The sequence below is a fragment of the Zonotrichia leucophrys genome, chromosome 4A, assembly GCF_028769735.1.
Source record: "Zonotrichia leucophrys gambelii isolate GWCS_2022_RI chromosome 4A, RI_Zleu_2.0, whole genome shotgun sequence".
NCBI lineage: Eukaryota > Metazoa > Chordata > Aves > Passeriformes > Passerellidae > Zonotrichia > Zonotrichia leucophrys.
The window spans coordinates 13,081,395-13,220,032 of record NC_088174.1 but is presented as its reverse complement, the minus strand read 5'-3'; the positions used below and the strand labels follow the sequence as shown (position 1 = coordinate 13,220,032).

General features: G+C 46.5%; 4 protein-coding genes across 13 annotated transcripts; 2 read left to right on the top strand and 2 right to left on the bottom strand.

Moving 5' to 3' along the window:
- Positions 1–19,757: 19,757 nt before the first annotated feature.
- Positions 19,758–62,296, top strand: MAP7D3 (MAP7 domain containing 3). The gene is made up of 20 exons (XM_064712605.1): positions 19,758–19,894; positions 32,677–32,772; positions 33,559–33,639; positions 35,054–35,217; positions 37,208–37,322; positions 38,259–38,291; positions 42,640–42,744; positions 44,445–44,543; positions 44,921–45,019; positions 46,092–46,214; positions 48,047–48,192; positions 48,587–48,717; positions 49,299–49,543; positions 53,821–53,956; positions 55,042–55,222; positions 56,331–56,435; positions 56,667–56,720; positions 57,492–57,585; positions 57,985–58,183; positions 59,265–62,296. Exons 1-20 carry the CDS (start codon positions 19,816–19,818, stop codon positions 59,572–59,574), a joined length of 2,595 nt encoding a protein of 864 aa, XP_064568675.1. The 5' UTR covers positions 19,758–19,815; the 3' UTR covers positions 59,575–62,296.
- Positions 62,297–63,005: 709 nt separating this feature from the next.
- FHL1 (four and a half LIM domains 1) lies at positions 63,006–102,522 on the bottom strand. 9 transcript variants are annotated; one of them, XM_064712606.1, is made up of 7 exons: positions 102,368–102,522; positions 96,673–96,790; positions 67,037–67,218; positions 66,120–66,297; positions 65,446–65,615; positions 64,752–64,938; positions 63,006–63,998 (listed from the first exon to the last, which is right to left on the bottom strand). In XM_064712606.1, exons 1-7 carry the CDS (start codon positions 102,428–102,430, stop codon positions 63,841–63,843), a joined length of 1,056 nt encoding a protein of 351 aa, XP_064568676.1. In that variant the 5' UTR covers positions 102,431–102,522; the 3' UTR covers positions 63,006–63,840. The 9 variants fall into 9 exon arrangements, with proteins under 9 accessions (XP_064568676.1, XP_064568683.1, XP_064568684.1 ...); XM_064712613.1 differs by lacking the exons at positions 96,673–96,790; positions 102,368–102,522 and adding exons at positions 91,558–91,667; positions 94,767–94,813; XM_064712614.1 differs by lacking the exons at positions 96,673–96,790; positions 102,368–102,522 and adding exons at positions 91,567–91,667; positions 94,767–94,812.
- Positions 102,523–105,095: 2,573 nt separating this feature from the next.
- On the bottom strand, positions 105,096–128,299 carry SLC9A6 (solute carrier family 9 member A6). Of its 2 annotated transcripts, none has more exons than XM_064712603.1 (16): positions 128,023–128,299; positions 121,930–122,129; positions 121,515–121,592; positions 120,796–120,872; positions 119,767–119,879; positions 118,090–118,195; positions 115,174–115,315; positions 114,842–114,947; positions 114,527–114,615; positions 114,193–114,306; positions 112,512–112,623; positions 111,458–111,611; positions 111,039–111,069; positions 109,802–109,881; positions 109,087–109,192; positions 105,096–108,420 (listed from the first exon to the last, which is right to left on the bottom strand). In XM_064712603.1, the coding sequence occupies exons 1-16, from the start codon at positions 128,282–128,284 to the stop codon at positions 108,145–108,147; spliced, it is 2,046 nt and encodes a 681-aa protein (XP_064568673.1). In that variant the 5' UTR covers positions 128,285–128,299; the 3' UTR covers positions 105,096–108,144. The 2 variants fall into 2 exon arrangements, with proteins under 2 accessions (XP_064568673.1, XP_064568674.1); XM_064712604.1 differs by having other exon boundaries at positions 114,842–114,980; positions 115,186–115,315; positions 128,023–128,296.
- A 997-nt stretch (positions 128,300–129,296) lies between these two features.
- Positions 129,297–133,944, top strand: MMGT1 (membrane magnesium transporter 1). The gene is made up of 4 exons (XM_064712601.1): positions 129,297–129,421; positions 129,920–129,972; positions 130,787–130,890; positions 131,836–133,944. The coding sequence occupies exons 1-4, from the start codon at positions 129,340–129,342 to the stop codon at positions 131,996–131,998; spliced, it is 402 nt and encodes a 133-aa protein (XP_064568671.1). The 5' UTR covers positions 129,297–129,339; the 3' UTR covers positions 131,999–133,944.
- Positions 133,945–138,638: the final 4,694 nt, after the last annotated feature.

The following is a 138,638-nucleotide window of genomic DNA, read 5'->3' as shown; positions in this document are numbered from 1 at the left end:
GCAAATGACCAACCTTAGATGAAGATCTGCAAGGCACGACAGTTTAAGTAGAAGGATAGTGAATTTATCATGGGGTGAAAAATAGATTTTTGGGGTTCTAGAGTGGGGGTTCAAGGGGGCAAGATGGAGGAATCTGGGTGTGTCCAGCCTTTCTCCTTTTTTTTCTTCTTCTTGGCTTCCATCTTCTGCTGTGATGTTGGCACTTGTAGGTTGGTTTAGAGTAGAAGCTCACTGTCTAACACAGGTGATATGTCCTGGCTGCCCCAGGGATTCCTTCACCCACACCAGGGCACAGCAGTGCCCACATCACCAGTGCCTGCTGTGGCTGGAGGGGTTGGTCCTGTGCCCTCTGATTCCTGCCCATGGCTGGGGCTGTTTTACCCCTGCCCCTCATGGCAAACCTCAGGCAATTCTGCGGTTTCATTCAGACACATTTATTCTTAGTGCATCCTCATGCCATCCACACTCTGCTGAGGATATTTTGTTTGGGGATTTCTCCTTTAACTCTTTGAATTCCTCTGTAAATAGGCAGCTGCCTTTACTTAGCAACTGCCTGAGTCATTTCCTCTCTGAGCAATCCTCTGGGTTCACTCTGCAGTTCTTCCTCTTAACATTTTTTACATCTTCTGGTATTTTTCCTTTCTTAGCTGAAGTAGGCTGTTAAAATTAGCAACAGAATTTCACTGTGTATTTGTAAAATCGATACCACCACCCCAAAGATCTCTTGATGTTCTTTCTCAGAATAATTTCCATTTTCAGTTGTATAATTATTAAGTCTTGAGGCAAGAGAAAAGTTGCATTTTAGTGGTCCTAAAAAAAACAACCCTTTCTTAATGAAGATATAAACTGCTTCAATATGATTCAGGTTTCTGTTTTGAAACATTACTGAAATAATATTGGCATAAACAATCTTGTCAATAGGAAAAGCAGACTTAAGGGATGAAAGCTTTTAGCCACCTTTTCATTCTCACCAGATGCCTGGAGGATATCCAAGAATCAGAAGTTGAAGTTTTTAAGGTTGGAAAAGACCTCTAAGACAAGTTCAACTGTTAACCCTGCACTGCCTAGTTCATCACTAATCCATCTCTCCAAGTGCCATATTGACACATTTTTTTAAGAACTCCAGGGATGGTGATTCCACCACTGTCCTGAGCAGCCCCTTCTGGTTTCTGACAACCCTTACAGTGAAAAAAATTTCCCTAATATCCAATCCAAAATCTATGTACATACACATAAAAATTGTATATACTGGTTTTCAATACACTCTTCTACACTAGTTGACATTGACTATCACCTAGAACTGTCCCAATATGAGTTTATTTTTCACTGTACAGAGTTATCAAATTTCTGGGATGTGAAAGCCCAAACCCTCTGTAAGTCAGTGGAATGAGATGTGCTGTGTCAAGATAATTTAAGGGGAAAAAAACCCCCAAAAAACAAAAACAACAAAACCCCACTAAAAAAACCAAACCAAACCAAAAAAAAAAAAAAAAAAAAAAAACACCAAAAAAAAAAAAAAACCGAAAAAAACCAAACCCACCCTGGTTTTAGGTAAAGGAGGAGTTTGGGATTTACCAGCTGCAGTAGCATTGCTTTAAGGAAAAAGTGTCCTTGTCCCACTTCAGGGCAAGGACCTTGTTCAGACCATGGAGAATGAGGCTTAAATATGAGACTTCCCAACACACATCCAGCAAAATGTCCTTCCTGAGAGGAGAAAAGCCACACCTGACAGCCAGTGGCATTTATGCCATCATCATCCATGCTTAAAATTATTCAGCACAGGTTGTTTATCAGCTTCACTGGAGGTGATTGCAAAGGGTCTGGAACGCCACGAGAGGGACTCTCTCTTAATTCAGAGGCAGACTCCAATTGAACAGCCAGCATCCTGCACCCATTTCTAGTCAAAACTTTCATTTAGAAGATGGTTTTTAGGACTTAGAGCAGGAAAAACTGTGTCTGAGGAGTACAATGAAGTGAAGCAGAGAGTCAGAACACAGAACACGTTCAGGCTCACTAAGGCCATTCAGATAAAAATAAATTTTGCTTTATGTTGGATGAGTGAAGATTTTTGCCAGGAGGTTGCTATGGTGACTTTTCAGCTCTCCCAAACCTCCTTACACTGTAATTACATCTCAGAGCCCAAGAGCTAAGAATCTGCAATTCTTTGGAGGAAGAATGCAGGTGGCTGACTCTTCAGGATGTTTGTTAACCAGCCATTTTTATTGTAAAACAAAAAGATCCATATACTTGTGCTTTTAACAGGTGCCTGCAGTTTCTGTGAACTCTTCAGGCTTTTCTGGCTGCCATGTTCCAAGACCTTCTTGAATAACTTCTAAACTAAGAGGCTTCCTATTCAGAACACCTCCATCCTGCAAAGGTTAATTAAAGGATGTTTAATTCAGTTGGGCTGAGCTTTCTTCAAATCACTGCACATTTCACTTTGGTACCTAAACTAAAAAGTGCACAATGACAGGAGCATTCTTGCATTTCCTCAGCTTTTGTAATTTATGTTAGTTGTCACTGACTGAGCACTGAAAACACAGAAAGCTGTGCAAATGTTATTCACGCTCTCTAGCCATCAGACTTACCCAGTTCTGCCCAGCTCCCCTGAGATAAGGCACCATTAAAAAAGAATTAAAGCCCAGAACACATATTCTTTGATTCAGTGTAAAATACTGAACAGCAAAGGGAAACGGTACTAAGTTTCAACACACAATTCTCACTCTTTTTCTTCAAAACAAATGCATCACAGCTGCCTTTATTGTAAAATATTCAATTGTTTCATTATGTAAGGGCAAGAAAAGATAGCTGGGTGTTTAATTTCCTGAGAGCTGACAATTAGCCCATACAAACTTCTAGATTACAAATTGCTTTAAGTACAAGATTCACTTTGTGAAAAATGCATGTATTTTATGATTGGCTTTTCGCAAATATTAAAACGAATATTATATATCATGTATTAGAAATGCTGTATTAATTTTCTTAAGTACTGTGTTAAATATAGTTTTAGGTTATAAAAACTGTTAAAATAGAAATGATGCAATGTAGCGTATTTTCTTTAAAGAAAGGACTCACAGCGAGATAGCAGCCACAGAACACCAAAATCTTTCAGAGGAAAAGAATTTATTGCCCTCTTATCAGAAGAAACTACCTTCTGCCTGCCTCAAAGGGTCTGTTAGGATTCAGAGGAAGAAGTTGACGATGACCAGACAGAATCCCGTATTTGTTGTTTTCAAGGGTTAATCCTTTGTCAACGTGGGTCTTTTTTGGGCTCGTGCTGCCCAGAAAAAGGTACCCGGACATCTGTAACTCTTTGTTTTTATTGTCTCATGTTGTCCTAATTCAATTTGTCCAAATTGTTATTACTCTAATTGCGTTACTATTTTTTAAGCCATTTTATTACTATTAAACTTTTAAAAATTTGAAAAACAAGTGATTGGCATTTTTCACAGACTTTGTTTTGGTTTTGTTTTTTTGGGTTTTTTTTAATTTCACAACTTGGAGAAAATCTTTTCGACCATGAGCTACTGATTCCTGCAGTAAGCATTCCAGAAACCTGGCAAAAATCCTCCCACTCCAAGGTGCAGCAGCTCCAGGCACGACCAGTGAGGATGAGAAGGGGGGGCAGCTCCTGCCTGAGGCTGCTTTACTCGCACAGGGAACTCTCAGCGCAGAGAAGGAAACGGAAATATCCCGAATGTCCCTCAGGGAACGGCGGTCGGAGCATCTGGCAGGGACACGGAGCGGGCGGGTGCGCCCGGGCACGGAGCCTCGCTTGGAGAAAATGCCGAGGGAATTTTTGCCTATTTTTCCCCTTCTTTTGAATGGGTTTGTTTGTTTCCCCTTTGAGACTGCACACACAATAGGGAGATTTTTCAATTAAGCCATTTTTTCCCCACTTGTAGTCTTCAGTGGACTCCAGGTGCCAATTGTTTGCTGCTTGGTTTCTGCCTTCCCTTTCCTGCCTACAGCTTAACCGCTTTTCCTCCTTCCTGTTTTTTGGCCATCACTGGTCATGCAGATGATGCCGATGCAGATGGCTGATAAATAATTATTAGCCAGCTTAGGAATGGTCTGTATCAGTAACATTAAAAAATGCATGATATGGACGATCAACCAATGAATTTAGCAACAGTTGGATGCTAAGTAATCATATTTCTTTTGAAGCCCTTTTCATAGCATATTTACTTACAAAAGTATAAAAAGTAAAAAGAGTTTGAGTTTTATTTTAAAAAATATTACAAATCACCAATAGACAGCTTAAGTGAGCATGGAAGACTAACAGAGACATTGTCATGTTTCTCTTTTAAAAACACTACCGTAAAGCGTGACTGTCATAAAAGTGTCGTAAAACTGCCATAAAGCACGACTGTCGTAAAAAGTGTCGTAAAACTGCCGTAAAGCGCAACTGTCCCAAAAGGTGCCGTAAAGCGCGACTGTCGTAAAAGTGTCGTAAAAGGTGCCGTAAAGCGCGACTGTCGTAAAACTGCCGTAAAGCGCGACTGTCGTAAAAGGTGCCGTAAAGCGCGACTGTCGTAAAGACGGCCGTAAAGCGTGACTGTCGTAAAAGGTGCCGTAAAGCGCGACTGTCGTAAAAGGTGCCGTAAAGCGCGACTGCCGTAAATACGGCCGTAAAGCGCGACTGTCGTAAAACTGCCGTCAAGCGCGACTGTCGTAAAAGGTGCCGTAAAGCGCGACTGTCGTAAATACGGCCGTAAAGCGCGACTGTCGTAAAAGGTGCCGTAAAGCGCGACTGCCGTAAATACGGCCGTAAAGCGCGACTGCCGTAAAGACGGCCGTAAAGCGCGACTGTCGTAAAACTGCCGTAAAGCGCGACTGTCGTAAAAGGTGCCGTAAAGCGCGACTGCCGTAAAAGTGTCGTAAAGACGGCCGTAAAGCGCGACTGTCGTAAAACTGCCGTAAAGCGCGACTGTCGTAAAGACGGCCGTAAAGCGCGACTGTCGTAAAACTGCCGTAAAGCGCGACTGTCGTAAATACGGTTGTAAAGCGCGACTGTCGTAAAAGCGGCCGTCAAGCGCGACTGTCGTAAAAGCGGCCGTAAAGCGCGACTGTCGTAAAAGGTGCCGTAAAGCGCGACTGTCGGAAAAGCGGCCGTAAAGCGCGACTGTCGTAAAAGGTGCCGTAAAGCGCGACTGTCGTAAATGCGGCCGTAAAGCGCGACTGTCGTAAATGCGGCCGTAAAGCGCGACTGTCGTAAAAGGTGCCGTAAAGCGCGACTGTCGTAAAGACGGCCGTAAAGCGCGACTGTCGTAAAAGGTGCCGTAAAGCGCGACTGTCGTAAAACGGCCGTAAAGCGCGACTGTCGTAAAAGCGGCCGTCAAGCGCGACTGTCGTAAAAGGTGCCGTAAAGCGCGACTGTCGTAAAGACGGCCGTAAAGCGCGACTGTCGTAAAACTGCCGTAAAGCGCGACTGTCGTAAATACGGCCGTAAAGCGCGACTGTCGTAAAAGCGGCCGTAAAGCGCGACTGTCGTAAAAGCGGCCGTAAAGCGCGACTGTCGTAAAGACGGCCGTAAAGCGCGACTGTCGTAAAAGGTGCCGTAAAGCGCGACTGTCGTAAAACTGCCGTAAAGCGCGACTGTCGTAAATACGGCCGTAAAGCGCGACTGTCGTAAAAGCGGCCGTAAAGCGCGACTGTCGTAAATACGGCCGTAAAGCGCGACTGTCGTAAAAGCGGCCGTAAAGCGCGACTGTCGTAAAGACGGCCGTAAAGCGCGACTGTTGTAAAACTGCCGTCAAGCGCGACTGCCGTAAATACGGCCGTCAAGCGCGACTGTCGTAAAACTGCCGTCAAGCGCGACTGTCGTAAAAGGTGCCGTAAAGCGCGACTGTCGTAAATACGGCCGTAAAGCGCGACTGTCGTAAAGACGGCCGTAAAGCGCGACTGTCGTAAAAGGTGCCGTAAAGCGCGACTGCCGTAAAAACGGCCGTAAAGCGCGACTGTCGTAAAAGCGGCCGTAAAGCGCGACTGTCGTAAATACGGCCGTAAAGCGCGACTGTCGTAAAACTGCCGTAAAGCGCGACTGTCGTAAAAGCGGCCGTAAAGCGCGACTGTCGTAAATACGGCCGTAAAGCGCGACTGCCGTAAAGACGGCCGTAAAGCGCGACTGCCGTAAAAGGTGCCGTAAAGCGCGACTGTCGTAAAGACGGCCGTAAAGCGCGACTGTCGTAAAAGGTGCCGTAAAGCGCGACTGTCGTAAAAGCGGCCGTAAAGCGCGACTGTCGTAAAAGCGGCCGTAAAGCGCGACTGTCGTAAATGCGGCCGTAAAGCGCGACTGTCGTAAAAGGTGCCGTAAAGCGCGACTGTCGTAAAGACGGCCGTAAAGCGCGACTGTCGTAAAGACGGCCGTAAAGCGCGACTGTCGTAAAGACGGCCGTAAAGCGCGACTGTCGTAAAAGGTGCCGTAAAGCGCGACTGTCGTAAAAGTGTCGTAAAACTGCCGTAAAGCGCGACTGCCGTAAAAGGTGCCGTAAAGCGCGACTGTCGTAAAGACGGCCGTAAAGCGCGACTGTCGTAAAGACGGCCGTAAAGCGCGACTGTCGTAAAAGGTGCCGTAAAGCGCGACTGTCGTAAAAGGTGCCGTAAAGCGCGACTGTCGTAAAGACGGCCGTAAAGCGCGACTGTCGTAAAGACGGCCGTAAAGCGCAACTGCTCTCTTCTGCCGCCCCGCCCCCTTCCCGCGTGGTCCCCCGCCAACCCTCCGGCTCCTTCCCCCCGCTCCCGCCATCCCGTTGGTCTCAGCTGTCCCGGCTACCGCCCCTTAATCCCGCCCACCACCGGCACCGCCGCCCCAGCCCCCCCGGCCCCTCCTCCCGCCCCTCCAAGTCCCCCTCGCTCCCTTTGCCGACACAGCGGGGCCGCTGCTGCTCCATGTCCGGTCGCTGCCGTGTCTTCGCAGTCCCCCGCGGCTCCCGGCTCTGCGGTGCCGAGCGCGCCCGGCGCTGCCGGGTCCCCGGCGCCCCCTGTGCGCGTTGCCGCGGGAAGCCGCCCCCCTCCCCCCCCCCCCGGCGTTCAAGCACACGCGGCACAGCCCGAGCCGCCCGCGGGCCCCGCGGCAGCGCAGACGCCCACGGCTCGCCCTGTCCCTGCTGCCGCTTCGGCGCCAGCCCCTGGCCTGGCACAGCACCGCTTGCGCTGGCACCGGAGCGCCCCAGCCCACGAAGTCGCCCCGTGCCGGCGCCGCGGCGTCTGCACCCGCTCCCGTGCCTGCCGCGGCTCCGGCCCAGCCTCCCGCCAGCGCCGCCGTGCCCACCCGGCCAGCAGGCACCCCAGCTCCCAGCGGCTGCACGCCGCGGCCCCCCGCAGCAGACACCCGCCGCCTCCACGCCGGTCCTCCTCCCCCCGCCACCCCGGGATCATCTCCCGCTGCCGAGGCCGCCCCGCCGCCGCCCGTGCTCCGCTTCCCCGCTCCTGCCCCGCCACCGCCGCGGCCGCCGCCGAGCGGGCTGCGCATGCGCAGTTGCTACAATGCCGCGGTACTGATATCACTCCGCGCCGCTTCATCCAAGGGCTGCTTCCGGGATCACCCGCACGCATGCGCAGTTCTATCCCCACGGCCCCGCCGCTACCCACCCCCCCCACCCCACCCCGCTTTCGCCGCAACTTTGGTTCAGCCCGGTCCCGGTTCCGAGCCGCTCCGTGCCGCTCTCCGGCCACAGCCGGCACCCCCGTGCCCTGTCACGCCGCTTCCGCCGCCACTGGGTCTATTCACGGCACCGCAGCAGGCGAATACTGCAGTGCCTTGCATGTATCCTTCCGCGTCTCTGCCTCTGCCGGACCTTGAGGACTCACATCACCGAGAGATCCCTCCGCAGCGCGGGACGCTGCACAACCGACACCTGCTGTGCCTCCGCGTATTCGCCTTCCACACTCCTAGCACAGAGTGGGACTACTTTGTGTCACGATTCGTCCGCACAGCCACATCCACGCACACAAACCGTGCAGCGAGGAGGGGGAGGCTGGAATATAACAGCTGGAATATAACAGCTGCTTTAATAAATACAGGACAGACAGAGAATTATTTTGCCCCTGCAAATGACAAGCTGCATCTTAGTTCATTTCTAGTGTTCAACTCTGCAGTGTGTTCAAGTGGATGATTTCTGAGGGGCTGTACTGCATAAGAGGCTTTTAAGGAAAATAGTCCCATGAAAGCAGGATGAAATCTGAATGTAGAGGACAGCTTTGTGCTTGTACCACTTCTCTCTGGAGCTGTTTGTCAGAAAAGCAGCAAGCAGGCATGAGTAGTTCTCCTTTTATTTCTGCAGGTGGCACCAAGCATTTATTTCTGAGACATGTTTGTTCTTTTAAAGCTACTTTGAACTCCTAAAAGATGGTCTGCTGCTGTGCAGACCCTCTGTGGGTGCGCATGGCCTCTCTGCAGCTCTGAGCCCGTGCTCCAGGGAGGGGTCCCCCATCCATCCTCGCTGTCCCTGGGATGGTGCTGGGAGCTGAGGTGAGAGCCATGGATAGCCCAGCCGGAGTGAAGGCTGGACAGGGGCCGGTGGCACGAGTGAGTGTGGGATTGCAGCTGAAGCAAGCCAAGAGCTCGGCAGGGGTGTCGCTGACCAGACCCCTGTCCCAGCCCTTTTTAAAATTTTATTTTATTATTAAATTTAAATATTAATTTTAATTTTTACTATTTAATTAAATATTAACACTTAATATTAATAATAGTTAATATTATTAAATATTACTAATATTTAATAATATTATTAGATATTTTAATGTAATAATGGACATTGAAATACAGAATATCTGTATTCCTAACCACTTGAGATCACTGTAAAACTTCAGTGCCACACTCACAACTCTCAAATTTGCCAAATGGAAGCTGCCACATACAATCAGGCTGGGTGCTTTGAGTTTTTGAGCCAGTCACCTTTTTGGGTGCCCCTTCCCACAGACGGCCTGGCTGGCTGCCCCATGTCCCATCCAGATTTGATTTCACTGCAGCCCTTGGAGCTGTCACTCTATCCCCAGGATAACCTGTCTGCCATGCTCACGTGCAGAGCACACACTGAGAGCTGCCTGGCCCCAGCACAAAAACATGATGACTTATTAATTTAGCAAGGCAATTAATTCACCACTGGCAGCACTGGCTGAAGAGCAAAATGAGGAAGTCAGATTCATCCTTGTCTCCAATGCATCAAAATAAAAGAATATCTGTAGTGTGCACAGCACACTCTTAGCAACCAGCAGCTCCTGGGCTGGATATTGGAGGAAATAACTGAAAATCAATGGTGCTGTACCTGCTCCATCTGCCTCCAGCCCTGCTCTACACTGTGATCAGATTGTGCAGAGGTTTTGCACTACACCAAATATTGGGGTTTTTTGGCAGCTATTCATAGTCTGCTTTTCCATGCTTTGAAGGTACACTCATTATAAATTTAAAACTGATGAAGATTTCCTTTTGCCATGGGGACAGGAACTCCTGGATGATTTCCCTTAGGAGGCATTTCTGGCCTACCACTGAGTGTGCAGCTGTGTACTGAAGCATGTACTTGTTAGAATATGTTGTAGATTATGATGCTTAAATGGTAGATAGTGTCTTATCATTTCAAAGCACTGTATAAGCACTGACTAATTGAGGTTCGTGGCAGCACTTTTAGGCAGATAAGGAACTACCACTGAAAAATAAGTAGCAGCCAACACTTAGTACCCTGAGGTCTGAACTACAGCAGTTATTTTTTCAGGAGTGGAAAGGCAAAATATTCGAGTTTGCTCAGATGCCACAGTACAGTAATAACTGGCAAATGTCAGTATTTAAATGAAACTTCAGATGGAAACCCCCCACCTCCACCCACTCCCCACGCACTCAGCAGCCACATTTGTGCAGCTGAAATGGTGCCATGACAGGACTTGTCACAGCCTCTTTTCACACAAGTTACACAGCCTCAATACCCCCTTGAGCACTGGGGTGCAGCTTGGCTGAAAATCCTGCCCCCAGGAATTGCCTGAGAGAGAACAAGGCTCCAGCCCTGCTGGGCTGAGCAGGTTGTTGTCACACTAAGAAGCAGAACCAGTATTGCTGGTGGAAAGCCAGCACCTTGTGCTCAGCCCTGCCAAGGCACTGCCTGCTCCTTTCTTCTTCATTTCCTGTAGCAGAACAAGTTTCAAAGGGCTCCTGTGACAGCCACCAGCTTTGATCCAGGCTAAAACACCTTGAGGTGGGAATCTTGGAAACCAAAGCAGGTGCTGCAGCACCATAGCTAGGCAAAGGAGAATCTCTAGGGCTCCTCAAACTTCTCTCCTTTTTTCTTCTTCACTGAACAAACCATTCTACCTCTGCAACACCCTTGCAGCCCAGTTTATGCACATGTGGGTATCATCACACAGTGCTCATTTATACCAGGCCACTCACCACAGGATTTCAAACCACCCAGGGCTCACCTCTGCTGACTTGAGACAGAAACCTTCACACGTGAAAGCCAAAGTCGTGGCGTGGAAACCCGTGGAAACTCTATTAGCAATGCTGTGACCTGCTAATTAGCAGTCATACTGAAAGCCATTAACTCCCAGAAAACAAGAGACTAGAGGGTTCTGTTAGCTGAGCATGGGTTGGACAGTACCAAGACTGAAGGGTTTGCCTTGAAAAGCTCACAGAGCTTGTGCTCAGTGCTTGACTGAAGCTGTTTTGCTGGGTTTTCAGGTGGCTGCTGTGCCTGGTTCACTGTGCAGGGCTATGGAAGGGAATTACCCTCTGGAGGATTCTTCAGGACTATAAATTATCACCTAGCATTGCCACAAAATATATCTAAAGGATTCCTATGCTATGCTACATCTCATTTATTTCAGACATATTTAAATGTCTTGCTAGTTTGGCCCCTAAATTTCTAGAAGGAAGAAATCTGTGTCCTTGCCAAAGATGTAAATAAATGTAGATCTAGAAGGCACCAGACTGGAGAAAATGGATTTCATGGGGGGGCTACAATCCTTCATTACTGCCCACAGCATCAATTTACTCATCATGAGGAACTTACCTATTATTTTACACTCACAGTGCTCCAGGAATAGAGCCAGTGCTCATTAGTGTCAGCTACACCGGAGGCCTAATTGCAGAGCAATCCCTGATTGCTTTGGAGGGGCTGGGTAACAATTGGCCCTGCAGGCAGAGGGCCACTGCCAGACTGTGAGCATCTGCCTGATTTGTGTCTCTGACTTCCAAAACTCCAGATACCACAGAAAGGACTCAAACAGACAGACAGACAGCCTCACATCAATCACCTTCACACAATCCTTCTTGTTACATTACCTGCCCATTAAAAACTGATAATTTTATTATAGTATCTTTGATAAATTAATTTTTTTTAAGTGGAGAACATGTCTTTTTTTCTCTGGTGTTAAGCCTAATTCTTTTGCACAGCCACATTTTGAAATGTGTTCTGCTAGGAAAGCTAGAAAATGCTCTCTTAGAATTTACTCTTGAAGACTTCACAACTGATATTAAATAAAAACATGAAGCCAGAGGAATCATGGACTGGTTAACTTTTGAGGAAGATGCAATCAGAAAATGCTTAAGGAGAAACATCTGGCCTTCCCCTTCCTGCTCCATGCCACCAGTCAAAGCTTTTTATGAAGAGTAACCCAAATGGAAAACCTGCTTGTTGCAGATGCAAGCAATTCATGAAGGCTGTCCCCACAATGCAATCCACAGTGTCAAGAATAAATGGCACTGCTGTGATTCTGTAGTAACAACTTCACAAAACAACCCCACCAGGCAGGGAAACTGGCCACAGATAGGTTGCTGCTTGTGTTTTAAGGCTCTCAGCTCCAAATCTGGCCAGTTAGCTCTCCTCCTGGAGTCTGAAGTCCTCAGCAGCACAGCTCTTGTTGGGCTAGTGTTTACAAGGAGCTGCCTAGTGGGTCCAAAATTGGTTTGTGGGTGAAATTCAGAAAATAAAAAGGTGAAAAAAGAGAGTTTTGTGTGTGTAAAATGAGCAGAAGTCTGATCAGAATCTGACCCTGCATCTCTCACTGTGTGTGCATGGATGTGTAGGAGCAGGAAGGCAGAGGAAATATGTGAGAGAAGCCATAAAAGCTCCCAGATAATGCCTCCAAAGTATTTCTAAGCCATTGCACAAGGAACAATATACAGAGACTTAAATTCACACAATTTAATTTAGACACAAGGGATCTATTTACGTGGCTAGAAGAATCCTCATGTGGAATACGCTTACAAAGAACCTTCTTTAGGCAAAACAAACAAACAAACACTGCAGTCATTTATCTGCTTGCCCTCTTCCTGTGCTGGAATACAGGAGCTTCACAGTGCTGCAGTCCCAAAGCGTGGCAGGGGCCTCCCCCTGACCCTGCAGAATCCCACTGCAGTTCATTCAGCTGGGCAGGAGCAGAGGGCCCATTTCATGGGAGGACAAGGTAGGGTCTATGGTGAGGCAGCCTGTGAGACCAGGGTCTTTCCAAGCCATGTAAGGAGCCAGTGGGAATTGCCAAGGCAGCAAACTCCAAGCCAAAACAGGAAGGAGCACCGTAGAGTTCAGTAGCAACCATACTGCTAAAGCTCTTCTCCAAATGCATTTTCTTACAGAAAGAAACATTGCTGTTTGCCTAAAGATTGTTTCAGTATGAAATTGGTCTTCTAAAACTGGTTAAGTAATCCAAGAGCTGAACATTGCTGCTGAATAGGACCCATAGACTTTACTCCGTACTGAACTTGGTAAGATTGGATTAATTGAAGGGAGACACATTCAGCAACAGAATTAACACCTTGGAGTAACTGGTTGTTACTTCCAGGTGAGAAATGGAACCACAGCTCCTCAGCAGGGTGAATGCAGCCAGCACTTCCCTGTGCCAAACTCACATATGAGCATTTATGGTGCAGTCCCAACAGCATCCATCCCACACCAAGAGCATCTTTGAACCTGGGGAGAGGAAAGCAAACTGGAGGAAGTCATCCTAAAACACAATTTGCTAGTGCCCACACCCCTTACAGACTGCTTGGAACAGCAGCTAGAAGGCATTATGATAAAGGAGGGATTTTCAGGTATGTAAATACCAAAATGCTGCAGAAAGTTAAAATTTGGATTAAATTAGCTCCAGATATCAAGTGCATTCATAAAATCAATATTAGATTTTTGGTGGATTTTTGCTGCTGCTGCTGAAAAGCCATTTCTTTGTTCTCTCTTACTGTGTGAGTGGGACAGTGTAACCACCATTTCCAGGGTTCTCCTTGGCTCGAGTCCCCTCTCCTTCAGAATGGGAATGGCTGGCCAAAGGCAGCACATTGCCTGCACCAAACCTCTGCAGGGAATCCAGACAATGTAATGGGGCTGTTAAATCCAGGCCTGCCAGGAAATGTGGGGAGAGCAGGTGGCAGTCTGAAGCAAAAAGTCTGCACAGAGTCTGAGAAATGGGAACTATTCCTGACAAATCTCATTCTTACTGCAGGAAGAGCCACTCTTCAAACCCCAAGCAAATATCTTACATCACCTTAGGGAAGCAAATACTTCAGACCAAGTTTCTGTCCTTGCACTAAGAATGTTCCCCATCATCCCTACAACCTGCTCTTTATTCTTGCTTTTTCCAAAGGCAGTGAGGCAGTTACCAGGGACTCTCCTGTTCTCTGCCAAGGAGCTCTGCACAGAATAAAATTTGCATGACTGGCTTTTCTTCTTTTTGTCCAAGGAGACTTCCTGGACAACTGATCTTTCAAAAGCGGCGGCCTTCAAACTGTTACAAAGAAAAACATCTAAGCAGTGCTAAGTTACTTAGAAATATTTTCATGCTCAAACAATTGAAAAATTATTTTGTATTTTAATAGTTCCCAAAAGTGCTCACTTCTAGGCAGGGATCAATCAGTCAGATTTTTAGATCATTACATAGATTTGAGAAGTCTTTTAAGAGTCTTCAAAAAATGTCCTTTCAGTCAGATGCACAGCACTGCTAACAAAATACTGTAACTCACATCAGTGATTTATCTCAACACCACTTGGTATAATAAAATATTCATAAAAAGCCCTACTGAAATATATTATCTCATCAGCACGTGGTGATAAGATTAAATTGTTTGGCATTAGAAGCGATAAGGATTACCATATCAGTGTTTAGCTTGTTGAAATCATATTACCTAGTGCCATTGATGGTAATCACACTGAAATTCTGGATAATTTCAAATGATTCAGTAATAATTACCACACTGTGCTGTAGGCAAAGGGAGATGCTGGAATCTGCACAGCCAGTGCTGGATTTGTACAATGACTCAGTGTGATGGGATTTGTACCTTAAGAAAATTGACTGAGCTGATTCCCCTTAGTCTTTCCTTTGGGGAATGTACTGCTCCAAATCAGAGCAGGGCAGGAAAGAAACAGCATAGAAGGTATTTTAAAAATTATCCAGCTGCTCTACAGCTCCTTAGGAAATTCAGGACAAGGTTTGGGCTCTTTGGGGCAGGGAGCAGCCTACTGTGGTCTGTGTTTATCCATTATTCCTGCAGCCTCACAGACCATGTGGCAACACAAGTAAATAGGCAGTGATGACACACGCAGTGAGAACTTGAGCACAGAGCATCTCAGTCTGGCTGAACAGATGCAGCTTTGACACACACTGCTAGGCAGCCACTGTCACAAGAAGTGGCCTGAGAGCTTAACTTTTATAACCTACTATTATTTTTTTACTGTCTTCAGTGTGCTCAACCTCCCAGACACACCCATACACAATACAGCAACTGCCAACCTCAGGGAGAGCTTATGCTTAATGGAAAGCCACAGAATAAATAAGGAGGTCCATAAACACTGAAAAGATGAGAGATGGTGACTTACTTATCCCTATTTTGACCCTTGCAAGCATTTAAGTTTGTATGAGAATATGTTTTCTAAGACAACACATAGGTATTATTCTATGAAGTGAGATCTGGTGGGCTGGCACAGGATGGCAGATAGGAAAGGAGAGGATTTGTTTCCATGTGTTACATGTGCATGTTCTTTCACAATTCCTTCATGTGTAAATTGCTCTCCTGCCCTTACTAAATTATTATACAGAAAGGATGATCTTAGAGACAGAACTGGTGTCAGGCACTGAAGCATCAAACCCTTTCTGCCAGCCAACCAAGCAGCCACATGACCACCATCTCTTCCCTTGAACTCATTTATCTTTTGTCACTGCTTAGAACACTCTGTCTGATTTTAGAAGGCAGTTCTGCAACCCTTGCAGTGAATAATACTTGTTCTGGCCAATAGTCCCAAAAGGCACAAGTAGGAGTGCCAGAATCAGAGAAACACAGAGCTGAGGCAGAGCTCAAAGAGATCATGGGGTCCCTCTGACCAGACCTGTCTTTCTGGGCTGACACTCACCCAGACACAGATCCCCCATGCTGGAGCTTTACTATTCCCCAGCAATCCATCCCACTATTATTTCCCCACCCCTACCTGATGATATTTTCCTTGATCAAATCAAATAATCTTCCCTGATTAAAATCACATCAATCATCTTTTACTATCTCTGTTTCAAAGAAAGCAGATTCTCATCCTTCGTTTCCCTCTTCATGGGACTGAAAAAAAAAATTCAAATTCTTTAACTTTCTTCATTCATTCTCTCATTATTTCCTCTGACTTGCTCTAGATGTTCCCCAGCTGGCTTGCATCTCCTTGGGCAGCACCCCCAGAGTGTTCCTGCTGCTCCCCAGTTGTGCTGATGAGCAGAGGGGGGCTGTGTGTCCCAGAGCCTCTGTCCCTGCTCTGGGGCTCTTCCCTTTTCACAACACCAGGCCACTGTTGACTCATGCTCAGCTTGTGACACCCAGATTATTTTCTGCTCTATCTGCTATTAGCAAGCTGTCCTCTGTCATGCCTTTCCACAGTGAATTGTTTTTGTCTAAATGTTTTCTCTTGCATCAGTCCCTATTTACCCTCATCTTCTCCTGGACTGTAACTTTCAGAATTCTATGCTTGTACTCTACCATATCAGCAGTACATGCAAATGATAAAGGAATGTTTCCCCTTCTATCATCCAGGTAACTAATAAACACACTGGGACAAGGAGAAACTAACAGCTGAATTCTGTAGCTCTTCTATTAGGCAATCCTGTCTAATAACTTCACATCTAAGGAATTATTCACCCAGATAAATACAAGTGAACTTGAGCCAGAGCTGAGAAATGAGGTCCTAAGCATACAGATGTATTAGTAACACCAAGGTTTGCAGGTATTTGTCCCAGCAGGAGAGCAATAAACAAGAATGTGCAGTTAAAGCCCATTTGGAAAGAATATTGGGCAGCTACAGTAATTTTCATGCCATCAATTTTCTTTCCATCAGCCACAACAGTTACATTCACCACAGGAAACCCACTCTAATCTGTCACAATACAGGCTTTACACTTTTGGACTTACAACATTTTGAAATACTTGTTCATAATTTTTCAAAATCCTACACATGGATATAAAGATACATTTAATTTCCCTGGTTTCTTTTTTTAGCTCTTACTCAGCAAGACTCTGACACAAATAAAGTTGAATACCCATGAACATGTCAGTGTTAGATACTTCAATGACCAAAGGAATGAAGAGCTGCAGTCTCAAAGAAAACAAAATCTGGGAGCTGTTTTTTTGAACCATTATATCAGATTTCAGATTGAATCCAGACAAGCACAACATCTAATACTGTGTAACAAAGGATACTTTGGGAAACAGGGTAAGGAATAAATTAATGGGTGGGTGCTTCTTCCTCTGGCACCCTCCCCAGATCTATCAGTGGCTTAGATATTTTCTGAGCATTTCTTTTTGCAGCTGGGTCATCACATGTGCAAGTTCTACCTGGCTAATTTCAGCCACTATTTTCCAACAACTTTCAGTATTCTTTAAACTGAAATGGATAATATAACCCCCTGGAATCTCACATTGCATGCAGTGCCAGGGCTCTATTGATTCTGAGCTCACAATGCCAATATGTACCCATCAGTGATTTGGCCTGAAACGGCTTTGAAGGTTTGTCAGAAACTATCACATGAAAATTAAAAGGACAGAAGAAGTGACTGTAAAATTAAATTATTCATTTTTCCACAGGGACATGGAAAGAAGGAGTCTTTCAAGGATTAGGATAAATCAGCTACTACAATCAAATCTGCAAATTGTGCAAAGTTGAAAGGCAATTCCAAGTCCTGCTGAAGCCATGTGAGGTCAAAATTTTAATGAAGTTCCACCAAAAATGCAAAAGCAGTAATTGCATGATTGAACTGAAAATCTGAGAAACAAGGTCTAAAAGGAAATAACATTATTATAACAAATGTTACATTTACAATTGCTGCAACATTAGCTCAAACATTCCTAAACTGCTCATCAAAGAAAATGATAACACATTTTCCACATTGGGGCAGATTTTCTCAGCTCAGTTCCTGTGTGCCTAAAGATAAAAGATATGCTTGTCAAGCAGTTTGTAGATAGATGGAGAGCAGGGAGGGACAATGCCCCACTTCTACCTCAAGAGTCCTTTTATCTCTCATGAATTTATATGTGCTTGGCCTTTTTATTTTAACTTTACAGCCTCCACTGCACCACCACAAACATCCTGAGTGTGCAACACTTGGTTTATTTCCTTTCCTGTAATTCATAGCTTCTACTCTGAAGCTTTGCACGTGCAGAATATCAGGCGAGTCAAATTGCAAGCAGTGAGACCACTCATGTATGTGTTGGTTGAAGTTGAAAGGAAAGAAAAGAAAATGCCATCTCATTTGAAAGTGAATTTTAGTTGCCCATTCTGTTTGCAAGCATCCCCTTCAGTGTGATTGCTCCCATGCCATTTCTCGAAGGAACAAAAATGTATAAATAGACTCTGACCCCTTTATTGCAGTGGGGTAAAGAAATGGCAAAGGAAAATAACTGTAACCTAATAAAAATTCAGAGGCACCTCAAAACATTAATGAACACTTTATTATTACAGATATGGAAAGTACAGCCCTGTAACTTCATATTGCTTTTGGGGCTTGCAAAACATAAAAATTACATTCTCTCAGGCAGTTTGACCATTTTTTAATACCACATGTATTGTATTTTTTGCTGTTGAGAAGGAATATGAAGCATTTTGGTGATATTTTCTGATAGTTGCTGATTAAAGAAAGATGGAAAAATACATGGATACAGAACAAGGAATCAAGAAACCTGGGCTGGGCTTTTTGCTGTGCTGCTTTGTTCATGACATAACCAGAGACTTTGATTTCAATTACTCAGTCTTCTCATCTGCAAAATGAGGATAACATCTGAATGTCTCTCAGTGGAATGGTGAAATTTGATTTCAGCATGTGTAAAAAGGACATGGAGATTGCTAAGTGGCAAGGTGTTATTACCATATATTATAAATATAAACCTAGGAAATTTGGCACTGAATGTGTAGGGGATTTTTCCGCTTTAGCTGCCCTTTAGTTTTAAATACTACTAGTAATACTTGACATTCTATTAACACTGAGAGGAAACAACAGACAAAGGATTCTGTGCACACACATATAGCCAACATAAAAAAAAGAAAGAGCTGGGCAAGTCTGTGCTCTGAATATTCAAGCTAAAATGGAGCTGTACTTGGAATATTTAAAAGGTTCCTTTTTCATTCTCTTGAAATACTACCTGAACTTACTGCTACTTTTTCTGCATTCATCACAATTATGAGTTAATTTTTTGGCCCACTGGCAGGCAAATTTTCTGTTCATGACTGCAAAGGGAGTTTCCTGCACAAGGCCCAAAGAGCCTGCCCTTTGGAATGGCATGGATGCTGCCTTACCTTCACTCTTCTCAGAGCGCAAACTCAGAGGCAAAACAAGATTATTCCTAAATTTATTGATACCCAACTAGAGCAGCATCTCTCCCAGAGAGCTAATGGAAGGCAACTCATCATGCTTAATAACACATTAGTTTAGGTTGGAAGGGACCTTAAAGACCACCCAGTTCCAAGCTCCTTGCAGAGATGGGATGACATTTGCAGTGGTTGTGGGGACACAAACTGTCCCTGCCCTGTGGGGTATCTGGGGAGCTGTGCCGTGCCCTGCCAGGCTCCCCTCAGCACCGGCCACCAGGGACCACGATGGCTCCCCTGGGGCAGCCAATTCCACTGGCCCCTTTGGCAGATATTCACAGAATATTCACAATATCCAACCCCTAAACCACTAAACCAAAGGCGTACTTAAGAGGTTTCTGGATCTGGCACTGGGTGATGTGGTTTTGGGGTTGCAGTGCCAGCTCTGAGTGAACTTGATGATCGTGAAGGTCTCTTCCAGCCTTGACAATTCCATGATCCTAAACCACATCGCTCAGCGCCAGATCCAGACACCTCTTAAACACCTCCCGGAACGGTGACTCCATCTCCTCCTTGTGCAGCCTATTCCAACACCTGAACAGTGGATTCCTTTTTCCTAATCTGAATCTCTGCCGTCGTCGTTTGAGGCCGTTTCCTCTGGTCCTCTCTATACAGACCCAGCAGAGCAGACCGGCCCCAGCTCACTGCACGCTCCCATCACGGGTGATGAGCTCTCCCCGAGGCTCCCGGAGCCCCTGCTCCCTCAGCCGCTGCCCATCAGACTCCCAGTCCTTCCCAGTTCCCCAGTTTTGCTCTCTCCCAGTTCCCCAGTCCTTGCAGGAGGTTCCCCAGGCCTTGCAGGAGGTTCCCTGCCCCCGGCAGGACCCTCTCCAGCAGCCCCGTCCCTGTGGAAGCGCAGCCCGAGGCAGTGCCCAGCGCTCGGCGCGGCCGCCCCGGATGGACGCGGGAGCGCTCCCGGTGCCGGCGGGGCGGGAGCGGGCGGAGCCTGCGCACTGCGCCCCGCGCCCCGCGGCCCGCCCGGCACTCCCGCGGCCCGGCGCTGAAGATGGCGGAGGGCGGTGCGGCGCCCCCGTCCTGCACTTCCTCCTCCTCCTCCTCCTTGAAGGGGCTGCGGGAGCAGATGGGTGAGAGCGGGCAGGGAGGGGTAGCACGGGGGGTGTGTGGGGGGTCCGGCGGCCCAAGGGCGCGGCTGGCGCCGGCCGCCCCCCCACCCCGGGCCGCCCCGCTGGACGTCCGGCCCCGTCCCGGGGCGGGGAAGGGGCACCGCGAGCGGAGGCCGCCGGGGCTGCCCGGGCCCGGCCCGCTGCCCGCCCGGTCCCGCTTCCCGCAGCTCCGGGCGGTGATTGCTGGCTCGGGAGCTCCCGCAGCTCGCGGGCTCAGCAGCGGCGGTGCGGGGAGGCTGCGTTACACGAGCCGCCCGTTTTTCACCGGTTCTCCAACTTGGCGGTGTCTGTGCTGGCTCTTGCTTTCGGAGGGTTTGCCCCTGCGATGTGTTCGGTCCCGAGTGCAGAAGGCAGAGACAGCCCCTGGCACTGATTTCTAATCAAAGATTGAATAATTCCCGATTTTACTTTTCACTTTTTTTTTTTTTTAAGTGATGTTATGAGAGGGCTGAAGAAGCTCTGCTTTGGTTTTGTCTTTGGCTGTGCTTATGTGCCTATTTATTCTTAAGGTCCTTAATAAGATACTCTGCAAGGAGTATTGTGCATGCACGATATGTGTTTGCAGCAACATTTCGTGGTACATCTCCATGCAAAAGCTTTGTGGGTGAGCATTAGAAAAGATAAATATTTACTTATCCCAGTCACAAAAAAACAAGTAAAAAGACTTGTGGTTTGATCTAAGCTAAGTAACTAGGACTAGGTGCAGCAACTACTCTTGAGAGCCTCTTGCATGATTGTTTTCAGTGTATCTGTGTAATTACATAAAGAGGAGTGCTGGCAAAGGGTCCTGAATGCACAACTCTCATCTGGCATTCTTCTTCAGTGTGTTGGGTGTTGGAAATACTATTTAATTACTTTTTGTTTCTGTTTTAAAATTAAGACAGTTTAGTGCTCCAGAAGGATAAAGATCTACCAAAAGATAGCACTTCCCACCTGCAAAAGCTGTGTCTGTTTGAACCTTATTCTTCCTGCTAGAACTGCTGAATTTTATTTTGTCTATGGGATGCACTTACATGGTGGCTGCTAAGTTTTTCTAAGGATGGGCACCCATATTTGGTTACAGCTGTCATGACCTAGATTTAGTCCCAAAATCACAGAGGAAATGCTCCATGGGCCAGGCAGCTCCATCTCCCTTCAGATATGCACATGTTGTAATATGCACATCATGTTGAAAAAACAACCCCCCCTCCCTAGATCCTGGAAAGGCTAGACTTTGAATTTTTTTCCCCTGAGGGGGTAGAAGTCACTGAACCAGAATCTGAACTTCAGTGTACATAGAATGCATTTGTAGCAGTTGTGTGCTCAAAGATAAACTCAGAGCTAATGTGCAGTGAATCAATGCTGTCTGTGAGCTCGCAGGCTGCTGCAGCTCTGCTCCCGACTTCTGGTCAGTAGCACTCCCTGGAGAGAGCAAATGATGTTTAGAAATCATCCTTGCGATCCAGCGGTTGACGGTGGAATTTGCAGGATAATTTGCCACAGTATTTGCTGCTCTTTGGAGAAATTGTGAGCAGCAGCCAAGCCTGATATCGCAGCTGTTTGGAGAAGATGTACAAAAAAAAAAAGAAAGAAAGACACCCGAAGGAACCTGGAGGTTCAGTCCCACGCTCCCCTTGGGCGTGTTTGGGGAGGGATGGAACTTCCTGCCTGTCTGAGCTCTCTTGGCTGCGTGGGGGGACTCCTCACTTCCAAAATACCTGCTAACAAAAATGCTTGGAGCTTCTGCTGCTCTGGGGGCACTTGTGTACTTCGCTGTCTTAATCAATCTGGAGAACAAACATCTATGCAAAATAAATACAGTGTTGTGTGCCTTCAGCCATTTGTCAGTGAACTTGTGTCTGGGAATCTCACATTTAAAGACAATAAATAAAAGAGAATCTTGCTGAGAAACCACAGCTCTTTCTGGCAGCCTAAGAGGTGTGTTTGCTTACTGTTTGTATAGTCACCTTCTGCATAGGTACCTTTGTTGGTCCTTGTTAAAGGACACTTCTGGGTTCTTGTTCTGTTCACTTCTGCTCTCTGTGACCAGCCTCTTGATGGTGCTTGTTAATTTTTAGGCCTTGCACATGTAGAATCCCATGGTGCCACTTGTAACTAACTTCAATTTTGTATGTTTAGCAAGAAAAATATTCTCTCAAATTCAGTCTAGTGTTGAGGTAAGGGAAAGGTGTTTCTCCTTCTTTGAGAGAGTATCAACTGTAATTAAGATTCTGCAGGCCAACTCATGCCTGCAGTGCCAGTTCTGCAGTTCCTTTGTAATAATTTTCTGCCCTGACACACTTGTCCAATCTTATTTCCTTTATGTGGATGACAAAAAGCAGAATCTGCTACCACAACTAGAAGGCAGTTAAGGTTTCTGAACATCACTTAGCATTGTAGTTGTACACTGAACCAGCAGTGTTGCTTACCCCATTTTTGTTATCCATGCTTGCTGCTGTCATCCCTCAGGGATGAAGAGGAATTTTTGATCCTGTTCTAATGCCATAAGTACTTCTGAGCTTGTTAAGATGTGAGAAGAAGGGAATAGTCGGGTACTTGTGGTTTATCCAGTAAGTGAGGTTTCCCTTGAGTAGTGTTGGTAATCAGAGGAAAAATACCTGTAATTTAAGCTGCTGTAGCCTATATTTATTGTCTTCATTTTCACTGGAATACTAAAAACTCCTGTCTTTCATAGTATGGGTGGTAGAAAATGTTTGGATTTTTTACTAGAGCTTGGTATTCCTGTGATGTTGCCAGGATTTCCACTCACTATTGCAAAGGTTGTTCAAAACAGTATATTTAAATGCTTTTCATATATATTTTCCTTTCCAGGACCTGCATCATCTTTTAGGAAACCTGTCTCAGGTTTGGGGGAAAAAAAATAAAGTGCCTTTTTCAACAGGCATAAATTCCATGACCTGCAGGTCCCCGTTTGGTTGGAAGCTTCATTCCATGTAATCAGTTCTTTCTCCCTGTGTAAGTGGCACTGTCTGGCTTTGTCCACTTTGCCCAAACCACAGTTCTTAGCAACAGCTTTATCAAGTGCATGTACACAGAATTGGCATGAAAAGAAGATGGATGGATAATTAATAATGCAACTTCATTGCTCAGGCAGGTAATCAGGGACATGCACAGATTTATCTGGTCTCTAGATAACAGTTATAAAACATAAGAACACAAGTTTGCACCAACACCTGAGGGAGTACTAGAGAACCCTTGGGTACAGTCTTGGTCCCACAACAGAAGATGGTCAGAGGAAATTAGTTGGGATCCAGAAGCATCTCAGACAATTGATAAGTTGACCTGTGTGTCAGAGCTGCTTGCTGGAAAACAGAAAGAATTTGCTTATGAATTTGGATCCTTTAAAGCCTTTGGGATTTGCAGTGTGGCTGTCGGTAGAGGTGGGCTTCAGATCTTGCCTGGGAAGCAGCAAGACAAGGAAAGCATTTCTGTGCCAGGTTTCTCACAGTGTGGGAGTGCTGCATGAAAAGCATCTTGAGCATTCAGTTCTTGTTTTACTTGGTGATGTTTGAATGAGTGACTGGTACAGGTCCCATCTGCAGAGCAAAGGCAGCTCATCGCTGGGGCATCCAGCTCATGATCACTGGGGCTGCCTTCAATTTCTTGATTTGTCAAACTCCTCAGAACTTTGGAGAAAGTTCTAAGGGTTTTTTGTGCTTCATCTTTTTTCCCTGCATGAAAGTAGTAAGATTGCTTTGCAGAGTGCCAAGGCAATAATTGCAAAGAACTGCACAGAAATTGGATTTCACGTAGATCTCAGTGGTGAGAGAACATTCCCAAATCAGGCTGAGAACTTAATGTAATTGTGATGGCTATGAGCTCTAATTTCATTTTCTTTTTGTTCAGGGAAATACAATCATATAGGGTAGGGATAATTTCATGCTGATTCAAAAAGATGAATGCTATGTATTGAGGTGCTTAGCATTCTGAAGATTGCTTCCAGTTGTAAGTGGTTTATAAAAGGTTTTATTAGAATTTAAAACTTAAAATTCTTGAGATTTCTCCAAATATATTCAGGAGAGATATGCTCCTTGCTGTAAGGAGCAAAAGCCAAACAAACAAAAAAAACCACCCAAACCATGTGCATATACAGCATTTTTTTTTCAGTTTCTTGTGTTGAGTGTTCCATTCTCTACATATTTCTTCATGTGTTGAAATTGCAGAATATAAATTTGGCTTACATGCTTCAATTCAGATGAAACTATTTAGCAAATAATGATTTGCAAGGGTCATAACTCCAGTGGTGAGAGCCCAGAGATGCTGTGGCTTACACTGTCCCTAACTGTGCATAGTCTTAAAATGTGACTGGAATTAAGGACTGCTGCTTCTTCATACAGTTGTGTTTTTCAAAAAGAAAACAGGAATACTGGTATGCTATTATTAATTTTCAGTTTGTAAAGGTGATAAGAATAAAGAAGGGTTACTATGTGTTACTGTAAGATAAATGGAAAAAATAATCTAGGTTAGTCATAATAATAGGGGTATCAAAAACTGCTGATTGTCTTTAAATTTGATTAAATAATTGGAGATGCTTGCAGTCCTCTTGTGAAAGGACACCCTGACAAATAAAATTCTGAGCATGCAATTTTAATGACTTCTGTGAATATGACTTATCAGATTACTTGTGGTACTTCAAAATCCAACTGGGACTGCAAATTTCTTGTCTGCCACAAATAAATTAGTGCCATTTAGCTTCCAATTATGCAGCTTACAACAAGGTTAATCTTAATTGATTATATGCTTTCAGTGTGTTTGCATATGCCTGTCCAATAATCAAAACCTTTCTAGATGCTGGAGGTTTAAGATTTTTGGAGTGTGGGGTTCATGGAAGAAAAAAGTGTTGCTCAGAATTGTTTTTGTTTGAAAGAGACAGAAACCTCCACTGTGCTGCATCATTAATGCCTGTGCATAAAGGGACACAAGCCTTTGCTTTTAAGGAAGGCTGACATGGTTGCTTGGTGTTTGTTTTCATCTAAATTATTTTTATATTCCAGTCAGTTTGGAAGTTCTGCTTTCTAGGTGAAGGATCCTCAGCTGATGTTGCCTTTGAAGAAAGCAGTTACCACTGGCCATGCTCAGAATACCTCTGTCTTTTCTCATAGTGTTTTTTTCCCTTCATAATTCACAGGGAACTTCTAAAATACTCCTTTATGAGTACTTAACTGACTCTTAATTTACAGACACTCTCTGTTGTTTAAATGCACTGACCTGAATCTTGGGAGGGAGAATAGATATTGTAGTGCCTTGTTCTCTGGGCAAGTGTTTCAAAGCTTCCATGTGTTAGAATTCCTCTCCCAAGCCCAAGAGGGCTTGGCTACAAGAATATGGAAATACTGTAGGGATCTTTGTACTTAAAGAACATAATTTAATTGAATTCATTAATTTATTAATTTCAAAGATTATCCTCTGTTTCATTTTGCCAAGAGAACTTCTTAGAGGAACATTTTTGCAGCGCAGGGTTGATCAATATTATTGTGTATTGTGTTCTGGACATTAAAACCAAGGTCACTCATCTCCAGACCAGATAAGGGAGTGTCACCTTACTCACATTCACTCACTTACTTACATTCACTCGCATTCACTCACATTACATTTCTTGAAAAGACTTTCTGCCATTGGGTAATGAATTTAGAAGGAAATATGGTCTCTTTATTTTCTCTTTAGCTCTTTTTTCCTGCTTGTTTTTTTACACCCATTCGCCATTTTTTCACTTATCCTTCAAGCTCTTTGGAGCAGGAACTGATTCATGGTCACTTTGCTGGGATCTTACATTGCACATATTGGAGTGTCCCAGAGCCTTCATTTTCTAATTAGCTGGATGAACTGTACAGCTGTAAGAAAATTTGCAGTTTAATTCCTTTTACATTTTGCACCCCCTTTTCTGCTTTAGACAGAGGGTTTGCTGCATTAAACACACTGTGGATCTGTCAGTGTCCTGCAGCACTTTCTGTATGGAGTGATTTGATTTGAGACTGGCCTGTGGGGGTAAATGCCAGCACCAGTCTCTCCTTCTGAAACACACAGACAGTGTTTGAATGAGCTCTAAGTTTTCCATGAGAAATTCTTCAAGTGTAAAAAGCAAAAGCAGTAGTTTTCACTGCTGTCTTGGAAAGGAACTGCTATCCTTGCACCAGAAGAAAGCTCAAAATGGAGTTTTCCCAGGGTTTGTCTGAGTCTGTTGTGACTCTCGGTGCTAGGCTGTGCTCTGGGCTGGCATTGTTTGGCCTGGGTGAATTAAACAATGGGCACAGCCTGCAAACAAGAGCACAAAAGCGTTTTCAAGGCCGTGCTTCTAGCAAGCAAAAAACCCCAGACTGTTCAGGAAAGAGGGAAGTCATGGAGAGAAGTGAGCTATTGCCAGTGTTAGGGATAGTGCACGGCAGGGGAAGAAACAACACAATGAAAAAAACAGATGTGAAATAAGAGAAGAGAGCAAGGGCTTGGCTTGAAGTTACTTTTTGCCATGGCTTGCAGAGTGTGAAGAGGAGTCAGTGTTAGGCAGCCCAAAGCAGAGAGCTGATTTCTGTCTGTAGCTTTTGCCTGTCCTTGAGCTAGAATTCCAGTGGGAATTCCAGTGGGAATTCCAGTGAGCTGTGAGGAGGAGGTTAAAGTGGGGCTGCTCTGGCATCTGTGGAGCCAGCCCTGCGTTGAGGGACAACACATGTACTCCTGAGCACTGGGCAGTGCTATTAAATAGAGACAATTATTTGTACAGCAGACTGGTTGTTGATAATCCATTTTACCTTTTGGGTCCTTCTGCAGCTGTTAAACCTGTATCTAATTCTGTCCAGTTGAGAGTGTTAAATCTGTGTGCCTCTATCTACAAGCATTGATGTCACATAACCAGTAAATTTCACAATGAATCCACTTGAAATTATGTAAGGGCATATTCATTGTACAGACTGCTTTCATTTTAGTCCTGTGTATTAGGATACTTTGGAATTTCCATTATGCAGAAATAGGTAAATATTTCAGCTAAATCTGAGAAGATTCACAAGGGTCTTTGTGATAGTGGAGTTTCTGCTGTCATTCCACTTAATTTCTTTCAGGAGATGAATAATAATACATCTCACTAATAAAGAACCCCAAATTGTGGAAGCCAGGTGTCTTTTCTAGAGAAGGAGATAGATTTGTCTTGTCAGCCCTGTGTGCACAGCACAGACAGTGCTTCTTACTAACCTTATGATGGCTTCTGCAAGAGTTGGTGACATGTCTGTGTCCTTTCTGAGCATTGTCCTGGCAGTGGCTTTTTCCATTAAGTAGCAAGAAGCATAACTCATGGCTGAGCAGTGTCAGTGAGGTTAAAATAAGAGAATAAGTGTCAGTGGGACTCCACAGGTGTGTTTTCAGTAGAGTTCAGACAGCTGAAGGTAGTGAGGATGGTGTGGCTCTTGAGCAATGGTGTAACATCTCTGACTGTAGAAAGTCTTTGGAGATGGCTGCTGATTCTGTTGAGGACAAATTTCAATGCCTTGGTCTGTTCTTATATTACAGTCAAGTTTGGTTTAGATTATGTGCTTCCCTTAGGGCAAAGTATGCAGAGATCAGTGCAAAAATTAACCACTAACCTTCCTGGTGCCTTTCTGGTCATGCCCTAGGCTGAGTACATAGTAAAAGTACCATACATCTTTGAGATTGCTTCAGCTGTATCTTTGCAAGTTTCCTTATAAAAAATAAGTAATTTTGTTAGTTATGTGATTTTAAAAAAATATTTCCAGGTCTTAATCTGAATGTGAATGTTTGAAGATAAGTAAAAAATTAGGTTCTTGCAAGTATGTCTCAAATACTTGCTCGTGGAGCTGCTAATTCATATACTGCAAAGGAATGCTTGTGTCAGTGGGTTCAAAACTTGTGATAACCTCAAGAAATCACCCTGAACTGCCTTGAGCTTTGGGAGCAAAACCAGACTGTTGTACAGAATTAGCTGAGGAAATGGTATTCAAGGGAGGAAAGCGCATAAAGGTTGTAAAATAGGTATCCCGTGTAGGGAATAAATATAGGACAAAGTTTGCAAATGGAGTCTGGGACAGGGATAAGACAACAGGAAGCTCTTGTAGCCTGCTGAAGCTGAGAGTGTGCACTGCTTTCTGGAGATGTCTGTGCTTCCCATCTGGTGGCTGCCCAGACAAAACAGGAGAACCATCTGCCTCCCAGCTGCTCCGTCAGAAGGTGCCTACAGGGAAGCTCACGTGTGGGTTTGTTTGTGGAGCCTGCCAGTCCTTGCAGCCCAAGGATGGGATGTGAGGATCACCGGGGAGAGACAGAAAAGGGGACAGCAGGGAAGAGAGGAATGCACACAGGGAGGGCTTCCCTTTATCGTTAGAAACTTTCTGTGCTGTCCACTTGTTTGTGTGAAGGTGCGTCCTTCCTCTGCTGTCATCTGAACAAGAAGTGGTGTAAAAGCCAATACCTAATTTTTCTTAAAGCTTCAAACATATGATCTTGCATCTGTTTGTGTTAACCTGTGGTAATTAATGATTGGAAATCAGCTTAAAAGGCAGTGCATGGAAATCTCAAACTTTAATGCTGACTTTCCTCATCTTTCCTGAAAGTATGTACAAAACTTTTAAAGGATCTGAACACTTACTGGCAAACAGTAACTCCCTATAGTGGAGCAAGACAAAAATGGAGGCTTGCAGATTTGGCACAGCTTGTTATAAAATCAGAGATATTTTGCTGGAAGGTTCACTTTTGATTCATGGGTTACTTATTGGCTTCTTGTTACCTGCTTTAAACTGTTATGGACACTTAAAATCATAACAATGCTTAACATTCAGGAGCCCTCCTAACACCCCCCATTTCAGAAGCTTAGCCTGGGATTTTTTCATTTGCTTTGCATAACAAGTCATTAAATCATAAGAAGCAGAAGGATTGCTGTGAAAGTCAGAACATTCTGCTCTTTCTGTGGTTCGGGAAGGGAAGGGAAGGAGGAAGGAAGGAAGGAAGGGAAGGAAGGGAAGGAAGGGAGGAGGAAGGGAAGAAGGGAAGGGAAGGAGGAAGGAAGGAAGGAGGAAGGGAAGGAAGGGAAGGGAAGGAAGGAAGGGAAGGAGTAGGGCAGGATGGATGGAAGGCCTGGAGCTCGCTGGGTGAAGGGATGGAGCTGCTTCAGTCCCTAATGAGGTTTACTAAGAACAGCAGTGGGTTCTTTGCCAGTCTTGGCAGGGCCAGGGGTATTAGCCGTGTGCAGGGGTTGAAATAGAAATCAAGGTTTATTTTTAGCGCCGGTCTCTTCAGGGCATATTGGAAACCTGATCAGGGAAGGGAAGTACTGCCATGCTCAGTGTGAGGGAGGCACCTCAGCACCTGCACTGTCAGGGGATCGTGAGCTGGAAGTGAAATTGGGAGAGTTGGATTTATCTAGAATGTCACCTCCTGGTGCTTCTGTGGGTTTGGTTTATCTCTGATTTGCTTGGCCAGACCTGGGGTGCTAAATGGTGATGAGGGCACAGAAGGAAAACTGCTTCCCAAATTACCTAATCATTTCATGGTTCAAATAGCTCTATTTTATTATGCATGAATGCAGATATTATTATTAGCCTCATGCATGGCTTATATTTTTATTGATTTTACCTGGAGCACTTAAAGGTATACTACTGTAAAATAAACACACAAATTATGCTGATCACAAAATATTGTTGTGAAAGACTACTGTGGGAGGGCAAGCTCAGAATAGAAATGAGATCTAATTTGACTCTAAGAGAATTTTTCCTCTCCAGGGAGTTTGCTGAATATGTCCATGAAGGCACCCCCCCATTAATGCAACATGTGACACAGATTCTAGTGAAATGGTTGTTAACTGGTTTCCTGTTCTGGGGTATTCTGATTCATTACAGAGGTATTAGGCTCTGTATTTTGCAGAGATATATTTTATGGAAAATTCTTTTCCATGAAGCTTCACTCCATAGCAGACTGCTACATTCATTATGGAAAACTAGGCAGAGAAAGTATAAATATCTGTGCCAAAAACCATTTAAATATAGTAATTATTAAGGTTTATTTTATCATATCAAAGCAAAATAAGATAGGTATTTCTTAAAGATTACATAGTGCAACAACATGCAATGCATTTTCTTTTACTGTAGGAAAATGTGGACTTTGAAAATCACAGTTTTGTATTGTAAATTTACCATGAAATTGTCAAGGGCCATAAAACCTGTCTGTTGACTAGAACTTGGTGAAACTGAGCTCACGTATCTCAGGAATGTATCTAATGTGATGTCTGTTCCCCTTTTATTAATCTTCTGTTCAGATCCCCAGTTCACATTTGATTCTGGCTTTCTGTTGGTGAAATGGATCACATCCATGTGACATGAAGGTGCACACCTTGTAGCTTAAATCTGCTACTTTCAAATGTGGAAGCACATTGTTTCTATGCAAATAATGAAGCACTGAAGGAATGAACATAAAATATTTTATCTGACATACAAAAAACCTTGATGTGCAGAGTCCTCTGGCTGGATATTTCTAGAGTTTTTTCACCTCTGTGTCCTCTGCAAGCTGAACTGTTTCTGTAACCCACTTTCCTGTCTTACAGAATCTCAAATAATCTTTTGTAACCTGAATTAATTAAAATAAACTGACTGATTGCTTTGCAGATGTAGCACATTTTTAAATCAGTGCCTTCTAATCATGAGCATTATTCCACCTGTGCATTTATCTTTGATTGAGTAAATAAATACATAATCCCCCATATCCATTATGGCTGCTTTGTTCAGCAAGATTTCTAATAGTAAAATATTTCTGCAAGTAAAATAAAAATTAATATTGTACCTGTTTAACTGCAGGTTGCTTCTTACTATAACTTTGTTATGGAAATTTGGATATTTCAACTTTGAGAGTTGAGGCAAAATTCCAGTGTTGGTCTTAACTGAAACTGGTTTAGGTGCAGAGTGACTTTGTTCTGTTGGGATAATTTCCTGCCTGAGTTAGCTCAGGCTTCCTGGGCACCTCTGCTCCTCCCTTGAGCAAAGATGTACCTGGATTTCTGGATTTGTCTGAAATCTCAGTGGTATTTCAAGAAGCTTCTGTTCCTTCAGCCTTTGTGATGTACAAAGGTGTCATTGGATATGAATGCCCTGGTTGTACATTTCTGCTCTCAGAACACCTGCAGTGGGGCTGCTTTTCCTCTGGCTGTTTGCACTTCTATTTGTGTTAGAATAGATAAATCTGTTGTTCTCCACTTGGTGGTTTTTTGGGCTGGATTCCCATCCATGTGACATGCAACAGTGTACAAAAATCAGAATTTTGTCTAATCTAAAGAGTGGAAAAACAGTGAGCCTTTTTAAAGCTGTTTTTTTGCCAGTTGGTAATCTCATCGTGTTGTAGTGTATCTGGTCTGTGAGTTGTGTGAAAAGAGCCTCAGAGATGTATAGGATGGCATTGAGGAAGACTTTTGTTTGCTGCTGCAGTGAGAAATTAATTCAAGACATGGCAACAGCTGCGGGTGACAATTTAGAGTTGCTGAATAAGTATTGTAATCAGCATTTATCACTGAAATCACATGGGATTAAGCACTTTGAGGTGATTGTTCTTGGGCACAGCCTTAGGGAGGGTTATTACCATGACACAACCAGTTGTCATGGCAATGCATGGAGAAGAGGGAGACTCTTCCTTCCTCTTTTGCATTTTGCACTCCTCTTATTAAAGGGAAGTCAGATCATTGGCAAAGTTGTAGTTGCCATTCTTAAAATATAACAGCAATTTGTACTATGGGTCCTTCACATTCTGGGTGAGATCACAGCACGTTACATGTTCCTTTTGTGGGTTTGCCTTTTCTGTGTAAAACTTCCCTCAACTTTCTCATGTGTGGGTGTGTTCCCTCTTTCCCATGGAAGGCAGCTGAGCTCCCAGGCCTGTCAGGCAAGGGGACAGCAGGGTGGCAGTGTGGGGACACTTGTGTGCAGCTGTGCTGGGCACTGGGGTGATGCTGTCCTACAGGGTGCCCTGCCTGCTTTCCCTGTGACTCTTCACACCCTGCAAGTGATTGGTGAAGGTTGATACCAAAACAAAATCTGGGGAGAGTGATACAGTAAATTGTTAATGGTTTTTTTATTTAGCAAAATTAATATTGGTAGCATTGCCTTTCTGTGTGTTTATCTGTGAGTTGTAGCCCTGCATTTTGCTGAAGTTACCTTGGTGAAACTCAGATAATGTGAATGGGTCTCTGCACAAATGCTTAATTTACTGTTTTGGAGTCTAATTTATAATTAAAATTTATTTTTGAAGGTCCAGTTTCAGAAGTATGTTGTGCCTCCCTCAGTGGTTTACTTTATGCAGCTAATCCCCTTTGTCTTTCATGTCATGAAGTAATGACAGGTCTTCATAGACCTCTCCCTGCTTGGGTCTCATCAGAATATGATTCTAGCAGTGCTAATGGGTTATTACATACATGTGTGCAGCCCACAAATGCTCATGTGGCAGCAAAGAGTTTCTGTTATTAAGTGTAAGTCACGTACAACTTTGCAAAATAATGGAGTTTGTTTTGGAAGTGTTATTTAATAAGTTTGCTCTTTGAAACTCTGTAGTCGTAAAACATAAGGTTTGATAAATGTTTTTACAACAAAATACTTTGCCAGGTCTCAAGTCTCATTTGACAAGTTTTTCCTTACAAGTTGAGCAGCCCCCAGTTAGCTATTTAATAAAAGCATCAACAACCTCAAGTAGCATTTGATGTATTTATTTTGGATATTTATTTCATTTCAGTTGTAGAGCTTTTATTAACGTGGATTGATTCTTTCTCACAGTTGCTGCAGCCCAAGCCATAGCAGAAGAAAGAAGAAGCCAAAGTGGCATTAGCCCTCTTACAGTCCAGACCTCAATAAAGACAGCAACTAAACCAGGTATAATTACAGGTCATTGCTCTTAATGAAGTGCTGGGCTCACAAGGGAGGGTTAGTAGGGGTTGAAAAGAACATATTTAGAGAAAAGTTTGGTGCTCTTTCTTCAGGAGGCATCAGGGCACCTGGTAGATGGTTTGTAGGTCTGGTTTTGATGACAGACTTCTGTTTTTGACTGACTCAGAGTTCAGTTAAGTTGCCTGTCTTGTAAGCAGGGCATGACAGCAAAGATAAATGATGGTAACTGGGCAAGTTACCAGCTCACTTCTTGCTGAAATTCAAGTTTTTATATCTGCAAAGACTGCTTAAGTCTTGGTTCTGCTTAGTCTGCAAATGAGCTGTCCTACAGTGCTCTGAATTTGTAATGACAGGTGAACTATCTGTTCCCAGATGACATTTTCCTAAATTCCTGTCATTCTTGTTCATGGGAGTTAATATGTACAAGAATGAGGATCAGGCTGAATTTGGATTCTCATGCATCTGACTTCTTAGGCTTTTCTTTGGCTGTACCTATTGAGCCTTTAATATGATGTCTGCTTTCTCTTGCACCTGTTAAAAATAGTGTTGTGAGGGAATGGAAAAGGGGAGGAAGAGGAGGATGTTCAGCTTTCTGTGAATTTTTCAGATGGTGTCTTTTATCTCTGTATAGAGTGTACAGTGATTGGGTGGTGTGTGCATCTCTCAGGAAGTTTCATTCTCCTTTTGATGGGGAAAACTTTCAATATTTTATTTAAATCTGAATGTTCAAAATCATTGACAATTATGTGTCTTCAATTTTTGTTTTGACAGTGATAGATGGTTCCATGCTAAGAACAGAAGAAAGGCAAAGACTGGCCAGGGAGCGGAGAGAAGAGCGGGAAAAGCAACATGGTATTTTCATGTTTCACTTAAAATATCATTTTCTAAAATGTTTCTCTTAAAGGATTTACTGTCCCACTTACTCCATGTTTTGTCACTTTTTGTCAGCTTGCTGGGGACAAGAGACAAGGTCTGCTCTTGGTCTTGCATCAGTGTCCATCTGTGAACCTGAATGAAGAAGGTTTTGATTTGAGAGGAGAACACTGTAGAGAGTTGTAGCTTGTTCAAGCTCTGTGTCACTTCTGACCTTCCATTTCTTAATGACCACCCAACAAATTTTGCTAATTCCTTACTGAAAGCCTTAACAAAACCACTTTGGAAAATAGAACCTTTAGCTTAGAACTCCTTCCTATAGCCCTGAAAACTGATGTTTGGAGAATGCTGATTCAGAGAAAACAAAAAAAGATTTAGCTACTTGAATGGCTTGTTTGCCTTGAACACTGCTTCCCTTGTTTCCCAGCACACTGAAATGACTCCTGCATTGAAGTGTCAGCAGTATACACTTTATCTTAGCAGGGAATCTGAACTAGATAACAGCAGAAAGCTCTCACCCAGCTTTATGCTGTTTGTGATGTGAATCAGTGCATGTGTGTGTAGCAGGAGATGAAAGGGTCACAGCGTGCCCTGCAGTGCTGGGCCTTGGGCTCCCAGCTTGTGAGGAGAGATGTCTCTCTGAGCTGTGTGCTTGTTTCTCAACATAAAAGCAAAAACCCACAACAGCAGGAATTATTGTGTTATCCTAATATGGGAACAGGGTAGTATTATGACACATATAAAATTCAGAAATATTTTGGAGGCCTTATGTGTAGATGCTGCCTGTGCATTGTTGGTGTGATTATCTGGTCTCTTGGTTCATTTCATCTGTCTGGCCATGGAAAATACTCTGTGCATTCTGGCTTTGTGTCACAGGACCTGAGGCTTCCTGTTGAACTGCACACAGCTGTTCCTTGCTGGAGGCTGCAGGGAATGGTGATAGAACTATTTTGAACTCTGATGCAGGAACTGTAGGGTCTTCCCATCTTGTCATTCAGTGCCTTAAATATTACTATATTTTGTTCTTAAAAAAAAAAAGCTACAGCATAGAAAATTTTACTTTTTGATTTTTAATTTACAGCTTCCTTACAGAGACATCACTATTATGTTGATAAGAAAAGTGTATGCTTAATTTAGGAAATATACATATCCTGATAGTCCTGTCTAGACAGTAAAGCCTAGTAGCAGGCAAAGTTCTAATCCACTTCCTGCCTGGGGACAGAATTAAAGATGAGTCTGTTGTTTGTTGTCACCTCTGCAAGCTCATCTTCCTGTACATTTTCACTTCAGGTGGTAAGAATTCTGCTTGGACAGTCTCTTGTTTGTAAGTTGCATTGCAACATCAATGAAAGACTAAGTTTGATTTTAATGTTTTCTTAAAATATTCTTACAGCTGCCAAAGAGACTCAAATCCTTGAAAAGGAGAGAAAAGCAAAACTCCAGTATGAAAAACAGTTAGAAGAAAGGCAGAGAAAGCTGAAAGAAATGAAGCAAAAAGAGGAACAACGGAGGGCAGCAGTAGAAGAGAAGAGGAAACAAAAAATAGAGGAGGAAAAGGTAACACACATCAAAGTTCCATAGTTTAAACGAACTACATTGTTTTCCTACAGTACCGTGCTCTGAAGTGCTGTGAATGAGAAACTCAGGGAGATGATGAATGTGTTAGAACATAAAAGTATTTTCTACATCAACAGTGGGCTATGTAGGCACATGCCCACCTTCCCCATGGAGCTTTGGCTGTAGCTGAGGCACCCAGGACTTCAGGAGCTGTGGCTTTTTGACCACTGGCTCTTTTCACAGGAGCAAAACCCCCACCCCATATTACTAGATTTCCAGATACCTTCAGAGCACCTTGTAGAGTCTGGCTGTAAATCAGTGTGGGTGACAGATCTTAGACTTCTCTTATTTCTGTGTCTTGCTTCCTTGGAGCCCTGCTGTGGCCTGAGACTCACATTCTCTTAATTCTTCTAAACCAGAATTCATTCCTAAATGATGAAAGGTGCTGATGTTATCTGTGTATTGTCATTTGCTGCTTTGAACTGGTGTCTGTTCTCACTGGCCTTTGCTCTGACTGCACATGGACAGGCAGAGCAGAATTTGAGTCTGGGACTCACTCAATGGATAGAAGCTGACAGCAGAAATAAATACATGAAGTTATTCCATACTTTTGACAAGTAGCTCTGTTAGTGCATATTAAATGTGCAAGTTCTTATGATTAACTTACTGTTAACTTTTTCAGCCAGGTCTTGTTTATTTAATCTTTAATAAGGGAGGAGCATAGCACAGTATCAAATACTGTGGAAAAGGGAGTGGTTCTAAAAATCTTGAAGACCACTAGCTGTGGTGAGGATTCAGATACCTGTCTCCCCCCTGCTCCTCAGGTATTCTGCATATCTCTGAGCTCACTGTATTGAGGTCTTCAGCTCATTTCTGTCATTTGTAAAGTGAAGCCTATGTCTTTAACTCTGACTGAAGAATTGCTGCACTGCAGATACCTCCATGGAAATACAATCTACAGATTACATAATGTCTGGGTACTTTGGCACCTTAGGTAAACTCTAGTTCAGGTTTCTCTAACAGAGGGGAAACTAAGCTCTATATTTCAAACAAAAACTTTTAGTTTTATCTTTTACCAGTGAGCAGAATCCTCCCTTCCTTCCAGGTTTACATTGTGTGTTTTGCACAGTGACTTCTTTAGTTTGTGTTGTGAAATGGTGTTGAAAGGAGGTGAAAGTCTAGTGTCCCCAAGTGGGAGAAATGACTGTATAATGAGTTCCCTTGACATCTTACTGCAGTGTATCTGCAGAAAATACTGCTGCAAAACATCACTTGGGATATAACTATTCCAGAAGAGAAATGTGTTGTTGACACGTGTGGAAACCTGGCTGGCAAGAGAGAGTCCAGCACGGTTCATCTTATGCACAAGAGCTAAAGCTCCCCTGCTGGCAGTTACTGGTTCTGGAGACAGCAGCAAAAGCTTCTTTCAGCCCTCTTTGTCCTGTCAGCAGTGGTTGCTGAGGTCTGAAGTTGATTGGTCTTCTTTTGTAGTTTTGCCTTTATGTCTTGCTGTTCCTGATTTCATCACATCTCTCATACTGCCAGTGTGTGTTAAGACCTGGGTCACTGTTTTTACAGTTCTTTGAAAATACAAACTTTATACTTGGTATTTTATAATGGAGAAATTTTATCACCTTTTAGAAATAACTTCATTATATAAATAGTTTCAAGGGTAACCGATTACTTTTTCTCAGTTTGGGGTACATCCCTATTTAGTAAATAAGTAGTGCTGTTTACTGAATAGGAAATCTGTTTGGTGGCTATTTTAAGTAAAGAGTAGAATAGATTATCTGTGCTTTAGCTCAACCTAATCATGTTTGCAATGTTTTGAAGCCATTAATTACCTCCAGCATTCTTTGCATGATAATTTTTGTAACAGCAGCCTGTTAAAACAGATTATAAATCATACTGGGGATGGGAGGGGTGTCTGTTTTGTTCCCTGGCATGGCTGTGGTTAGCAGTGAAGCTTCATGGAGCTGTTGTTTGGTAGGAGCGCTATGAAGCAGTTCTGCACCGCACCTTGGAGCGGAGTCAGCGCCTGGAAACACGGCAGAAGAGATGGTCATGGGGGGGGTCTGTAACTCCAGACTCAGAAGGCAAAACAGGTAAGCAGCACTGGGTTTAGTAGGACTGAAATCATGGAATATTGTGTGTGAACACTGGCAGGTGGAGCACTATTCTCAGGGACCTGGGCGTCCTTTCCTATCTGGGATCTGAAAGCAGGATCTGTGGGTGGCTCCTGGGAGGTTTCATATCTGTACTTGCCCTGAAATGCTGCTCAGTCTCAGAGCTATTTCTGACCTTGGGAAGAGCTGGAGAGAAGCTCCATGGGAAATAAAACATGTGACAGCACTGCCAGCCCTCAAACATCAGCTAAGGGGAATTATGCTCTGTAATACTGAGATAATTCAGAATCCTTTAAATGCAATTCATGTAATGGAGTGCTAAGGCTAGCACTCCGTTACATGAACCAAACTCCATTTTGGTGATGAAAACCAAAAGTACCCGGTTGTACTCTAATATCACATCTAAAATGTTTGAAACACACCCTTGGAGTTACAGAATGCTGACTGATTATTTGAATGCCCAGTAATGGATAAGGAGATGCAGTGGAACAGTCCAAGCTTCTTGGAACATGAATTCTGTTCTGGATTAGGTGATGCATTTTAACAGTCTTTAATTTGAACTGAGATAATTTGCTGTTTCACAGTTAACTGTTTCTGCTTGTAAACATTCTGAAATCCAACCAACAAATAAAGATTGCAGTGGAAGGGATCTTTTCATGCACTACCTAACCACCAATAAACAAGTTATTGGCCAGGAATAAAATAAATCAAAAAATGTTTTAGTTCAGCCTATCCTCTATATTGGTGGAATTGTACTGAGTGTGGTACTGTCATTTTCTGTCAGCTTGAGTGTGTGTTTGTAACATGTTTGAAAGTGCTTTGATATTGATATGCAGCATCCCCAACTTTTGGTTAATTTGCATTTTTTTGCTATTTGACCTCATGACTTAGCTTACAAACCTTCTTCTTCTACAGAACAACAGAGTACTGATGAAGGTGGAACTGGTGGTATAGATTTCTAAAATTTTCTTTTTCTGTTATTTTACACTCTCTACTAACCTTTGAGGCTTGAGTTCTTCTCACACTAAGGAAAACCATCTTCTTTAGATCTTTTCCTGGATCTTGGCCAGCTGTGCAACAAATGTGATCCCTAAGTAGAAAGCAGCCCCCCTCATTTTGGCTCTCCCTCCCAGCTAATTCAACTACAGCTTAAGTCATGGCATGCTGAGGGAATTTTTAGGGAAAGGCTATGTGCATTTGGGTTTTTAAAGAGGTCTGGATACAGCACAGGGAGAAGAGAAATTTCTATGGGCATGTATTTGAACATAAATTAGTTCAGTGGTGTAAGGTTTGGAGGGTTTAAGGGCAGACTCTCATTGCTTTGCAGAAGGTACATGATAGGTCTTGGTTTGTTTCCCTCCTGTTTTGGTTTACCAGCAGTTGAAGTAACATTTGCAAAATCAAAGATATTTTAGTGAAACTTTGTGAAAGAGAATGGGTCTCTTGAGCAGTTTGATACTTTTCCCATTAAGGGTATTGCAAAATCAGAGCTGTCCCAATTACCTAAAGATAATTCTGTACCTGAAATGTGTTTTCATTGGATTTCTGGCACTTTCCAGTTTACAGACTGAGCCATTCATAGAAATGCTTTGGATCACTGATACAAATGTTTAATAAGCAGAATTATTTCCTGTAGCTAGATTGGGGTGAAAACTCTCAGCTGAGACCCAGCTGAGTCTGAGTCCTGGCAGTCTGTGCGTGCCCACAACGTTCCTAATGCAGTGCAGCTGTCTGTGACACACACAAGTGAGACCTGAAAATGCACTGAGGTCTGACTGAGCATGGTTTAACTACTCTGGCAACACAGCAGAACCATGTGTATTTTAGTTAACTTTACTCCTCCCTTGCCTTGCACATCATGAGCCCCTGATTTTCTCCAAAATCACCCAGTTTGGCTGGGTTGGTTTATCTGCTTTACATGTTTTCCTTGGATACCTAGATAAATCCATTCACTATCTCACACTACCAAGTATCATTTAACCTTGAAACTGGGAAATCACATTTGCCCTACATGTTTAAGAAAGCACTGGGTTTTATTCTACTAACAAACTCAAAATAATGTTCTTTGCTCTCTCCTGATTTGTGTGAGGAAATGAACATTGTCTGTCCTTTCCTCCCTGTGGAGGAAGATCTTCAGTGCTGCTGAAGCACATTTAAGATAAAATATCTTCCAACACAAATGCTTCTGATATAATAATAAGTCCTTAAACTGTGATTTATGCATCATAAAATAACTATATAGATAGTTCAGCAGCAGTAGATCAATTTGGTTAACTTGGCACCAATCTGGAAAAAAATTGCTATGGAGGTAAACAGGTAATGCAATGTCCTAGGCAAACCCTTGTGCACCCACATTGTTTGAAAATTGTGTTTGATTTTATGTTAATGTTTCAAACATGAAGCTGTGATGTGTGGGGTGGATAATGTGGAACCATGACTGGTTTTGCATTTCTCATATTTATTGCCGTTTCAGAGTAGTTCTTTTTAACTTTTAGAACTGGTTACTTTATAATTTAAAATCTTCCTAAGCCATGTGGGATTTTTAAGTCCAGCTGGCGTTCTAAAAAATTCTTATATGGTCCATTTTGCTTTATATTTGTGTATTTTCTGGAAGGTCAACAATTACCTTTTCTTTTTACTCTGAAAAATGACACCATATGAGCTCTAGTCCATTACATCATTGTGGCTGAATAGTGCACCTTCTCTAACTGCATGTCTGGAGCAAATTTCAATGCAGTATTATATTTCCACTGTCAAATTCTGTGGCAGATTTGGGATTAAATCCCCATTTTTTGAAATGAGAACCATTTGGGGAACTGATTTCAAATATTCTTTAAATATTTTAGGACAAAAGGCATTCTTGTCTATTGTAGTGCTGTGCAAAAAAAAATGCAGAATCAGATATGTCTTCCATGAACAGGGTGTGTCAACAGTAATATTTAGGAACATTGAGTGGCAGAGCAGAGGTTTTGGGTGATAGTGTTCTCTGGAAAGTGAAGCCCATGTAATGGAACATTTCCCCAGCCATCAGCAGTTCTGTGGGATGCTGAGTGTGATTCATGAGACCACAGCAGGGATCCTGCTGATGGAGAAATGTAAAAAGGGATGAAAGCCCCAGAGTCAAGTGTTACATTAATGGCATTGCTGTCAGTGCTGAGATGAAGCAGGCAGGGTGTGGGTCTGCCAGGAGAAATGGCCAGGCTGTGCAATAAAGCATCCTTGATGACAGCCCTGCTAAAGGGGTGTTTTAGTGGTGCCTGCTGAGCAGAACAAGAGGTTCAGGTGCATCAGGACTGGAGACATGCAATTAGAATAGAAATGGGGCTGCCAGAGCCTCTCCCTGCTAAATAAAGAGCTTCCTTGTCCTAGGAGAAATTTGGGAGGAAGTGAGAGACAGCTGATCTTATTTCATGTAGCCTAATGTTATCCAGCCTCAGGCAATGCTGCAGCACTCTCTCTGTGAAATCCTGCGAGGATTGAAAGCTCCTCCTCTGATTTTCCTAAGATCCCATGTTTCCCAGCTCCTTGCCCAGTTCCAAGTCCTGCTGCATGGCAGATATGTGCTTTCTTCAGCTCTGCTGCTGCAGTTTGCTTTCCCCCTTCCATCAGAAAAATAGAGAAGTTGGTGTCACGTGGGCTGTGTGCTTCTTGCATTTCAAACCCCTTGATGGTGGCAGGAATATCCTGCCTGTCTTCTAAAGCTTTTTTTTTCTAGAGAAAGGAACTTTAAAGTCTGCAGAATTTGTTCTGTGAGTGAGGTAGGGAAGAAGTTGAGGCCATCTGATCATGCAAATGTATTGATTGAAAAAGCATTGCCCTCTGTACCTGGGTCCCATTAGGTAATAGACCAAATCTCAGATTTCATACAAGTGCTGAAGTGCTAAATTGAACCAAGAGAAATCTGTGTGAAGTGTCTCTGTGATGTTTGGAGGCCTTGGACTCAGCTGAGTTCAGTCAGGAGCCAGGATTTCCTTTAAAGAGCAGACACTAGAGGGTAGCCTTCCCCTTCAAAAGCACCGAGTACATGAATTATGAGCTTCCTCATTTTCGTATATAAAACCTCTTAAGGCTGTTTAGTTATCCCAGTTCTCAGAAGCCATTCATAAAATGCTCCCTTTTTTTTCTTCTTCTTTTTAATATGTTGGGGAAGCATGCACTAAGCTCAGATCTTTATTTCTAAACTGGATTTGGTAGATCTCCCTGTTATCCCATGGGGACTTTGCTCTTTTCCACTGTCCCAAGAGCTTCCCATAGGGCTGTCCATAGGAATCCTCATATCCTGGCTCTGGCTGTAAGGGGCTGTTGTAGCAAGCTGGCAAAGGGAAAAGATATTGCCTCTGTGGTGAGTAGTGCTGCTGTGTCCTTTGGTATTTATGCACTAATGAGTTCAGATTAATCATCTTTGCTGTGCAGTGTGTCAGTAAAATTGGTTACTTGTATTAGATGTGTAGAATTTTGTGTGTTTGTTGTGCTGGTCTGCACCACTCTGTGTACATTAAATGTTTTCTGCTTACTGAGTTTCTGTAGCAACAGGTACATGCTTTTCCAAGGCTTTCACACTCTGGAGTAGTGTTCATCCTGAAAGCACATTATTTGAAATTAAAAAGCAGGTATCTATTTATCTGCCTTGTAATAAACTTCCAGTTCTGCCACGCGAGATGCGATTTTTATCCATGTATATGTATCTGTATACACATACAAAAAAAATATTAATGCCTCATGTGCCAATTTTTTTCTGAAATACTGCACATTTGATAGGAAACATTAACTGAAGAGTAGCTTTTAGAGAAAAATTGGCAGTTTCTAAAATACAGCAGTCAGGAATGCTTTCTTGTCTTTCCTCACGACTTGGTTTTGTTCCTCCAAAATAATTTGTTTTGGTTTGGATGTATTAACTAGTGATTAAAAAACTGTTTTGTCATACCTATGTGGCAGGAATGAAGAAAGAAATTTTCCAGATTTTGTTGTTATTTTCTGTGTCTTGCCACTCTGATAACAGCAGACAACCTCAGTAGCTTTTGTCTTTACATGTTAGGGGCACGGGGTTTAAGAATCCCTTTTTTGCACACATATTCATAAATCCTGGCATGACTCTCCTAAACTCTGCCTTTTCTGTGCCTGTCTCAGCTGGTGCTAATGGTATCAAGCCTGTTCAAAGGAAAACAAAATTTTGTATTTGTCATCAAACAAGAGCAGAAATAGCTTTCAGGATGTAATACTTGGAGAGTGAGCTCTCAGCAAGGTGTGAAAGGCTCAGAATGAGGGCAGGTTCTGAAGTTTTCACTTCTCTCCACAGCCAGCAAACGCTCGCCCTCCACAGCCAGCCTCAAACAGGCAGAGGCTGCCGTGAGCAAAGGCCTGTCCTCGCCATCTGCAGCTCAGTTAAATGCCTCAGATCGAGGTGAGTGGGGGTGTGTGGGGTGCTGGGAGCAGGGCACTGCTCAGCTGGGCCTGGGGAGGAGACAGGAGGTGGAATGAGAACTCCTCCCTCCTCCCCTGCTGTGTGACTCACTTCGTATTTTGATCTCAGATGCATTTCATGCAATTTGTTAATCCAGCCTGACTGGTCAGGGCTTTGACCCAGTTGGTGTGATCTCTGTTAGAGGAGAAGAGCAATGGTAAAAATGGTAAAAACTACTAGTTTTTTTATTTCTGTAATTCTGTTACTAAAGTCAAATCTTGCTGAGTGATTCACACATAATTTCCCATCATCTCTGTGGATCTGCATGCCTTAATTCACACCCCAAAAATTCAGCAAAATAGAAACAGTACAAAAATAAAGTTTGCCTTGTTCTGTTAGATGGCTTCAGTCATTTGATTGCCAGTGGGATGGAAAAAAAATCAGTTTTGGCAAGGAATTATCCTAATATGCTTATTAAGATAAATAAAAACTATTTGTAGGAGCACATATTTTGACTTGTTTTAGCCTGAGATTTTCTTACTTGGAATCTTCCCAGAGTTTCATATGAACCTGCCTATATCACAGATATGGAGGATTTTGCTTTTGCTTGTTTGTCTAAAATGATGAATAAGCTAAAAGCTGTTTAATACAAAAGCAGATTCAGGTAGGTCTGTGCTGCAGTGTTCTGCCAATCTGCAGCCTCTGATCAAGCAAACTGAGCTCAAAGAATCCCTGACACAGACACAGCTAGAGGTGATGTTGCTGGTTCGTGTTGGAAGGTGATGCAGCAGAAAAATTTGTGCTCATCCCCTCTGTGCCTGGTGGGGAAATCAGTGACTATATTTATACTGGCAGGGGCTCTGAGTCACTGGAGGCTGCTTGTGATTTTAAATTATATTTATATATTATGTGTCTGCAGGGTTCAGCTCTGGATATGAGTCAGAAGCAGGGTTGTAAAGTACAAATTAAACCTCTTACAAAGGAAGTCACTAATTATCAGCTAATTGGGATTGCTTTCAAACTGTTGTCATACCCTGAAATCCTTTGTGAATACTTAGTCACTTTGGTGAAAATATTCTCAGGTGTCCTAAAATACAACAAATTTGGACAGGACTCCAAGTGATGTATGTGGGCAGGATGTAGAGGGTGACTTAAAATGATCCTGTGCTCTCAATCTGACACTCAGGGAGGGCTGTCTGTTTGATAAAAAATGGTAAATTCACAGGACATTAAATACAGCCACAGAATGAACCAGATTGCTTCTGTTGTGCATGTGTGCTTGGGAGGGTGAGGGAGCAGATGTGGAAATGAGAAAATGATGCTTGTCCTGGATCAGTGAAGTATCTCCACTTACCGCTGTGTTCTGTGTTAATTCCAGGCTCACTCATACCCATAGAGAATGTGAGCAATTGTCTTTTAAAATTCTCATGTATTTTAAAGGTATATAAGGATGGCCTCAGTAGGTCAAACAAGAATCTGTTGTGACTGACATCCTGCTGCTGTGATCAGAAACATGCAGAGATAAAATAACTACTGCTTTATATAAAGTGGTTCTTCCCTGATCCAGTTTTTCTGCTTCTAAAGAATTCAATATTATAAAGCAACTTAATCATTCCTCTCTCTCTTAGGGCAGTGGGGCAAGTGTTGGAGGGGACCTCTGGGCTTTTCAGCATAATTAATCCATGCACTTTCACTTCCAGGTACCACAAAGAGAAGTGCCTCATTAAACAGACTGAGTAACAAAGCCCCTCCACACTCCCAGCAGTCAGCACCCAAAGGTTCGCAGGTGGAACAGAAAGGTGCTAGAAACCAGTTTGTTTTGAGAATTGGGAGGCAGTAAATGGGATATTCAAAGATGACTTTAAACCATGTCCCACTTCCTTTATAAATGTTTTCACTCAGGCATTTATGCAGTCTGTGCACTGTGGCATAAATATTATTATGCACATTGCAGTGCCAGATATTGAGTAACTCTAAATCAGCCTTATTCCTTTGAAAAATGGAAGGGTGGGGGGGAAAGTAGACAAACGGTAGCCAAACCATTTAACTAATGAGAAAATAGTCCTTCATAATGATGCATTGATGATTTTAGCTGATTAGTGAAAGCAAAGCATGGGGTGGCAATTTAGAAAATCATATCTTGTTAAAAATAATCTTCCTTACACTTGATCTCTAGGAGGAACAGAAAAGAAGAGGAGCACATCTTTGAGTAGAATGAGTAGTAAACCCCAGTCCTCTCCAGAGCTAGAAAAAGTGAAAAAGGAAGAAAAACCAGGTGGTTGTTTCATAAAACTGAATTTTTTTTAAGCCTTTAAAGTTTGGATAGGCTTGATTTCACTAGTTTCCTAGGTTCTTAAATTTCTAGGATTTTTTAATGGCTTTTTAGTTACTCAGTGTTAAAGATAAAACGGTAAAAGTTTAGTTAAATTTTTATTTCTGGACAGAAAAAAAATCCTCTAAGAAGGCCTTTGTCTTTATTAAATGGCACTGCAAGCAGATGGCAACATGTGTCTGCTTAAGAAAGCAGTCTGTTTGAGAGCTGGTAGATTGAAGTACAGAAATTGTAAAAATGTCACTGATCTGTTCACTTCTTAGTTAAATCTTAACTTTGCTTTTTAAAGTTCCGTTTCACTATTCAGTTTAAAAGCAACTTCTCTGTTCCTGCTGCTGGAGTAACCCATGTGCATGCAGAAGGAAGAAACCTGTTCTCACTTCAGTCTCTTTTGATCTGTGTATTCCCCACTAGGTTACAAATAACCTCTTTCCTGGGAACTCCTCCTAAACCTGAGGAATAGCACCTTGTCTAACATGTTTTTCCCTCTGAAAGTTAACAATTCTGAAACTTTCCTTTTTAGCAGCTGTTGCCAACAGTTGAAATTATTTCTGCTTCAGAATCTTTCCTGTATGAGAGAATGTTGGGTGCTGTCCGTGTGAATCTGTGTGTGCAGGCAATGCTTGACCATAACTGCTGGCTTTGACTTGCAAGCCTTCTGTTTATTATGTCAAAACAGCCTTTGCTGCAATCTAGAGAATGTAGCTCTGAAGAGCTCAGTCAAAAACGTCTCATACTTTGACTGGATTCAGCATTCACCTCTGTTGTACATGTGCCAGTCTCTGCACATTTAAATGACTTGTACTAAGCAAGGCAAGAAGTGCAACATAAGGGATTGCAGTGTTTAACCCTTCTGTGCTTTTCCTTTGGAATTCCCCCTCCATGACTTCAGTATTGTTCTTCCAAAACTGTTATAATTTGCAACAATGCTCGGTCTTCCTTTGCTTTGTACTGCTTGTGTTTTCCATGATATGATTTCATGTTGGATCCTTTTTGGTTTGTTCCTGTCATCCAGCTCGCCGCTCCCAGCTCAGTCCCCTGGACAGTGGCATAATCAGCCGCCTCCTGGCCCCCACACAGGCCTCCCTAGCTAGGAGTAAAAGTGCTGCTACCTTGGCTGATGGACAGGACCCCTCAGGTAACAGCAGGGCACCAAAGCCTCACAGTCTTACACAGTTGCTCTTCAAGCAAGAACTTAGATGGTAGCTGCTAACTGTGCTGCACTTCTGTCTGAGTCAGACAGTTAAACGTGGTTGTGTGTAATTTTACTTACCCAGTATGTTCTGTGGTCATTAATACCCAATTCATATGCTATGTTGCATGTTTACTTTACAAAACCATATAATAATATTGGCTTTTAAACTCCAGTGCTGGTTTACTTGCTCTGCAGAGAACCAGATGCTGGTGTTGATTCTGGGGATTTTGTGTGTGGTTTTTTTAACTGACAAGAGATCTGCATTTGTACCTCAACTCAGTCTGAGACATTCTGGTAACGAAAAGGGGAAGAAAAAACTTAAGTGCAAAACTTAAATTTCTTTAGAGGAAGAAACACTTGCAGGAACATGACAGTAGGAGTACCTGGAGATAAGTCCAGGGAACCCTGAGCTGGTTTTGTTCAGCTGATAGGAGAAGTCAAGGTATAGTAGAAGAGAGAAACCCTGGCTAACTCAAGGAGTTCTGTGTTGGTCCAGATTGACCTGATACATCCACAGCAGGGCTCAGTTTATTAGAGCAGGAATTTGCAGGAATTAGCCCCCCTAGCTGCCTCCCACATGGCCTGGAATTGTTACTGGTTAATTAATGCCCCAGTAAATGCATCTCTGGAACCAATGTGGAGTCCTTTCTCTTCTTTTACCTTATAACTTGTGTTCCCAGTTTTGCTTGTTTCTTCTTTAGTATGAAATCACATCTTTATTTTTTATCTTACACCATTTCACTTGGTTCTTATCAGTAACGGTGACATTTCCACACTGTTCCCCTTGTCTAATAATCAGTATTTATTTTTTGGTTTGTAGTCATATTTTTACACACCTGTTGTATGTGCTGCTTTTATTTTACCATGAATACTTCAGTTCATGTCATGTGGGGAAATGCCATCTTTTTTCTGTTACTGTTAGCATGCAACACTCCCTATTGCTGAATTAAAGATACATTTTTATAAGTTTATTTAGAGGTACTTTTTTCAATTCAGTAGAAAAGTACCTGTGCTTTAACACAACCTGTGCACAAATAGAATGCAGGTCTCCATTTACAAATGCTGTAAATACAAAAATAAAATGTATTTTCCATGAAGTTACAAAAGTAAGTGCTGCATTTGTCACAATATACTTGAATTATAGAAGAATCCAATATCTAGCTTTAGAATATTTTTGCATCTGTATTTGCTTATCTGTCTGTCATCATGTTAGTAAAAAAATAATAAGGTCAAATTTCCTCCAGTATCTTATATGTGAGAAGATTGACACTTCAGGTGGAAAAGGTATCATAGTTAAATAGTTGACCTTTTTCTCTTGATAAATTTCTTTTACACCACCTTTGAAAAAAAGGGAGATTTCCTCCTGGAGTGTAGAGGAAACATGCTTAAAATCTGAACCTCTCATGAAAAAATTGTCAGGAAAGATGCTAAGCCATTAAAACTGAAGCATTTGTGATCAAATGCAACTTGATTAAAATTAAAGTAATGCTGGTATACTGCAAATTTGGTCCATTTTTGGAAAAGCATTTTATTTTTATCTACTCCAGACTGCTGCTTTCAGAGTGTTTATTCTTGGTGCTGTTGCTTCCCAAGTACTAATTGTGTGGTGGTGTCTGTCTGTGACCCGTTGCACTGTGCACTGCCTGCGGTGTTTCCCTGTATGGTTTCTAACACACACAATCTCTCTTTCTCTTTTTCTCCCTCTTCCTTCTCTCCTGTTCTTATGCTGTGCACTTGGTTCTTGTTTTGTCTTGTCAAATTCCTAACTTTTATAGAATCTCACCTCTGTCCTCGTTCAGCTTCAGCCAGTTCCATCAGTTCCCCAGTCCCAGCTCCCAAAGTGCCGGTGCGCAGCCGCAGCATCGACAGGTTGAAGTCCTCTGTGTCTTCATCTGATGCAAGTTCACCTGATTCAACCCAGGTTTGTTGAAAACCCACAGGAATTAAGTTTCTGTTAAACTGGGGGGTTGGAACAGCTCAGGAATGGGATCCTGTTTCCCTCTTTGCTGCTGCTTTCAGTAAGCATTAATGAAATGTACAATAGCATTTGCCTAAAAAATACAGAGGATTAAAATCAAATTGGAATTTTATGGTACTTGATCTCTCATGTATCTTGAATGCATATTGTTTGCTGCTTATGGTTCCCAAGGTTTAATTTATGTAAAAATTAAACACAGACCAGGTCTGTGTTTTGAACATAAGGGAAATTCAAAGTGTGTCTTGTTGACCACTTGCTTGTTTGTTGAAATAGCAGCTTCTCTGTCTGCAATGTATTCTAGAGAGTCAGCAGTATTTTGGTTTTGTGTATCTTCTAGAAATCAGAGACAGAAAAACCATCCCCAGGCTCTGGCTTGAGGCGCCCTCCCTCTCCATCTGTGTCTGCCCGTAGAAGATCCCCCTCCCCTGCTAATTTGGTGAAGCGCCCTCCGTCCCCTTCTGCAGTCAGGTATGTGCCCAGGTTAAACCCTTCCTGCAGTCAGGTGTTTGTAAACACCTTGTATTCAGCACAAAATGAATTCTTCTTCCTGTCTCAAGACAGCTGACCTGTTAGAGTTTGGATGACCTATGCTGTGCCTTGTTTGTACAGAAAAGTCTTCATTTTGGGTCCAATTTCCCTTTCCCAAAATAGGGATGAGGCTTTTACTTCAACCTTTGTTGTGCAAAACACACCCAAATCTTCTGTGTATTCTGTGCACTAAAACCAACAAAAGTCTGCAAGCTTTTGAATGAAGTGTTTCACCTGTATTAGCATAGGAAGTTTCTTGAAGGTTCATCCTAGATGTGAAGAAACTGGAGATCTGGGCTAGCAGTCCTGTTCTGATACTAGCCCCAGGTAGTAAGGCTGGGTGCCCAAGGTGTCTTGGAATCCTGGTTTGAGTTTTATAGGGAAGGCACCAGTAATTTGTGGGTGGATTTATTTTTAAATGTGAGGTATGTAATATAAACTAAACAAAGGAGACTGCTCTTCTGAGGTGTGTGGTTAAGTTTTCAATTGTTAGCTCTGAAAAATACTCTTTATTTCAACAGGCAGAAGACTCGCCCACCTTCACCTGGTGTGTCTAAACAAAGGCCACCATCTCCTACTCCAGTCTCTAAACCAGCACCCATCCAGCGTCCATCTCTCACACCAACTGTTATAAACATTACCAAAAAGAAAACTGAAGCAGAGAGCAAACCAAAGGATAAGAGCACAGAAGGAATAGGACAGGAGCAAGGTGCTTCCCCAGCCTTGGAGAGGGATGCAGGAGCAGCTAGCACAAAGACCAAAGAAGGTGGGTGTTCCTCAGTGTCTGACTCACTCCTGCTCCAGGCCTCTCCAGTGTGTGCTAGGAGTGGGGAAACAACTGGCTGGTGAGGCAGGGCCCTGGAGGGTAGGATGCTTTAGGGTAAAAGCTGTTCATTGCTCATTATATAATAGTTTTTCATGATATGACTTTGGGATGTGAATTTTAATGCAGCAGTTGGTTTATTTGACTCAGGGATTTAAGTCAGGAGCTGTTAATATTACTACTTGTATTGTAATTTTAAGAAAAGCAGAAATCCTCTTTGCCTTTTGGGCTTCAGCTGCTCTAGCTGAGGGATCTACTAGCTTAGGTTTGTAAAGTCAGTAGTTAAACTACTGACAAGGTAGTAGTTTGACTACAACAAAGGTCTTTCAGTTCAGTTGGTGGTTCTTAAAGTGCTCCTGTAGAGACCTTCTTGGAGGACAAAATCAGCTCCTGTTCACCACAGGATGAGAGAGAGTTTTCTCAGTGCTTGAAGGCTGCCTTGGCCTAAGTTCCAGTGAGTGTGCAATCATTGCTGCCTTGTGATCAGTTCACAAGTCACAATGAGAAGTTATCCTGGTAGATTAAGGAGAGTCATATACCAGATAAGTAATTAGTGTTCTAGTGCTCTCCATTGAGCCTGGCTTCTGTCCCTGGGGAAAATGCCAGCTGCCATCTCCAGCAGAATCCAGGAGAGCCTTCTGATGAGGTCTGGCAGGCAATACACATTGCAGAAGGACTTAGGGGACCCTTGACAGGAAAAGGAGGGATCTTTAGAGTGTAAGCTAGTGCCAGTGTGCAGTGCTGGGCGTGAGCCCCTCACACAGCAGGTAAGTGGGAACATGTGCTTGCTGCACGTTACTGCATGTTCCTGTGTGCTTCCCTGGGCTGCTCCTACTCTCTGCCACTTCTGAGGCTCCTTCTGATATGGCTTCTGTTGGATATGAAGTGTCATTCACCTGAAGAACTCATGGTAGAGCTCTCTGGGCATGTGTTCCTGTGGAAGGAAGCCTGGCTGTCAGAGGTGGATGTTTGTACAAAGTTCCACATCCGTCTTTGCTGTCATGTCCTTTGTCTTTGCAGTGAGAACAGCCATCCCTCAGTGTGCTGCCATACTGTGGATAAATGTCTTGTGTGCCTCAGAGCATCATCACTTCTGATCACTGTCATCAGTTGGTTGAAGCCTCCATAACAATGCGTCCTAGTCCTGTATCTTCCAGTTGTTCTGGAACAAGAAGCTCTGTCCTTGTTCCTTGGATGCCTGATCTGTCTCCTCTCTACACTGACTTCTGAAACTGTATTAACCCAGTTTATCTGTTTTCCTTTTAGCTTATTTCTAATCTCAAAATAGTAATCTTTGTAGTGATTCCTACTGGGGCTGGGCAAAGCTCTTCTTCTTTGTTTGACACATAGAACAAAAGGAAATAGTGGGCATGTTCTTCAAAATAAGAGATTATTTCATTTCTCTCTTGGAACATTTTGGTACGCTGCAATATTGCTATGTGAGGCAAAAATATTTTTTCTTAAGAAGTTACTTTCAGTTTTCAAGGCAATTTTCATTTTACAGGTCTGTGTCAGCAGTTCACCCATGGGTTGGTGCAATTCCCTGTCCCAGACAGCTTCTGAAGTCAGAGCACACCAGTGAATGGCATGTGGCAAATCAGTCTCTAGGTCTTGTAGGTTTAGCCTACTTTCAGCTTTGTGCAATTGTATCTTCATCCCATCTCTTCTTCAAACTGAACTTGTTTGCCTGTTGTCAACAGCAATCAAGTTTTTGTCTTGTTTTTTGTGTCTTCCTCCTGCAATATACTGTTCCACAGTAAAACACTTTTTATTTTGCAGTGACTGGAGCAGTTGTCATTTCTGGCAGCAGCCTCTCGCAGCTTCTCTGAGAATTAAAAGGCTTGTTCAACTTAAAGCATAAGAAGTGCTCCTTCATGAGCTCTCACCTTATGCATGATGATAGGTAATAAACTATCATGGAGCCTCACATTTTGTATCTGGGTATTGAAGGCTTTGAAATATGATTCCTAGATTAATTGTGAATTAATTATTTGCCTTAAGATCTGTTGGAATCTTCCCTCCATCCAGCTAGTGCTAGATTTTGGAAGTGTTCAGAGATTGTTTCTCTTGCCTCTTTCTCTCTTTCCCCTTCCCTTACAAAGAGGGAAGTCCTTTGATGAAAAGAATGACTAGGAGTACACGGAAAAGGAAGCTGAGTGTAAAAAACTGTCAGAATTTTCTTATGGCATGTTAGCAATCATGCTGGCAAATCTCATGTCCTGCTCTATGGAAACAGCCTGTACAGAGGTACATGGAGATGAAAACAGTATTGAAGTACCCATATGGAAATCATCAATAAAACTGCAGAAGTGAGAATGCAATGAGAAGGTCCATAATCCTTTCTTCATTTTTTTTCCCCCTGTTCTTTCCATATCTGCAGTGTTCTGTTGTGACTAATTTTCTTCTGTCAAATCCAGATATCATAATTAAGCTGTCATCATGCTGTAACCCTAGAACTTAAGTCTAAAACCTTTAGTCTTCTTGCTGAGCATTAGGTTGTTCAGTTTTGAGGAGGGGAAATAGGTTAAACCTGACATTGTGTCAACCAGATTTGATATAACTGGGAGAGATGGCAAATGTGCAACAAAAAATGGCTTCTGCTGTGAAAAGTGAGTAGTCTGAACAGAAAGTACACTCATATGGCAGAGGAAGAGAGACATTTTGACTTCTTCATGGCTGTACACTGGCAACAGTAAATGAAACCTAGTAAGTTACAGAATATTGGAAGAAAAGCATCTGCCTGTCTTGAATAGGCAGATATGCTAATGGTTTTGTAAATGCAAAATGGTCTTTCTTGCTCAGGAGGAGGAGGACCCCTTTTGATCAAGTTCAAATTTGGAGCACTCATGGCTGATTTTTGTTAGTACCAACAAGACTGCAACTTTTTCCCACATGAGAAGCAATGTGTTGTCTGGGGAGGTGGTGTTTTCTCAGCTTTGGGTAAATCTAAATGTTAGAACACTGTCTATGCCTGCACAACATCAGTGCTGAAATGCTTTTCCTAGGACTGCAAGAACAATTTTTATGCACAAAAGACAGCCATGATTCAGCTGCTGAGAGTTTGCTGTGTGTAATTATACCCTGCAGCTGCAGGTTGTGATTATGTGTCCATGGGGCCTAAGCAGCTTTTCAGGTATTAAAGTTCCTAATAATGATGTGTTTTGAATGATTTGTCTTCAGGTTAGAGGTAAAACAAGTGGTCAAACCCTGATGTCGTAGTTCATTAAAATTACCTTGATTTCAAGGCTTTATAAATGTTAAGCAAACATAATGTGCTGATTTGTGAAGTGTTCAGGAGAAAGGCAGGTCCTCACCAACATTATGATGCTGCTGCTCTGCTGACATCAAGAGCTGAGTCTCTGAATATTCAGATGATGAGCTCTTAAATCTCATTCAAACTGAAATATTTCTAGGGAATACCTGATAGAAATCAGAGTTCTTTCAGTATACATATTGAGAGCAGCTGGATGGCAAGATGGTTCTGTTTTGACTTTTTTCCTGATGTTAATTAGTAATAGTGCCTCTGATGTTCAGACACCTGAACACCAGGCAGGTCATGAGGAAGCATAAACAGCACGACCTGCAAAGATCTGCTCACCTGGTGGTTGAAGCTGTTTTGATCTCCATGTAAATTGGAAATTGATTTGTTGCTGATGTATAGAAATGTGATATTACTGAAGTCATTAGCATGTGCCTTCAGGGCCAGATGAAATGATGATCATTTGCACTCCAAGATAATCAGTAAATATAAAAGCATGAATGTTAATGTTATGAAAAAGGAAAAATAAAAGAATGATAATTTCTTCTTTAGGGTCTTGTGTGTCCAGTTTTATTAGAAGGAAGTGAAATGTATTTCCTACAGCAGATTTTTTCCAGTTTCTTATCAGTGTTCAAGCATTACAGAAATGAGGGTGTCTTGTCAGAGACATGTTTTTAAATGCTGTGATAATTGGATAGTATCTTTAAGTGTATGATCTGGAATATGGCTGGATCAGTGTTGAAATGAGCTGTTACTATTTCAGTGTCAATGAGATATTGTGGCTCTGCATCTCCAGGGCTCCCCTTTGGCTCTTGCAGGCCTGTTACAGATAAGGATGCAATCACTGTGATGAGCACTGATGGAAAAGACACTGAATCAGTTGGCCTAAGATCTCATCTCACACTTTCATAATTTTAAGTTCCTGGAACTTTCTAACAGCAGATTCTTTTAACCTTTGCAGAATCAGGTAGCAAAACAGTAGCAGGGACCACCACAGCTGAAGAAGCTGCTAAAATCCTGACAGAGAAGCGACGTCTGGCACGGGAGCAAAGAGAGCGTGAAGACCAGGAAAGAATTCAGAGACAAGAAGAGGAAAGGTAACAAATGAGGGGAAGAAAGTTATGCTTTCAGTGGTGGGGTGTGGTTGGAAAGGACACTGCAGCTGTATGTGTTTTCTAAGTTTTAATTTAAGTTCCTTCATATGTTAATACAGTTCCTGAAGCTGAGAGGCACTGGCACCAACCTGGGACAGGTTACTGTGTGTAACATCTGTTTATATCTCAGTGCATATGTAATGCACAGTCCCTGTAAAATCACTGCTTTTTCCTTCCAGACGCCAGTGGGGCTTTTGTTTCACAACTAGAATGTGCTTTGTGCATCACTTGTGTTTGGTTTGTTTGTATTTGGTTTGAAAGAGTCAAACTCTCTGTATTAATCTTCCCTTTCATCAACTTAGGCAGTGGTTTGATGGTATGTTAAATCTCACTTTAGTGATATGAAATATGGATCAGAAATGTTGCAGGCAAGTAATTCAAAGTGTTAAATCAGTGTGCATTTGGTTCACTGCATAGAAGTTGTTAAAATAAATGGCTAAGTTAGTGCTGCCTAAACTTGTTCCAGATCAGGGGTCACCTGTCTGCTTCTATAAGCAGAGTGGAATGTCAGATTTTTTCAGTTTCCCAGTTGTGGATATGAAGCTGTCAGAAATTTGCATATAATCTGCTCTAGAAATATGTCATCAGATCTGCTCTGTATGTCTGCAAGAGCTGGCAGTGTACACCTTCCAGAGTATCTCTGAATTCAGGCTATAGAAGAATGAGTCTTTTAGGAAATCCCACTAAATTTATGTTTGACAGTGATTGTAAGCTTCATTCATGTCGTGGTTGCAGATGGTTTTTATTAATTGGTCATTGCTTAATCCAGTTCTCAATCAAACATTCCATTATTGGAACAACCTGCCTTGACTTAATCAGCAAAGAGCATTTATTCACAGATAACTTCTTCCAGTTTTCATTTTCACAAGTCTGGATGGTGACATTTGTAAATCCACACCAGAAAGTGTCTTCATGCAGTTATTTCTGACTGGACTGCCTAGAACTTTCTTGCTTTCCTACTCTGTCTCTTGTGCATGCACACTTTTAAAGAAATAACCACCCAATAATCTGTACCTTGGAAATTGCAGACTCAGAGAAGAAGAAGTGGCCAGGAGAGCAGCTGAGGAGAAGGCGCGGCGGGAGGAGGAGCGGCGGAAGCAGGAGGAGGAAAGGAGACAGACCCACGAGGAGCAGCAGAGACAGGCTGAGGAGGAGAGGCTCCGCCGGGAGCAGGAGGAGCAGGAAAAACTTGCAGAGCTTCAGCAGCAGGTCTGTGCCTCCAGCTGGGTTCCTGGAAGAAGCTGCTGCTGTGGTTTCAAGAGAGTTGTCTTTGATTTTTCTTTCCCAGAATGGTTTTGACAGATCTCTGTCAGGCATGATGTGAGGCTGAGTTCATCCTGTCTGAGATGGATTTGAGACTGTCTGAAGGTCTTTTCCTTGCCCTGGTCTCTGATTTTTTTTTTTTTTTCCCCTAGCATTTAGTAAATTCAAGTGTGGGCAGAAGCAGCTATTTTGGAATATTTTTTTAGTCATCAGGGATGCTGTTTTGCATATGTAAAATATTTGTACTGAGCCCACTTAACCAGCAGACTGTTACAAGTTACAAGGAGATGGTCTGTCTGGAATGTAATCTGGTTTATTCTGATTCCTCTCAAAGAAAGACTGGTAGTGTTTCCAAGTCTGCCTTTCCTGTTGCTGAATAGTCTTCCACAGCAAGTACCTTTACAAAGGCATCCTTTGAACTGAAGGGAGCAGTTCTGCAGAAAGGCTTTCCTTAAGTTAGATTAATTCTGAAAACTAGAGCAGTTTTACATTGAAATTATTTGTGTTCAGAGAGCTGTGAATGGCTTTGCCATGTGTCTGGATATTTCTTTAAATGTTTGTTAACAACAATTACTCAGAGTGTTAACTATGTTTCTATCGTCTTTCCAGTTATACTGGAAAAGATTTTCCAGTGTAGAAGGAGTAGAAGATGTTCAGCACCAAGTGTCTTGGTAGCAATACCTGACTGCCAAGATTTTTAAGTTAACTTTGACACATTTAGAATTTAATTGCTGTCTTGTTACTTTATAGATTGTCCTTGTTAACCAAATATTCATTCCAAAGCATAGTCTGAACAACAATGTTCAGTGTCTCAGCAACATTCAGAACATTTGCATTACCTCAATATAGTTGGTTTCAGTTTTTTAATGTCATAGTAATATATATTTCATGTCAGTAACTAGGTAATTGACATTTTGTTGTAATGTGTGGTCATATTGAATAGCGATTGCCTGATGTTCCTGTCTGTGTTGAACCAGATTCTGTAACTCCTTTGCTTTTTACTGTTGGAATAAGTTATGCACTGGGTGCTCTCTTCTTTTTGTTTTATTTTCAGAGAGAAGAAGCTGAAGCAAAAGCTCAAGAAGAGGCTGAGAGACAGAGACTGGAAAGGGAGAGGATTATGCAGCAAAATATGCAGGAAAGGCTTGAAAGGAAAAAGGTAGCTTGTTTTGAATTCTCAGCCTAAAATGAACAGGCAAATGGTCTCAGATGCAATTGAATAGAAGTGTGTTTTTTAAAGGCTGCCAGCTCTGGTTTGTGAAATTTAAAAACGGTGTTGAAAATAGTACACTCATGAAATATGAAAATATATAATGATTGATTAATTTTAACCAGAATGCTGAAATAAAAGTTCTGTTTGTCATTGAAAGTCTTCTCCATGTTTTAACAGAGAATTGAAGAAATAATGAAAAGAACACGGAAATCGGATCAAAACGAGTCCAAGGTACTTTTCTGTTTGATCTGTATAATGACAGAAAAGGGCTTTTTGCCTTGTGTCATGTGTCTTCCTCTGTTATCCTTACACAAAATGGCTTCCACAGGAAGTGCAGAGTTCTGGTGCACCAGAATAATTTCCAGTACCTTGCCACTGCACACATCTGCTGCTTTGCTGGCTGTTATGAAGAGTCTTTGTTACATTTTTGTTCCAGGCCTATAGACAGGAAGTTTTCTGATGTTATCACTTCCAGACTGGTTTTTAAACACTGTTTTAACCCAACACTGGTTAGTAATGGATTTTTTTTTAACTGTGTGCATTCTGCCAGAAAACATAGAATTCTGGCATCATCTGTTTGCTTAAAATTGTTTAGAGCAATTCTCTTTGGATTGCTATTGCTACAGAAAACTGGATGTATTATTTCTGTTAATGCAGTGACCGAAGATTTGTGGGAAATTGTACATATTGAGGAATAGTTGTTCCCCTTTGAACATTCAAATATTCATGTCTTCCAATAGCTGAAAATCAATAAAGATTTAGCACACAGCTTGGAGAAATGAGGGGAAAAGGATCTCAGGAATAATAGTTGAGAGATGGATGTGGGTCCCACAGGCTCTGGCTCTGCAGAGCACTGTTGCTGGGTGACCTGATTGTCTGTGAGCCTTTGAATTCATGTGGCTTCACTTCTGGGCACAGAATGGTCCTGTGTGGGAGCTGTGACTGAATTTGTGAAACTGTGGAGGACAGGGAGTTGTTCCAAGTAACACTGTGGCAATTCAGTTGCAGAATGAAGGGAAGTCTGTCTCAGAGGTGATGGAGGGAGAGGATATTGAAGAGGAGGAGGAGTTGGGTCTTGAGAAGACTGATCAGCCAGGTAAGGAAGCTGAGGGAGTCAGGCCTGGGAGGCAGTGAATTTCAGTGATCTTTAAGCTCTGTTGCAGTCCTAACAGCACTGGGATGGCCTGAGACACCAATCGTAGAGGTACCAGGGAAACTCCCTTCTTGAGCAGAGAATTGCTCAAAATTATTTGAGAGTGAAATTCAGGCAGCATGCTTTCATTTTATAAATGGATTTTTGAAGATGAAAAACAAATTTCATGTTGATATAGGCAGCTTGTCTGTAGACAAATGAATCTATTGAAGCCAAGTGCCTCGGGGTTTGGCTAGGAAGGGTTATTTGGCGCTTGTATTTTATTCATTTAGAATAGCAATTCTGCTACTCACATTCTTTTTTCCCTTGTTTTCTCTCCTCCCTCCCTCCTCACACATTCAGAAAAGCTAAATGGTGTTGACTTGCTCCAGGACATCAAGGGGGAGACAGAGAATTGTTTAGAGACTGCACAAAGCATGATCTCTGCAGAATGTGAGGCACAAGATGAGTCAGAGCTGAAGGCCAGTGAAGTGTTCATGAATGGAAGTGACTTGAAAAATCCCAAGGGGTCTCTGTCTGTTTCTGAGCTAAAGGATTCCAGGTGAGTCTGCTGTACTGTGGGAGCACTGAGCTCTCACACAAGAGAGCTCTTGTCTGTGTTTAAATAAATGCAGAGCTGTCTGCAGCACCTTGCTGGCTCTGTGGGGTCTGTGAGCCTTTCTCCAGCCCTGTGGTGTGTGCTGCCAGCTCACAGCCTCACACAGAGCAGGTAGCTCAGCATCATTGCTTGTTTAGCTGGCACCACGGTAACAGTGCTGCCTTTGCTGAGGAGTGAGACACATGGCAGTGTTGATTATAAAAACTGATATTGCCTTGAAACCTTCTCCATTTAAATGCCTTGCAGTTCTCATTAACAAAACATTAAAAAGAGGGAGGAGGATAACACTGAAAAGGAAGAATAACCTGCAGAAAGCTCTAGAACAATTTCAATTGTGCTGAAACACCTGATACGATGCAGAAGCCTCCCTTAGTGAGGAATTTGTGTTTTTTACTGTTTATTTTTTTTTTACATAAAGCTTTTTCATCTACTACTTGAAAATTTGTCCTCTGATGCTTGTTACATTTGCTCATCTAAATGCTAATGCTTTAGAAATGACATTGTGAACACTTTTTTAAAGTGATGATAAATTAATGTCATTCCTCCAGTGATGGAATATAAAGACATTTCCATGATTGTCCTAAGAATGAGTGAAAATTGATCCATAATTTGGGTTTAGCTTTTGAATCTGTTTTAAATATTGCTGGTCTTCTGAGACTTAGTTTTAGGTTCAAAAAGTCTTAGCTGGAGAAAAAAGGAAAATGCACCCTACAAAAATCAAGACTTAATCAAAGCTTTAAACTTGTTACTTTCTTATATCAAATTTCTAGAGGCAGAAACCTTACCTGAGGGCTGTTAGTGTAGTAAAAAATGAGTATATATTGCAGAGTTGTTCTTTCCCATTGGCTTTTGGAGGGGAGATCCTGTGTGGGAGCTGAAGCTTGTCTGGGAATGCCTTGTGGGATATTCAGTGCTTTGCAAAGGATGCAGACTGTTAATTATCTGTCCTGGAATCAATGTAAAGGTTAAACATGTGGAAACTGTAGTACAAGCTTTTTATTTTTCCATTCTCTGTTTTTTGTAGTCATCCTGCAAAAGAAGTGATTATTGATGACTCGGGGAAGTTGGGTGTTCATGAAGCTGATCATACAATTGGACTTATTCAGAATCTTAATGGGAAATCTGGTTCCTGGACTTTTGAGGAGTTCATTGATGTTGGAGTACATTCCAAGTCAACCAAACTGAGCTCGGACAGCATCTCTGCTGGTAACTGTAATCAAAACTTGAATGATGCTGCTACACTACCTTCTAGTCCCAAATTGGCTTTTGAGGAAGATGGTGCAGTGAATTCATTGACCAAACCTATAGATGCTTCATCAGGTAATCCAAGCTGACTTCCCTGTCTGTCCCTTCCCCTGGCTAGGCAATTCACCTCCTTGCGTTTTGCTCTGCTTGCCTTAACTACAGCTTCTTATTTTCAAGGCACTTTTTCCAGTGCGTAGACTGGAGGGAAAGCTCTTTCTTTAGTGCTTTTAACTTGAATTCTATCAAAAGGAGTCACCAACTGATGCCTTTTTAAGGACTTGATAAGGCCCAACCTTAAGGCTCTTCCAAAGACACAGCGGAGCCCTTGTGAAGTTCCAAACAGCATTGAAGCTCATATGTTGTATTTAAGGTTTTTCTAAGACATGTTAAATGGCACATGTTACTTTTGAAGATACAAAATAGTTTAAAAGGTGTCTGATGTAACTCTGCACACCAGATCTCTTCACTCCTAGGCATGTTCTGTTTTTGATGCTGACCTGTGTGATCTTACAAGGTCTCTTCAGTCTCTTAGCAGTGTATTAGCTGTCCTCTCTACTTACTGTAGAACAGTCTTTCATTTCACTGAGGCAAGTAACACCAACCTGAAGTTCCACAGATGGTTGTGTTACATTGTGGGAGGAGTAGTAAAGCTGTACACAAACTATTCTGAATTTTCTGAAAGAAGCAGGGCTGCATCTCAAGCCTCATGTACTTGAGAAGCCAAGCCCTGATGCAGCACAGTGCATAGTGTGTCAGAGAAGCTTCAGGAGGCCAGTTTATGTAAGACTGGACTTCTCTGGTGTTGGAGCCAAACCCCAAAGAGCTGTTTTCACAGGAGATCTCTTTCCATGGGATAAATGACTGTGTGATCAGTTGAAGTGAATGCTAGTGGAAAAACAAGCCTTGCTATCCACATTTCCTTCCAGTGATGTGTAGCACTTCCTTTGATTAAAGTGTAGCACTTTCCTAGACTGAGCTGTTTCCTGAGTCTCCTCTGTCGCTCTGCGTCTTGTGAATTTGAGTTCCATGGGCATCCCCTGATGGGGGCTTCCCTTGAGGCCACACCAGACAGGGCCATGGGAATAGAAACAATTATTGTGGTTCTGCTGTTCAAGTCTTCTTGTGAGCAGACTCATTAACTTTTTAGTGAAGGAAGTGTGGCCTTTTAATTTTGAACTTGAAATTTTTTAAGTGTAATACAGTTAAAGAATTCTGTACATAACTTTGAGAACTAATGTTCCTGTAAAAAGAAAGAAAACCCACTGTGCTGGTTTTAGAGTGTAAGTGACCACGTGGTTCTGTGCTCACTCCTGGATGTAGACTGACAGTGATGATGGATGCATGTGGCATACACACAGTTATGATGGTTAAATGTTTTCTTTTCTTTGCTCTTTGGACAGAACTGTGAACACTAGAGACCTGGAAATAATCTGATTGCACTTCAGTAATCCAGTGTTTTCTCAAGTACCGAAGGCCTTGTTTTGAAAAGCTGCTTGTTTACCTTTATCCATCTTCAAGTTTGCAAAAAACAACAGGGGAGGGATGACAAACTTCTAATTTGCACCTTGAAACATTTCAGGGAAACTGTTGTGCTAATGTTCTTTTTTTGTTTGTTTAGCTAATTGTTAGATAAAGTTTCCAAGTTCAAGTATTCCTTGTTTCCCCTTTGCAGACTTTACAGTAACCTGATTGAGTCTTTTTTTATTATTATTTTCGTATCAGTATCATGTAGAACATGCCACTGGAGGCTCCTCACTTAGCTGCAGACTTTGCATATTTCTAAAATGATCTTGATGAAATAAAAGACTCACTCAGTGTATGTTAAAGCTGAACTCCCTTTTTAATGTCTAGAAATATGTTGTTGCTTGTTGGTTCATGTGCTATTTAAAAATGCAAAAATGAGTATCTTCAATTTTGAATGGGGAAGAAAAATTCCTTATTATCTAATGTGAAAGTATTGGCAGTTTCAAAATGCAAGTGTTGTACCATCACTAATATGTTTTAATCTATTGGCAAACATCAAAACATTTTTCAGCATGTGCTCTGATACATTACAAAAATGTTGAGTCCCTAGATTTGTCTGTTGGTGCAGTTTAAGGTGTTAGGCTTTTAAAAATGTTTTCCTTTTGAATTACTTATTTATCTACACTTATGGAAGTATTATTTTATTGTGTACATAACAGTATTAGACCATTGAAGTCATGTTTTGTTCATGTTATTCCAAGTGTTCCAGTTCCAGCTCTATAACAGTGGCTGCAAACTGCATATATATTTCCCTTCCCCTAAACCCTGCATTAAATAATCTATTTAACCTGAATTTGCCTGCTTTTTTCAGCATGAAGAGTTTAACGAAGCATCTTCTGAAAATTGCTACTAAAAGTAATAATGCAGCCTTGTTGTCTCCTGTAACAGATAGACTGGATAGGTCATTACTTTAAAAGTAGCTGTCTCAAAACCTGCTCCAAGCCATTGGCTGCTCCCTCAGTGGCAGGGGTGCAGCCCAGCAGCAGCTGTGTGTGCACTGGGGGTGCTGGAACCACAGCTGTGCTTTCCTCGACTCCTCAGCTGCAACAGGAGCCCTCAGCCTTCTCCCTCTTGCTGTTCCAAGATCCTGTAGAACTGTTTTAGACTTTAGAGCAGTGCCTTAGGTGAAAGAACTGTATTTTTGTATGATAGCTGTTTGTTCTGGCAGAGACAATCATTCTAACAAAGATGCCGATATTTTTTCTGTGCTGAGATTTGTTGGCTGGCCTGATCCAGCCCTGTGTAAATACGTGTGCACAGTTAAATAAACTTTGCAGTTGAACAATGCTTTATTTCTGTAATGTTAAATGTGACCTTACTAGGCCTCTCCACCCCTTGCCATGCTGACCTGCCTTAGGATGCTCTCTGGTGCTGCTCTAACTGCTCCAGATTGCCACACTAGCAGCCTGTGTGGTTGGGAGGGGATTTGCACTAACACCCTCAGCTCTTGCTGTGTTTGTCCATGCTCATGGTGTGTTCTGAACTGAGGGATTCTTTAACCTGCTTTTCCCTGCCAACTTTTGCCTTTCCCCTGCAGCAGCAGCATCTCTGTGTTGTGAGGGTGAGTCCAGCAGTGGAGCAGTGCTGCCTTTTCATTTTCTTGCAAGGGTTCTTTATCAGTTGTTGAAAGGGAATGGCTGGAGCAGATGCAGTTGATAAAGTATTTCACTACTGTGGAAAAAAACTTCCTTAAACCAGCATTCAGGTTGCTGAAGCATGGTGGATCTGTGCATGAACAGTGGCTGTACATATGCTCTCCAAAGGGCTTTTTCACACAGGCTGTTTCTGGCAGATGGTCCAGTGTCAGTTATATATTAAAAAAATTAATTAGTTTATGGAAATTGTTGCTTTGGTCCTCAGATACTTAAGGGTGCAATGACAGCACAGCTGACTCTTACTTAGCCAGTATCAATGTAGTAGACTTGGTTTCAGTAGCTCAGCCCTAAGACATGTCAATCATATAAGATGTTAAAATGAAAAAAAATAATTTCCAGACTATGGCTTCCAAGCAGGCACTAGTCTCACTTTTATTCAGTCACTAAACATACACTGACATGATAGGAGAGCTAGCCTTGTATGAGCTATTTTTAAGGCACTTGTAAATGCATGTGCATGTTGTCGGTGAAAGATTTACTACTTGTTAATGGATTAATAATTATACATAGACAGCCTTGTTTAAACAATGATATAAAAAAAGCTGATGAGGAAAACTTGCAGGCAAACCACACGGAAATCAAGACTAAAACAAGTTTATGGAAACTTAACTAAGCTAAATGTCACTGCCAAAACATTGTTATCGTATGTAAGATGAAGCCATTCCTTACATATGCTGCAATGTGGTGTTGTAGAGTAAGCTAAGGTATTTATTACTTATTAATGGTGCAGTGTTTGTTGTGTATCATCTGTATTTGTAGAAGCATAATAATGGATCCCTCTGATCCCACATGCAATATTTGCGTCTCTTTGTTGGAGGTGCATGCCTTGTCAAACCCACTTCAGTTAAGTGCCAAGCTTAATCATATACCAGATAAGTTTAAAACTAGATTTGTTTTAGTTTAAGCCACACACAGATGATGCAGTGTGTGGATCTCTAAATCTAACAGCATTTCAGGCCTTTATACTAGGAGCTACTTGGAAACAAGGTTAGATTTTTGCAAGGCTACATGCTTTTGTACTGCAAGAGCTTCAAAAGTCAAACCCAGTATATTGAGGCTAATTTAGTTCTTACACTAAAATGGAAAAAGTTAAAACTCTCAACATGCAAAAACCTGCTCTTTTACCAGGGCTGTTTGGGAAAGCAGGGCTTTAAAATCCATCTTACATCTGCTCATTTACAGTCGTTTGGGGCACTCAGCACAATAAATTTTTCCATTATGGCAAACAAAGCGCTTGTTGGCCAGCCCACGGGCACACTTTGTGCATTTGAAACAGTAATCGTGCCAGGACTCATCTTCATAGTTAACCACACTGGTTCCTCTTCCAAATCCTGCTAGGAGAGAACACAATTATAGGACGGCGATAGTAGCGGGGCCTTGGCCGGGCTGTCCCCACAACCAGCCCTGCCTGGTGCTGCCCCCATAGAGCTGCCCTGGGCTTGCAGGCCACAGGGGCTGCCTGAAACACCCAAGTGGCAACTGAGCCCTGGTTTTGTTGCATCTTCTGATGTTTCTTGAAGAAGAAACACAAGCATAAGGCTTGCATGGCTTGTTTCTGCAATAAGCTTTTTCCCTTGGCTCCTTTCTCCAGCAGTCAAAGAGAGATGTGGAGCAAGGACAGGTTGGGATAAACACTTGTGGGCTCTAAAATGCAGGATGGAATGTGAGCCTCGAGGGACTGGCAGGACAGTGCCCACATTTCAGAGCTGAGCTTTGTAATCCAGTGAGTTTTAAGTGTAAAATACATCAGAAGGGTTACAAATATCCCTTTGGGACAGTAAAACATCAATCATTTTAGACTTAAGGGTCCCAGTCTAAGATATGGGTGGGAATAGTTCTGGTTGGGGGAGAGTTTTGAAGGAGGTAAATTTGAGACATGCAGAGGCTGAAGAGCTCAGTTACCAGCTCAGCCTCCATCCAGCACAAGCACATGGCTCACAGTCAGATCACATGCAAAATGCTGGGATTGGGCTTGGGTTACCAGACCTGCTTCTGATGTTACCCCTCCCTGGGCTCCCTGTCTTTGGGGGATCGCTGTCCTGACCTTCAGCACCCACTGCCCTGGAGCTGCATTTAAGCCAACATACCTGTAATAGGATTCTTGCATCCAGCACACTTCTTGGCAACACACTCCTTGTAGCACTCAACGCAGTAAAACTGATCCTCCACAGCTGTGAAGCGCTTCCCTCCCAGTTGCTTCTTGCAGTTGGAGCAAATGAAACACTCGGAATGCCAAGGCTGCTCCTGGTAAGTGAGGCCTCCAGAAGTGATGGGCTGGGAGAGAAGGAGCAGAGGTGTGGTTAAGAATCAGCAGGGGACAAGAGAGGTTACACAGGCATGGGGTGTAGGGTAGGAAAACTTTGTCATGGAGAGGATTTTTGCAAAGTTTACATCACAATTTAATTGAACAGTGCACTTGAGTCCCTCTAACCTGAAATCCCACATACCTGGCACTGTTGTAATACTTTTACCTGCAGTAACTGAAATTCCACACTAATCATTTGCAGAAGTTGTAAAACTGCTACTGTTTCACGTCCTGAATATGCAGTACCACTACAGACCTTAAACTACCCCAAAGCAAGTGCAAGACTGGTATCACTTGGTTTCTGCAGTGTTGCCATCAGCTAACCCGACCACCCCTGCCCAGATCCTGTAATGCACAGGAAACATCAGCATTGGTACAGCTTCAGCATGGTCTGCCTGCTGGTTCACCCTCCCAGCTCCCAAAAGGCACATGAGGGCTGGTTCTGATAGCTACCTCTGCAGAGGGGAAGGACTTACATTCTTGCACTTAGCACAGGTCTTGGCAAACTTGTGCTCATGGCAGGAGACACAGTAGAAGTCATCACCCTTGGGGAAGAAGCTCCCAGATCCAATCACTTGCTTGCACTGGCTGCAGGTGAAGCAATCCTTGTGCCAGACCATCTTCTTGTACTCAACGTTTTGGTCTCCTACAACAAATAAAAATAACTTGTCCTGTGAGATTTCAGGCCTGTGGCAAACCCTTCCCCCTGTGCAGTTAACATCTGAGGGCAAGACCTGTCCATAGCTATGCCCAGGATTCCAGGAATGCAGAGTAGGGATGAGCTGGTAATTTCTGTATCTGATTCTAGCCAGGGCTTGCTAAATTATCTTAAAATAGTTACCAGCTGCCTGAGCCTTTTAGAACCTTGATTTACCCAGCAAAGCTTTTGGTAGAAATAGTAAAGACTGACATGAGGGTTAATTATCCGCATGAGGGTTAATGGCAATGAAGCCTTTCAACACTTGAATAAAATGGACAGGTGAGAGCAACAATCACAATTTACTATTCTGAGGTGCTCCAGCCTTCCACTGTGTTGCCCAAACCCCTAACTGCAGCCTCCACATATAAATATGATAAACCCCCTTGATAAACCCCCCTGGTTATGCCCTGGAGCAGAGCATGGCCCTCAGACCCATCACTGGCACAGTACCTGCAATAATGGGCTTGAAGCAGCCCTTACACCTTGGTGCATCCTCAGCAGCAGTGCAGTTGCTGCACCAGACCTTGTTGTTCTCCCTTAGCATGAAGGGTTCATTGACCAGGGACGTGTAGCACTTGAAGCAGCGGAAGCAGCTGTCGTGCCAGTAGCGGTTCTTGAAATGCAGCTCCTGCAATAAACAGAAAGGGAGGGAGGGATGGAGTGAGAAGCTTTTCTCTCCCCCTGAGCAGCCCTAAAGCCAAGCTCCTGTCTCACCAGCCTGGACAGTAAAGGATGGATTTGTTGTTCCTAAGTTTGTCTGATTCAGTGGGTAGGGCTACAGCTCCTCTTCAAGCACTTAAGGGAAGGACATTTAACCAAACTCGCTGACACAATCACATTCACTTTGAACTTTCAGGGGGGCAGAAGATGCTTCAAACCAACAGCTTGGAGATTTGAGGTTCTGCAAGTTCTCATGTTCTTACATTCCCTCTAGTTCAGGTGTACATTATTATTGCCATAAGCATTTGTCTGGCCCTGAAGATACATGCTATATATATACAGAAAGAACTCTTGATTTCCATCATGAAGCAATAAGCATCTGACAAAAATCAGTCCTCAGTGCTTTGGCCATGAAATTAGTTTTGCAGGCAGGCCCTATGCACGAGCCCTATCCAGCTCCCTGCAGCTCTCTCTGGAGGGCACTTCAGCATTTGCAGCAGGTCATGTGGCTGGATCTAGACCCTGGAATAAGATCCTGTGCCCAAGCAGCCCACCATGAGCACACCCCAGCACTGCTCTTTGCTCGATAAGCACACAGCTGGCAGCCAGAGGACTCCCAAAGAGCTGCTCAGAGCCTGACCACAGCAAACAGGAGGGTGACCAGCCTCTGCCTCTCCTCCTCACCCACCAAGGAGCTCAGCACTCACCTTGGAGTCGGCCCCGATGGGTTTCTTGCACTCGATGCAGGTGTTGGCACAGAACTTGTCGAAGCACTTGACGCAGCAGTGCCGCCCCTCCTTCTGCACGTACTTCTTGCCCTGCAGGGGATCCCGGCAGTAGTGGCAGTCGAAGCGCTCCGACATGGTGCCTACGGTGTAGCTGCCAGGCCCTGCAAGAGCACAGCCATGAAGGGACAGCACTGAGGCCCTGGCAGCTGCTCCAGCCTCCTGGGGCTGTGCAGGTCAGTCAGAGGAACGTGGCTCAGGAATAAGCACATGGTGGCTCCTTGATAGGGAAAGGAGCTCCAATTGAGGAGAGCAGAATCCCAAACCAGACTTTTCCCTATCCCCTTGTTAAGTGGAAGGATGCTGGGCTGGTTTATTTACATGCTGTACATTGAGCAAGGGTAATGACACCTGATCACTCACTGGGAGTCCTTAGTTCATTCCTGCAGGCCTCAGTGATGTCCTGATTGAGACACCACATCACTTGTGTGCAGAAATCACCAACAAACACAAGCACAGTGGAATTGTTTCCATGTTTTCAGCCTGAACCCACAGCCAGCTGCAGCCCTCCAAGGCCTTTTGTGCTGGATAGTTGTGCAGCTTCCAGCTGCTTCTTTTCACCAGGCTTTCACATATAAAATCATAAGGGAAAAAAAAAAGGAAAAAAAAAAACCAAGAAAAAAATCTGCCTCCATGGAGAGATATTTTTCAGTTCACACCATCAAGGCTCTGCCAAGGTCTGATGTTCCACCATGGCCAGGGAGCTGTCAGCGAGTGTGGGGAATCTTGACTGGAGGATTTTCCATTTTGGCTCACACTTTCTCCCCAGACACCCATCCCTTCCTGCACTCCCAGTCTCCTGCTAATGGCTCCCTCCATTCCATGCACCCTTCCTCAGCAAAAGCCACTAACACTCTTGCAAGGAGCTACAAGGGCTCTGTCACGATTCAGAGAATCCTGGACTGGTTTGGGTTTGAAGGAACCTTAAGGATCATCTTGTTCCAAGCCCCCTGCTAAGGACAGGGGTGCCAGCCACTACATCAGGTTGCTTAAAGCCCGATCCAGCCTGGCCTGGAGCACTTCCAGGGAGAGAATAAAAGAGTTACAGAAGCCCATGGAGTCCATAGAGGCAGCTCCACCCCTGCTCCTGCCACCGGTGCCCCAGCACTGCAGAGCCCATTTCCCTGCACAGCCAACACACAGGGACACAGCCTTGAACCTTCTGCATCATCACCAGCCCGATGGGAAATGTAGCTGTGGTCTGGCAGCAGGGACTGCCAAGAGGAAATATCCTCTCTTCCTGACAGAGGAAGGGAGGGAAAGGACAGAGTCAGGCCACACAAACTGCTGCTGCCTCCATCACGTGGCCTCACCTTGGACCACCCCACCCAGCCTTGAGGCTATCCTGGAGCCTGTTCCTCACAGAGCTCGGGGGTACCACAGTGCTATTCCAGCTCTGCTGCTCCCAGCCCAGCAAAATGTGCCTTTATACACCAAACCTGTAGGGATTCTGGGGTGCAGGGAGGGTGTGTCACTCCTGGCTGTGCCCTCACAACAAGACAGGGTCACTGGGACCCTGTTGGGCTCGCCCTTGGCTGCAGGATGCTCTTGGTGTGCCCTGTTAAGGCCTAAGGCTCACAGGATTTTCATGGACACTTCCCCACCCCAGTAATTCCAGATGCACCATCAGCTACAGGGCCCAGCCTCACCAGAGCCCTGCAGCACACCAGGAGCAGCCCAACCCTGCTGGGTACAGAGCCAGAGGAGCTGTACATGAACACTTTGCCATCACAGCACAGCATCTGCCTCATCTGGGCTCAGGAAGAGTGGGACTCACACTGTTACCTTGCAGGCTTTGAAATCCAAAAGTCTTCACACTATCTCCTCTTTGTCACCTTCTCAATAACACAGGGCCTGAACAAACTGAAGGATTTATATTTCAGAGAGCAGGACAGAGAGCCCTAAAGAGAAGTTTCACACAGGGAGGCTGCAGCAGAGGTGGAGGCTCTGTTCACACCCTGTTCCTGCCCCTAAAACTGACAGAGGCAGGCTGGAGGCTGAGCTGGTAGGACTTGTACTTTGTGGAGGGGCCAAGGTCTGGAAATAATCCCTTGGCAAGGCCAGGGGATGTCATGTCCTGCTGACAACTACACCAAGGGCCTTTGAGGTACCTGTTCAAGCAAATGAAACAGATAAACAGCTGGGAAACATGGAAACTATGTGAGCCACCACCAGCTCTGCAGAGCTTGTGCAAGCAGGTGGGTTTTATTTGGAAGAAATGGAATTGCAGAGCCCAGGGCAAATGGTATTGAAATGTTCCTGATCTCAGGTTTAGGGTTGCTTTCAGCCTGAACACATAATCTTGAAAGCATGGCTCAGGGAGCAGCACAGCCCCGTGTTCCCATGTAACACATCACCTGCTAATGTGAGACACATTTATCACAGCAGCTCTGCAGCTCCACAGGCAAATTAACACCAGGCTGGAGCCCCCAGACTGGGCTGTGCCAGCAGCTTCTGCTTCAGCCTTGTGCCATCTCACACAGCAGAAAGCCCCTCTGGTACACAGGCAGGGGCATGAATTTGCTTCCAGCTTTTCCAGAGGCTTCCTGCCCTCACTATCAGCCCTTCCTGCCAGCACTATCATCCCTGAACTCCTGATCTGGAGCCAGGAGAGGCACCTCTGTCCCCTTGCCTGCAGTGAAGACGCAGGGTCCCATTGCCCCTGCAAATGTGCTGGGTGCTGATGGGCTCTGCTCACCTGTGCCATGTCCAGAGCCCACAGCAGCCACAGGAGCAGGACCAGCCCACCCAGGGTAGGGTGTACAGAGTCCTGGAAGCCACCAGTGTATGCAAAGTGGAGCTCCAGGCCAACAGCAGCTGTGCTGGGACCACCAGATTATTTTCCCCAAATGGAGCAAACATCTGTGGACACTTCAGAGCTCAGCTTCATTTGGTGTCCTACAGCTGGTCCCCTCAGCAGCCCTGTCCCCTCTCATGGAAGGTAAACAGAACAGATATTTCTTGTGGTTTGTATAAAAATAAATGTATTTCTAAAGCCTGCTTGGCAGCAGGTCATGGGTTTGGAGTTGTTGATCTCCTAAATAACCTGTTCACCCTCCAGCTGCACCAGGTCCCCACAGTACAACTTTCCAGAGCTTCCAGGTATATTAACCCTGGCCTGTCTTTACTGTCTGAAAAGTAGGCAAGTTATGAAACTGGGGGTACACTGGGTACATGGAAAATCATCACTTCCTTAGGTCTTTATTCAGTGCCCTCATCATCCCTTCCCATGCAGCAGATGCTGAGCACAGGGTAGGATCCACACCAGGGGTAAAACAGTGCTACAGCAACCCAAAACCAGGGAAATCACTCACCAAACCACCACTAAAACCCAGAGCACTGAACCTCTGTGCTTCTTTTCACACTGCTGTGCTGAAAATGAGAGCAGTGCATGCAGCTATTTTAGCTGAGAAGTCACTTGAGCACGAGTTTCTATGGCTGTACCTTTACACCAGACTATGGCATCTCCAAGGTGACAGCCTGGTCTCTTTTTTGGCCCCAGGAGAATCTCATAGCCTGAGGACATGCACTGATCCAAACCCCATGCCAGCCTGACACTGAGGCCATAGAATGGGATTTGGAAAGCAGAGGAAGAGCATGGACAGGCTGGAGCTATTCCCCCTCCCAGGCATGCGCAGAGGATTGTTCTGCTGGAGAGAAGCAGGTGAAAACAGCAAGCACAGGCAGCTGGGGGGAGGAGGAAACACAGAATGTGCCCATCCTTAAATAGCCTAGAGGACCCTCAATAAGATGGAGAAAATGCAGCCATACTTCCAGAAATGAATCTTGCTCTAAGCAAGGGATCCCAGTCACACCAGCCCTGGCAGGGGGGTCTCTAAATGTAGCTCCCTGATGGATTTGGCTACAGCTGGAGGGCAGAAGGCCAGGCCTGTGGCCTTCTCAGATATCATGGTATTTGGCACAAAGACCCCCTGGAATACAACCCTAACATTTACCTGACCACAGAGGTGCCAGTTTGCCACTTGTCCTCTGAAAGCATCTTCTACTCCACAAAAACAGCCCTTGAACAGCCACACCTTCAGTCCTTCAGAGACCTCAAACACTTGGGCCCCAGAGGTTTCCAAGGGGCACCAACACCAAGCAGCCACTGAGGGTCAGGGCCACCTCTGCACCCTGCAGCATGGGCAGCTTTGGGATGGAAAGGGTACAGACCTAAGCAGTGCCACCCCACAAAAACTGCTGCACCCACACAACCCCTGCCGGGCTCCTACATCACCCTGGGCTGGCTCATCCCAGTTCAGCCAAAGCAGCATCACAGTGGTTTGCACAATAAATGGAACCAAAACACTCAGGGAGGGAAGCTGAAGCATGGCTGATAAGCAAAGCACTTAGCACAGGCTATGTGTTAATGTCTCTGGGGAATATGTTTAAATGTGATAAACCACCAAGGAAGAACTTGAAGTGTAGTCTCTAAACACAACCAGAGAGACTGTAATGACACTTTACAGATTATTCTGCACTTAAGAAAGAAGATGAGGTTGGAGTTGTTAACCCTCTGCCGTACACACAGTTGCATATGGAAGAAAAAGAGCTTTTCAATTCTACATTAATTTTATTTTTTTTCAGCAGACTGAGTACACAGCCCCACACTGCCAGGCATGGCTACACCTGCCTGTTTCAGATCAGAGCTGGCAGCCCTGCTCTGTCACCTGAGTTACTATTCTCAGCATTCCTCTGTGCAAGTCGCATGGTTTGCTATAAATACCTGGGAAACCCTTAAAAGAAGGGTCCTGTTAATCCCAAATGCAAAGTGACACTCAGGACTGCACTGGCATGATGCCCTGGGCAACAAACATTTGCAAAGCCCAAGAAAAGAAAGAAAAGAAATCTCTAGTAGGTCCTTTTTGCTAGGAGGGCTGAAAATACCAGAGCTGTGCTCTCCCAGTGCCAGGCTGGGGCACGTGCAAGTCTCATACTCTATAATTCAAAAATTAATCTGTTGATAAAAGGAAAGCTTCTTTATTTAGAGCAAGAACAGCTCCAAGTTCCTCAGGCGCTTGCCAAAAACATTCCCTACAGTCCTATTGCCACCATGTGTGAGCACATCCCAGTCATTACTAAATCCTCACAGTTCCCCAGGGAAGCAGGGACATACCATTTATTAAAAATCACTGGCCCAGCCCTGCAAACACTTTCCCCAGAGATTGCTTTGGCACTCAGTGAAGGCTAACAAGGCACTGCTGCCTCAAGTAAGGCTGAGCCTATTCAGGCAGAGTTTAAGCAACAAAGCCCAAACCTTTCAAAACAAAATAAATCCTGGTCAGTAACTAACTCTGTGGCTGCATTAAGTTTTGCCCTTTGAGACTCCCCTGTTGTGTTCCCAGCTAAGCACTGCTCTGTCCCACCTCAGCAGCTGGATGCTCTTCTCACACCCAGGTGCTCCCAGGTACCAAAATGAGAGTTCCTCCTGCTCTGGAGGGTCCAGCAGCACCCTAGCAGGCACTGTGATACCCCCACAGCTGCCATGGGGTTCCCAATGGTCTGCAGGATCAGACACTGTGCTGTGACTGTTTGGCAGCAGCAGTCCAACCTCATCATCTGCTTAGAACACCCTGCAGCATTTTATATTTACAGCAAGCATCAAGTCTCTGCGTTCTTGCTCCAGGGAACATCCCCTGAGGAAGATGAGAAAGAAAAAATTACATAGCCGGGAGTGTAATGGAAGGATGCTACAGCATTGGTCAGTCTTGTGGCCTGAAGTTAAACATCTTCTCACATCAAATGATGCCACAGAAGTCAGATTTTACTCACAGTGGTGCCCTGCATAACATGTATGTGTATCCCACCAGCAAATCCTGAGCAGTTACCTGCTGTGCAAGCAGCCTCAGGAGTGTGCCTCACCCTGGAAGGTGAGCAGGGAGCTGAGCAGCAAAGTGTGCCTGTTCTGCCCAGCTTTGAGGAGTCTCTCTGCTCCCAAGTCTCAGGAGCACCGCTGGCTCCTGGTGTGCAGCAGCTGAGTTTGGTGCCACAGGAGCTGTGCCCACCCTGTCCCCAGCACATCCACCCTCAGGGCTGTGTCTCACCAAGAGACACAATGGCACTGCCTCTGTGCTGTAGGGCTGTGAATGCACCCTGGATACGCACAAAAACAGCTGCTAAGAGGGAGATAGGCTTTTGAAATTCCCAAAGAGCTTCTGATTGTCTTCAGCTGCAGGGCTAGAGGAATGGGTCAGGGTGGGAAGACACCCATCCTGCCATGTAAAATATGATCTCAAGATTCCTGTCAGTGTTAATGGAAAAATTAACATTTCCCTGTCACTGGTAAGGGTCAGCCCATCTGAACTAAAAGATAAACAGAGAAGAAGGACTAACCACAAACTTCCCACCAGAGCAGAGCAAACCATCTGGGTTTACACTCTGGTCTCCCCTCTTCACTGGGTTTCTCTCCTCACTGCAATAAACTTGCTGCAAGGAGGAGCATTGTTCCCCATTTTTACCAAGTCTTGCTCAAATAACAGCTGAGTCCTAGCCTTCCCACAGCAGCAGATACAAAAACATTTAAAATCCAATGCATTTTACAAAACAAATGAGGCCACCACCAGCACTGTTCTCCAGCACCAGCCTCCCGCTGTTATCAGCTCATTTGCCATCAGGAGTTACAGCTGCAGATTGCTGAGGTTTCAGTCTGCATTCAAAGTTATTTCTCTGCACAGGAGCCTTTTAGCAAAACCTTCCTCCCCGTTCACCAGGTGTACTCCCCCAACCCCTGGCAGCACAGCCACTTTACCTGTGTGCCTGTGGAAAGCCATGGTCAGCAGCCCAAAGTCACCAGCAGCCCCTCAGGTAATGGAGTTCACAGGCTGATAAGGAGCTGCCCCATTTGATAACATATATTTAAATGGAGGCTATTAATATGGACAGGACTCCTACCAGATGTCCACTCCCCTCCCCAGAGATCTCAACCTTAATCCCCCTTGGAAATTCTTACCATTTTAGGTGATCTGAGGGAGAAGAATAGGATCCTGAGACCTCTAGGTCTCTGCAGGCAACAGTCAAATACCTGCCCAGCTACTCAGCACCCAAATTAGTCCCAAAGGCAGAATGAACTCATGAACTTGACCCCATGCTGGTACTATTTGGCCTTGGCTTTAGAGTGAGATTGTGTCTCGTAGCAGTCCTGAGCTAAATTACAGACCCAGCACGAACGCTGCTCTGCCATGGCAGAAGGGAAGAGATGATCACAGCCCTGTGGGTACCAGGGGGGCTGCAGCCCCAGGAGCCAGCCAGGGCTGTCTTCTGGCCCAGAAAGAATGTGCTGTACCCCAGAGGACTCAGCTGACAGCCCACAGGAATACAGCACATACATTCATGGGTGGGTTGGATTTGCTCTCAACATGGAGGTCACGCTGAAGTTTCACTGCCAGTGAAACTGCCATTCCTGGTCCTTCCCCAGCTTTTTCCTTGAGGAAGCTCACAGCATTAACTGCCCAAAGGGAGCAAATCCCTGAGGAGCAGCACTTGGAAAGATGGGTGTGATGATATGGGGCTTCTCTAGCATCTAGCATGGCTTTGGAGGCACTGGCTCATGCCTCTGTCCTCTGGACTCAGGTGTCCCCAAAGCTCTCAGGAAGCTCCCAGCTCCATGGCTCCTGCTGAGCTGTTTCCACCCAAGTCACAGCAGGAGGAGAGGGAGCTGTGACTCGGGGTCCCTCCTGCAGGGACCCCCGGGCTGCAGCAGCTCCCAGCTCACCCTGGGTTATGCAACTGCTGGGGACGCTCAGGGCCGGGGGCCAGGGAGGCCCAGCTGCTAATCCTGCCTCCCACTGACGCACTGCACGGCCGTGGGAAAGTCACTGAACCTCCCTGACAGCCACTGGGAAGAGCCAATGTTTATCATTCCTTCCAGGGAACCCATGGTGGTGGTGTCTGGCCTCCAAAGAGCAGCCCTGCTCCAGCCAGGAACAGCTCTGCTTCCCAGGAGCTCCTCAGCCACACATGGACAGTCTCCAGCCTCAGCACTGGCCTTGGTGAGTCTCTGAGCCTTCACACCCATTTTAGCCCCACAGGCAGCACAACCACAAGCTCAGCATCTCACCAGCATCCTGACATCTCCAAGTTTCCAACATGGCCTGGAAAAGGCCACTCTTGACAGCCATTCCAAAGAGCTCAGCATGGATCCACTGGGGCAGCAGATTGAGGCTGGGAAGTGTGCTAAAATACTGATGCGCTGAAACACTTTGGCGAGGAAAAACCCAATGTTATTCTGCCCCAGCTCATCTATAAACTGCAGCAAATTGTTTGCATAATTCAGATGGCAACAGGAACCCTAACAACTGGTATTTTCCTGTTCTAATCTTACTGTGCACAGTGTAATATTTACAGACATGAGTTCATTTTTGGCAATGCACGTAGAGTTTGCACCATTAACCATTCTCATTCCTTTCCAGCTCCCTACACAAAGCCCTGGCACCCTCTCACCCAGCTGTCATTTCCTGCTTTCCCCAGAATGCCCAGGTATTCCCAGCAGAAGCCTTGGCTCCCATCCTGGCTGATGGAGCAGAGTCTCTGTGGTGCCAGCCCTGCCACACCCCGAGTGGAGGTGGCTGCAGCCAGCAGCAGTTTGGAACTGCAGAGGGCTGTGGAGAGCAGGGATGGACACTTGGGTGTCATCTCATGTGCACAAACACACGTGTGTCCACAGCACCACGACAGGCTTGGGCTGGAGGAGAGAAGAGAGGGAGAAAATTTGGCCAAGAAACAGGAGCAAGACCCAGACATGTGGTTGGCTATGGACCTCCCTGGCACAGCTCACTCTGCAAAGCCCCAGAGCAGATTTTAATTAAAGGCCATTCTGTTTGAATCTCTGGCCTCCTGGTGCAGCAGCAGGAATGGAACAACCTTACTGCTGCTCTTGGTTTCTTGCCTGGTTTTAGCCAGATAACTTTGGACAATTCCCCTTTCCTTCCCAAGACTCTCCTCATCCACTCAAGCCCAGATGATTAAACACAGAGGTGTAGCACAAGGGCCAAGGAGAGATATCAGTGCCCCATGTAATGTGTCAAGGAGCAGACACCTCCAGGAGAAAGAGGGTGCCCCAGAATGGAGCTGTGCCAGCCCTGCCTGAGCCCTTGTCTGTGCACCAGGCACCCACAGGGAAGAGTGCTACAAATACACCAGCAAGTGCACAGCAGGCTTGGGATGTCCTGTTTTTAACATTAAACCTGTCCTGTAGGTTTTCCAGGGAGCTGCCCTGGACACACTGATCCCACCCAGGGGGTCTGACTGCAGACCAGCATCGCTGGGCCATAGTGTCATCTACTGGGATAAACAAATGATTCACGTTGTGATTTCCAGAGTATTTTCTTGCCCTAAGAATCCTGCCAGAAAAGGTCTGGGTCTCTCAGCTTGCTCACACATCCTGCTGTCATTCAACAGGCAGAAACTCCTAAAGAGAGCTGTTCTAAGTCAGGCATTGATGAACTATTAGTCACCATGATCAAAGAAAGCAGCAGTAAATACCAGCAGCAGAGCACCTGTGCCCCTCCTAAAGTAATGCTGTGCCTCCTGCTTCCATACATGCTGCTGGCAGTGCACAGTGCTCCTGCACAGAAGAGCACACTGCCATTCACCAGGCTCCCCAAGAAATGACAGTCCCACATTGCTCCCTACCCTTCCTGTCCTGAGGGCAGATCAATTATTTTTTAAATTTTATTTTATATGTCTCAGGTTGCATGTGTGTGTCTTCCCATAGCAAAGCACTCCTGTCCAAGAGATCTCAGCTATAAACTTCCTTGGCTCTTCTGAGGGAGAAATAAAACAGTTTTTAAAAAACAGTTCTTTGTTTTAGTACAAAGTTTGCAGGAAGACTACCAGTAAGAGAGTTGGGCTTGAAAGGAGAGAGAACATAGATACAGCTTTCTCCAAGGAAAAGATCTTTGCAGCTGTAGCTGATCCATCAGAGAGACATAAGAGGCAGCAGTCCCCAGTGGCACAGAAATGCTGGACAGGTTTGGCACCAGGACTGGCACTGGGGGCTGATCCAGCTCTCCAAGCACTCAGTATCCAGCACTGGCAGCAGGCACTGCAGGGCAGTGTTTGCACATCAGCCACAGAACACTGCCAGGGGATGCTGGTCCCTGTCCCCCCAGCCAGAGACCCTGCCTGACACACACACACATGAACCACAATGGGAATTTTCCATCTTGTACTTTCAAATCTGAACAGTTTCTGTGTGAAGTATCCCAAAAATGCCCCAAAAGTCTCAAATCAGTGTACAAGGATGTGCCTTGGCACCCCTGAAGCATCCCACAGGCACTCACAGGAACACAAGGCAGAGACAGCTGGGATGTTCCCACATCCAGAGCAAAACCAGCAAGGACATCACTGCAGGGACAGAGGAATGAGCACCCCAGGCACCAGGTGAGCCCCTGGTGTTCCAGGGAACAGCTCACAGGGACAGAGAGAAGGAAAGTGGCAAGATGTGCCAAAGGCAGGATTCTTCCAGGCTGAGCTCCAGCTCACAGCTGGGTCACAGCAGCAAGCTGAGCCTTTCAGTGCCAAGGGAAGTTTTATGGGTCAGCTCTGAAGGCAGGGGTAGAGGAATCTGGAATAGGTTTATAAGGAAGCAGATGCAGGGTGGGCAACATCCAGCAGCTCAGACAGAGTGTGAGTAGAAACAAAAGGCGGAAAAGAAAACAGGATAAGAAGAGAGGGAAAAAAGGGATAAGGGCGTAGTAATAGGAAGGAATGGTCAGAGATAACAGAGCTGGAAATAAACCCATCTGAATAAAAGCAAAACCAGGAAGAGATATAAACCAAGTCCTTCCCCATCTGCCTCCATCCACAGGCTGGACTGTTTCCAGGACTATTCCTGTGGCAGCTCCAAATTTATTTCCCTGCTGCCATCTGCTCTGTGGCTCCCCTCCACACACGCTCCTGACTGGCACTTCTTCCCTTCACCTGTTGCTGACATGGCAGAGCTCTCACTGCTGCTGGGAGCCAAGTGACCCTGGGGCCTGGGGGAGTGTCTGTGCATAAATCAGGAGCTGCTTTGTAGTCCCAAGGCTTTGTTCAGCTCCTGCTCCCCATGCTGGCTGTGCCAGTGGGGTGGGGTACAGGCATCAAACAGCCCCTGGCACCCCCAGGCTCCAGAGAAGACTGGGGAGAGGAGAGGCTGCAGCAGGTGCTGGGCAGAGCTGGTTTTGAATCAACTTCAAAATAAAGTCAATTTCCTCCAATCCCTGCTCCTTTTTCTTGCATTACAGATAAGATGCCAAGGCTGCATCTCCCAGCACCAAGGACGTTGAGTGCCTGCTGTAGTCCCAACAGTTAGATTTAGACCTTCAGTGCAAACTCAAAAAGGAACAGCCTCAAAAGGCTGAAGAATTGTAAAAAATCTCTTAGAAAGACAGATGTCTTAGTCTTAAAATGCACTTTCATAAACGTGAGCCATGATTCTCTTCCCAGCTCTGTCTGCCAGGTCCCTGTGCTGTGAGTGTGCAGGCAGTGGGCTGGAGGCTCAGCAGGCTGCCCGCAGCCCCTTCAAGGACTGCAAGGTGAGCCCACAGGTGTGAGCATGTCCATGAAGGTCGCACAACCCTGAGGGGAGACAAAGACTTCCTCTACTCCTCTTGGGAGACAGGGCCACGTGTACTGCCAAGACTGGTCTGATTCAGAAGCCTCATAAGAGCAGCAGGCTCATAATTGGGCTAAAAATCTTCAAATACTGCATTTACCTCTTCCTCCCCAGCAGCTCTACAACTGTGTCACACACAGACCCAGCCAGCAGAGCTGTGATGGTTCTCAGTCCCTTTTGCCAGGTGATGTGTCCTGGGAGGAGCCTTGGGGCCAACCAGCTGCACCTCACCTCAGTTATTCCCCAGCCTATCACCCCAAAGCTTCACACCTGGGGCAGTGGAGCCCCTTAGGGCCATCTTGGCCACCTTTAGGTCTTTCTTTGTTCAAGTTCAGTTGCACTCATGGGCAGGGGGAATGACCAGTGGAGCCAAACATGAGGCAGATATTTGCCAGTCACACCCTGTGGCTCAGCCCTGGCTTCAGAGCCGAGAAAAATAACTCAAGTCCCTGTCAAATAAATACCAGAGTGACCCAGCCAGGCAGCACAGCAGTCTTTCCCAGGACAGATGAGGTGTGAGGAACAGGCACAGCAATATAATCCTGCCATACCCACGCAATAAATGCTCATGTCAGGGCTTCACCAAGCAGTGAGTGAGCCATCACTGAGACAATATTTCACAGTGTCCAGCAGGCTCTCTGCACCTCCAGTAGCTCCCAGTTCCTTCTCATGGACACAGCAGCTGGCTGGGCAGTGCTCAGCATAAACAGCTCACTATGGAGCTCATGGAAGGAAGTTCAGCTACTGGTTTGCTTCACTGTTTGAAAGCTGGGTCATTCTTTGGAAAGCTACCCACTAGAGTCAGAGATTAGCAGCTACCCAGACATCAGCCACAATACACAGTCTCCAGCATCCCCTACATCCTCCTGTGTCCATCCAACAGGACCTGGCTGCAAGGCAGACTCACAAGGTGGGTGCTGCAGGCTCTGCACAAGTTCTTCCTCCAAAGCCTGGAAATGCTTTCTAGCAAAATACCACATCCCCAGGAAGCTGCTGGGCAGATGGCTCTGCAGACCTCCAACCTCTGCCCACACAGGACAGGGACCAAGCCAAAGCCCCACACCAGCAGTGCTCTGTGGCACCAAGGAGCCTTGGTGTTTCCCCTTACAGACCTTGATTTTCAGGGGAGGAGAAGAAAGGACTGTTTGTGGATGGACTGTGATTCTGGCAAAACATTCTCCAGAAGTTCAGCATGTGAGAGACACTGAGGATAGAAAACTTCAGCTCAGGTGGTCAGAGAAGGGAAAGCAAAAGCCCTCAGCAAAGGGCTGCCTGGCCAAGGAGGAAGACAGGCCACCTCTTTGATGAGGACGTGCCCTTCCAAGCATTGGCATGCCAGTTGGGAAGACTCCCTGGCATCCAGCACACCATCAAAGCACTGCCCAAACTTGGCACAGGCCACAGGGCCATGCTCTCAGCACTGATTTAGAGCTGGCAGAGCCTGCCCTGGCACATGCTTTAGCAGGAGAAGCAGCCCAACACCCTGGGCAGGACAGTCCCCTGGAGCAAGATCAACACTTGGCTGTCTGCACCCTCAGTTGTTAGCCAGAGCTGGTGGCTGGAAGGACCAGATCACCCTTGTTATGTGGCCATTTTAAAAATAACCTTTCCCAAAGCCCCCCAGTGCATAACCCTGTGTCTGTCTCAGCTCCAGGAGCTGAAGGGATCAGCTTGCAGGGCTGATGGGTATTTTTGGGCACTCTGACTAATTGTCAGGACATATGCTGAGCATTCTTTACAAGGAAAAACAAAGCTGCAAAGTCTCCTCCAGCAAGGCCTAAGGGGTTGGATTATTAGTCACAAGAGTTATTTTCATAAACCTCTACTTTAGGAAGGTTAGATTTAACTTCCAGCTTCAGATAAGTGCAGTTTAAAATGGAAGAAGTAGTCAACTTCCTGGCACCCCAACACCCACCACAAAGGCCAGGCCAGGCTGGGCCACATTGCACAAAAGGGCAGGAGAAGTGGAAACTCTGCACCTTGGAGTGGCTTCAGATTCACAGGTGCTGCTTTGGCACCACATTGAGTATTTTGCCAGTTGTGTCCCCCTTCCTCCCTCCACTCTCAGGAGCTCCCAGCTCAGAGGCTGCAGAGATTTGATGTCAAAGGCCACATCCCCTAAGAGAGCAGACATCAGCCAATTCTTGCAAGTTTATTCACCATTAAAGACTTTGTTCTAAAAGCAGCATCTTTTGAGTGGGTTTCCTTGTTGCAGTTCCTTGCTGCTTCTGTTACCACCCTGAGCACCCCAGCAGACTTCAGCCAGTGCCAGTTTCAGGCATCACCCAGCAGTTCACTCTCTCACACTTACTAAGACAGCAAATAAAGCACCTGTGTGCAACATCTCCACAACACCCTGGGACACACAGGCCAGAGCAGCCCCTGTTTCCCCAGCACTTTGCTCTCCCTTTCAGCCCAGAAGATCTTTGGGATGTTTGAAGCCCCACTGCTGTCTCAGCCCCTGGACTTGTGCTTTCCCCTTGCTCTGTAAATATCAAACCTTGCTCTTCTCATTCAGCAGACACACTGCACCAGCAGCACACACATCTCAAGATGACAAGAGCTCTCTGAAGTCTCCACCAGTGCTCTCTGTACATTTTCCCCTGAGCTGCAGAGCAATTTCCACTGAGGATAAGTGTTGTCAATTCAATTTCTAATAACGGCATTAAAATGTATGAGCCATTTATCTGGAGTCAGGGATAATATTTTCAAAGTGCCTGTGTGATACAGGAATGTAAATCTCATTTTTCATAAAGTGATAAGGATCCTGAGTCTCTCTGGGAATATGTCAGATCAGAGCTGGGCAAGGACTGCACAGGAAAGCTTTACCTGTGGGGCTGGTTGGAAAACATAGGCTCAAATGTTAAAAAAAAAAAAAAAAAAAAAAAAAAAAAGGAACAAATAGCTTTAAATCTTTCATCAGGGTTAGGTTTCAATTTCAGCCAAAGCCAGAGTCCCAGCCCAGAATGGTTTTCAAAGCCCTGCCCTGGTTTGTGGTATCCCAGCTGAGTGTCATTATCTGCAGGATAGAGAGGGATCTGCTGTTTTGGAGAGGGAAGCAGGGGAATTCTCCTCCCCAACATACTCCCACTCCAGTTTTTTGGTAACCTAGCAAAATTTTAGTTCCTTTTGTGTCTTGGAAACATTAAGAATCAGTAATTTCTCGGTAGGAGACAGCTTGGGCCAAAGGAGGGTGGGGGGTGAGGTTACAGAAACTGCCAAATTTAATTCCTTCATTTCCCCCCTCCACCAAGCCAAGGGAAGGGCTCCTCTCCTCTGCCAAGCGTCTCACAGCAGCTCTCATGCTACTGCATTTCTACCAGTGCTGACTCTTGGAGCAATGGGCAAAGCCTGTGAGTGGGTACATTCATTAAACACAAACTTCAGAAAAAGAGAAGTGAGATACTTAAAGGAGTGCTTGATTTTAAACACAGAAATAAACCAACTGGAGCTGGTAAAAGTGCTTGTGTGTTTGATTAAGCCATCTCCTGCTCTGGGATGGATTCAGGCCCAAAAATTATTTTGTTTTCTTTCTCAAGTAGCAGAGAGACAATAAATTCAGGGACAACGAGCAATACAGTCTGCAAAGAGAAACAGCCCTTCTAACACAATCACTGCAAGCTCTGCAACTGCTGCCCACATCCAGCCATTAGAGATGGGCTCCATGCGAGAAAAGCAGTGCTAATTGCACACAAAAGCCAGAGAAAACTGTCAAAAAACTAAACCAGATGTGAAACAGTGGTTTGCTTTCTTTGAAAACCAGCTTGTGCAACTGCATTTCATGAGAGCCCACAAGCACCATATCCCTCTGGGAATGCTGCAGGACAATGGGGAAAGGGTGAGGTTTCCAAATCATGGAGGGTTTTCCTGCGACAGCAAGGACTGCTGTCCCTTTGGTACAGTTTCACCCCTTGAGACAAACTCTCAGAAGGAAGCCTGGTAGGAGCCTTGCCTGCTTTGTGCTGGGGCTGAGCAAGGTTAAGCTTGGTCCTGGATCTGCAAAGAACAGCAGTGGGTTTAAGTCACCCATGGACAGCCAAAAGGCAAACACACCTTGGTACCAAGAAGGTGAAAAACACTGGATGAGGACACAGGGAAGGCCTGCAGGGATGCCTGTCCTGCTCCCAAATGTTAACATCCAGTGCTGCACCCCACAGAAAAGAGGTGACACAAAGGAACGTCAGATAAACAGCATCTCATCTCCAAAGAGGTGCTGAAAACAGAAAATAAAATGCTCCTGGTGGCATCTGTAGGTTTCAAAGTTTTCCAGCATTTTGTCCAGCTCAGTTCTGGGCAGTTTGGGGTGCTGGGGGCTGGGGCAGCAGGGTCACATGGACTCAAGGCCAGCCCCTGGGACAGCCCAGGCACACCAGGGCACTGCCCACCCTGCAGCTGCTAAGGGTGAACTCATGTCTGTCTCACCCAGACCCACTCAGCTCTGAGTCCCCACATGAAAATCACCTTCTTTCAAAAGCCAGGCTGCTCCAAGCACCAGGCTCTCCTGAATCCTCTGCCTGAAGCTGATGGCTGAATACACTGGTGGCACAGAGAGCTGTCTGTCATGCTGAGGGGCTAGGCCATGTCACCAAAGCATTTCCCACACAGCTCCAGAAAGGAGCTGGAAAAAATCCACCCACAGCCCTGGAAGGGACTTGCAAGAACACATAATTTACAGATCTCTCATGATTGCAAAATTATAATAAAAGACTTCCAAAATACAAAATATCCCTACTGAAACCAATCTCTTTTTATAGATCCATCCCTTGTTTCAGAAAGCTATGAAGTTAATCCAAAAAAAGGATCATGTTTTGTCATCATGTGAGTAGGTTCACAGATCACTTTTCAGGGGCTCAGCTTTTGTTTGCATTTGTGCTGCTGATCACAGTTCCCTGTTTTCACTCACTGGTAATTATGTCCTAAAAGATTTGCTGAAATCCATCAGAGGGCCTCTGGTAAGGGGCTCATGCATTGCTTCATCAAGATAGGTGATATTCTCAGGTATTTCTACACAACTTCATATATTTGATAATTCAGCAGTGGGGAGCAAAAACCCAAGCAGAGACCACTGCCACAGCTTTGTCAGCCTCTCCCCTGCAGCACCATGTGCAGAGGGACAGGCAGTGCTTCCTCCGACAGACAGAGCTTTCCAGTTAAAAGGTGTACTTCTACAGAAAATGTGAGTCCATTGAATAGAGTGCACCTGGAAACATCTCTGTCCTAGCAGAGAAAGGTGCAGGGTGACCCAGGAGCCCTTTCTGGGCTGCCAAGGGATTGAGAGCAGCACAGCCTCCTTATCCTGCCTCTCTCAGGCACAGCTGGCACTCCACCAGAGCCCCCTCCATCATCCCAGAAATGACATCCCATCATCCCAGAAATGCCATTTCTGCTCCCACAGTGCCCTGGCAGCAGCTGGCTCCAAAACTCCAATCCCGACCTGCTTAAACTGGGGACATTTCAAGGCAAAGTAATGCCAGAGCCCAAATGTTCCATCTCCTGCCCCAGGGGTATTGCAGAAGAGGGTGAGGTTTTTCAAAGCCCTTGATGCCGCCCCTGGAGCAGCAGCAGGAGAGGCTTGGCCTGTCAGTGCTCCTGCCTAAATAGCTGCTGAGAACCAACCCTCACCCACAGCTCAAGCATCTCAGTTTGCCCACGATCCTTTCCCAGGGAGAAGTTTCCAGGACAGGGGAGATGGCAGAGAAGGCACCTTTGCAGCACCTGAACCCACCCCCGAGGCTCTCCAGCCCCCAGTCCCACAATGAATGTCACTGCCACACTTCCAGGAATTGTAAAAGCCCTGTCTCAGCAGCCAGCTCCACTCAGCATCCCCTGCAGGATCTCATTGACAAGGCAAAGCTGTTTGGCAGAGCAGCTCCCAGAGCATCCAAATGTCCCTGGAGCCGCCGGCATTCCTGGTGCTGCCCCCCCTTCCCTTCCCCTCCCCGGCTGCTCCAGGGATGAGCTCATCGCTATTTCAGGTTGAATTTGCACTTGGCAATCTCCCTGGTAACCAAAACAACTCACTCCCGGTTTATAGGAGATTTATTAGTTGTTTGGTTGGTGTCTGGTTGGTTTGCTTGGAGCTCACGGAGGTTTCCCCCACCAGAGCAGGGGCTGAGGGAGGGCAGGGAGGGCAGGGGATGCTCCCAGCAGTGCTCAGGAGATGGGCACTGGGAGCCCTGCAGGGCAGGCAAAGCTGCCTTCAGCTCACCCCAGCCACATGGAATGAGGAAAGGAGCTGTGGGCACGGCTTTCACCCACACACACCACAGGTGAGCCCTTAGGGCAGCCCCTGCCAGCCCAAACCAGTGTTACAGCCTCTCCTGCACGTCACAGTCACCATAGGGATGCTGTTTGCAATCCTCTCCAGCCAAAAACCAGCAAATCCTTCCCCAAACAGGAATGGTGAGTCTCCCACCCATTGCAAGAAACCCATCCTACCACAGGGACAGATGCAGAGTGGAAGTTTCCACCTTTGGTTATAAATCATTAAGGTGATAATGGCATGAGAAAGAAGGGAATATTATGGCAAGGGGTGGATGACACGTTCTGGCACCCACCAAAGCAAATCCAGACAGCATTTAACAGATTTGCATCCCCAGTGGGCCCTTGTGCTGCTGTGAGGTGAACGTGGGCTGCTGTCCTATCCTGATCCCATCCTGGCCCTTTCCAGAGGCAGCACTGAAATAAATTATACATCAAGAGCATTCACCTGGCAGGCTGTGCCCTGGGGAGCATGGCTGCCTTTCAATGGGCACAGCAAGGGCAGACAGGAGCTGTATTTGCTTGTGTTGAGTGAAATACACAGCTCTGTGCATTTTTAATGTGAGATGAGACCAGAGAGAGAGGGAAATCCTTGCACCCTGTGCTGTCCATCAGTGCCTCTCCACAGTGCTGTCAGAAGCAAGAGCACATCAGGACAACACTTAGACATCACCAGGGAATTTGTAAGTGGAAGAAAAGCCACTCAGGCTCCTGATTACAATCTCAAATTACTCAATCCAGATGAGGACCACACACCTGTGTTCTGGAGGTGCTTTTTCTGTGTTTGCATTCCCTGGAACCACAGGCTGCCCTGTGGTTAATGCTGTACCAAAGAGCAGGACACAGTGCCAGGCCCCTGGAATGCTCCTGGGATCCTGACACTGCCTCTGTGGGCTCTTGAACTGAGCAGGCATCAGTCAGAAACCCAAATTCACCCACTGGATGAGGTAAATCAAGCTAGAAAAATCTCTGGAGAGCACAGCAAGAGCACTGAAAGTGCACACAGCTGTCCCCAGGCTGCAGCTTCCTGGGATGCTGCAGCCCTGGGGATGACACACCTCCCAGGAATTTTAAAGAGCTCTTTGCTATCTCAGTGCAATGAGATGAGGGGAAAACCAAGAGGCACAGAACGAAGTGAAAAAGGCTCAGGAGTCCAGAAATGAGAGGATAAGACAGGAGCTGGAAAGGGAGGCAGGCAGTGCCTCAGAAGTGACTAATTCCAAACCTTTGCTCCAGTGTTTATTATAGAAAAGAACAGATAAGAAAGGCTGATGGTGACAACTGCCAGGGGCAGCCAGTCCCAAGGTAAACAAGCAGCAAATGCCTTGGGAGCAGCCTGCCAAGTCCAGATGGTTCCCACATCTTGGGGCATTTCTTTAGAAGAAAGGGGGTTGTATTTAGGATACTCTCATAGTCAAGGGACTCTTTGGTCACAGACCACTGGAAGCACAGGAAAACTGAATATTGCCATATGAAGGCTCTGAGGACGAGCTGGGAGCCAGCTCCCTGCAGGAAAGTCAGCTACAACCACTGTGAGCTGGACCAGTCATGGCTTTAGTGTGATGAACCATTTCTATTTTTCTTAGCACAAGAAGAAAGGCATGTCCAGCGCTCTGGTTCATATGAGAGAGTCTTGGAGGATTCAGTGGATTTTTTGCTCTGTCCAAGCAAAACAGCAAGAGCAATTCTTGCTCTGCCAGAAGCCCTGAGCTCCTCTGCAGCTGAGAGCTGGTGTGGCACAAGAGCTCTCACACTCTGGGACAGCTGCTGCAGTGCTAAAGGGACCTTGAAGCAAAATAGGTGAATTATAGATCCCTGTACCAACCATGCCTCCCTGCAGGAGTCCCTTGGCACATGGAGCACACACAATCCCTTGTGAACAGGAGTCTTTTAAACCCATCATTTCAGCAGGCAGACACCACTGGAGCCAGCCAGTACTTGATTTGAAGCTCCCTCATATGTCAAAGCATCACAAAGCATCATAAATCTGTGAAGCAGACTTCAGTCTCCTCTTTTCCATTCTGCTCACTTCCCCTTTCCAGGGGTGGAAAGGGATTAGAGACAAGAAAGCCATAAATCTGCCCTGCAGTGATTATTGTCAGCAGGAATAGTTTTCCCCGATCTCCATTAGATGTCTGGGTGACAAGTGGCATTGTGTACCTGACCCCAACAGGTCACCAATGCAGCCACGTCCCACCACCCTCAACCCCTCACAGCTCTGCCCCTTGGCTGGCAGCTCACAGCACAGCCAGCCCTGCAGGAGGGATGCATCCCACACAACCCCAAGCACTGGGGTCACCTCAAGGGACACAGATGAGGCACATCCGTGGAATGTAGAGTGGGTCTTCTGAAAACATCAGTCCAAAGTCAAGAGGGTTTGAATTTCTTATTTACAAAAATATTGCAACTCTGTGACAGCATCCAAACCAAAATTGTAACTCTGCCTGAAAGTTTCAAACCAGGCACGCAGCAAAATAGCTGCCCTTCCACCCTGGATTGCAGCTCCAGAGCTGCCAGGATCCCTGCCCTGGCTCTCCAACTTCTTCCAGGGAACTCTAGTTCAGCCTTTTTTTGAAAGAGTGCTTCCAACCCTGTCTGTACCATTTCAGCATGGCTATAATGCAATCCTTGTCCTACTTTGTTAAATGTAACTTTAGCCCAGTCTTGCCATAGAACATAGACCCTATTTCCCATCTATTCTGGTGGGTATGAAAAAGCTGGAGAAGCAGAAGAGGGAGCATCCATCCCTCCATCCCTCCCTTTCTTTTTCCCTGAGAGGAGGAATTTGCTCTGGCAGCATCCTTGGCACCACCCATGCCTGAACCACCCTGGAAGCACCCAGGGCCAGCTCCTGCCTCAGTGAGAGCTGCAGGGAGGGCAAGCACTGCCCCTTCAAGGGTTTTTCTGTGGCTTTCCAGCAGCTCAGAGCATAGCAAAGCCTTGGCAGGAAGTACCCAGAGCAGCCAAATGAGCCATTTCTGGTAGGGGAGTTTTGCCCACGGGCCTGGGGAGGTTTCACAGAGAGAAATGCTCATCACACACCAGCCTCAGCCTCTTGCTTCCAATTCATTCCTGCAGAAGCCAGCTGGGGTGATATTCCCAGATATTCGCTAGGCTGCTCAGCTACAGAAATTCCCAGTTAAAGCACACTGGGGAGAGGAACAAGCTGGGCTCTGTCCTGTCTCTGAACCCCAAGGAAGCTCCAGTCCTTTGGTCCTACACCCATCCAAGTGGCTGCAAACAGGGTTTTGGTGGACCCAAGGACAAAAGGACTGGAGCCAGAATACATGACACAGTCTTTCCAAAACCACACTGCAGAAGTGGAAGCATGCATTTATCTAAATAGCATTTAATTCTTTAGAGTTACAGAGTCTCAAGAGCCATCTGCTTAAAACTCCTCTCCAAACAGAGTATCTAAGTGAAATATGAGGTCTCTTTCTTCCTCCCACACTCCCTCTGCCAAAATCAGACACGAAATGACTGATCTCAGACATTTCTGCTTTGTTGCTTTCCCTGTCTGCATTTCTATAACACAGAAATGAAATAAAAAGCAACCCCAATGAATTAAGCTGTAGTATTTTGACTTACAATGTATTTTTTTAATGAAATCACAGGTCAATTCTGGGAAGGTTTACTGCATAGACATGATTTCCATTATCTTTTCAAGCAAAAGTGAGTCCACCCTGCTCAAGGTAAAGAATCGAATCTGAAATCTCAGCTTGGCTACCTTTGCTCTCCCACCAGCAGGGCACAAGGTGACAGTGCCTGGGGACCACGAGGGTGACAGGCAGGCATGGAGTGCTTGGCTCAGCTCCCCACACATCTGCATCTCTGTGCAACCCCTGAGAGCTGGCACCAGAGCCTGCCCATGGCTCTCCAGGGAGCTGCTCTGATTTAGGAGCAATCAAACCAAAACCAATCAAAAGCATGAGCAAACTTTGCACATTGCTGGTGGTGAAGCTTTTGTTGCTTCATTTAATGCCCCTGGGACTTCAGGGTAAGCAGCACCACAAAAAGGGAAATGCTAAACACAAACTTGTGTTATCCTTGTCCCATCAGCAAAGATCAGAGGAATTTTCTACCTAAATCCTCCTATGCTTCCACTGGCTGGTGAATAAATGTAAAAGAACATAATTCACCCAGGCTGCTGCTGAGGGGACAGTGTTATCCTGGCTCACCTCTGCCTCTCTGCTCCATTTTGTGAGAGCTCACCTGCAGAGCTGTGTGCAGCCCTGGGGGAGGACAGGAAGGACATGGAGCAAGGCCAGAGGGGACAAGGATGATGTGCTCTAAGGGATGGAGCATCTCTCCTTTGAGACAGGCTGAGAGACCTGGGAAGACTCAGCCTGGAGAGGGGAAGGCTCTGGGAAGGCTTTACTGCTATATTGTATTTCAGTTCTTCAACGGGAATATGAGAACACACTTTTTATCAGGGCCTGCTGCAACAGGACAAGGGCAAAGGTTTAAACTGAAACAGGTTCGATTTAAACTAGATACAAGGAAGGAGATTTTTACACTGGAGAAACCAGCAAAGCACTGGCACAGGTTGCCCAGAGAGCTGGAAGATGCCCCATCCCTGGAAGTGTTCAAGTTGAAGATGTCCCTGTGGACTAAATGGCCTTTAAAGGTCCCTTCCAACCAAACTGTTCTGTGATACAAAAGGAAGTAAATTCCTTCTTGGGGGCAAGGAGGTCAGTTCCTTAAAGCTTTTGTTGCATCCTAGTGCAGTGGGTATGTTCTGCAAGCCACATTCATGAGATAAGGATTCAGATTACAGATGAAGGGCATCCTACAGCATCACTCTCCTATCCACACACATGAACCTGGTTGGGCTCCCAGCTGCTTCCTACCACCTATCTGGATTTTCCATTCACAGTGCAGCTCGATGGAAACGCTGCTTCCGAAGTAAAGGCCAGCCAAGACAGGCAGGAGAGTGTTTATTTTCAACTGTTTGAGTACCCTAAATATTGCCTGCTTTTGAACAGCTGCCATTGTTTACATCCAAGCAGAGAATTGTACCAGCAAACAGGGAGACAAGCCATCTCTCACAGCAGGGAATAACTTCTGCTAGAATCAGCTCAAGGACCCAATCCTCAAAACCTTCCACAGCCAAAATTCCTCAGTGCATGTCAGAAAGCAGCTGTAAAATCCCAGCCCTGAACTCCTTTCCTTCCTCAGAGCCACAGTCCAAAATCTGAGCAACTGCCTTTGTGCTGCACTGAGATCTGGAGGGTTTTGGGGTTTTTGCACTTGTGGTGCCAGCTCTGAAATACCTACCCGCATTTTTCTTTTAGGTATTAGTCAAGAAGGAATTTTTATATACTGAGCTCCTTAAGGAAAAATTAGGAACTGGTTTGTATTCAAGAATGCTGTGTTTGGCAAAAAGAAAAAAGGGTTTTGTCACTGAAGTATGTGGGTGCTTTTATCATTACAAAAGAAAGTTGAAGTTCCAAAGCCATATTTGGTTGCTTGATCAGCTATTTGCTTTGTACATCATGGCTTAAGAATTTAATCAGTTTCCTCTCGGAAGTTTTTTGTTGTCGTTTTTAAAAAAAACTCTTCCTCTCAAAACAGGGTAAAAAGGCTGTTTGGTAGGTGGATTGTTTTTACAGTTTTCCCCATCCCACATGCTAGATTTGAGTGGTTTAAAAAATAGTCACATCCCATTCTCAACCATAGACAGCTCCTGCTTACACAACACAAACTGGACCAGAGTCCCACACATTAACTTATCTTTTGACCAATTACTAAAGAAAAGATTAATGACAGAAACACCCACCTTGCAAACACATGGGCAAATACTTCACTCATGCAAGTGACTTCCCAAATCTATCTCAACACAGGGGTGCAGCATTTAAACAAAGCTAAAGGTGTTTGCATTCACATGGGTACAGCTGCAGGAACCCTGCAACGCCTGATACTCCATAATACAGGAAAGTGTGATAATTATTAGGTGAAAGCTTGCATTCCCATATTCCCCAATTCTGTTACGGCCAGCCTGCTCCCAGGGTTATTCCTCACATCACCTGAGAGCCCACAAAACAGTCTCTGCCTCAGTTATTCCCTCTCCACCTCTTTTTAAAATCTTCAAAGAGGCACATCTGACACCAGCCCAGGAAAGGACAGAGCTGACAGCTCTTACACAAATCAGCACCACTGCAAATGCTCCCTAAGCACCAGTTCAACTTGGAAGCAAAGAGAAAAGTTGTATTTATACCCCAGAGTTCAAAGCAACCACCTTCCAGGAGGCTATATGCATATCAGGAAAAGAGGATGCAAGAGAAATCAGAAGCAAGAATGTAGAAAAATCCCATTTCCAAAACAACCCATAAAACAAGCAGTTTCTGAGGTTAACTCAGCGAATTACAGAGAAATTGCCTGCTGAAGTGTTTTAGAAGTGCAGTGCACACCCACAGGCTTCCCACTCCCCACAAACCCTTCTCCGGCAGAGCAATCGCAAGGCAGAGAAAAGACCAACCCAGCCCTGAAATCCAGAGATCTGCGAGGCGTGGGATGCCGGAGCGCTGCCCTGCTCGGAGAGACGATGCTGAGCGGCACGGAGGGAAGGAGGGATGGATGTGCTTACAGTGCTTACAGGCTGCCGGGAGCCGGGGCTGCTGCGGGGAGCGCACGGACGGACAGAGCGCAGGGTCCGGGCTGCGCTGGGCTGGCCAGCGGCAGAGACGCGGCTCCCAGCTTATAACACGAAAAAAAAAAAAAAAAAAAAAAAAAGTTAGTCCAACCCAGAGCACTGATCCTGCCCCGGGGAGCTCCTCCCAGGGTCACCGCTCCATCCCCGGGGGGAAAAGCCGAGCAGCGCCGGCGCTTTGCCCGCAGTGCTGCCCCGATCCCCCCGCGGCAGCGCTGCCATGGGAACCGCGGGATGCTGCAGGCTCGGACAGACCCTCTGCCCCAAACAGCGCCAGCAGCTGCACTCCCCGACAGGGAAATGAGGGACAAAATCTCTGCAGGAGGATGCTGAGCCTGTCCTGCCCAAAAAATCCTCTCTCAATGCTGAAGGCTTTCCTGGAAGCTCAGTTATACAGCGCCTTGAGGATCACAGACAGAGTTTGCAGGACACAAGATGAACAGCAGGGATGTATTTCAAGTGAAAAGTCTGAAGGGAGGAAAGGGACCCAGCTGAAGAGAGCACAGAAAAAATGCCAAAAGAGGAGCATTTTCTTCAAAGTAGATACAAAAAAAGTACTGTCAGGTAGCAATTAATTCCTAATTTAAATAAATCCACCTGCCTGTGCTGCTGCACCACAATAGAAAAACCTCACAGCATTCACATTTGTTTTCTTTTCTTCCCTTTTCCATCCCATATTCTTTTTATAGTCTTCTGAGTTTCTCCCACTTACTTCCATTCTTCTCCTATTGGACACATAGCCCAGCAAGAAACTAAGTTTGTTTTTCAACAAGAGGTGCTTGTGTTGGAGCTCTTGCTCTACAAACAGGCTTTTGTGGTGCCTTGGAGAGCCACCACAGAGCTCCTCACTAATGGCAGGAGAGGCTGGTAGGTGTGCTGGACACAGCACCAGTATCCCTGGAAAGCAGATCATTACACTTGGGCCAAGGAATTTCTCTTTGTTAGTAAAACAAAAACATTGTGTAAGAGCAAACACACTCTCTTTATAAAAACATTCATATTTTTCTGTCTGTTCATTCAACAGGTAAGTCCCAGAGATTCCTCCAGCACTGCATCACTCACATCAACAACACCCCTAGCAAGGACAGGAACACTGGGCTGCCCTGAGGTTCAAGGCTCAGACTGCCACCCCTGGCCAAGAACAACTTCAGGCATGCATAAAACACAGATGTGAAACGCCAACATCATTTATCACTGTGGACTGGAGTTTACATTTGATTTTCAAAGGAATCCAAATACCCATTTCCAGCTCATTTTTCCAACAGCTCTTCCAGTAAGCATGAAACTTACTCACCATTATGAGAGCTTTGCTCTAGTGGTTGTAACCAACCATCAGAGTTACAAGAACATTATCAGAGCCCCCTGCCCCTCAGGTGTGAGGTTTGTAACGTGTTTGCAGCTGCAGAGTTCCAGGATTCATGAGAAATTGCAGAGGTGAGACCCATCAAGGATGGGACATTCAGACAGAGCATTCCCAGTCAGATAAATCAAGGCAAGAGCTCCAGGAGAAACCAGAGGTGCAGAGTGTGAGGATGCAAAGTCAGGTGTTGTACAACTCTAGCAGAACATCACCAGGGAAAATTACCCTGCAGGCAGCTCCTGGGGGGTTTCTTCTTTCAAAAGAAGGAGTTCTCCTGCCTCTGAAACAGGAGGAGAGAGGATGGGAAGGGTGCTGCTCCAAGTGCTCTGATAAGTGCCTGAAAACTGGCATTGCAGCCCACCAGCAGTGTGACAAGCATCCCATATCTGCAGGGAATGTCATCAGGAGCCTCTTATTTAATACTTATTTAAAGTATTAGATACTTTATAGTAATTATTTAAGGTATTAGATGCTTTCCACATACAACACAAACTAGAGAATTCATGTCCAAATCCTAAACACCAGCTACCATCAAAAACAACTCCTAGGCAGCATGTCTGTCACCTTAATAGAGTAGCTGCTAAATAACAAATTCATCTATTTAATGTGGCTCTCAGTGGTTACAGCAGAGCAGGCTGTTATTTGAGTCATTCATTGCTCTCACTGGATTGCAGCTCAAGGCCTCATCCTGCAATTGCTGCATCCCTTAGATCCCTGTTGGATTCACTATCCAGTCCCATGTGCACAGTGCCACATCCAGAAAAAAGCAGAATAAAGGTCTGCAAAGGCACGTGGCACAGAGCAAGTGCTTTACCCCATCTTCAGTGTGGTGCTCCTGCCAGAAAGTGAGTGTGTGCAGGACCAGACCTTAAATCAGGCCTTAAAATGACCAGTACACCTGACAGAGAAGAATTTAAGCCCTCCAAAGCCTGCACTCATCACAGCAGCAGCTTTATTGTGTTTGGAAAAGAGCACTGGATGATTTAGAGAGCAAGGACAGCACACAACCAGAGTCAAGGAGCAGGCACTGGGGCACTGCCACATTACAGATACAGAAGAGCACTATAAAAATCTCTGCCAAAGCACCAGATTAATCAAGAATAAAGTGCAAGAATGACACAACTCATTGCAAAGGACTGAGTCAACTCTGAGTCAATCCCCTGCTACCACCAGTGCTTGCAAAGGAAGATAATCAATTACCCTGCAAATTGATTTCTGGCAAACACAGGAAATAAATCTAAAAAGAAGGACTCCAATGATCCAATACATCCTCGACTAGTTATCCAAACAAAATGAACTATAAGCAGAAGCACTTAAAACCGAGTTGGTTGAATTACTCACTCAAACCTATCTGCTAGGAAACTTTATTTGGAGATGGGAGAGCTTGCAGAGGGTGTGAGGAGGCTGCTCCACAACCAAGTGCTCTGCAAGAAACCCTGAGAGCAGGACACCCCCAAAGCCAAGGGCTCACCCAGAGCAGGGATCATCTGCACCACTGGAGAAAAGGGAGTGTTTTGATTCATCCTTTGGGTCTCTGTGCTGATTCCATTAAATCCTTCTGCAGCTACAGGAGGGGAAACCCTCCCACACCTGGGCCTGGTTTTGGCAGGGGAAGGAGACCAGGGCACCTTGGGGTGAATCCCTGCAGGATGCCCTTCACATTCCCCATGGCTGGGTTTGGCTGTCCTGCCTCCCACGTGCCAGGCTGGGTGTGACACATCCTATCCATGGTGTCCCCTGGCATTGGTGACAATCACCCTGTGTGAGATGGAGCTGCCCCACTCACCTGCCCGAGGTGGGACCCCATGGCCACAGCAGCTCCTCACTCCAGCAGAGACAATTTCCACACTCAAACCCTCCAGAGCCCTCCTCTCCCAGGGCACCACTCAGGCCTTCCCTCAGCTCCAGGTGAAAATAATCACCAATCTCCCTCATTAAAGTCATTACCATCATTATCCCCTCTCCCCTCTTTGTGCAAAACAGCTGGCAAAGGTTATTTTCCCCTCACAACAGTCCAAAGCAGATGGGAAGGTTCTTTTTCCCTCCCAGCAGTCCAAAGCAGATGGGATGGGCTCTTTCCCCCTTCCAAGTTGCAGTCTGAGGGATGCAGCTATTTTGGGCTTAAGGTACCATCACAAACCCTCTTGTCTCCCTACCCACACTGCCTCCCCAGGGTCACTGCCCTGTTAATTCCCTAATGGACAGGCTCCATCCTCCTTTCAGCACACAGCCACCTGCTTTCACCAGCCCTGGAAGCAGGGAGCCTCCCCAGCAGAGGCAGCCCCCCAGGCTGGCTGCTCCTGTGACATCCATGTCCCTGCCTGGGTAGAATCATCCATCCTGCTTTGGATGGCTTCATTTCCCCCTGGAATATCCATGGCTCACACAGCACCTCCCAGCTGAAAGGAGAACTATCATGATGGAAAGCTGATCCCCTGAGGTCCCAGTGGTGGCCCCCTCCTCAATGTGTCCTCTGACTTTTCCAAAGTCTGTGTTCAGCCCCAGGTGCACACCTTGCCCTGCAGTGAGTCATTTCAAGAGAGGAAAAAGAGGAAAAGAAATAGGAAAAGAGATCCATCAATGTCCACACCCTCAGCCATCCCACCATCCTGCTGCCCTGGGGGATAACTGGTGGCCAGATGGAGCCTCAGCCCTGCAGGCAGCTGGAACTCACCTGACACCAGCAAATTACCTCACAGCAGCAGCACAAAGTCTCCAGGCAGGCAAAGTAATGGAAAAGCTGAAACACTTCAGAGTCATTCCTCTCTGGGAGTAAGTAAGGGAGGGCTTCTGGAAGGTGTGGTTAAAACATCAGTGATGCAAAGCCTTTTCCATGGAGTTTAAACACACAACAAGTGTGTTATGTATTTAAACTTTGCTCTGCACACTGATGCACAGGAGAGCATCACAACCTGCTGGCCACACACTGTGGGCTGTGATCCCCAGTGGGAGCAGCCAGGCTGCCAGAACAGAGACATCTCTGTGCTCCTGCTGCAATGCTTCCTGTCAGGGTGGTTTGGAAATCATGCACATGCAAGGGAGTGTGGGTGAAATTGCTGAGGGGCATCAGTGGACTCCTCTTCATCACTGGTTGAGCAAACCAGAAAAGGACCAAGTTGTCCTGGCCTCAAGTTGCACCATGAGAGGTTTAGGTTGGATATTAGGAAATATTTCTCTGCTCAAAGTGTGGTCAAACATTGGAACAGGCTGCCAGGAAAGTGGTGGAACCACTGGGAGAGTTAAAAAATCATGTAGAGACCTGGTTTAGAGCTGGGATTGGCAGTGCTGGTTAATGGTGGGACTTGAGATAAGCTTTTTCCAGCCTTTATGATTCTATTATTCTTTTAATTTAGTGGGTAAAACAGCAAGTTTTATCTTGCTGTAAGGTCACAAAAAAGTCACAAAAAAAGGATTATGATTGTATTAGGTGACATGCACAAGACTACTCAGCTTTCCCCAATTTAGTGTCAGAGTATTTCTGTAGCATAGCCCCAAGATACCATCAGCAAACCTGGATCAAGAGATCAAAGGAGATTTCCAAAAGCTGAACAATCACCTGCTGGGAGCCTGCTGGTGAATAAGCCCATGAGTAATTACAGTGGCTGTGTTGTGACATCACTGCTACTCAGATTTTCCTGAGTGACACCAGAATGTGCACATGGAGCAGGGATCTAGCTAAAGATTGTTCCCACCTTTAAAAAGCAGCTGCAGGGATGGCTCAGCTATCAGATTAAGAGGAGCAGCCGTGTCAGCCCTCTTGGCGTCCTTTGGCAGAGTCCAAAATGCTTCTCCCAGAACAAGCTGCTCCTTCTGTGCATGGAAAATTACAAAGGTGACTCCCATTTATAAAAGATGATGCACCAGGGCCCTGCAGGAATGGACCCATCTGTTGACTGTAGCAAGGCTACTTTTGGAAAAGGCAAGAGAAACTGAGGTTTCCAACTGTCTTTCCAGCAACAATTTAAGTTTTCAAGGAATGTTGGCAGCAGGCACAGCTATTTATCTGCAGCCTGCAAGGGGCTATTCAAACACACCAGGTTTTCTGCCAAGGGTAGGGTTGAGGTTTTCTGCTCCGTGGTTGTTTGAACTTCAGCATTTCCACCCACATTCGTGTGCTGGGTGCTGGTGCTTGTCCTGCTGGATCAGAGGCAGGGATGTGGGAGCAGCAGGCAGCTTGTGGCCCCACATCCCTGGGAGAGCCCAGCTCTGCCCCTGCAGCCCCACACTCCAACCTGGTGTCTGTGCAAAGCCACAAACTGGACTGTGGGGAGCCTGGCCAAAAACCAGCCCTGCTCCTGCCCAGCTGCTGCTGTCTCCAGGACTTTTCAGCCACGCTCTGCTGAAGTCAAGTAAATTTCCATTGACTTCAACAACTGCTGGGGCAGTTTGTTTAAGTGTTTCCAGACTTTGGCCCTTCCAGCAAACACCTTGGCCAGCCATTAAACAATAACAGGAATCCATCAAATATTTGAGTATTTGCGTATGTCAAACAGATAAAATTTCAGAAGAGGTTTGGTTCTTGGTCCTTATTAGTTATCAGTTCCTGGGTGGATACCTGCTGAGAGAGATTTAAGAAAGGTTTCCAATAGCAATGAGGTAAAGGAATAACAATATAATGTAAGGTTTTCCTTCAAACAGAGCAAAGGCATTTGTGATGATACACATTATAGAAACATTTGTGTATCTTTATTTAACTGTTCATAATTACCCTAACATTGATCTTTTTCCTTGGTGTGAGATTCACCAGGAGTTTCATGTTCCAGATTTAAAAAGATGGCTGCCAGGCATCAGACCAAAATTAAGCTTCTTTATTAATTTTAGCTTTAGATTTTAGTCTAAGAAAAAAATCATTCAAGGTACCCACAGACTAACATAAGTAAAATACATGCTTAATTAGCAGAGGAAATTCAAATTCAAAGCATGACAAATTTCATTTTGCCTGAGTCTGCAGCTAAAATCAAATAAATTAAAAAGCTAAGAACCATGAAGAAACACATGCAATTGGATTAGATCACTCCTGAAGAAGAGAGACAACAGGCACAGGATGGGCTGGGGCTCACAGTGTTTGCTGCAGCTCAGGGCACCAAAATTAAATTCCCCATCATGGTGCAAAATGTTTCCTTGGCTTGGGCAGGGTGACAATTTCAGCCCCTCAGGCAGCACCTGCCTGGCTCCAGGGCTGCTGGGAATGCCTGGGCACACCCCAGACAGGAGCAGATGCTCAGGGCTGCAGCCCCTGATTGTTCACCTGCCAGCCTGAGCACCATGAGGGATGTGCTCAGTGTCCCTCAGGTCCTGTGTGCACACAAAGACATTAATAGCATTTTTTGCTCCTCTCCTGGGGAGGCAAAGATACATGAAAATTTAAAATGCAGGCTTTGCATCAGCAGACAGGTAGTAACAGGACAAGTTTTCAGACTCAAAATACCCCATGGAGAGGATTCTGGTTCCAGAGCAGAGCTGGAGAGGTGGAACCACAGCAATGGACTCACCCAAAGCTCCTGTGCTGCCACAGCAGCCTGCAGTCCATGGGATGGGGCAGAGTCACCCCCAGCCACCAGTGAGTCCTTCCCTCTCTGGGTGCAAAGCCTGGAGCTGGGGAATCTGAACCAATGCTCTGCTGCCTCCTACAAATGATTTTCTGTGACTCACAATTAATGCCAGTGAAAATCAAGTTTAGTGTCATAGTTAATGGCACCTGGATCTGCGCAGAGGTAAATTTGCTGTGCGCCAAGGTACCAACCTCAACACCCCTGTGGTGCCCAGGGTCACACCAGGAGCAAAGGGGAGAAAGCAGCCACTGGTCCAAGGCTCCGGATGAGCTCTGTCCCCGGGCTGGAACTGAAACCAGCCCAGCTCACCACACCCAAGAGCCTCTGCAGAAATCAAAGTCTTTTTTCTTCTACATAAAGGCACTGGGAATTGTGCTCAGGCCTGCACTGATGGTGATGTGGAAAAGCCAGGTCACACCTCTCCACTTTTTCTGCTTTTCCCTTGTGTCCAACAGCACTGGCCAGATGAGCATTTTGAGTTTCTGTATCAGATCAATTTTCCCTTTGCTGAAAAAACAGATTGTATTAAAATTATACGGCTATTGATGGAAAACTTAGTCACAAACGAGGTTGGGGTTCTTGTTCTCTATGCCAAACAAATCAAGGGAGTGGTAGCCCATTAAACTATATACTTCATGTTAGCTTCATACTTAGGCAAAAAGTAAATTTGTGCAAGATTTCCAGAGGCTTTGTTTCACAAACAAAAAAAGAAATAGTCATGGGAAAATTACAAACAATTTGGCACTAAGGAAATTATGAATGTAATTTCCTGAGCTCAGTGTGCTGAAGGAGCTGCAGTAAATAGCTGTCAGGCAGCTTTCCCCAACAAAAGATTTTAGATTTGATAGCCAGCTGTGAAGGAGATTTGTCTGTGCTGGACTTTTGTTCTCCTTCCAGTCAGATGGGATTTTCAACTGGCTTAGTTTAGCTGGCACAAAGGGAGCATGGGTGTGTTGCCTTTGGTTTAACCAAATTTTCTGGGAATCATCTCTTAAGTAAAAATGACAGAACTCACTCCTTTGCTGAGTTCTGCTGAAGAAAATTGATTTAACGATGATTTGAAGTCAAACTGAGAGACCCAAGAGAAAGATCTCAGACGTATGCAGGGCTGCAGAGAAGCTGTCTTCCTGCCACTTCCAAACTGAAATAAATCTCTTCAGTAAAAGCAGATTGGGATTTTTTTTTTTCCTTCAGCAGCTCAAGTGAGAGTTGGGAACAGAAGAAGAAACTGAACCAACAGCAGGGAAAAATATTTGGCATTAAGTATTCTGGATCTGAGGAAGAACACGAAAATTGTGCACAGACTACTTAGATTTTGATGAAACAGCCCTTCAGGAGAGCAGCTCCCTGCTAGGAGGGGTGACAGAGGCAAAAAGAGCTCTGGGTGCTGCAGATTCCCTTTGCACCTCCCTGGAGCAAACCTGAGCTGGTCAGGTAAAGAAATTTGAAAAATGCTCCCATTTGGGGCTGGTCAGGCCCTTCTGGGGGCTGGTTTGGGAGGGGCTGGAGCCTCCCCAGAGCTGCAGGTGCGGGTGGGAGCAGCGGGGGCTGCAGAGGCAGGAGCAGCTCTGCTGCAGGAAGGGTCACTCCGAGCCCTGGCACTGCCCGGGCTCCCTGCAGAGGATCCTGCCCTGCCAGTGTCCTTGGCAACCCAGAGCCACAAACAGCCAGTGGCAGGAGCCAGGAGGGACAGAGGGATTGGCCAGTGTGAAACCTGGTAACTGGCTATAAATATTTACACACTGGCCTCAGCTTTACTCGTTCTGCTGCATCAGAGGCTGGGCGGCCGCGGAGCACAGGTATTAACTGTGCTGCTCGTGGTGCTCCAGGGCTTCAGCAGCACCATCAGCTCCACTCAGACTGGATGCTCCTTTCCCAGCCTGAGGAGCCAGTGCATCCCTCTCTGCTGGGGGTGTATCCACAGCAGAACAGAAGTTTTGCCCCAGCTCCCGTGCCAGCCCGGCCAGCTCTGCGCTCAGAACTGCTCCAGCACCAGCCTGGCCCCAGCTGGGCCCTCTCCCTGCAGCCATGGAACTCAGTCTTGCCAGCACTGCTGAGGCCAAATGCCAGCTATGGAATCTCAAACTGAATATCTGTAAAGCCAGGATGATCCACTTTTTCCAGGGATTTTTTTTTCTCTCCACCCTTGTCACGAGCACCATCAGTCTATTATCAGCTCTGCCATCAGAGCACGGACTGCAGCTGAAGGAACAAGTCCCTGATGGAGCTGAGTTTGGAATGCCACAGTGCCACAGGCCTGGCTTCTTTCTAGCAGGACAACAGCCCTGAGCCCTCTTAGGCATCTCAGCAGAACTGAGGTAAAGCACAGCAAATATCTCTGCAACAGAGCTCCAGCCTGTGCAGAGCACAAACCAATCACAAGGGAAATTTGTTTGCCTTTTGTAAGAATTTGGACATTTTTGTGTGAGCTGCAGACACAGGTCTGGGGTCCCAGGGTGGAAAACATTTCAGACATGCCCTGTGCAGTTTAGAACTGCGTCACCTGAGCTGGCCCATCAGAGGAATCCTTGGTTTTGCACTTTGAGAAATGGACACCAGTGTAAATAGTGACCTCAGACATTGTTTAGCTAAACAGCTTTAGGATGGTCAGGGCTATTTCAAAGCTGAAAATTAATGGCAGAATACATGGAGAAGGGAAGAAATTTGCATTAAACCTGGCCCATCTGTCACTGAGATACACAGGCATTTCCAATTCCCTCTTATTGCAGATGTCAAAAGCTTCAGAACCTGTGAGAATTCACATAACATATCCAAAGCACCAGTGATTAATATTAACTACCCGAAAAAAGGGAAAGACAACCAATGCTGCATCTCTTGTTCTCCTTTCTCTTGTACCTGTGGGAATTCTAAGAGTGAGCTGTATCACAGAAGAGCAGATTCAGCCATCCATCATCAAAGGGTGCAGAGGAGACACTTCAAGGCTCTGCAGGGACTGAGGATGCTGTGAGGATGTGGAGACCTGCTGGCCTTAGCTGGTTTTAAGGTCATACCCGTGGAGCCATTACCCAGAAAAGGTACATTTTGGTTCAGACAGTGCTGAGAGCAGGAAGGGCATGAGAAAAACCCTTGCTGCTGTCTCAGCCAGGCACATTTACATTGCCAGGTGTTTCCATGCTCAGCCAGTTGGTGTTTTCCTGTTCTCAGAGCATCCTTTGCCCTGCAGTGCCTGCCCTGCCCAGCACCCATGTGGGTAATCTGGCATAACTGCCCTGCCTGCTGCAGGTGGAAGGGCTGACACGCTGTACAGAACTGACAGCTTTAATTTATGCACATTTTTAATCTTTTCCCACATTCCTGGGAGCTTATGCACACAGGAAAGGGAGAAATGTTCACGCATATCCTTAAAAGTAGTCATGACCACACCATTGTGGAACATGCAGGCTTAGAGATTGCAGCCATATAAGGGCTCCTTGGGGCTGGAGCATCCCTGGCACCCCTGGGGGGAGCACAGCTGGTGGAATTTCCTACTAAAGGACAATTAATAAAGCCCCAATCCTTTTGTGTATACACATGTCTAAATATTGGACAACAGATTCAAGGCTTTGCTACCCCAGAACCCTGAACCTTTCAGGACTCCTGCACTCATTAACAGATTTGTAGCCTCTGACCCAGGTTCCAAGAGCAGGGACTGTGAGGGCTGGAGATAGGAAAAGCACCAAGAGGGGCTGTTTAAGGGCTGCAAGTCCCAAAGGAACGTGCTCCAGAGCCCCTGGTCCCCAAACCCTGTTCTGAGAGCAGCACTGAGAGGTGACAGGCTGGAACTCTGCTTTCCCTGGCTGAGCTCTCCAGTCCCAGCCTCAGCCCCACACCTCACCTCTGCAGCATCCTGAGGCTTTGCTTTTCTTCTTCTCTGAGGTCCAGGAGCTTTCAGGGACATCAGAGCCACTGTGCTGGTGTGGCACTCCCTGCTTGGCCATGCAGGGACAGGGCACCAGAAGCCACAGTGTCCCTAGGGCTGCTCCTAGGAGCAGGGTGTAAAGCAGCCCCTGGGGTTAAGGAGGCTGCAGGCACCAGGTGTGCTGAAATTCCTTTGGAATAAATGAGATCCACATTGCTCCCAGCTGGGTGGGGAGCAGGGGGCACACACAGGGTTGGTGCTGGGCAGCGCTGCTTCCCCTGCCCTGGACACAGAGTGCACAAACACTCCCGGTCCCTGGGCTCCCTCACCAGCCTGGCAGATTTCATCAGGATTGTCAGCAAGGACACCATTTCTCTATTTCCATATTAATTGCCTCATGTTCCAATTGTTCTCCAATCACAGACACCTGTGGCCAAAATAGTTTTTTTATTTATTTACTGTTGTGAGATTATATTTGGGCTCATTGCATCTGAGAGGCCATCTCAGATGGCATCTTCACCTCACCAAGAAGTTCCCTCCACAAAACTCCCCACATCTGGTGAGAAACACTCTTGTGGAGTTGTGACAAGAGAAAGTCCTCCTGCAGCAGTGCAAGCAGCCATGATGGCCACAAATTGGCTGCAGATGTCAGCAAAGCCCAGTGCTGGGAATGGCCTGGTGCCCAGGTGAGGTGAGACACACACCTGTGAGACACGGGGAGCTCCAGCAAGGGCTGCAGCTCATCCCTAAAACTCATCCTGCAGTCAGCTTGTGGCCTTAAACTCCTCATTCTGAAACTTTAGTAGGGAAAAAATGGCCAAGAAGCAGCTGGGCTTAAAGGTTAAAGCAAGGCACAGGGGAGGTGTCTGTGAGCACCTCCACACCCAGGGCTTGAGAGGGTGGTGGCTCCTGTGCGGGGCTCAGGGTGTCAGAGCAGTCGGTGCTGCAGCAGGATTCCTCTCCTTTGTGCCGATAAGGACTCAGCTGGATGGTGCCTGAGGGGTGGTGAGCCCACAGGGCATGGGAGGGTCCCTGGAGCTGGCTGGGCTGGGCTCTGCTGGCCCCGATCTGCAGGGACACAGCAAGGATGGACAATTGCTGTCCTTTCCAATATTGCCATCTAGAGGGCCCAGCAAGGACCAGAGCTCCTTGCAGGCCATGATGAGATAAGGAAGAAGAATCAAAGCCTTGGTTTTTTTAAAATTTTACTTCATATAAATGCTGCCCCAGCCTGATGTGGAGATGGAGAGCCAAGCATGCAGAACTGTCTGTGGCTTTGGGCACAGAAATACAGGATTGCTCTAAACACAGCCCTGTGATTTTTTTGAGGCTGTAGATACCCAATGCTGGCCCATTTCCCAGCTCTTTACTGATCCCCACATGAAGATGGACAGATGGCACTGACTGAAAGCTGCCCCTCATCGGCTCAGACTGAACAGAACTGATAAAACAGGGACTAATCAGCAATGACAGCTCTGTGCACCTGCCTGCAGGGAATGTGCCCATCCCAGACCGTGCAGGAACTGCCTTGTCCATGCTTGCTGTGCCCCTGAGCAGCACCTATCCCAAACATGTGAGCATGGCTGATAGGAGATGCCAGCTCCTGGCACAGGGAGCCCATCCAGGGGTGCCCAGCTGCACCTGCCCGGGCTGGGGGGACTGGATACAACCCAGGGGATCCCAGCTGCATTTTGGGTGCTGGGGATGCCACTCACCAATGGTGAGGAGCCTGAATCACACCTTGTTTCAAGGAAACATTTGAAGGGGTCTGCTGCACTTCTTGGGAGGGTTTGGGAAGGTGAAGGGCTGCCAAAAGGCATTTGTTCAATTGTTAAATGATGTCCTTGTTTGCTTCAGTTACGTGCCCGAGCCCAGCCCCAGCTGGGCTGGACAGCACATATCCAGTGGGATTATGGTGTTTATTCCAGCTGTCAGGATGCTGAGGTGGGAGTGCACAGCAGAATTAGCATCATTTCATAGCAAGAAAATAATATAACACCTTTGTCTCCTGTCCCATTGCTGTGATTTCCAGTAACACAGGCCACGCCAGGCATTCCTCTCTCACTCACAGCTTTTGGGAGCTGCAGGCTCAGTTTTGGGACAGCCCAGCATCCATCACCCCACACAAAGGCCACAGTCCCTCTGGAAAGCAGCACAAAGTGTGGTAAATAATTATCAGTGTCTCTGCCTGGTAAATAGGTGTACAGGCAGAGCTGTGACAATGTGGTTTTACACCATCCAAGGGATTAAAGTTGTCCTTTGCAAACCAAAGCCCTTAGAAAGAGATTCCTGAAATCTCTGAGGTGCCCTCCATGCTGAAGGGTTGTCAAGCATTTGAACAACTTGCCAAATGGTGCAGGTGGGAGTCAGAGGGCAGAACCACCAGCCAGGAGCCCAAGTGCAAATTCAGCAGTCCCAGGGATAGAAAAGCCTGGGAAAGCTCGGGGATTTTGGTTTTGCCAGCACCCCAAGGTGATGCCGCTGTGCAGCACCAGGGCTGGGAGTGAGCAGCACAATCCCAGCTGGATTTGCTGCTCCTGGAGGAGCTTTTGGCACCAGCATGGCTCTGCTCCCCAGCCCTGCTCCTGCAGGAGGGTCCCAGGAGCTGGGCTGGAGGCTCAGGGTGCACCCTGCAGTCCTCGGGGCGCAGCACCCCTGGCTGCTGCCAAGGCCATGAACAAACTGCTCTCAGAAGGTCAAGTGGCACGTGGTCACTTTGCTACAGGTTTATTTCCGTGTGAATTAATGAAACAGTACACACAATTCCAAAAAAAAAATAATCATCTTTTATAGGCCCATAATCCTTCTTTCACAGTACAACGCAACAGTAAAGGATTTAGTCAGTGTAAACAGAAGGTCCAATAGTGATCATCAGCTATCACAGATCAGCTGCACAAACACCACAGCTACGGGGTTAATGCCATTACCACACAAACTGACAGTACCAGTACAAATCATAACTTTACCTACAATGCTTTTTCATGTGCAAAAACCATGGAAATTCAATTTACAGAAGAAGGGCACCTTCTCTAAATCCTCATGGGGGCTGTGAAGTGCCTCCTCAGGGCTCTTATCTATTTGGCAAAGGTCTCAGGCCCTGATTTTCCAGGGTACCCTCAGCTGCATCTGCAGCACAAGGCATCAGGGCTCTGCCTCTGCACACCAGGCATTCCTGTGTGCTCTGCTGCAGCCCAGCACAGGAAATAATCAGCTGAGGATGAATCCCATTCATTTATGAAATCACTCATTAATTTAAGCCTAAATTCATTCATTGACTAAGGCTATTCAAAACAGCCCTGATTTGATTATCTATGGATCATAATGTAACCCATAAAATCACCATTGGTTAACTTTTTTCTTTTCATGTAACTGAACTGTTATTGGTGTCAAAAATTTGAGGCTTCTGGGTAATGTGATCACAAGTTCACAGTGAGTGGATAAATTACTGAAGTCAAAGGGTGAGAGGAAGAGAGGAATGCAACCACAGCCATGGGAAAACTTCAGCTTGTGGCCACCTCGCAGCAAATTTGCACCTCAGCTGGGAATGCCTGGGAGGGAGCCCCGGGGCAGCAGAACTGTCCTGCACCTCCAACTCTGTAAATTGAATTCATAGTCGGGCTATACAGGAAAAAACAAGAGGTAGTTATTTATCATACCTCTTCAAAAAGGCAGAACGAACAAAAAACAGGATGTAGAAGTGATGCAGTAAACCTAAAATCAACAGGTTTCTACTTTTTTTCTCTTGTTTTTTTTTGTTTTTTTAAACACATGAAGTTAAGTTACAGACATCATATAAAATGCACACTCACTTTATGGAATTCCTGCATAGTAGGAAACAAAGGCCAGTGCTAATCCAACAGCTTTGTTAACAGCGGGATGCCATTTACAGGTGCAAGGAAGATGCCCCAAATATATCCAAATATAAACAGAGCATTACCTCCCTTCTAGGGAAGTCCTATGGCAACACTTACACATTTTGTTCAGAAGGAAAAAGAAAGCCTTTTCTTGGGGATAAACTGCCAAAATAGTTATAGTTTCACATCCATAAATTTAAGGCAATGTTACTTAGACCTGAGAAAATGAAAAAAAAATAAACAAATTGTGTAGATTTATTTTCTCAACTATACATATACACTTGAAACTTCAGGATTTTCTGTCTCCTCCAACTCTCAGGTGGTGCTGGGGAAAACAGCTGTGGGGACAGTGCTCTGAGGTCTCAGGGTCAGATCCGGAGAGATGCAGAGCTTGTTCCAAAGACAGCTAATGGAGCAGGAAGTGCTCGACTCACCTGGCTCTCTTTCATGTAGTTTCATTTTAAATACCTCTGTTTAAGCCCTCTGGAGAGGGTTAACTCCAGAATGGACCTGTAGTGCACCAGTAACCCTGAAAGGTTCGTATAGAAAAACTGTAGATAAAATAGACAATAAAATTACATACAGTAAATTTCCATGATTCCCCCTTTCCAGGATAAAAAAAGATGTCAGGGTTAGCAGTTTGACTGCACCTTTAGCCATTCCCATAACTACAGAATAAATCCTTTAACACTAGTGTGAAATCGCAAATTGTTCTGTGCTCTTCCTTGAAAAATAAAAAACCGTAAATTAAAACCAAAAATCAACTCACAAACATTTGTCATTAAATGATAAGAGACACGAGAAAGGTCGGGTGGGGACTGCAGACACACAGCATGCTAAGGAGTTACCAAACAAAGTGCAATGGTTTCTGACTCTGCAGGAGGACGGACGGACAGACGGACGGACGGCTCCCCTTCAGTACCAGCTGGATGCCTCTGGAGAGCTCCGGAGGTACCGTGTGGATCTGCAGCCTTAAAGCTGGAGTTTGAGGTGGGCTGTGCTGCTCCACAGCCCCACGTGCAGCTCTGCACACCTTGGCTACATCTGTGACCGCAGGACGGGGACTCGCCCGCGCAGCGACGCGGCCGCTCCCAAAGGTGAAATTTAGTTGCCAAACGAGGATTTTGATGGCTGGTTCGAGAAAGCTGCTTGAGCCACAGCTGAAAGATGGACTGAGACCTAAAATCTGTGCACGCCTGGTGTAGTTTCTGTGGGATCGCCTCCTTCTCCTGAACACAACTACAGACACCAACCATCCCTCTCTCCTGCTCCCACCCCTGCAGCCGGACACCTGCAGCCCTTGCTGCCAGCTTGGCCGGGGTCTGCCATGAGCCCACTAGAGCAGGGCTTGGGCAGAGGGTCACTAAGAAGCAGAAAGTCTCCAGGTTCCCACAGTGAAACAAGTTTATCACCATCCACTGCCTGGTGAGAGGGTCTGAGAGCAGATTTTTTGCTGATATTTCAAACGTGACTATCCAAAGATCAGAGACCAAAAGAAACTCAACAATCCTCATCAGACTAGAAAGCAATTTCCACTGCTCACCAGCTACTCCCTACCCTCCTCTCCCAGGTTCAAAGGATGAACAGGGAGTCACAGCTCCTTTACTCACCCGCTGGGAACTAAACCCTTCATCAAACCACACATTAACGAAGCTCACTGTGTGCAAAAGACTCTGACGCTAAAACAGTTCCACCCTACATAGTGCAGTCAACACAGTTTTTAACTTAAATTTGCAGCTTGTCCTTTACAAGTGCTTGGCAGAGAATATTTATATTCTTTTGACACCATATAAATAATATTTATACAGCTTAGACATTTTGAGACATGCATTAGACTTTAGGTAGTACATACTTCTTGATCATATATGCAGATATTACTGTCAATGAAACCGAGCGACCTTAGGCCGGACCGTGCCTGGCGCTGTCCAGGACGTTTGAGGGCGGCTCCGAATCGTCCATGGGCAGCACCAGGCGTGTGCCCCGGATCACCAGCTCGTGGTCCCCAAAGGCCAGCTCCCTGTCCAGGGCGTCCTCAGAGCTGTTGCCCACGAAGCGCCGGGAGGCGCCGCTGGACGGCACCGAGTCGGCGTTGACCGCGGAGTCGCCGTAGGTCAGGCTGATGTCGCCGTCGTTGAGGATGAGGTCGGAGTCGTCGTCCTTCAGCTGCTCCTGGTTCTGAGGGGAAAACAGGAGGGTCACGGATGTGTTTTATAAAAAATTCTTTCGTTAGGATCTTTGCTCCTGAGAAGCTGAGAGGCTGTAGAATTTTGCAGGCAGCCCCGACATGGGAAGAGATGAGAATCTGACTCCATGTCTCAAAAGGCTTATTTATTATTTTATCATATACATTATATTAAAAGAAAATTATATATTAAAATTATACTAATAGAAGAAAAGATTTCATCAGAAGGCTAGCAAGGAAAGAAAAGGAATGGAATGATAATAAAATATAAATAATATATGGAATGATAATAAAATATTTGCTTTTACAACTAAACTTTAGTTTTGCTGATAAATGAATATATATATTATATTAAAACTATATTAAAAGAATAGAAGAAAGGATTTCATCAGAAGGCTTGAAAGGAATAGAAAGGAATGGAATGATAATAAAATCTTGTTACTGACCAGAGTGTCTGAGACAGCTGGGCTGTGATCGACTATTAATTAAAAGCAACCACACGAGACCAATCAAAGACGCACCTGGTGCATTCCACACCAGCAGATAATTATTGTTTATATTTTGTTCCTGAGGCCTCTCAACTTCTCAGGAGGAAAAATCCTAGCAAAGGGATTTTTCAGAAAATATCATGGCTACAAGAGGACTACTCAAGGACTCACCTCATACGCCTGTGGGCTTGTCAGGCACCGGGCAACAGGGCCACAGCACCCTGGGAGAGTGGTGGTCAGAGGGGGACCACTGTGTGTCAGGAGAGGCTTCAGGTAGCTACAGAGAGGGTTAAGGAGAAAAGAGGAGCAGGGCTGTGTTGGTGAGTAAAGGGCTGGGAGGGCAGCACTGAAGGACTTGGCATTGTGAGGAAATCACAGAAAGAAAAAAACCACAAATGTGTGGAAGCACAGAAGTTGTAACTGTGTGCAATGAGAATGCAACCAAGCACTGCAGGACACAGTCCTGGTAAGATGCTCAGCAGCACTGCTTGTCCCACCACCCTGTGCCCCTCATGCTCACATCACTCCTCCACTAATGCACAGCACAGCATCTGGATGGGAGGAGAGGCATGGATCTACCAAGGGGATCTGCAAGTGTGAAAACCCCCTTCCCTTCTGCCCACCTACTCCTGGGATTAAGGACCCCCAGGATGCCAATCTTGGAGAGCCCAGCTTTGAACAGAACTGCTGCTGCCTTCTCACTGACAGAGGGTGGAAATTGTTATTTCTTGCAGCCCCAGACACGAGTAGGTGCAAACCCAAACACAGCAATGTCAGGGGAAAGCAAACACTGGCTCCCTGCTAAGCAGGGAGGAGCTCATGGTCCCAGGGAGAGGTGTCTGGAGTGGGATCTGACTCAGCACACTCCACTGCTGCCCAAGGATACTTGTGGTCGAAGTTGTACCACATGCGGAACAGCCAAGCGCTCTCAGCCTTCGTGCTCCTCCTCTCGCTCTCTGGGACACCCTGTGGGAGAGAAAAACAGTGAAGAGGGGCAGGACAACATGCCACGAGCTGGATCAGGGCCAAGAGACCCCACAGGACACTGGATTATCCCCAGGGGACACAAAGAGACACAGACTTCCCCACTGCCTCTTGAGAAGAAGCCTTTGGCTGGGTGTGTAAGGATGCTCACACCACAACAGGCTGCATTTAGCAGCATTCAACTGCCTCAGGGAGGTGGTAACAAAGCACAGAGTGACCATTTTGCTGCTAGAGCCTTCCAGTGTCTGGCCCCAAGGTTTAAAGTGCCTCAGAGCCAGCAGCTGCACCCAGATATCACATTTAACAGAGACTGACAGATCCAACCTCCATCAGATCTCGCCTGATGCTGCTGCATGCAAATAATTGTATGTTATGGGAACTTCAGGCTTCCTTTTAGTCAGAGAAAAAAATATAAAACTGTTTGGAGGGGACTGTGAATTAAAATTACATATTTCATAGAAATCTGGCTTACAGATTTATGGCCCTGGGCTGCCTGTCACATTTGATGCTTTCTCTCCAGGAGGTGAAAAGCCCAATAAATGGCTCTGAATAAAATGAATCTGCAAGGTGCAGAATCCACACTGAAACCAAGGAGAGCCACAGCCACAGCACAGCCAGCTGCAGACACATGAATGAGACAGCTGGAACCACCAGGCAGAAAAACTCCTGGCAGGGCTGTGGGGCTCCAGCATTGATCTCAGTGTGGTCAGTGGTTCTGGGGCTGCCACAGAACTACCCAGAGGAAAAGGGGTAAGCGGGGGTCGAGGGTACCCATGGGTAAAAGTTGGGCAGATGCTACAAAAAATGAGCCAGTAAATGGTGTTCCTGTACTGCCCTGGACACTGGGATGAGGCAGAGCCTCCATGTCATGCTCACTTTGAAATTTATTTCAAACCCAGCAAGGGAGAGACCGAATCTATTGGAGCAGCAACGAGAACTGACTTAACAGCCCAGCATTGCTTCTGTGCCCTTCTTTCCAGCTGAGTCAAAACAAGGCTCATGAAAAGCAGAGAGAACAGAAAAGCTGTGACTGCAAACTCTTTCACAGGGGGAGCTAAAACCTCCTGCAGCTGGAAGGAAGCAGAGCACAGACAAGGCATTCACAGGGTCAGGATGTGACCCCAGCAGAGCACACTCACCACGTTCTCCTGATCCGCGTCCACACCGACCCTGCGAGGAGAGAACAGGCACAGAGTCACACACCAACAAGCACAGTCACACAGCATGCCAGGGAGAACAGGCACAGAGTCACACACCAACAAGCACAGTCACACACCAGGCCAGGGAGAACAGGCACAGTCACACACCAACAAGCACAGTCACACAGCACCCAAAGGAGAACAGGCACAGAGAAACAGAGCATGCCAGGGAGAACAAGCACAGTCACACACCAACAAGCACACAGTCACACAGCACACCAGGGAGAACAGGCACAGTCCCACACCACGCCAGGGCAGGGATCAGGGGAAGGACAATGCAGGATGTGCCTCTGCTCTCTGCAAGCCCAGCAGCCTGAGCAGGGAGCAGGTTGTGCAGAGCCAGGGCAGCCCACACTGACCGGATGTTGAGGCAGGACAGCATGGCCGTGGTGCCCCCGCCGAACACCCAGACGGTGAAGAAGACGATGAGCAGGGTGGTGCTGAACATCATCTGCCGCGCATAGGTGGCCGTGTCGCGGATGGCCAGAGCAAAGGCCATGGCCCCACGGAGCCCTGAGGGAGGGGACAGCACACAGCTGGGTCAGCACAGCTCCCCATGGCCCCCACGGGCAGCTCCCCACCTGGGGCTTGCATCCTGCTGCCCCTCTGCTGGGACATCACCACAGTGATGGTTTTGTCACCCCTCTTTAAGAACCCAGAAAGGCAAACCCTCCTCCTGCTCCGTGCCAGGGGCTTGAAGCAGGACAGGAGGAGCTCTGTCACCCTGATTTTTTAAGTTTTTCTAAAAAAGAATCATCCTCATATCCACATACAGAAAGAACCAATGGCCCTCAACCTTCATAAAAACCACCAAATCCTGAAAATCATCAACGATGCCCTAATCGACCTCCCAGCACCATCAAATATCTCAACATGATGAAACTTCTGATGTTTACATTTTTGTAACAAACTTTCTCACACACTTTATGTAAATAACTTATTGTTTTGGATTCTTTTATGGAGGAGGAGAAATTTGATGGACTGTTCGTTTGTCCAGTGTCATTGGAGAGGTGGCTCTGTCACCCTCCAATCCACTGCCACTTTTGGAAATCTATACATGTTGGAGTCAGAAATTAAAACTCTCTTTTTACCTTGAGAGAGCTGCATGTCCACATTGTGTTATTTTGTGTCCCATAGTAACAGAACTCATTCCTACATCTCAGACCACGGAGTCCCTTCCTGCCCAGCCTCCCCCCAGACACTGCCCATAAGAGATTTAGAGTTGAATAAGGAATATTTCCAGCTTCTCACCATAAGGAACCACCATGAATACACCACAAACCCCTTCATTATCTAACAGCAGGCTGAAAAAGCAAAAAGCTCTTAGGAATCAGCTCATCCATCAGCCCCAATACCTGATTTCCCTCATGCTCCCACCCTGACATGGTCAAGAGGAAGGATGCAGTAACGTACCAGCAAACATCATCATGTGCTGCAAATTCGTTCCAATCTTATTTCTTCTCCCCAAATTCAGTAAAAATGACAATGGGTAAATATTGGCAGCTCTTCCTAGGAAGATAGCAAGCTGTATTTGCACATGTTAAGGAAATTGCTCTTCCTGTGTCTCCCATCACATCCCACCTGCACACAGAGCCAGTCTCTATGCCCAAAGGGAACTGGGAGCTGCACAAACACCAGTGCTGTGGCTGCAAAGAAAACAATCCAGCCCTGAGTGTTGCAGCACTGTGGGAAGAGCAGGCTACTGCCTCACTGAAACACAGCACAGACTGCAATTCAGAATATCACACAGAGACAAGCACAAATAAACACAGGGAATGATGAAAGGACATGTTAGACAAGTGAGAGGAGAGAAAAAACACCATTGCCCACAGTATGCTCTCTGCTGCCCGGTCCATTTTGCACCCCAAGAATTATCTGTCTTCTGTGAGGCTCAAGTTATCACAGCTATGACAACCCCTCTGACATTCCCCAGAATGCCACACTTCACAGCTGGGTTTGAAGCTTTAAGCCAAGTCTCATTCCCAAAGATTATTCAGCAAAATGAAAGCAGCAGCAGTTGAGAAGGAAAAAAAAAATCTAATACTCTTTCTGTTTTCATAGCCTGCGAGATACAAGAATCACCAGCCCCTTCATATTGCTTTTTATCTTTGAAGCTGTATCTTTTAATACCAGCACCCAGATGGCAAAAATAATCTTGGAGCCAGTATTCAGCACAGCCTTGAATAATATGGAAAATGCTTCTAGCTTTTATGTTCTTTCCTGAACACCACAATTTGCATAAGAGACGTATTTCATGATCTCTCTCATGAATGAGCTATTTCATCAGCGAGTTAGCCAGTTCCCACTGAAGAGGCACAGCACAAAATTTCAATCTAACAGCCCAAATTTCATTTCTCTGCTCTCCACCCCTTCTGCCCCACTGCAACCCCATAAAAGCTGAGCAGGGAAATTCAGCTGAGCCGCTGAAAACCCACAGACCAGCACTGGCAAAAATGTTTTGTTTACCAGTATAAACTTGCATCAGTGCTGACAAAGGGTGAAAATAATTCTGCACATTTAACTGGCTTCCCTGTGATGTGAAAAAAAATTCCTTCAAAATTCTTGTTTTTCTGAGACATACCAGGGCCCTTGTTCCCATTAGCATCAGCCTGCAGAACAGGAAATCCTTTCTCATGACATCATTCAGAGGCATCCACTGTGGCTGTAACTGCTGTTTGACCAAAAAAAGGCTTTTTTTCAGGGTTAACCAAGTGCACTAGCAGAGAAAAGAGGAAATAAATGGCTAAACCAGGCAGCCCCCCTTGGCAAAGCCCCTCCTGGTGGCACATGACAAAGCCTGGCACTGGCATCACAGTCACACTGAATGATGAGTCCCTGCAGCAGCTGATTCCGATGCCCACAAGAGGAGAGAAGACAAGAGGGAAAAAAAACCAACAGAAAAGCTGGAAAAAGAATCTCCACCTTCTTAAAATAACCAGCAAAGGCACCACTACATGGCAGAAATCCCCTTTTAAAAATAAAGCTAGACTGACTGAAAAAAAACCAAACCCACACATTTGAAAGAAAAACAGAAATTGGGAATGAGGCACCTCTCCCTTTCTTTCTGTCTCATAAATTGGGCTCCAAAGGATACAAAGGCTCCCACCACAAAGGTAGGGTTGAAGACATGGTTCTGGAAGGTGAACAGTGCAAGTCCCATGTAGGAGAAGATGAAGTTTTCTGCCAAGAAATTCAGAAGCTCAAACAACTGAAAGAGAAAAACAAATTAAAAGTGAGTTAGACATAATATAGATTTAACCAGAAAAGCATGTTAGCCCATCCATCATGCAATAAATGCTTCTGCAGATGCAACCCTAGTGAAAAGCAGCTGTAAGAAGACAGATGCACCTAATTCTGGTTAGACGGAAGGGAAAAAAAAAACTGAATTTGAAATTCAGAGAGGCTGAAGGGGTCTGAGGAGTTCTCACCTGCTTAGTTCTGTGTTGTGACTCTGTAGATAAGTTGTTATAGGTATAATGGGCCTGTGTGATCCCACAGAAGAGCACAGCCACCACACCTGGGGAGCAGAGCATCACATTAGAGTCCTGGTCAGGAAAAGGGAGCTGAGCTGCACCCCAGGCCTGGAGGGAACTGAATGCAGGAACCCCAGAACCCAGAATGACTGAACTTCTGCAGGCAGAGGGAGAGCCCTGGCTGCAATCAATACTGAGGGAAGCACAACTCAGTGGCCCCATCATCCCTGCAGATGCCCATGGCAGGGGCAGGGCTGTGCTGGAGCTTGCCTGTAAAGCCACACGCCTCAGCCAGCAGGAACGTGCTCCAGGACATGAGGAAGAACAAGCCAGTCTCCAGCAAAGGAAACTCCCGAAGTTTGGTGAACTTGGTGACGTTGCAGCTGGTTAAGGACAATTTGGAGAGACACTGCAGGCTAAGAGCAAATCAAATTCCAATTGTGCATCACAGCTACACAGTCTGCCCCTAAAAAGGTTATGGCACTGTCCTTCATTAATTTAGGGAAAACAAATTAAACAGCTGGGTGAAATGCAGTGCAGCAAAAAATAAATAAGCTGTTATGCAAACACTTGGGAAAAAAACCAAACAGTGAAAAGGATATTAAAGCTGTCACAACTCCAGTAGCTGCTCCCATTGCAAAAGATCCACTGAATATCCCCAGGAAGATCCCGATGGACTTGAACATGGCTGTGACATCAAACGTGTGGCTGTTGTCACCCGCTGGCTGATAGGCAACTATTGAGCTGCAGGAGGAGGGAAAGCACAAGAACAAATCTGCTCAGTCTGGAGGGAGAGGCACCTCACGGTGCTACACAAGCCTTGCAAAGTGCTACAGCTGCTGCAAACACCGAGCCTGAGCAGCCAGGGAGGCACAACACCCTGCAATCCCTGGGATCACAGCGTGCAGGGGCTGCACACCCTCCCTGTCCTGGGGAGCTTGGGATCAGCCACCCCCCAAGCTGGATGTGCAGTTACTCCTGGACATTGGAGAGCAGGGGACCAAAGCCCATGCCCTGTGTGACATGTGGTGTTTATGGTGGTATCTGGGGGGTTTGCCACCAGCTCTCTGTAAGGCCAGGTGCTGTGGGACCACGAAGCATTCAAGTGGGAAATCTACATCTCTCCAGCGAGGGAGCTGCTGTGAACATCCCTGGAGAGCTGTAACTGCTCCTGTTCTGCCACATTTAACATGCACTGCACTTAGTCTGCACTGCTCTGAGCTCCAAAGTGCAATACCACAGGGCAGCCAAGGCAGACAGTGCCATGCACAGCAGCAGCACCATTCCCTGCATCCACCAGAGCTCAACAGACCTTGGTGGTGAGATGGCAAACAGGTCTGCAGTGCCCTCAGTCTGCTCCTTCCTAACTCCTGATGAGCTGAGCCTTGCATTAGTCACTGTTCTACCTGGAAAGGCTGAGATACAGGGGGACCCTAATCCAGCTCCTAAATCCCATTTATCATCTCCTTACATCACCTTCCTTGCTGTAAACTTCTTGGAAACATTAACTTCCTAGTTAGCAATCCCTTGGCTCACTCTGGTAAAACTCCTGGATGTGAACTTTAAACATTCACTGTTAAAACTGCTGAGAACAGACACTCACTGCCCTGCACACACATCTTGCAGCTTTCTCCCCTAACTCTACACCAACATTTTTCTGCAACAGAAATTACAAACCTCCCCTTTCCAACACAGGTAACTTCCCTTGCTAAACTTCCCTGCTTTTAATATAGCTCATTTTTCTGCATTGCCTTTTACACTGCAAGCAGCAGATTTCTCTGTGCTTTAATTCCTTTCATCAATTCCATCTTATACTCCTCATTCACCAACATGTTTTTATTCTGGGTTTTCAGATTTGTTTTTTTTTTTTAATCCAGACTGGTTTCACTTCCCCTCTATAACTAACTCCTTGAATGTTGGTTTTGCATTTTAACCTCATACAGTTCTCCTTCCGGTTTTGTTTTTGCATTGCCAATAAGGCACTATTTCCAGCTGCCCTTTATTTCCCCTTTTGCTGCCCATGGGGCTTCCTGTGGTGTTTAATCCCTGCAAATCCTCCCTTTGGAAGAAGCAGGTTGGGATCCTGCAGCTGCATTTACCCCTCTGCTCCCAAACTGCCGCTCTGGCACCTCCCTGCCCACCAGCTTTCAGTTCTGGGTTCAATTCCTCTTCATCCTGCAACAAGCTCCTGCTGCCAAGCCACACCAGGCCAAGACAGGAACAGAAAGGCACAGATCCTGCTCCTTAAGCACAGAACAAACATTTGCCCAGGGCTCAAAGCAGAGAGGAGCCTTGGGGCACCCAGAATGGGAAAAGCCCCTGAAGAGCCCACCTCCCCATCCTCCCCTGCCTGCAGTGCTGGGGCAAAATAAAATAACTGCTGAGTGAACCCAGAGCTGCTGCCTTGGTGCAAATTATCCTGTTCTGGGGAGGGGGTGGCCTGAGCTCAGCTTGTGGAGAGAGGAAAGCAGGAAATCAGAGCAACAGCTCCAGAGCTGGCACTGCAGCAGAGCAAGAGGCAAATCCCTGCCGAGATCCACCAGGAATTCCATTCCTCTGAAGCTGAATCCACCCACTCCCACCCAGAACCTGCCATGGTGAAGATAATGAGTTCTTTTTGCCAGCACAGGCTGAAAGACCCCATCCCCTCCTCACTCATGACCACTTCTGAAACCCAGTCTGGCTGTGCAGCGTTTGCTCTCACACCAGCAGTGACACATCCAGCAGAAAAGCCAGAGTGAGCAACACAAAGAGTTCCAGAAACCCCAACAGAAACACTCGATTCAGTAAATACAACACACAGCTCAGTGTGTTGCTGCTGCCTCCAGTGAAACCCACACAAGCAGCACACTGGAGTGACAAGTATTCCAGAAATATTTTCTCCATTAGTCTCAGCTATATGTTAAGCTGTCACCATTGCAGGTAGTATATATTACTGAACAAATTGCAGTGATGACAACACAGTGAAAATGCAGATAAAATATGTCCTGCATGCAAAGGACATAAAATATTAAAGATTATAAAACATTCCTTAGAAAGGCAGCAAGTTTCCCATGTGTTCAGGCAAGGGCATTAACTCCAGCTGTAAGAACATTAACTCCTCAAAGTGGGGAGAGAAAGGACACAGCTGCTTCACCAGCTATTTCCACCCAAACAAAAGAGGGGTTTGCAGGTGGGAAGCAATGCAGGCAGGAGCAAAGCCATCAGCAAGGGGTTTCAGTGGGATCTTGTGGCTGAAAAGGAGACTTGGTGCTTTTCCTGTTTCAGAGGGATATAAAAACTTCCCACAAAAGCAAAACAAACCCATCCATCACGCAGGGGGAAGTTGTAAGGGCAATGTGGAATCCCAAGCAGTGGTAAGCAATGAGGACATGCATCAGGATGTCACCACAGCTTTTTGGGACGCTTAGATGCTCTTGCAAACACCCATTGTTCCTGTTTTACAGGGGCAAGGCTATCCCCCAGCTGCTGACATGTAACACAGGTAACAATTGTAAATAAAAGCAGGGGACACTTACGAAGACAGCACGATGGCAACGGCATCGTTGAGGACACTTTCACCAAAGAGAAGGGCATAGAGCTCCACATCCACCTGCAGCTCGTGGAATATGGCAAGGACAGTCACTGACAAATAGAAAAATAGAAAAATAGAGAGACATTCAAAAAGGTGCTGTTATTTTGATGTAATCAAAGACTAAATGTCCTTTTTAGAAAGCTGCCTTCCTGCACATCTGTGCCACTGCTGCGATGCTGCCAGCTGCCCCTCGTGCTCTCTTGGATAGTCTTCCTTCTGCTCTTTCAGATTTGGATTTGATTCATCATTTCCCTCCTCCTTTCACTAAAACACATCTTGGCCTATTGAATCTTTTGCAGGCAGACACAAACAAACTCTGCTCTGAGCTTCCCAGGGTCTGAGCTCATGGGCTGGGCCACAGTACCAGGCTGGCATGAGCCACCCAGCTGCAGGGATGCTCTCAGCTCAGAGCATCAGGGAGAGCCCTCCTGCACCTGCAGAAGGCCAGAAGGACCAGGCTTGTCCAGGATGATGACTGCTTGTCCTTTCCATTCCTGATACTCTCAGAGAAATCCTTGGATTCAACACATTCTAAGTGCCAGCACAGACACACAACATTTCAGATCTGACTGGAAATAGCCAGGCATCAGCTCAAACCCCATGTGAGGGTTTCTGTGATTTAGGACCACATGGCAGAGATCAGAGTTCCCTCAAGCTCTTCTGTGATCCAGCAGCTCCAAGAAGATAATGGAAAGCAGCAGGTTTTGCATATCAACCTCACAGAAACATCACAACATCCAAAGCAAGCAGGATGTAACACATGGTGCATCGGGCACAGTTCAGGCTGAGGGCTGAGCCAATGCCAAACAACTTCTGTGAGTCTTTTCAAACAGCACTCAGGGCACACTGAGGGGAGTTTAACCCATTTATGCACAGGGAAATGTTCCATTTCTACCTGTGAAATTTTCTTGCTCCTATTTCAAGCCCAAAGAAGGGACAGGACACTGACAGCTCATGTGCCGCATTTCTCAGCATTAGAAGATTTGCAGCCCTGCTCAGCAAAGGGCAGGAGCAAACAGAGCCATTTTTGTGGCCCTGTGTTTTTACATGAAATGAGAGCATGCAAGTGAACAGCTACCACATACCAGCTATCATGAACTAACTTCAATTATTTGGACAAGGCATGTTTTTCACAGTTTTGATTTATAAAGTGCATGAGTAAACCAAGGTGCCACAACTCCTCAGTGCAGCTCATTAAGATGTCTCATTAATCTAATTTCAATTAGATTAGACCCTGTCAAAATCCAACCAAACTGGAAGCAGGAGAAAACAGCTAAACTAACAACTGAACCCTCCTCACATTACACATCTTGTTCTGCAACAGCTGCTGGCATCACAGGGTGGCAGAGACACAATGCCAAACCCCAGCAAAGTCAGGAGAGAAGTTGCCTAGGACTTTACTACAAATAAGGATTCAGGAAAGCAGAGGTTTGGAAACTGTATTGCACATACTGAAGAAAATTAAAAAGCACAGAGACAAATCTGACTTCGAAGAATGTCACAAATAAATTAAGCTTGAAAATTCAGATGGAAGGAACTTGCAAGGGTTTCAGACTTTCTTTCTTCCCCTCTGTCCCACAAGTCAAACCAGCCCAAAATGCAGGGAAAGCCTGTAACCCACCTGGGTCAGTGGCTGACACGATGGCCCCAAACAGGAGGCAGTCAGTGAAGTAGAAATCTCCCCCGAGCTGCCCGGTGACTTTCATCAGCGCCACGCAGCCGTACACCACGGAGCTGGGGAGCACAAGAGGCAGTTACATCTCTGCAGGGCACTAAAACAACATCCATGTGGCCTTGCTTTCCCTGCATTTACCAGATTGAAGCTATCCAAATGCCAGAACACCAAAGTACTGCATGGGATGCACAGAGCCTGGTGAAACCCCAGGGCAGTGACCTTGGGGGTGAATGCTGATCACACACACCAAAGCACCCTCTGAACTGGAGCACAAACGTGGTGCCAGGAGGGAACTGGGACCAGAACTCCTCCAGGAGCACAACATGCCTAAAGAAAAGCAGCAGCCAGGCTTATAGGGTCACAAGATTACTTTGCAGTGCTGCACATTAACACAGATCAGTGAAGTCACTTTGGACTGACTCTGAAATGCCCAAAACTTTCAGTGAGGAGCAGATAATGCAGATGCTGAGTTTGCTTGAATCCACTGGAGTCCAGTGGAGAACACCCTGTGTCAGCCTGTGGGCTACTGTCCAGAGTGGGAACCATCCAGCAGCCTCTGCACTGAGGGATAAACAATTTGAAACACATCTGTGCTCACTAGACACCCACCTCTATGATCCTGCCCTCCACTCTTGTGCTTCAAGTTTAGGAGGCTTTATGCTTCCAATAATTTGAAGTTGCTGATTTATCAAGACAATTTTCTCTGAAGTGTGAAACTTTCCTTGCCATGAACAACTATTCTCATGGGATGCTCAGATGCTGAGAGAGCACTTCACAATTAGACAGCAACCACCCTGCCCACACAGCAGAAGTTTGCACAGTAAATAGTATTATTTGCTGCTGCAGAGCAGCAGTAGCAGAGCCTGTGTGACCTTTCAGGGCTGGGATTAGCAGTTTCAGCTCCAGGCTTAGAGCACTTCTCCCAAGCACAGCTGAAAGCCCTGTGGAAGAACCAGACCAGCTCCATCTACTCACCCAATCACCAGGCAGGAAATGGCAGTGCCAAGGAAAGCATATGCCAGGATGGATCCCAAGTTTCTGAAGAAATGCCTCTAGCAGGAGAAAAAAAATCAAAAACTGAATTATATTTTGCTAACAATTTGTTTCAAGCCTGCACAAGCACCCACAGTGTCCACAGCAACTTGGACCCAGCTCAGACACCATGAGCTGGAAAGGCACAGGGTGCCCAGCACAGCCCATGCCAGACCAGGAGTTAATGCAGCATTAATAAACATGAATGTGCCATGTTCTCATAGCTGGGTGTTTAATAAGGTGCCATTCCAAGGCCTGGGAACTGATTTCCTAACCCAGCAGCATTCCTCCTTCCTTCTCCCGCAAGCTAAACTGCATCATTCCCCTCTCCTTCCAAGTCAGCATTTCAGAGAGCTGCTGCTTTCTAAAACCTTCCCACACTCCCATGTGCTTGGAAAGCTGGGATGGCTGAAATGGCCTGGCTGACCCCAAAAACCCCTGCTGGGAAGAGCTGAAGTCACTGACCCTTCCCAGGGCAGAGGGGCAGACAAGAATGACAGGGGCACTCTCAGCTCTGCTTCCCACAATCCCACATTTGCTGGGTAAAACCATACCCACCCCCACAGCCTCAGCCTGCTGAGCAAGCATTAAAGCACTCACAAGTATTAAAAATTCTCTGGAGGCAGAGGAACTAAAAACATCAGCACTGTAAAGGCACGTACCCTTTTCAAGCTGTAGCCTGCATAAAATATAATGGGGGGAAGCAAAATGTTGAAGAATACTTCAGGATCAAAAGTCACCTGTTAAGAAAGAAAAAAAAAAAAACAACCAACAGTAGAATGATTTGTTAAAATTTTGCAAGACAAAATACAAGACAGTAATATATGGAGGAAGCCCTGTACTCCCACCATGTGAAACCTGTTGGGTCTGGGATCTTCTGAAGACAAATCCCAGAGCTTAAATGAAGATGAGCTAAAACTAGAGTTTCATTACATTGTGCTCAACACATAAATTACTGCTCATCACAATCACAAGTTAAAAAACCAAAATAAAACCATTTAATCCAGCAGATGCAGGACCCGTCCCCATGGAGGGCGTGGGAAGCACCGCTCGCCTCCCCAGTCACTCCTCCCTTACCTTCCTCAGCATCTCATTATCCTGGACATTGTTGAGCTCCTGGGCACTGATCTCCCCCTTCAGGGTGTACTCATAGAACTTGCCACTGACGTTGACCAGCAGCGTGGCAGGGCTGCTCTGCACCTGGCAGCTCAGGGTGACGTTGTTGACGTCGCTGGGGACGTGGATGCCGTAGCGCAGGACCACGCCGACCAGGACACCTGGGAGGGACACAGCTCTGTGAGACAAACCACAGCACACCCCAGAGTGATGATCCCTCTCTGAGCAGGGATGCAGCACCAGGATCCTGGCCCCTGATCAGCTGCTGAGCACAATCACAACCCAATAATTGAATTGAACCATCCTCGTCCCTGTGTGCCAGGTGAATGCTCCGTGCTCATGGGGAGTTCCTAACACAGCCATGGACAAGTCCTGAAGGATTTGAACCACTCAGAAATCAGTCAGACCCTCACTCCAGGGCAGCCAACATTGAGGGCACACTGGGTTTTTTAAGGTAAGCAGCTCACACTGCTGGGCCAGGCGCTGCTCACATGTGCCCAAACTGTGCCCCTTGCACACCTTGAAACCTGACATTGATCCATTAAACTCTTCATTTTGGCAGGGATTAAAGATGATACCCAGCAATCACTCTGATCACTCTGAGGCTGCAGCACCATGCAGCCTCGTCCGAGCCCTCCCTGTTTTTATAGAACCACATTTTGAAATATAAACATATAAACCTGTTTCCCAATCCAGGCTGACCACCTAGATCTACTCCTTGCCCCTGCAAACTTCAGCTCTGCACCACAAACAGCAGCCCCAGGGCAGCCCCATGAGGCAGCTCTGCCTCCAGCTCAGCTAAGAAGGGGCATTTCGGGGTTAATTTGCAAGTCAGCAATTTATAAGGCATTTTTCTTTTGTTGTCTGAGGTCTCAAACCCAGATTCAAGTGTGTTGAGTGCTCTCCTGGCAGAGTGTTTTGACATCTGCAGGCTGGGGAAGAGGGGTGTCCCACAAGACACCTTTCCACGTAGCCTTCAGCACAAAAGGGTTTGGAAACTCCTTGATTGAGGCGGCCCCGAGGTGCCACAGAAATCCTGGATCCCAACCCCATCCCTGAACCACACATTTATGAAAAGCTTTCAGCCACGTGGGAACTGAACCCAGACCGCAGCGCTCTGAAGCCTTCTCCATTTGCCTCCCAGGACACTCCTGCTCCTGATTGCTGCCTTAATTAAAGCCTTGCTCTGCTTTCCTACAGGCAGGGCACATCCCTGGCAGGAACACCCAACTCTTCCTGTGCCACCACTCTCAGGGCAGAGCCTGGCAGGACACTGTGGGGCCACAGCTCGTTCAGCACCTCCTGCAGCCAGCTCTGATCAGCCACACACTTTTGGACTCCTCCTCCCTTGGCCAGAGTTTTTCCAGGACAAGATTTGCCTTTTTTTTCTGATGGTGAAAAGAAAAGCTCCCACGTCCTATCTCAGAGGTGCCACACACAGCAGGGCCACCAGAGCACACTCCCAGGCCACAAGCACAGGCAGAGGAGGGGCTGCACACAGAGTCACCACTGCTGACCTACAACAGCTCAGCTCAGGGACTGGGCAGACCCAAAACCTGCTCTAATACAGCACTTTGCAGCACAGGTGAGCTGAAAGGCTACAGGTGCTTTTAAACCATGCACCATCAACCAAGTGCTCACCACTCTGGACTTTATCCTGCCCTGAATCACCCCAAGAGCCACAGAACAGCTCCCTCTGGGCACTGCCAGCTCCAGCAAGAAGAGTTCAGGGCACATCACACTGTGCAGAGCAGCTGAGGGCTCTTTTACACCACCATCACTTACAAGGGACACCAAAAGTAATTCTTTAGGTTACTTTTCTGTCAGTCTCTGCTCCTGTGATCTTCCAGTGCTCCAGAAATAAAAGTATAGAATGAAAGCGTGTCAGCACATCATGATGCCACAGCATGTATTCACAGGAGCATGTGGCAGTGGCTGCAAGGCACCACAGCAGTGGGACAGAACACCTCATTTTCCTTTCACCCAGCAGATGACAATCCTAGAGATACCAGGGGAAACAACCAAAACCCTTCACTGGGACAAAAGGAGTTTCAAAGGGTTATTTACATCTGCTTATGGCTATTAAGGTACACCACACTTTGCAGCCCTTGAGAACTATCTGGGGTGACTTTTAAAAAGTTTTTTCTTAAAAGGAAAACAATTATTTCAGAGGTTCATGCAGAAATCAGAAACCAGCAGCTGCCTGCCCTTGCTGAGATGGAAGGAAACCCACCCAGCAATCCCTTTAACACCCACTGTGAGATGAGAGACCCCACAGAGGAAGGAGGGACAGACAGAAGGAGTCCCTGCTGTGAATTCAGAAGGGATCCTGAGTCACTGCCCCTCCACCCTTAATCCCTGTCCCAAAGCAGTGCTACATCTGATAGCACCCCTGCTCCTCTGCCATCTCCTTACCCAGGCACCTGCTCCTGGCCCCGTGTGCCAGCCAAGCTCCAGACAGGGCCAAATTCCCACTCTGGCCAGGAATGGGGTAAGGGAAAAGGGACAGATAAACCTACAACATCTGCCAAAGACCCCTGTTTGGGTGTGCCCAAATCATACTTTTTGTTTTGCTCAGGAAGAGGCTGCATGGGAGGCTGCCACTGGGGAAAGACACCCACGTGCAAATACACAAATGCACAAATTGCTCCTGGGCACTGAGTGTGACCCTGCCACAGAGACACTGACAGAGTTACCTGCAGGGAAAGCATCCTGCTGCTCTGCTGCACACCAATTATCCCACCCACATCAAATGGCCCCACCAGCAGCCCCTCCTGCCCCATGGTGGGTCTGACCAACCCTCCCTACCCAACGATGCTCACGGGAGGCACCTGGCACAAACCTGACATGGTTTTCCAGGCAGCAGCCCAGTCCTGAGCTCAGGACACCTGGAGCCAGCCCAGGGGACCCTGTGGGTGCTCCTGGTTCTGAGAGGCTCTCAGGAAATGGATCTGACTCTCCTGGCACTCCCAGGGCTGCCCCAGCAGCAGCCTGTGAGCCAGTATCGACACGCTCCTGCTGCCAGGAGCTTCACAAAACTGAGCCCTGCGAGGGAGCTGAGCTGAGCACAGGGAACACAGCACTGAGGAAGCTGCCAGCTGAAAGCTGCAAGGAGTTGAGAAGCTGAAGGCAAAGCCGGCAAATTAATTGAGTTCTTTTATGCAAAGTGCAAGAGATTATTTTCATTGCATTTCTCCCGACTTCATTAAAAAGAACAAAAGCCCATGGGGTTTTTTTTTTAAGGTGCTGTTGAACATTTCCGAGGTAATGTTTTAAATGAAGACTAATATATTACCAACCCCAGCACTTAACAACAATGGAAGCAGACAGGATCCCCAGGGGAGCATTAATCTGGACACCAAAAGGGAAGAAAAATGTAACAGCTGAAGACATCCTGACAGCAAGCAGTTTAGACACACACGATTCACAGGTCAAGTGGGAACAAGCACAAGGAAACTAAACTTTTAGAGAAGCTCCTGCACCTCCACCATCAGACTCTGAGAACTGAAACAAAATTGTTCAATTAATCATCCTAAATGCTGAGCACCTCAGATGTGGGAACCTCATTTTAAACACTGAAATTAAGCTTAAGGGCTATTAAGCACCTATTGTCTATCACTAAAATTACTCCAGCCTGTGCCCAGCTCCTGAACATCAGCTCTGAGCTGACAGTGTGATGTGCACGACAGAAATCCACCCGGAGCAAGAGCTTGTAACTTCCAGTAAAAACAAAGACAGCAAAGAAACTGATGTGTTTTGTGAAAAGAGATATATGCACAACTTTTGACTTAGTTGTTGTTGGGTTTTTTAAACAGAAAAAGACAAGCTTTTGCAAATTGCTCCTCTTGTTAAGATTTCAGGGTCTGTTTTGCAGTCCCTCCCACATTTTCAGTGACCTTCCTTGGGGCTAAAAGCATCACAGGGAGCCAGGGACAGGGATACCTCCTTTATTCCCTGCAGATTTCAAGTTGTCACAGTAAAACAACAGCATGTCACCACTCCTTGGGAATTACACATCCCTTTTTCTATGGCACACGCCACTACCTGAGAAGCAATGCCAAAAGCCTTTACACTGAGGAAAACTTGGGATTTTTTGCATGATCAGACAGGTGACATTACTGATTTCACCAGCAATTCCCTAAGCACAGTCTGCAGAAGAGCAGACAAAAAAGGTGCATTTTATGGATCAGCAGGAGACTGAAACAACCCAGGCAGTGCTCTGAGAGTAAAGTGAGCACTCAGGTACATCAGGGAGAAAGGATAATCAAGAGGAAGAAATGTCCAGGAGAAGAAGAACACGGTTAAGGGCAAGTGTGAAAGCATGAAAGGAATAGAAAGTGAAAGCTCTGAGGCAGCAGGAGGGAGAAGACCTTCCATGCTGGAATCATGTCCTCCCACAGGAGGTGACCATCCCCACCCTGGGCAGGAGGCCAGAAACACCTGAACCCCCCTGAGCAGTGGCTGGAAGGAATGTGAAAATGCAGAGCAGTATTCTGTGCCCCTGGAAAAGCAGGGCAGGATTTTGTGCCCCTGGAAAAACAAAACAGGATTTCGTGCCTGTGCAATGACACAAGTGCCTCCACCCCTTCATTTGGAAGGACACTTCCAATTAACTGAAACTTGGGATCACAAAAGCCCGTGGCCCAAACAGGTCAAGTCACAGCCTCTGGATCAAAGCTTTCTGCTGGGTGGGAGATTCAGCCACGTCTGGCTCTGTGTGGTCACACATCACCCCCAGGCAGCAAGGGCCACACAGAGGACAGACACTAACTACAGCACGCAGCAGGAGATGCCTTCTCAACCCTGAATTCAACAAACCATCCCTCGATACAGACCCATGGCCACGTTAATCATTCCCCAGCACACCTCCCAGTCCTGCTTTGGTTGACTCAAAGTGATGCCAGACAATCCAGGGAGAGCCATGCATGGCCCTGTCGTACCCTGGTTCAGGCCACTTCACAAGGCCATGTCACCTCACGAAATCACATTAAAACCCAAATATCTACAGCCCCACTGCACTGACCCCCAGCCTTGCTTCACTTCCCGTGGGATACACACGGGTTTTCTCTCCAAGAGGTCCTGTCACAACAGGAGGGACTCCAAAGCTTGGGCACACAGGTCCCCAGGCAGCAGGACAGAAGGCTGCTGACTCTGCAAGCCCCTGAGCGTGGCAAAGCGTGGGAGAATCTCCCAAATGGCCTCTCCAGTCTTCTTGGGCAGCTTCTGGAAATCTGGATGCTCTAAACACATTTTGGAAACACAGCACATGGTTTCACAGAATGGTTTGGGTCACAAGGGGACCTTGATGATCATCCAGCTCCAAACACCCTGTGGGCAGGGACACCTTCCACTGGACCAGGTTGCTCAGAGCCCCAACCATCCAGGGATGTAAGGCTCCTGACCAGTGCAACAACAGCTGCTGTGTGCTGCCCCAAGTCCCCACTCTCAACCCTCGGGCAGGTTAGTGTGACCTGCCAGTGCTTGGGGACGTGGGAGCCCATGACCCTGCCAGCTTCACCCTGCAAGGCCGTCTGGAAAAACCCAACTAATTCCTCCCTGCCAGAGATTTGGGAGTAACTCAGCCTTTGAGAGCCCTCCATATCTCGGGTTTGGAAAACAACCAACCCTCCCTCCAGCACCACCCAGATAAGGCTCAGCAGCACGGGGCTGTGCCGGTGACACGGCTGCACATACAGAGAATGTGCCGTGTCCCCACACAGCCCCAAACTAGCCCTGGGGGAGCCATCAGGGGAGAACGGGAGGGCTCGCACTAACCGGGAGAAGGATGCTGTGCTGGTCCCACTCGGGGCTTGCCGGCTCCGCAGCCAGCCCAGCCCTATAGCCAGCCCCGCAGCCAGCCCCGCAGGCAGGCCCATAGCCAGCCCCGCAGCCAGCCCCATAGCCAGCCCCATAGCCAGCCCCGCAGGCAGCCCCGGGGTGCCCGGGAAGCCCGGCACCGGCCGGGATGCGCTCCCGGCGCTCGGGGCAGCTCCGCCCGGTGTCCCGGGAAGGGAGCGCGGGCTGCACTGCACGCGTGAGGAGGGCACCGCTCACCGTAGATCATGGCCAGCCCGGTCTCGTGGAGGAAGCGAGCGCGGCGGTGCTTGAAGAGCCAGATAGTGAGGATGGTGAGGGTGAGCAGCAGGATGAAAACCAGCAGGTTGGCGCTGTCCTGGCGGTGACTCTCCTCCGCCGCCTTCTCGGACACGATCTCCTCCTCCAGCGCCCCGGGACGCGCCGCCGCCACCTCGGCGCCCGCCGCCCCCCGCGCCCACAGCCCCGCGGCCGCCGCCAGCACCGGCCCCGGCCCCGCCATCGCCCCGGCACCGGCCCGGCCCCGCCGCCACCAGGAAGCGGCTCTGGGCGCAGGCGCCGGGGGCGGGAGCAGCGCCGGGAGCCCGGATAGGGACGGGCCGGCAGCGACGGAGCGGGAGAGGGGCGGCGGGAACGGCGGGGAGGGGGTGAGGGCGGCGCTGGCAGCTCCTGAGGCGGGGTTCGGGAGGGGAAGGGGGGCGGGGGCTGCCGTGAGCACTGGGACAAGTCCCAGGGAACGGGATGCGAGGCTCGAAGAAGGGGGAAAGTGATTAGAACTCAAAAGGGTTTGCAAGAGCGAAGAGAAATCCTCAAATAGATCTGTTGCAGGGTGTTGTTTGTGCGTTGGAGGGATGTCCTGTAGGACACACCCCGGCTCATGGGGACACGGGTGTCCCTTCCATGACTTCACACCGTGCCCAGGCGTGTGTTTGGTGCCAAGAGCCGCCGTCAGCCCCGAAGGGGGGTTAGGGTAAACTTCCCACATTTTTTACCAAGAAATAGAGGCAAGATGCGTGTAGCCCGTGGGTTAAGGGTTGTAATAAATGCCAGTGATCAACTTAAAGGTAACTTGTAGGAAACGTCCTCGAAGAATTACCTTTGTGCCTTGGGGGCATGGAAGACCCAGGATGCTTGGCTGTGACCCTGGTGTTTCCTCGCTTTGCCCCAAGCCTGGCTCGGCCAGAGCCGTCCCTCCAGCACGTGTTGTGTGCATCCCTTCACCCCGTTTTTGCTTGCACCTGTTTCTCAAGATTTGAGGTTAAACACGTGGAAAGTGGGAATTAACTTGGGTACCACTGACCCTACGCTCTGTTTTCGGCTGGAAGGGGTCTGGTGGAGAGAAGGGGCCTGTTCGGGGGTCGATGGGCCCCTTGTCTCCAAGACCTCGGGATCCACCTACGCCCTGGCATTTTATCAATGGCCCCGCGTGGGAAAGCGGCGGCCTGGCCCCGCCCCCTGGCGCGGAAGCCCCGCCCCCTCTGCTCGGGCGCGGTCTGGCCCCGCCCCCGGGTGACGCCATCATCGCGCGCCGGGGCGCCCTGGCGGCGGCGGGCGGCGATGGCGGCGGGGTCGGTGTGGAAGGGGCTGGTGGGGCTCGGCCTGTTCGCCCTGGCACACGCGGCCTTCTCGGCGGCGCAGCGTGAGTCACCGCCGGGGGGGCGCCCCGGGGCACCGGCACCGCCGCGCGGCCCACGGGGAGCTCCCGGGGCGGGGGCCGGGCCGGGCCGGCATCATCATCATCGTCCTGAGGGGCGAGCCTGCCCGCGGGGGCGGCCCTGCCCTTGGGACTGGGCTGCGGGGAGAGCGGGGCTGGGCCGGGCCGGGCTGCGGGGAGAGCGGGGCTCCGGGGGGAGCGCGGGGCTCGGCCCGCAGCAGCGGGAAGGGCGGGGAGAACGGAGGGTGGGAAGGGGGAGCTGCCCCGGCCGGGTCGCGGCTTCAGCGTGGCCTCCACCCGCTGAGCCCCGGCTGCCTGCGTGGGAATCAGCCGCGCTCCGGAGCAGCGGCACCGGGGTCGGCCCGGGCAGGGTCAGGCTGCCCCGTGGCTCTGCAGCCATGTCTCTGGGGCTTCCTGTTGTTGTTGGGCTGTTTGTTTTCGTGCACAGAGTATTTGATGCGAGCCTGTGTTTCTGTTTTGTAGATCGTTCTTACATGAGGTTGACAGAAAAGGAAGATGAAACGTTGCCCATAGATGTAAGTTTTTGCCATGTGTGAAAGGTGTGACTGTGGGGTGGTTCAGTCTCTCAATTGCTTCCTCTTAATGTGCTAGGCAAGCATAAAGGATAAAGCAGTTTTTAAGCTGCATTTTCACTGGAGCTCCCACTGTCAAAAAGAACCATGTCTTTCTTCCCAGCTTCCTGAGTGTGTTGTAGTTGTCAGTGAAACCAAACCCCAGATCCACACCTCCCTCTCTTTTAAACAACCCTGCAGCATCTTGTCCAGGATTCCCTGGATGTGGCTCAGAGAGCTTTTTTATCCATGACCTCCTTTGCAGCATAAACATCCTGCACCCTGTGGCTCTGGGTGGCTGCCACATGTTTATCCAGTGTGGCTGTTTGATCCCAGCACAACCTGCTTCAGGAAGGGGGCTTTTATTTACTTTATTTGCTTGCTTTTCAAATTTCCACTTCACTTATCTGTTCCCTCTCTGCTTAATCAGAAGGGCAGGGAGGTCTGGTGCCCAGGAGAGGCAGGCACGTGTTCCTGGCAGGAATTTGGGTCCTGGAGAGCACAGAACACAGGGTTTGGTCTCAGGCTCTTGCTGAGGAGCCGTGTGAGTCCATTCAATTGGTGCAACCCCGACCTGTGCAGGGGCAGCTGGAGCTCTGCTGTGCAAATAGGAATTTGAAATCTCCTGTGCCTCAGTTTCTCCACTGCTGGATTGCCCACCTCTGTTTGCTGCCCCTGGATGAAAAGCAGCAGAGATGCTGTGTGAAAGCTGAGGTTTTTTGGTAAATGTGCAGAACAGCTGGTGATGTGTGTGCTCCCTGTGCTCCCTCTGTTGCAGATAGTCCTGCAGACTCTGCTGGCCTTTGCAGTCACCTGCTATGGGATAGCACATATTGCAGGGGAGTTTAAAGACATGGATGCCACTTCAGAACTCAAAAATAAGTATGTTTTATTTCTTTCTTCTTTTTGTACACACCTGTATCTGCTTCTCTGTCCAAACTGGAATCACTCATCTTTAGCTCAATGCATGCCATAGGCAGTGACCCCAGGGGAACAGCCACACTTGCAAAAGCCAACAGTGTCTTGAGTTTTAGGGAGAGTTAGGTAACAAGCAGAAATCAGATAAACTTCTTGCTTTTCCTCATGTGAAATCCTGCTGTGCAGACTTGGTAAAGGAATAAAATGTGCAGGTGGGAAGTGGAGCTCAGGAATCACCACCTGCTGTCATGAGCTGGTCTCAGACTGCAAGTCTGAGTCACTGGAGTCTCACACAGCAGATCCAAGGCAGGATATCTGAAAGACTTTCAGAAAATAAGGGATTTGGGCCAAGATTTTGAAGAGGATAGTTGGTTAGAGCATGCCAAGGTTGTAGGTTCAGCTGCTTTATGAGCTGTTCAGAGTTGGACTCAATGATCCTTGGGGGTCCCTTCCAGCTCAGAATATTCTGTGGCTCTGACAGGAAATTGGATGGGCAGACATTGCCTCTCAGGCCATTTCCAAAACCACAGGGGAGCATGGGAAGTGAAAAAGTCATATAATTGATATTTCAGATATGAGGCTGCCAGAGGGGTGGAAAGCTGAGCACCATCAGGGTGGTGACACCAGTGACAGCTGAACAGAGGCTGGCACATGCTGTGTCTGCAGCAGCACCCACAGGCTGCCCCTGGGCTCCAGGGAGGAAGGGGAAGTTTGTCACGTGGGCATCTTGTGGGCTTTTTCACAACTGTGCATTTCCTCACTGGTTTAGTTTAGAAAACTTCAAAGCAAGCAAGAGTTTGGATTGAAAATTGTATTTTTGTGTCCGAAGTCAATAGGCCCCAGACTGACTGCTCTGAACTCCCTGCTCTGAGAGAGTGTTAACCTTGGCTTTTTGCATTTATTTTGAAGGACATTTGACACATTAAGGAACCATCCATCTTTTTATGTATTTAATCATCGTGGTAGAGTGTTGTTCCAGTCCCCAGACACAGTGAATTCTTCTTCAAACCAAGATGCTTTGTCATCCAGCTCGGCACTGAAATTTCGAAAACTTGAACCTCTGCGCCGCTAAGACTTTTCCAGATGACACCAATAACCCAGGACACTGAGATGTAATATTCAAGTCGGGGATGTAAACACTTTTTTTAATTTCTGGAGCAGTATTTATATTGATCTTCCAGACTTTATAAAATATATATATATATAAATATATATATATAAACTAATGACCTTCTTTGTACACTGTTAATGAGAATGACTGAATTGTGGATTGGCAATGCAGTGTAAATTCTACAGTTATGCTGTGAAACACATCTTCAAAGTTTCAGATATTAAAACGAGTTGCAGCTAACTTAACTTCAGTTAAAACAAAAAGCAAGCTAGTTTTTCCTGCAATTAATGTTCTTTGACAGGAGGGAATGTTTGAGTGTATTTATTTTCTCAGTTTGCTTGCACTACAGTCTATGGATCCCCTCAGAAGTGCTGTGTGCACTGCATCACTGAACAGCAGGAAAAGGGGCAGCACCTGATCCTAGAATGCCTGTGGGACACCAGCATGGTGTGGCAGGGGAACTCAAAGAGATTGCTTTCATTTTTATTTTTTTTACAATGCTGAAAAACAGTTGTGTGAAGGGTTATTCTTTTTTTCCTGGTTTTTCACTACTACATTATTTCCTCGTTGCCCTCCTTTGTTTCATGTGAGTTGCCCCAGGTTCCCCCAGGCTGCCTGGGCTGTGGCTGTGATTGGTGCTGGTGTGGGGAGGCAACTCAGCTCATCTGCCACACTCCACATTCTCCAGCTGTGAACTGGGGAATGCTGAACGTTGTGTATGTGCTGAACATGGCATTGGCACCAGGTACAACCTCCAAGTTATCTTCATATTTAATTATCAGTAAGAACTGTCCAGGGTAGGGTCCAGCAGCTTGCTCTGTTTGCTGGCACTAATCCAGGGCAGCCACCCCGTTTCTGCCAACAGAGCCTTCCACCTTGATTTTTCCAGCTGAGCCCCTCGTTGATTTAATATTACTGTCTTGATTTCATGTATTGGAACTGATCATACTGTCCTTAACTCTTACTTATGTCTAAATTATCCCCCCCTCAGGGGCTGAATCAATGCTAAAATCTCTCTTGGCCTGGCTTTTCACCTCCCTGATGCAGCAGAGGGAGGGTAGGGTGAGATACTGGTGGGGCCAGCTAGAATTTGGCCTGGTTGGAGGATGTTTCACTGGCACAGTGGGAACTCAGCCTTTTGTCCTGGCATCTATTGAGTTGTGTTTGGTATTTTTTTTAAACTGTTAAGATCTGTCAAAGGCAAAAAGCTTGGCAAAAATACTGTGTAAACCCAAGTCTCTTTTTCTAGCTCTGCCCGTCCTATGGAGTGGGTGCCCCAGTGCTTGAGCAATATCCATGGCTGCTGCTCTACAATCACTCTAAAGCATCTGGGTTTGACTAAAAAGGGTTCCTCTGCCAGCTGAAAGCATCTGAGCTGCAGGATGAGTTCCCAGAGTGTCCTGGTTCCCCTCTTGCTGGTGTCAGCACCAAAGGCCTCGGAAACAGTACTGGGTCATCCCTCACTGGGGACAGAGCTGTTCCCTTGGGGAGGCTGAACAAGGCCAGGTGACCTCGTGGGGCAGAGGAGAGGCAGAATTAGCAGAGGGAGGGAGAAGCACAGCAGGAGCTCAGTAAGCACTGTCACAGATGGGTTCTGCAGCCGTGGTTGCACTGAGCCCCTTGCAGAGGGCCTTAGAGCAGAGCTGCTCACACAAAACATCTGAGAAGCCTCATTTGTGCTGCTGGAAGGCTGCAGGACCTGCCTGAGGTGAGAGGTGCTGCTGGGACAGGGAGAACATCACCTGCTGCTCGGAGCAGGTCCTGCTGGGAGCACCCTGGGGCTGCCTCAGGGCCCTTCTGGTGAGGAGTAGCCTCACTCTGCAGCAGCAGCAGTTCTATCACAAAGCTGTACAAATTATTTTTTCTTATTGATCTCACAATGTCAAATAAAAATTGATATCCTTAAAGTGTTTGTTTGTTTATTTCTGATCATCCTGCAGCCTGCTGCAGCAAATCCCTGGTGGGTGACTATTTAAAAGTGACTGCCCAGCACTGACATGAAGTGATTGCCTTAATTATGGCAGCTCTGTGTGAGAGTGCTGTCTGGCCTGGTGTTCATTACTGGGAGATAAGATCAGAAGGGGGGGATCAAAATAGCTGCAAGTAGCTGAGTAAAACACTGAGGAGGGAAATATTACCAGCCTGGGGATCTGCTTGCCTTTGAGGCTCCTCGTCATCCTCTCTGGCAGAGCTGACATATTTTCTGTCTTCAGTTTAACCACACTAAAGGCTTTTCTACCATGTGCTAATGTACCCTGGCAGCCCACAGGGACAGGCTCCTGCAAGGTCTGGTGTTGCAACAGTCACTGGGGGAAACACTGAGGCTGCTCCCAGGGCGGGTGATAGTTAAAATCCTGCACTTGAGCAAGATCACTTTCCACTCCTTGCTCTGCTTTTCCACTGGGGGAGGAGGTTGAAAAGTTAGCAAAGCACTGGAGGAGTTTGCTCAACTACAACAGCCATCAGGATTGCACCAGAGAGAGCAGCAGACTCACCCCTCATCTGCTTTCTGTGCTGCTGCAGTTCTGCACCCAGCGCAGCACACAAGGGGAAAACTCCAATAAAACTGTTTGGGGAAGGGGGAACCTTAACCAGCTCCCAAAGCCACCTCGTGCTTACCTTGCAGCATGGGCTTCTTCACAGATGAGCTTCTCTTCTTCAAAAGCAAAGCAAGAGTGGAGCCAAGAGTTTCTTGAATTAGACTGGAGAGTTTCCAGCCTCGCCCAATGCACATTTACAGCCGTCACATCTTGAATTGCTTTGGCTACAAGCCCTGATATTTCTACTACATCAAATAGTAAAATAAAAAATATGTGCTGGTAATTTCCATTCATTGCTGAAGTAGCAGCTTTAATCTGCATTCATTTTGCAGGGTTTTTGGACTATTGCAATGAGAGTTCAGTGGGGAATTGCTGAGGAGGGCAGGAGTCACTTACACCCTTGCAGGTGGGGGCATGGGGACCTCGGTTTGTGTTGGAGATTTGTCACTCGTGCAGCCTTTCCATGTGAGGCTGGAATGGGAGTGCAGCTGGCAGAAGCACTGATTCTAGAGGTCAGTGAGGGCTGAATTGCAGCACCATGTGTGGAAATCCCTCCTGGTCACACATCTGATGTGTCCCCTCTGTGTGTCCCAGACAGAGCCAAAGCTGCAGTTGGCTCCCATGTACTCCATGTCCCCACTGCTGCCCGAAGTGGAGCACAGCTTTCTCGGGAAAGCTGGCAGCTCACGGCCCCTTCCAGGTGCTCTGGAGCACCCACAGTCCCCCTTGCTGAAGAAAGCAGGGAATTGCTATTACTTTCTAACCCTAAAATGATTTTTGGCTTCCTTATCACTCGCTTCCCACAGTTTGGGTTCTGTCACACTTCACCACACTGCAGCACATCTGCCCTTCTCCACCTCTGACACCTCCAGCAAGGACATGACTGTGGGGACAGTGTCCAGCTGGGTACAGCCCCCACCAAGGATGGCACCATTTCTGCTCCCTTTTGCCACCTGCACCAACAGCAGCAGTTTTCCACCAGACAATTTGGGAAGGCTGTGGCTCACCCCAGAGCATCCAGGGCCACGGTGCTGCCCCCAGGCTCCCTGTGGGAAGCCCCCAGCTGGGCAGGGAAGCTGCAGCTCTGCAGTTCCCTGCTGTCCCAGCCATGCTGTGCCAGACTGGCAGGCTGCCTGCAGAGGGGAAGGGCAAAGCAAGGCTATTTGGAATGTTAAACAAGCAGAAAAGACTTTGGTACCAGCTTTCCACAGCCAGAACTAACAGCAAAGGCAAAACACTCCTTGGATTTGGCCTTGAGGTTCACCTTGAAGCCATAATCACCAGGGGCAGAACCCTGGCGGAAATAAATCTGATATTGCAGCAGGTAAAAGCCTTTTAATCAACCCCAGCTTGGTCCCAGTGACACAATGCCGTTTCCAAACACTTCGGACTGCGATGAAAGCTACATCCTTAAAATGGCAGCTAATTAATTTTCCTGTCCTGCTAACTTAATCCTTTTTCCAGCCAAGAAAGGCAAATGGGAGTTCACAGAGCAGCGAGGCAGTCGGAGTCTGGCAGTGTGAGCAGGAACACAAGCCCCAGGGCTCCTTGGCAGGGACCCAGGCTGTGTGGTGTCACAGCTTCCCAGGCCATTCTAATAGGAAGGGAGATGGGAAAAAAAAAAGAAAAGGTGACATTTGGATTATCAATGGCTCACCCTATGCCAGTGGTCCTGGGGAACCCACAGCCCCCCACACAGAGAGATGTGGATGTTCATTCCCAGTTCATACCCCAGGCACAGCACCCAGCACTGCAGTGCCCTCGCTGCCCAGACTGGTGCTGGCTGAACCAGTTTCCCCAGGATCTGCCTGAGGCAGGCCATGCTGCAGGGGCATTTCACTTTGCATTTCAGAAAAAAAAAATAATACAAGGGAAGAAAATATTCCCCTCCTCCCCCACGGTATTTCTGCTGTGCATTTTAGAGCAGTTCAGTACCAGCCACAAAAGGCCAGTGCTGATGTCCCCAGAGCCACAGGCTGCTCCAGAATCCCTTATCACTGCCCCAGGAGGTCTCTGCTCCAGTGCAGGATGCAGGAGGAGCATCCTCTGTGCACAGCAAAGGCTGAAGCAGTGATTTATTCCCCATCCCAGACACAGAAGTGCACAGAACAGGACACAGCCCAAATCAGTTTTGGAGAGGCCAGTTTGGCAGGCAGTCCAAAGACTCCACTCCTGCTCCCCACACCCACTCCAGGCTGTCACTCCCTGGGCCATGACTGAAGCCTCCAAGGCACCCACAGGCCTGGGTGAGCCCCCAGTGAGCCCCCACCTCCCCAGCACAATGCAAAGCACATGGAGGGGACAGAAGGGGTCACATAATGCCCCCTCCTTGCCCAAGGCCACCATGCTGCTCTACAGCCTCCTGTCACACACAGATCCCTGCTGAGGGACCTTGGAGATGGTGGCACCATTCCAAAGTCACCACCACCACTCTGAAGCTGGAGCCAGCTGCTCCTTCCCTGCCTGTTTAAATACAGCAGCTTCAGACCACAAAGAGAAATCCACAGCAGAGTGAGGCTCATGTTCATCTCCCATGGGAGGGACCCACATATCCTACATACCCCACATATCCTACTGGGTGCACCAGGGCTGGTTAAAAACCCCACTCTGCTGGTGGCCAAGCACAGCCATGGCCATGCTGCTGCCTTGGGCTGGCAGGGAGGACAAACAACCATGGGAACAGCCTGAGCTCTCTCCCAGCATGGCAGCAGTGGGCAGGAGTCTCAAGGCACTTTATTCTCTGCCTTTGCTTCTTGTGCTCAGGCAGCAGCTGCAGAGCTTGAAAGGGGCAGACCTGAAGCTCAACCCCAGCACACTCCAGGAGCAGAGCAATGGGATGCTCCACAGAGATGAAGTGCAAGTCAAAACAGGAGCAGTGAAATAAGAAGTGAGTCAGGACAGATGAGCTCCAGACAGAGCAGAGCACTCCATCAGCAAAACCCCCCTTGTAGGGCCCCACATCAGTCTCACACTGAGCACAGCACCAACCTCCCAAACTCAGCACTGCTCAGCCCCTCAGAGCTCCCACCTCATGCCTGAACATAACAGGGAAAGGCTTTCAACCTCTTTCTGCTTTCTATCATAGCAAGAGCTGTCCTTTTCATCTCCTTACCTTCACAACCCCTTCTCCCTACAACAGCGGGTACACCAGGTCCAAGGGTGCCAGGCATACCCTGGGAAGGAGGGCCTGTTGTATCTACATTTGCAGGAATTCACCTTTGGCCACCTGGAACCCAGACAAAAAACAGCTTTTGGCTGCCCCACGGGGTCAGAGCCTCCTCAGGGTCCTGATGTGTGAAGCAAAGCCACCACCATCGCTCAACCTATTATCCAGCACCCATTTCCCATGGCAGCCGGGGCCGTGACTCACCAGAGCTGCCTTTCCTGCGGGACTCACAGGCGGCTCCCAGGAGTCGCTGTGACCCCGTTTCACCTGCTGGAGCCGCAGGCGCTGCCGCAGCAGCCGCAGCTCGGTGAGAGCCCTCCCAGCTCACCGAGCCCCAGCACGCCCGGCCCACATCCAGCTCCTGGCACTCCTGTTCTCTGACAGAAACCCCGAGGGAGGGTTTGATGGATGGGATACACTTCAAACAGCCTCTTCCCGAGCTCCCGAGGCCCCCACCGGCTCCTTTTCCACTAATGATCATTCTGGAGAGCAGCTCCTAAGTTCTGTGCATGCAGAGGGAGGAGCCCTGAGCCCAGCGATGCCAGTGGAATTTCAAAATGTTCTTCCACCGAGCTGGGAAAGGCAAAGGTGCTGGAGCAGCTCAGGTCAGAAGCCAAACTCTAACAAAGAGGCAGCACCACCACAAGTGCCAAAAGGCTTGGGCAGCTTCTCTGCACTCCTCCTACCTTCCTTTCCAAGCTCCTGCTTTTTTCCAGCCCCAGAAGCACACTTGCAGCCAAACGGCACCCACTGCAGCCACCTCTGTGTGGTGCAGGGAGCCTGTCCTGCCTCCACCTCACCCTGCTCCCATGCCAGACCCAGCTGGCAGGTGGGACAGCACAGGGAGAAAGGAACCCACTGACATGCACAAGAGCCCAGCAGCCAGTTGGTTTGT

What these genes read in the sequence shown, in the direction of transcription:
- MAP7D3 (XM_064712605.1), top strand. Translation starts at nt 19,816, where the DNA reads ATGGCGGAGGGCGGTGCGGCGCCCCCGTCCTGCACTTCCTCCTCCTCC. An exon ending in AGAGCGGGAAAAGCAACATG is followed by an intron (nt 33,640 to 35,053) that starts GTATTTTCATGT and finishes ATATTCTTACAG; the next exon opens with CTGCCAAAGAGACTCAAATC. An exon ending in GAAAAAGGAAGAAAAACCAG is followed by an intron (nt 45,020 to 46,091) that starts GTGGTTGTTTCA and finishes CCTGTCATCCAG; the next exon opens with CTCGCCGCTCCCAGCTCAGT.
- FHL1 (XM_064712606.1), bottom strand. Translation starts at nt 102,430, where the DNA reads ATGTCCCTGAAAGCTCCTGGACCTCAGAGAAGAAGAAAAGCAAAGCCT. An exon ending in CCTGCAGCTGCTTTTTAAAG is followed by an intron (nt 67,219 to 96,672) that starts GTGGGAACAATC and finishes GTGCTCTTGCAG; the next exon opens with GGCCTGGCAGCTACACCGTA. An exon ending in CCATCGGGGCCGACTCCAAG is followed by an intron (nt 66,298 to 67,036) that starts GTGAGTGCTGAG and finishes TGTTTATTGCAG; the next exon opens with GAGCTGCATTTCAAGAACCG.
- SLC9A6 (XM_064712604.1), bottom strand. Translation starts at nt 128,284, where the DNA reads ATGGCGGGGCCGGGGCCGGTGCTGGCGGCGGCCGCGGGGCTGTGGGCG. An exon ending in CACAACACAGAACTAAGCAG is followed by an intron (nt 114,307 to 114,526) that starts GTGAGAACTCCT and finishes TTTCTCTTTCAG; the next exon opens with TTGTTTGAGCTTCTGAATTT. An exon ending in CAAGCCCACAGGCGTATGAG is followed by an intron (nt 108,421 to 109,086) that starts GTGAGTCCTTGA and finishes TTTTCCCCTCAG; the next exon opens with AACCAGGAGCAGCTGAAGGA.
- MMGT1 (XM_064712601.1), top strand. Translation starts at nt 129,340, where the DNA reads ATGGCGGCGGGGTCGGTGTGGAAGGGGCTGGTGGGGCTCGGCCTGTTC. An exon ending in ATGAAACGTTGCCCATAGAT is followed by an intron (nt 129,973 to 130,786) that starts GTAAGTTTTTGC and finishes CCTCTGTTGCAG; the next exon opens with ATAGTCCTGCAGACTCTGCT. An exon ending in ACTTCAGAACTCAAAAATAA is followed by an intron (nt 130,891 to 131,835) that starts GTATGTTTTATT and finishes TTTATTTTGAAG; the next exon opens with GACATTTGACACATTAAGGA.